Below are 104,238 nucleotides of genomic sequence, written 5' to 3'. Positions count from 1 at the left end.
TTTCTTGGCAACATTTGTTCAAACCTTGGCTATTGCTACCCTTGAGGCTGAGAGCATGTGACTTGCCCAGTGGGCTTCATGGCCACGCAGGGAATCAAACCCTAGCCTCCAGTGTCGCAGCCCAACACACAAACCACCCTGCCACCCACTGGCTCTGCCTTCCCAAATATGAATGTATTGTTCCTCTTCACCCAAGGAAGTTTGCAGAAAGCAATGGAATCTGTCCATGATTGTAGCGCATGTGATTGTAGCGGGCAAGTAGCCACTGATCATCAATCAAAAAAACTGGCAGAAATGGAATTCGTCTCCAAGTCTTACAGAATGCAGAAAATGTGTCATTTTTTCAAAAGCCATTACAAGAGCCTGGAAGTTTGTCATGTCCAACTACTTTGCGGGATTACCATAAATTCAACCTCATTCACTGCCACTGCCCCGCTCCCAAGAAATATGCAGGTCTTTTATAATGGCAACATTAAAAATAGTGTGAAGTTGAAGGCTTTCACGGCCAGCATCCATAGTTTTTTGTGTTTTTGGGGGGTTACGTGGCTGTGTACTAGAAGAATTTATTCCTGATATTTCGCTGGCATCTTCAGGGAATGGTGGCATGGAGGTGTGTGGAGTATATATACTATGTGACCCCGCACAGTATATATACCCCCACACCTCCATGTCACCATTCTCTGAAGATGCCAGCCACAGATGCAGGTGAAACGTCAGAGATAAATTCTTCCAGAACACGACCACATAGCCCAAAAAACCTCACAAAAAACTATGGCAAAAATAGTTCCCTTTTCGACTTGGATTTCCCCTCCACCTTTCTAGCATCTAAAAATCAATCAGCCTATGCAAATTCTACTGCTGGCATATTCCATTTACCAGGGAAATCTTAAAAGTACAACTAATCAAACCTACATTGCAACATTAAAAGGATACTTATGCCTGGTTTCAGAACTAATACTGGATTAGGTGCTAGATGAAAGTGGTCCAGAAAACTCCATGTCTGTGGCCAAATTTATAGAAGGGACACTCACCTGCTATGGTTGAAATGGAAGCAAGGAGCTTAGCTGGTAACCTACTCAGAACCATTATTGCAAGGCAAGAGTCTTTTAAAAATACACTTGTCCCTCCACATTTGCAGCGTTGAGTTTTGCAGATTTGATTATTCACGAATTTTATTAATATGTTCTCTCTAGAAATGTCTAGGTCTTCCAGTGCAACTCTGTGGTCAACTTTAATCAAAGGTTGTACTGAAGGACCTAGAGATTCCTAGAAAGAACTCTCCACTAGGCTTTTGTAGCTCCTTCAGCCCAATTCTATGGTCAATGACTGGCAGATGTTGACCACAGAATTGCACTGGAGGACCTAGAGATTCCCAAAGGTGTTCTCTCAGGTAAAAACATAGTGGTTTTGTTATTTGCGATTTTTCCACATTCACGGGGGTCCTATGCCCCTAAGCCCAACGAATGTGGCTTTTTTTTATTATTATAAGTAGACTACCTTCCTTTGTTGAAATATATTGTTTCATTTAAAGATAGCTAATAAAAGTTTCATGCTGAGGACAAACCTACCAGATTTTTCTAGTGTCTAATTTTTATTGTCTCTCCATGACATATGGAGAAATAATATTAGCAGCCTTGGATGAAGACTGTCAAAATGGATTATTATCAGCTGCCCAGTGTGCATCTAGTTTTTCTTCAGGGCTTTTAGTATCATTACATTTTTTTTCCTTTTTCTTGCTGTACTTATCTTAACATGATATTTTCTTCAAAAATATGTGCTTAGTGTTTTACCTCACATGGATGTCATGTAAATAATATAAAAATAAAAAGGTCCATAGCTCTTTACCACTATTTGTAATCCACAAGAGTCCACTGGTGTAATTGTACCCATGTTTCTTCAACAAAAAAAGAAAGAAAGGGGGGAGATAGTCTTAAACACAATAAGCAGACGTTTTGAACCTTACCCCGCTCGTGTTGTGCACTGTTCATGTTTATTACTTTGCAGTAATTATTTTGTTGTAGGGCAGGGTATGAAAGAGATTAGCAAACAGAAATTTCTTTTAGGCCACATGCCAGCAGTAGGGGAAGAGTCCCATCACTGCATACACCTCATTCAGACATACTGCAATGGCAAAGAAAGCTTCAATAGCTTCATGTTAGCAAACATTGTGATTGATACTCTCCATCCTTGGAAGTTCAAATCAGAAGGACTTCAAACATGATCTTCAAACAGAATACGGAGAGCAGGAGTGGACAACTTTGACAGGTCTAGCATTTGACTTTCTCTTCCTAGAACAATCCGGGGCCACAGACACTGTGAAAAAAATTGAAAACTTGCAACTGGAAGTGTGAGAACTCCATTGCCAATTTGGCAAAACATACTTTTTAAAAAGGTCAAGCAGTACAGGCAAGAGAGGTTGTGACTTATTTAAAAGATTAAATGCAGGTTCTAGAGGCTTTCAGGAAAAGCAATTCATCCATTTCTTCCCAGAAAAGGGGCTGTTGAAGAGGGCATTTGAGAACACAAGAGCCCCCATAGCAACACTCTAGCTAGTTCTGATTCAGAGTATACTCTCTGTATACTACGAAGTCTTCAGACTCTGCTCAAATAGTTAACGTGTGCCAAAATGACCTATTTGTTGTTACATTTCTTTCCACATTCAAGCAAAATGTTGACTACTCTCCATGCCTCTTTAATTTACAATCACAGAATTCAGTTTCTCTGTTTAAGACATACAAGGTATAAACATTAAGAAAAACGTGGGCTGGATGCAGTACCTCAAACCCTCTTCTGTGGGCCTCCAGATTTGTTGCAAAAAATTACAGTCACCCCTCCGTTTTCACAAGGGATCCGTCCTGGACACACACACACACACGGTGAAAATGGAAAAATCGCAGATATTGGCATTCCTATTGACTTCAATGGCAGCACGCTCCTCTGCATGCCCCATTGTGTTGCCCTCTATTTGCCCCTTGGTATTTCTGAGAGACACGGACTCTAAGTCTGTGAAAACGGAGGGGCGACTATATGTCATAAAATATGGTAACAATGGGCCCGAACAGACAGGCCAAAATAAAGCTGCTTCGAGTCACTTTGGAGGTATGCTGTTTAAATGATGCATGTGTCCTAAGAGACCAGAAGCTGCACCAAAGCCACGCTCCAGTCCTAAGGACGGGAATGCAGCTTTGGGGCAGCTTCTAGCCTCATAAGATGCATGTGTCATTTAAACAGCATACCTCCAAAATGATCCGAAGCAGCTTTATTTTGGCCTGTCTGTTCGGGACCAATATTAAATGCACTATAATCATTAGAAAGTTCAATGAGATAGTCACTAGTCAATTTAGATTTCTTCGATAGTCAATTTAGATCTCGTCAGTATCAATAGCCAATGTCATATTAAAAGCAATTTAAATGCATGTAGATTTCATGTACAATCAATATAAATTAATAATAATCAGGCAAAAAAAAATAGGGAGGTTTAATTTGTTAATATTTACTGGTGGGGAATTTTAACTGATATTTAATAGGTATTTAACTAAAAAACCTGGGCAGGGGGGGAGTGCAGCCTTTGAGCACTTGGGCAATCTGTTAAATGGTCCCGGGCTCTACAGCTGTTGCCCATATGCTGTACAGGTTGCATAAAGTAGTGTAACTGGAACAGAATGGCTAGGGATCAATACATACTTTTGTACTTAGGTAAATAGATCAATGACTACTGAGGACTAGCTTTTAAATGGAGGCAGGCAGGCAAATGAGTAGACACAAGGCAGGTTATAAAAAATAGTATCAGATTGTTTAATATTTTAAACATAGTGGGCAAAAATCAGCATTAAAGAATGTCAGCTGCTGCTCATCGGAGCTAAAACAGATGTCCTTACAATACTGATTACAAATATCTCCATCATTCATACAGCTTACAATTACAGCCAAAGTGAGACCCACATTGTATCACTGTCTATAAACACAAAAGGGAAGGAGAATGTGCAGTTAATGCAAGGAAATCTTCCTGATTCTGGTTTAAATCCTAATTTAAGTTAATGGAAGGACGATTTTCCATTTTCGTCCCTGTGCCCACTCCCCTAATTTCCTAAACAATATGAGGTAGGACACAGAAGAAGTGAAGAAATTCCTTCCATTGAATCATTGTATCCTAGGATCCATGTAAGGCCCATGCTCAGAAGGCAGGGGTTCATTACATATGTGTTAAACGTTCACAGGGAGAAATATAAAAAATAGGAAGATATTCAAAAACATTTGGCCCAGGTCTCTCACCCTGAAAAATAATGTGTTTCTCCATGAAACAAAGGTGAAAACCTGCACTTTCTCGTGTGTGTACTGGGGTGGTGGTGGGGGATGGTGGTGCACAAAAGTTTTTATCTTGTCACACATGCAGGTTTCAATTTTTCATTAACAAGATTTTTGGCACCATACAGGCATCCAAGTACACAGTGTAACCAAGCAGAAAAATTAGTAAAAAACAACAACCAAGCCTTTCCACTCTCAAACTGCCCATTAAAGATAAAAGAGTTTCAGCACATCCCAACTGTAGAGAAAAATTGTTTCAAGAATAACCCAGGAAGTAAGCTAAGCCATGTACTAAATAAACCTGCATTGCCTCCAAAGTTGGCTTTCCCACTTCTACTACATCTCAGAAAAATATCAGCAAACCTTATCTGGTTCTCCCTTTCATCTGAATTACTACAAAAGGGAATAGTGACTGGATGAAATAAAGTATCTTTTCACTACAGTTTTTTATGGATTTCAAATCAGCTCTTTGAACCAAATATTATGTAAACCTGTATCAAAACAGTTCAGAAGAAATGTTCCCAGTGCAACAGATTTGTCCTTCCATTAAAATTGGACATAGACATAAAAGTAACAAAACTTACTGCAGAATGAAACTTGAAATTGCTTACACAGCAGCAAGATAGTCTTCTGTGAACCTGATAGTATGAATATCTATTTTCACAAACAGCATTGGACAGCAAAGTCACATAGGGAATGTGGGGACCTCTTGCTGCTTTTGCACCTCAGTATTCTCATGGATCAGCCATCATGCTGCCATGGCTTCAAGCAACAGCTGGGAAGAGCAGACAATTTCTAATGGAACCTGCTTTCTCCTTAGAGCACCATTATCCAGGCAGTAGCACACAATCCAGACTGCAGCAGGCATCATATCTCCACATCACTTTCTTTATCATTATCATGTTCGCCATCATAAAACTCATTGGAAGCTTCCGGTCTGCAAATAAATTAATACAGGGGTGATAATAGAAGTAGAGGGTGAAGATATAGTCCAAAATTAAGCACAGACATGAAATCTGTCTTTTAAAGATTGCAGCAGCCTCTGAAAAATAGGACCTTGGGCAGTAAGCATAGACCTAATCAACCTGATGCTTATTCTGAAAGGAACTTTCATCATTCTTCTAAATTTAGAGTTAGTATTCTCCTTTGCCCTAAGAGCCAGGTTGCCACCTAGGATAACTAGGGGGAGAATGACATACATATTAGGATACTGTTACATTTCAACAGCAGATTATTCACAGGAAAATGTTAGAAACAGGAGACCAGTCAACCCTTCCCAACACACATGTACAGTGAGCCCACACCATACGCGGGCTAGTTATAGGCGGTTTTCAGCTTACGCGGAAACCTCTGGGAAAATGGGAGGGTGGTGTGTGGAGACGGCCATGCGGCAAGCACAAGCCCCATTATATTTAATAAGGCTCAAGCATATGTGCTTTTTGCCTTACGTGGGGAGGTGGGGGGGGGGGGAGTTCCAGAACGGATCTCCCATGTAAGGCAAGGGCAGACTGTATCAGCATAATAAAAGTTAAGACAGAGTCTTCACCTAAAGTGACATAAAATAGCTTCACAGATCTTGTGCATACCTCATACACAGGCACAGCTTTATGGTAATGATAAAAGTAGTAGAAATTCTACATGATACTTGAAAAAAGGCATTTAGAAGAAAAGTTTGTAAGCGTCTTAAAAGAAACATGCTGACCATATGGAGACAAAATGGAAACCGAAGACAAAACGGAGACTGGAGACTAAGAAATGTGTGCTCAAAGGAAGTGAGATGCTGTGTTCAAAAAACAGGAAGCTACCAGAAACATTCACTTAAAGTCCTAGAGAGTCTCAGCTTGCGAAAGTTCATATACACAACAATTCCAGCAATTGTTAGCAACACAATTGCACAGAACCACCCCATTCTCAAACTCATCTTTATGCAGGCAGCCAGAACAGGCTTCACCACTGCAGTATCAGTGAAGAGGGAGCTGCTATTAAATGAACAGCCTCTCAAGGTTCTCATGGCACCTTGAAGCAGCAGCTCTCAAGGAAGCTGTCTCTATGGTGCCCCTTCCATTTCCCAATGAGAAAGGTGAGAGATACAGGAGCCTTTTCTGAGAAGAACACTGGCGAGTCAGGTAAAGAGGCTCAGGGCCTGAACACAGACATTGAGTTGAGACATAACTACCCCTTCTCTAACTGTACTGTGGATGAGGAAAAAGAACAAGGGCAGCTTCACTTGATAGGTGAAGTGTGCAACATGCCTGCTGTAGTTATCCTCCGACCCTCTCTCTTCTGGATCAGGCTCATCAGTGCGGTCGTAGCTCAGCAGATCAGAAGGGACATCATGGATTTGGACACTGGGTGCGTGATTCAGCATCTTCAAATTCTCAAATATAGTCTGTCGGATTTGATCTAAGTACTAATCAAAATAGAGAAGAAAGAAGCAAAGTCATGTTACAGCAGTCAACCAGTACTAAAATGTTTAGCAACTCTTGCCACCTCTCCAGCCTGACCACTATAAATGTCAACAGTGTAGAAATTCTCATGTTACTTAAAATGCCATGAATGAAACCAGAGGCACTAACTGTATATCTTCTGAAATCACTCAGAGAAGACAACTAATTAAACTACATATATCCTGAAGTACTCACCTGCCTCGAGTTCTGATTTTCAATTCTGGTGCTGACATCAGGATGAAGAGTGAAGTCTGGAGCAAAGTATTCAAAGTATTCTGCACAGAGTGAGATGAAGAGTATAAATACAGTTGGCCCTCCCTATCCATGGATTTTTTTTATCCACAGATTCAAGCATCCATGGCTTGAAAATATTCTAAAGTATATAAATTCCAGAAAGCAATCCTTGATTTTTGCCATTTTACATAAGAACTATGATACTGTATTTATTGAGACTTGAGCATCCACGGATTTTGATATCCATGGGGGGGGGGGGGTCTTGGAACCAAACCCTAGTAGATAACAAGTGTCCGCTGTATATTGGTACCCATACTACTAGAAATTCCTATATATAAACAAAGAGGAAGGCCATGCATAGCCCACTTCAGTCACACAAAATGCTTATGTAGTGATTGACTAACCAAGAGGTAGTGCTTTGCCTGAGGGAGTGTTATGTTCTCAAACCCTTTGCTCTTTCTACCTATATCTTACTGAGAATGCACACCTCATTATGAATTCTTCACAAGCCAAATTTTAAGAATTATGTATCAGCTAAACATCACTCTAACATTTGTGGGGGGTCAGAGAACAGAATGCTATTGCTTGAAATGCTAGATTCTTCTGCTGCGCAGTTTCATCTATGAAGCTTTAATACCATCATGAAACCAAATATCCTCCAAATAATTAAGCTTCAATGTTGAATCAAAAAGATACATAGGAAGGGAATACATCTGGTATAGTTCTGCAGCTGTGAAAGTTCTATGGGGGTGCACTTTGCCCATCCCTAAATGTCAGAAGCAGCACTTTGAGTTGGGTCTAGAAAGGGGTTGGAAGCCAGTGCAAATACCAAAGCACAGGTATGATAGGATCAAAACATCAAGGCCTAGGTAACAAGGTCACAGCTCTATTTTGGATCAAAGTGAGAGTTTCCAGGAGGCCTGGGGGCACACCTCTGCAACCCCCTCACCTATGCCATAAATGCTCCATAAACATCCCCAGGGACTTGAGGGGTGGGCGGGCTCCTGAGTCATTTTAAACCCAGAAGAAGCTCATTTTTGTCCTAACAGGAAAAGACCAGAAGATCAATTCCCACATCACTTTCTCCTAGACAAGAGGCCTCTTCTGGGCATAAAACAGGCCAGGGCCAAAATATGGCAAAACTGATTCTGACAACCCTATGGGCAAGGGTGTGTGTGTTAAAGTTAGAGAATATTGAGAGGGGCCTAGGGTCACAACAATATCATGGAGGAGAGCTTGTGGCCCACAGGCTGCTTGTTTTAGGAGAAATGCAATCTTCTCCAAAACAGGATGAATGTTATTCAGCTATACAGATGAACAATCCAGAAGTAATAACCCATCCTCTATGGACTGAATCTCAGATTATTGACCCTAAACAGTCTATCGCCATGTCTGGCACTCTTAATAAATGATGTTTGGGGAAAGTCTGAAATATGATACTTGTGACCAATTCAATAACATATAAACATCTTTGGGAAAGGATGTGCAATACAAATGAGAAAATCTGCAGAAATGGAATCCATTTATTCTCTTTAGCAATAAGACTAGTTCTAGTAAAAAAGTGAGGCAAGTGCTAGCATCACTGATAGGCTTTCCTGCTCAGTTAACACCCACTTACCACTTGAAATTCTTTATTAACTACCATAATACTTTCTTTTATTATATGTTTACAATTTATAATTACTATTTTATTTTTATCCACCTTGATACTAAAAGCTGAATTAAGATGGAGTAGCAAGTATCAGTATATTTTAACTTAGGGGTCTCTGACTTACCACTGTATGGTAACTCCTCACTAATAGCTTCATCTACAAGCAATGATGTTTCATAAGTCCTGAAAGTTTAGAGAGACCACATTTCAACCTAGAGTTTACAACACCCTACCCCATATAAATCTGTGCCACTTGTAACTAAGATACGTAAAATCACAACCTAGCTTCAATAAAAAGGAACTGCCACACCAAGTTTCCAGAAGACTCACCAGCATCGGGCCACATTGCGAACTGTGTAGCCACCTCCTCCCAGCACCAGAAGAGGAATGTTGAAACTCTTTACATATTCCACACACTCCCTAGAATCCAAAATCATAAAATTCAGAAATGAACTTTTATACCCATGTGTTGTACAGTCAGCCCTTCATATCCACTGATTCTTTATCCATGGATTCAAGTATCCACAGTTTGAAAATATTTTAAAAATATATAAATTCTAAAAAGAAAACCTTGATTTTGCGATTTTATATGAGGGACACCATTTTACTACACCACAATATTTTAATGGGACTTGAGCATCCATGGATTTTGGTACCCCCACCCCCCACCCGCATGGATACTATCCGTGGATGCTCAAATAGCATTAAATACAATGGTATAGTAAAATTCCCCCTGTCCTGGAACCAAACCCCAGTGGATACCAAGGGCCCATTGTATATAAATTGGAGATTCGACTTAATAATGAAGATGAGCACCACCCTTTACAGTTGGTTATGACTAGACATTCACATCAAGGGACTACCTTTACCTTTACCTTTATCAAGCTTGATTCACATCCTACAAGAAAGATACTGTATTCAACCTTGCTTGTAAATAAAATTTGATCTTTGTTTCAACAAGTAGTTGCCTGAAATGTGCTTACAGAAAACATCATCTATACTACCAAACATAAGCAAAAAGCTATCAAAAGGAGATACTTTTTATTATTTAGGATGCTTTAGATAGTGAGTGTGTAGTTATCAATTGACAATTAGTGTCAAGCTGTTGGGATTTTAAAACCCCAGAGTGCTGGAAGTTGAAGAGAGTTCTAGGGTGCAAGTCCTTTGTAAGAGATCCAAGAGATCCACACATAACTGGTGTCATGGTAGCACATAGTGTAAAGGAGTATAAGAGATTTGGCAGTGACACATTGCCACCCCGACACAAAATTGGTAGGCAGTGGTGGGATCAGGTAAGCAAAGAACAAGCATAGGGTCCTGGTCTTGAGTGAGAGTCTTACCACTGCAATGTCACATATTGGTGCCAAGCAGTTGGATTGAAAAGACCCATTGTTCTGGCATCTTAGAAAAGTTGTGAGGCAGGGTGTGCTCATCCTGCTTATTCTGACTTTTGTGAGAGAGCAAATATTGTGGAGGCTTGCCTTGGAACAGACAACTTAAAAAACTTACCCATGTCCTCTTATACTGAGATTAAAGCAACCCAAACGATCACAACCTAAGGAGTCAGCTCCACACTGAAAAGAGAAGAATTTTTTAAAATGAAGAAAAAAACTGAAAATATTGGAAAGTCCATCTGTTGAAAACTATTTTCTAGAGGAAGGCCTGGGGCATCAAATTCACCGTAGGCATAGACTCCTCTCTTGCCCCAGCCCAAGATATCTTTCAGGATCCATATGAGGTCAGATTCTTCCAAAACTCCATGCTTTCACATTGTTCTCCATGCAGAGAAAGGCACAGAATCATCTGGCCCTAATCTGAATGGAGAAATCTGTATAAAGAAATGCATGCGCTGAAGTGCAGTCACCTCAACATTAGGAGGAACTTCCTGACAGTAAGGGCTGTTCGACAGTGGAACAAACTCCCTGGGAGTGTAGTGGAGTCTCCATCCTTAGAAGTCTTTAAACAGTCTCTTCCAACTCTATGATTCTACCTGATTCACTGTTGTATTGACATTAAGAGATGGACTAAGTGGACTCAGCTGTCACCTGTGGAAGTATCCCCTCCATGCACCATATGAGTACACAGACAGCTCTGCTCAGCTTCAACATAAGCGGACTGGGGAGCAAGCACAGGTTTGGCCTCTTGTAGCATGCTTCAAGGCAGCAGCATAGTCATTCTCTTTTCTCAGTCCCTTATAGGATGGAAAGGGGGTTGCTTTAAAAACCTTGCCGGCAGAAGAGACTGAAGGAGGCAAGAGAGAGGAGAGCACCCCTGTTTTCTTTTTAAAAAATTATTCTTAGTGTTTAATGTTTAATTATGATTGTATTTTAGTTAAGGAATGAGGGATGGAATTTTAATTGTATATATTTATGTTTTGTTTAGGTATTTTATTTGCTTATGTAAATTGTTTATGTATTTTATGTAATTTTGTAAACTGCTTTGATCTTTTTGGAAAGGTGGTATATTATTATTATTATTATTATTATTATTATTATTTAATTAATTAATTTTATTATATAAAACAAAAACATACAAGACGTATATCCACAAAGGAAAAAAAAACCATACAAAGAAAAGAAAAAAGACAATGTACAATATACAAAAATACAAATATACAATATTACAAATATTAACATTGAACAAACAAATAAACAATATAAACAAACACTAAAACCTCAAACTACATCTAATAACATAGCATCTATTCTCCATTCAACACTTAACATATTATCCATAACAAACATTTAACATCAAGTTGACTTCCTTCCTACCAGATAGTAAAATAATGTTAGAATTTGGCTATCCATTGCTTATCTTCTACTATAATTACTTGTTTAAAAGAAAATACACAATAATCTTATAATTCCCGGTAATGAGACTGACAGGATTAATATATTTAAGATTGGCTATTGCGACTTTACCCCATTCTATCTCAAAAAAAATTGTTACTTTCTTCCAACTATCCAACGTCTTGGTATCATATTCGTTCCTCAGGGCTTGGGTCAGGATATCCATGCCCCTGCCCTCATATAATTTTAACAGCCAATCCTCTTTAGATGGTATTACCTTATTTTTCCAACCTTGGGCGAAGCATATCCTGGCCAGGGAGATCATGTAGAATATTACCTTTTTGTCCTCTTTTTTTATTTCCTCATCCATTATTCCTAATAAGTATAGTTCCGGTTTTAAAGTTAGCTTTGTACCCATTATGAAATTAATTAGATTATTAATCATTCTCCAATAGATTTTTGCTTTGCAGCACTCCCACCAACAATGAAAAAAAGTTCCTTTTTTCTTTTTACGTTTCCAACAGTTCTCCTTCTTCGTTTTGTAAATCTTAGCCAATTTATAAGGTGAAAGATATCAAAAATACATCATCTTATAAAAGTTTTCTCTAATGTTTTGAGAGAGAGTTAGTTTTTTAACATCTTTCCATGCCTTTTCCCATTGGTTCAACAGAAACTGGGTGCCCAATACATCTAGCCCATTTTATCATTTGTTCTTTGACCATTTCCGCCTCCATTTCTAAGGCCAGAAGTGTCGCGCAAATTTTACCAATTAATTTGTCTTTTTCTAAATATAAAATTTCCCCAAGTTCAACATTTTTAATCTCTGATTCAAATCTGTAAGTTTTTGCATCCATTTTAAATCTTTCGTAAATTTGTCTATAAGTGAACCAATGCAACTTTATACCTCCCTCCCCTTCCTTGATTAGATCTTCTCTTGTTTTTAAAGACATTTTCCCCTCTAATTTTACCCATAGGTCCTCATATTTAAGCCAATTTACCCCTTCACTCACTCATCTCCTTTCTGTAAATAGCTTCATATGGGGAAACCCAAGCACAAATTTTCGGGAGAATATGTTTTTTGTATTTCTTCCAAATTCTATATAGTGGACACCTAAGCGCATGGTTCAAAAATATTTAATTTGGTTACTTTTTTCATATACCAGAAACGCATGCCATCCCGTAGTTAAATCGTCTCCTTCCAAATCTAATAAAAGTTTGTTCTCTAATGTTATCCATTCTTTTATCCATACCAAGCTACATGCATCATAGTATAATTTTAAAGATGGTAATCCCAATCCTCCTCTCTCATTCCAATCTTGTAAATTTTTAAATTTGATTCTTGGTTTTCTTCCCCTCCCAATGAAATCTGAAATATCTTTATTCCAGTTTTTAAAAATATTGTCTGTTAAAATGATGGGAATTGTTTGGAATAAGTATGGCATTCTTGGTAAGATATTCATTTTTATGGTAGAAATTCTGCCTAATAAGGATATGTTTAATTTATTCCATTTAATCAGATCTTTTTAAATCTCTTTCCAGATCTTCGTATAGTTGTTCACAAATCGTTCTGTAGATTTCTTTGTGATATTTATTCCCAAATAATTAACCTTACTTACCACATTAACCCCTGTTAGTTTTCCTACTTCATGATCTTCCTCTTTTTTGATATTTTTTGTCAATATGTTTGATTTGTTCTTATTCTGCAACCTGTTATATTTCCAAATTTGTCCAACACCTCCATTACTCTTGCTATATTATTGCTATATTATTTAGTGGATCATCTAAAACAATAACTACATCATCTGCGAAAGCTCTAATTTTAATATTAGATTTTTTAATTTTAACTCCCTGAATTTTAGGATCCTCTCTAATTTCTTTAATTAATAAGTCCATGATTAGCAGAAACAAAAGGAGAGAGAGTGGGCAACCTTGACGAGTGCCTCTCTGAATTTGTATCTTGTCGGTTTTATCGTTATTATTATGTTTTCTTTGACTGGATAGCATGGCCTATCAAGCCAAATTCAACCTGTGGAGGTTCCCTACTGCTATCCTGGAAATATGGTAAGAGCCAAAAACACTCACAGTAGAATTTCAGGAACGCATCAAATTCTAGCCAGCCCAGTTCTTCCTCATGTCACAAAAATGTAATACCAAGGCCCACTGACAACGGCTACTGATTAGGTGTTCCATTCTCTTACCTGCAGCACTATGCATGTGGGTTGATAGAATTCTACCACTTGATTAATGACTGGTTGGAAGAGATGTTTGTAACCTTCAGAAGACAAGAAAAGGTAATGCTGTTATAGCTCCTCGCCTCCAATCTGCACAGAAAACAGGATTTATAACAAGGCCAAGGAAAGGTCTTCTACTCACTTTGGTCATCAATGCCGTCACGCAAAGGTACATTCAGACAGTAATACCGGCCACTCTCTGCCCCAACTTCATACATGTCACCTAGCAGGGGAAAGCAGGGGAAAGTACAGAATTCCAATATTTACCGTATATATATGGCTAGAAGTCGATCTCAAGTATAAATCAAGGGCAGGTTTTGGAGCCAAAATTATGGATTTTGGTATGGCCTGTGGATAAGTCGAGAGTAAAAATTTGAGGCTCCTCAGGTCCTTGGTGGCTCTTTGGCATTTCCCCAGCAGTGGATAGAGGTTGCTTCTCTGCTGCACCGAGGAAGCACGAAAAAGCCCTGGTCGCAGCCATTTTTTCCTTAGAGTGGAGTTGAACAGCCACAGGTGCCCTTTGTCTCTTCAATCCTGCCAAGAAACCTACTTTTACAGTAGACTCTCCCCAAAATGGAAACTTTTCACTGCCTTCCTGTCCACAGTTTTTTGCAACTGGTTGGCTTGTCTTCTCTCAGAGAGAGAGGAGGAGGCAGGTGGGCAGCGAAGAGTCACTTGGGGGAGAGCTGAATGTAAAATGAGCAGGGAGAAAAAGTGTGTGTGTGCATTTGCCGGTGTGCATGCTGGACTGGATCGTCTTTACTCTGAAAGAAGTAGAAATTGTGTTCACTGTTTCCAGCACACTTTTTCAGGGAGGGAGGGAAAGTGTGTGTGTGTGTGTGTGTGTGTTTATGTGACTGGATCATTTTTACCCCAAAAGAAGCAGGAATTGATTACACTCTGCTTAAAGCATGCTTTCTCAGGGAGAGAGAGAAAATGTATGTGTGTGTGTTTGTACGACTGGGTCATTTTTACACCAAAAGAAGCAGGAATTGCTTTCATTCTTCGCTTCCATCAGAGCTTTCAGCATTCTCTGCTGAAGCAGGGAGTGAGAAAGTGTGGAAGAAAGAGTGACTGGTACTTTTTAAAGGATACTCTCTGCTTTCCCCACTGCTGGTAGAGAAATCTGAAAAAGCAGCCATCATTGGCATTACGATACTGACCCATATATAAGTCGACCTAGGATTTGGGGGTCAATTTGGGGCATATTTTTTCAACTTATAGATGAGTATATATGGTATTTATTTTTTAAGTGTCAAACAATATGGTTCCAACTCTTTGCAACTCAGCCTCATCCACAGCCTGAAATACTTCTGGCTGAGATCCTACTTCATATACTTATGTCCCCATAGCTATGATTCTTCGTTACACTTTGATCAAGATTCTATAATCAGCCCTAGCTCTAGCTCCCTAAAATAACAAAAGTTCCCCACCTGTACCAGGGAAGAAGTAATTCCCATATTTGTGAAAAGACACTGTCATGACACGATCTGTCAAGTAAAAAGCCTCCTGAACACCATCTCCATGATGAATATCTATATCAATGTAAAGTACACGTGGGTGATACCTATCAGAGAAAAGAAACCAAAAGATGTGTTATAAAAGACAGAAGTTGGATCCAACCTTTTAAAAAAAAGCACAATTTAGCCTCTGTCTGTCAATACAAATTCATTATCAGTTTTTCAACAGTGGAACAGAAAGTTTGATTGAATTTCCAATGGCTGGGCAAGCGGCAAGTCAATGGATACTACAACCAATTTATGAAACCAGACCAACCCAGAGAAAGAACATTTCACTCAGTGTGTAACCCAACCTCAAAACTAAGACAGAGAAACATACTGTTAATGTTTTTCTTCTAAAAATTCTTACAACTATTTTCCCTCAGGACCCAAACACTCTATTCCTTTAATCCACCCAGGGATCTTTTCTAAAGAGAAGAAAAGCTGAATTACAAGAACAAATACTATTTCCAATGTTCACCTTGCTTCAGGAAATGGGAATATTTAGGGACAAGCCATTCCAATTTGGCTATGAATAATCTGGGGAACATCAGGGATTCCTTATCCAACTCCACTCACCTAATCTTTCAACTGAGAATAAAATAGTGAGGGTTGCCTTTTATTATTGCATAATCAGAAGGGAAAAAAAACCACAATGAATATGCTTTATTTCCCATGTTGCTGTGCCCATCCAGTTGGGAAGGCCAGCAACATTTCAGAGAACTCTACTTTTGCCTTCCATCTCAGAACAAAAGAGAACAGCAGGAAGCTTTGCCTGCGCCACATTCTCTTGTTTATGGAAACTTCTGACACTTGAACTCTTAGCACAACAAAGCAAATATGATATAAAAGGCATCACTGAAACCTGGTGGGATGAGCCTCATTATTGGAACATAGTTCTTCTGGGTTCTTTTTGGCCTGGAGGGACGCCATGCAGTTTGGCTGCTGCGGCGTCCCTCCGGAGGAAAACCGGATGCCTGCAGCCCGGACTTTCAGGGAAGGATGTACCAGGCCTATGTTTCCCTAAGAACTGAGACTGACTCCAAAAAGGACAGGTTGCTTATCTGTAACTGTAGTTCTTTGAGTGGTCATCTGTGAATCCACACAAATGGGTTATTCTGCGCCTGCACAGCAATTTCAGATCCTACTGGAACCACTAGGGAAGACTTTTTGGTGGTAGCTCTGCCCAACCTCTATATAGGCTCGGTGTTTTCCCACCCTTTCTCAGTTCAAAAAGTCCGCCGTAAAAGCAGACAAGGAAGAAAGCGCAGGACACAACAGAGGGGAGGATGGGTGGGATTTGTGTGGATTCGCAGATGACCACTCGAAGAACTACAGTTAGAGGTAAGCAACCTGTCCTCCTTCTTCGTGGTCTCTGCGAAGCACACAAATGAGTTAGACTGACAAGCTGAGTCCTCCGTGGAGGATGGAGTGTCCTGGCAATAAATAAATTATTAAACCAGAGAATCATGTGATTGTGAATTATTGCAGTTGTCAACTAACCTCAACGTGAAGCTGAAAGAAGAACTCCTCTGCCAAAGCCTGGTTCACGGCGTTGTCTGGTATCAAGTCAGTAGTGCTTGATAAAAGTCAATGGTTGTGAACATACCGCAGCCTTACAAATGTCCTCCAAGGAAATGCCGGAGAGGAAGGCAGAGGAAGTAGCTACCACCCTGGTTCAATGAGCTCAAATTCGAGCAGGAGGTGTCTTCCCAAAGAGTTCATATGCGAGGTGGATAGTGGAGATCACCCATTTAGAGAAGCATTGGGAGGTGACAGGCAGTTCTAACTTAGGAATGGAATAGCAGACGAAAAGTCGGCGGGAATGCCTCAAGACCAAGGTCCTGTCGAAGTACAAAGCCAGAGCTTGCCTGACATTGAGGGAATGGAGTCGACGCTCGGTGTCAGTGGCCGGGTTTGGAGCAAGCGTTGAAAGAACAATGTCTTGGTTGAGATGGAAGACAGAAACTATCTTTGGCAAAAAGGAAATGTCCGGTCTAAGGACAACCTTGCCCCTAAAAAATTTGAGGTAGGGAGAGTCAGTTCGGGGGGTGATGGGGCAAAGTGCGCTGAAAAGCTTCCGTTTGCCCGGATCAGAGTCCTTCTTCTGGAAGGGCTGCTTATACTTGGACTTTGAATGACACTTTCTAGAACCAGATTGTTGTTGAGGGGGAAAGCATTGTTGGTAATCAGAAGACTTATTAGGCCTAACCTGGTTGGGGGGTAGGAAGGCTTCTGCCATCCTGAATAGCATTGGTAGGGATGGGGAGACTGAGAAGTTGTTGACGATGACATACTGTATTTACGGGCTGTATTTCTCATCTTGTTTTTGAAATTTCTCATCTTGTCATCAATGTCCTTGTGGAAAAGGCTAGAGGAATCGAAGGAGAGCTCTTCAATGGCATGTCTCGCCTGAGGTGTCAAGTCAGAAGATCTGAGCCATGCGTGGTGTTGGAGGGCGATGGCTCCTGAGAGTTGCCTGGAGGCACAATCAGCCAAGTGTCTGGCTGAGGTGACCTGTTGAGCGGCCAGAGAGTGTGCTTTGGCATGAATCAAAAGGATTAGGTGCTTCTTCTCCTCGGAAAGGTCATCATAGAGGGAGAGAGCCTGTTCCCACATATGTTATTCATAGGCAGCCATACAGACCACTTAATTTGCAATCTTGAGATCCACAATGGCTGAAGCGAAAGATCTTCAAGCCATGGAATCCAGCTTACGTCCCTCTGGGTCATTTGGGGTCAAGGCTGCTTTAGGAGTGAAGCAGAGTTGAGACTCTTCCACAATGGCAGAGTTTGGAGGGGGGTGCTCAAAGAGCCAGGAGTCCTTGGAGGAAGTGACCCTGTAGAGGTTGTCCAGCTTCTTAGAAAGGGGCTGAGAAGAAGAGGGCACCATCCACGAGCGTTTAAGAATCCTTGACATGGAAAGCAAAAATGGGATCAAAGGAGGCGTTGGGACCCTGCCCCGGATACATTCTTCTATGGGGTCAAGAGCCTCGGAGTCAGTATGGAGAACTTTGACACGGAGAGCCTTGCCCATGCGGATCACCTGTTCAGCAAAGGATTTAACTTCTTCGGAGGGAGAAGAGGCCTCGGGAGCTGTGAAGGCCAAATCTTTACGGAGCTGGGAATAGTCCAATTCCGCATAGTTGGGGAACTTGGATGCGACTGAAGTCCTGCGGTTAGGCCTCAAATGAAGAAAAGTGGTCAGGACAGGTGGAAGCACAGCGGAGACAAGAGGCATCTGAGACGGAAGACATGGCTGGTCAGCATGGATGGAGGACGGGACCGAGAGGTGACAGCTGAAGTGGAGGCCGTGCGAGATGGAAGCTGGGGCTCTTCGGTACCGGGGTTAGGGACATAAAGTCCGGCTCAAACTTCTGAAGGATCGAGGGGGAGGTAGTAGGTCCCAGTCTGGTCATCAAAAATGAGGTCTCTACCGGCAGGTTCGAGGAGACTGTATGACAAGTCATCATCAAATTCTTCATCAAAGTGGACGGGGTCCGAGGTCTGGGGAAGTCGTTCCACAGGAATGCAGTGGGATGCTGTGAGGTCCAGGTCAGGCAGCTGACGAGGAGAAGCATCAAGCTCCTTGTCCGAGAGTTGGTATGGCTCCAGGAGCTCCTGAAGAATTGGGAGAAACTCTGCTTGAAGTGGAGAGTGGAGGTCCTCTCGTGATGGAAGAAGTGTTGTGGGCTGAGTGGGCAGCTGGCTGCACGGTACCGAACCCAAGTCGGTTTTGACAGGAGGCAAGGGTTGGTTGGTATGGGACCAACGGTCAGCCTCCAAAGAGGTGGAAGTACGGGGCTTCTTCTCCTTGTGGTGAGAAGCGTCTTTGGGCTTGTCCTTAGAAGACTTGTGCTTCTTCTTATTGGAGCTGGCTGAGGATTTTTTGCATTTAGCGTGTCCTGAACCCTGGTCTTCCGGTTTGTGTTTCTCTGCAGAGGGAGATTGTTGAACCTCAGTGGCAGGTGTGCCCTCGGCGGCAGGAGCCTTGGCAGTGACCTTAGTAGGAGGGGGAGGCCTCAAAATCTGTGCATAGAGCAGAGAACAAAGGCACATATCCCTGTTTTTCTTAGCCTGCGGTGTAAAGGCCTTGCAATGAGGGCACAGAGAGACGTTGTGACCCTCCCCAAGCACAGGAGGCACATGGAATGTCTGTCCTGGCTGGGAATTTTTCCTCTGCACTTGGTGCATCTTTTGAAAGAGTGCGAAGACATAATCAAAATTGAACGGAGAGACAAGAGAGTGGTCAAACAAGCTGAAAAATATCATTAATCAGAGTCCAAACCAAGTCCAAAACACTATCCAGAAGAGAAGTCGAGAGTCAAAACGTGGTCAAAAAGAGGAAATGAAAGTAGAAGGAACGAGCGATTCCAAATGAGCTTTCTATGCTGCTCACGTGGCGGACAAAAGGAACTGAAAAAGGGAGGGAAGACACCGGGCCTAAATAGAGGCTGGGTGGAGCTACCACCAAAAAATCTTCCCTAGCGGTTCCAGTAGAATCCGAAATTCCTGCGCAGGCCCAGAATAACCCATTTGTGTGCTTCACAGAGACCACAAAGAAGAACAACAAGCACGTAGCTTGTAGTTTAAAACAACTGTTTACTAATAGCTTTAATCTATATATACATAAAGGCTATATCCTAATCTAGCTAGTGAATAGTTCAGGTCAAAGAAATCTTTATCACACCATCTTTCCAAAGAAAGTTGAGAGAGGAGGAAGATGGAAAACAGCAGTTCAGTTTAAAACTTTGAGACAGATTGTCTGCTAATTCCAAAGGGGGGGTGAACTAAATCACATGGTTAGTTTAAATGAGAGAGAAAGAGAGAGGAGTTTGCATGCAGGAAATCTCTATCCATCTAAGGAGGGAGAAAGAGAATGCAAAAATCTTCCAACAACATCCCCCAAATCATCTTGCTTTGTGGGGCACAGATGTAACCCAACAATCAAAGCCAATTCCACCGTCCAAACTACTATTTTCATCATCTACTCTATTCACTAAGCAATAAGTAGGCATTGTACAAAAAGAGCAGGACCTGATATGCAGGTAGGTTTATTGATAATAAGTACCAGGTCTTCCAGTCCTACAATTGCAAATCCTCTCTAAACATTCACAATGTCTTATAGCATCACAGCTTGATAACATGAGGAGCAACACACAAGGGCTTCTCTCTTCCTAGATACCTCTGGGAACAGTGCTTTTGGGTCTAGAAGGGTAGAGACAACACACAGACACAGACATCAAAGTTATAAAAAGTATGTGTGTGTATGTGTGTGTGTATTTTCAAGCAGACTTCCAGTAAATTTCAAGTTCTCAGCGTGTTGGTTGATATTGCTTTACACTTCCAAGCCTGGTGTAACCACAGTGGTTCTTTGGGTCCAAAAGACATTGCCCAGCCCTGTGATACAGGAAGGCTGACAAACATCTGAACAACTACAACCTCCTCAAACAAGAGGGAGGCAGACTGAGGCAAAAGTACTGGGAAATCATGAATATTACAACATCACATCAGAAAATTGCTGCAGATGACATAATGTGTAAAATGTGGAAGGAGTTAGAAACAAACACTCTGTCCTCCATCAGCGCATTCTTACTCCCTTCCCCCCACAGGCATTTCTCCTTAAAACAGGGAAAACTGATCAAATCTAAAAAAAAACCCCATCAAAACACATTAAAGTCACCATCAGTAACCAGTGGAAATCAGCTAATCTCCTGTTTCATTGCAATCTTAGTTTTAGCTAGGTCCTGTACCTTTGTAAGCTGCTCAACAAAACAGCTATATAATGGATTATGCTGTGACTAGCATGAGAATTACTTGAGAAGGAATACAGTACTGATTATGTGCCTCTTCTCTCCATCATGCAGTTTTCAGCTGTACAGGAATCCAGCTTGAAGAAGGTTGGAAATCCCATTCAGAATTCACTTTGTGACATAGTTCAATACAAGCTTTGCTGGTTTTCTGTCTCAGTGCTCTGTGAGTGTGGTAAACTAAGCAGCTGGGCCACAAAGTGGAAGGTAAAAACAGCAAAAAGCAAGTGTGCTGAGGCAATAAGCAGGAGCTCTAGAAATCATACAGATGAGTTGGGAGTGGAAGGTGTGATTAGATGGCTCTAGGCAACTCAGATGACAAACTGGCCAAACTCCCAAACATAGTAAAGGCCAAAAATGTAGTATTTTAATTTCTGTTGATTAGCATTATATCCACAAAAGCTTCTTACTGCTCTAAAAAGCAAACATCTTTGCACAATTTTTAAAAACTGAAACAGTCAAACAAAATCCATAGGTAATGTTCCATGTCAAAAGGCAACCAGACAGAGCAAAACAATCGTAATTCCTGGGGGGGGGGGGGGGGGAAGCAGGCATAAAAAGGATCATCAGTACAAACAAAACGACGTGGAACAAAACAATAACTATCTGGTTCAGTCCGTTTACTTAAGGCAATCATTAACAGTATCAATTCTTTCCCTCTCCCAATATACTAACACTCGGATAAATTCCTTACTTGAGAAGCTCCAAAATGCCAATCACGATGTCATTAACGTAACAAAATCCAGAAGCCTAGAGACAAAAAATTAAAAACAAAATAAGTGGTTTCAATGTAAAGCAGCACTAAGCCTTCTCAACACACCAAAATAAGAAGAGCAGACTTGCCTCATTACCTCAAACTTCTTGGCATGGTGCAGGCCTCCAGCCCAGTTTATTGCAATATCACAAATCTAAGAACAAGAGGTTCCGTGTTAGCCAAAATGAAAAAGGCAAAACAATAAAATCTGCTAAGAGGTGGGTTATTCCATATATTCTGAGCCAACTCCTCAATCTTTGCTGTCTCTTTTTCAAAAAAAAAAAACTGATAAGGACATTTGAGCTACAGTTTGCATAGTAAAAAAATTAATAATACTTAGCTTTTATATAGCACATTCCAAGATTTTAAGCACTATGTGTATGTGTGTGTGCGCGTGCGCAAGCAACCCTTGGAACAACCCTATAATACAGGTGAGATTAGTACCACACTGGGGACGTGAGGCTAAAAGATTACAGTTTACCTAAGGTCACTTGGTGAACTCATAGCAGAGGAATTCCCAATTCACTGTTTAGCTTCTCAGCCACTAGCACTCATGAAACTCCGTAACAGCTAACAGTCATGAAACCATTTAACATTTTACAGAATTACGGGACAGCAGCTCTTAAAATGACCTGTGCAGCAGCAACTCGTCTACATATTTTAAAGATACAAAGATGGTAAGCATAGCATTGTCTTTTTACCTTATTATTCAGTTGTGTTGCTCCTTGCAAGGAGGCCCCAGTATACCGAGAACAAAATTCAAACAGGCCTGGAAACACTGGGCTAAGAGAGAATCACAGAATCACAGAGAAAGGAAGATAGAATGCAACATTACAGAGATTTCAGGATAACATGACAGATTGTTGTTGCTGTGTGCCTCCGAGTTGTCTCTGACTTATGGCACAATTTATTCAGAAGTTTACCCATGCCTTTCTCTGAGGCTGAGAGAATGCAACTTGCCAGAGGTAACCCAGTGGGTTTCCATGTCTGAGAGGAAGGATTCATACCTGTCCTCCCAGAGCCCTAGTTGCACACTCAAACCACTATATCATGTCAGCTCTCTATATGACAGATATAAGTCCCAATTGAACCAGCCATTCTTGTACTGGCTGACCTGATTATTTACATACTAGAACTGACTGAAACAGCACAAATAAGGCTGCACATTTACTTGGCTACCCACAGTTGAACAAGTTGCACACAAGGCTACAAATAACTCTGTCTCAACAGTGCTCCAGTACTCCACCAGACAGAACCTTTTTCAGGTGAAACAAGCTCCATCCAAATGGTGTAGGGACTAGAGGATCATGCCCATTTCTACAGTGCTCAAAGTGCCTTGGAAGCATAAAACAAGCATCAGCCTCTCTCTCAAACTTGGAGGTAGAAAACACATGGAGAGAATCCTAGTGACTGTGCTATGCTTTAGAGATTCTCAAAGGACTTCCAAAGTGCATCAGATGTACAGGAACAATCCATACAGCTATACTAAGCCTCAAGCTGAAGGGGCGGGGTAGGACTTGCATCTTTATGTTCTGCATTTGTGACATGACTAAATGGTCTCAGTGGTAGAGCACAACTGTGGGAATGACCAGCTGTGTCAGCTCCAAAAATGGAGATGTGAAGTTTTGGATTAGTCCGTAACATTAGCCAAAATTCAGAGATCACTGACAGAATGGCACTCTACACACTCCTCAGGTAGATTTACTCCTCAGATACATACAATCCCATGTGTCCTACAGATACGGTACATTTCTGCTTGTTACTTCAACCTTTTCCCACAAAAATATTTCCACTGTTAAACGAGTGGTAACCCACCTTTAGACTCTAAACAGAATCTAATAGTTGGGTTTTCCTAGAGAAACAAAACAATCAGGTTTTGTTTCTCTCCCAACAAATCAGAGAAAGAGCACGATCCTCTGGTTCATTAGGAGAGAAATAAACCAACAGAAGAGAAATTACCCTCATTCAAATGACTCAATAAACTACAGAGCAAAACTCCATGGCATGTTTAACCTCTCTTGCTATACAAATCAGAATATCAAGGCAATGTGTACTAGCATGCCTCAGCTATAGCTGTTGAATGCTACAACTGCAAACAGTACCTGGCTTGCAGTAGCTGAGCAGTAAACTGGTTTCTAAGCATTAAACTGGTAAAAACAGGTAATTGTTTATTAGAATATGTTTAAAGTATGCTAAGTTTGAAAGAGCATTCTACAATACACGAGTGAAGTTTTGGACAATGGCTACACTGGCACTTCCTTTATTATTAATTATTATTATTAGTTATATGGGCATTTTCTGAGAAGTTCTAAAGTAGTCCAAATAAGAGAAGAACTTAGATTTTGCTCACTATTCTAGCCGAATTATGTGAAGTCTCATTACAGTAAGATGGAAAACAATTTAGTCACAAAAGTAGGATTATGGGCCTTTAAAACATCAGTATTACCTGAAGAGTTTGAATTTTTTCAGTGCTTTGAATCATCTCCATATTTAAAAAAAAACCCTACATAAATCAATTTTTGTAGATGAGGTTTATCTGTATCAAATGCTTTGTGTATCAAAGCCAACTGAATGCCTCCTACTCTTCTTTCTCTAGCTTATGTATGTCAGATCTTGTTCAGTTCTCTTTTCAAACCACCTCTATGACATCAGTATATCCACTTTTCTGCTTTCTTGTGCACCTGCTTCCAGTTTTCATTATACCACTGTAACCAAATTGAGAATGTTCTGTACCTCACCTGTATTTGTTCTTCTTTTCAAATCAATCCTATATGTGGATCTCTACAAATGTTAATAAATTATTTCCTCCACTTGTTTCTTTCCATGGTTGTCATTCTAACCCAAAAAACTATCACTTCTCAATATCCCAATGGCAACTTGCTCATCTCCTGCCATATTACCACCCACTATTTTGATCCCATTTTTATCACTCCCCATAGCCACAATTATTTGATATCATTTCTGCTTAAAGTATATATAATTTGTGCCAATATGTGACAATTTCCAAGTAATATTTTCAGCTACTGCAGATACAGTAATACAGCCCTCAGAACAAAATATTTCTAATAATAATCTGTACTTAGTAACAGATGGGGAAATAAATACAGATGAAAGCATGACAGCAATCAAGAATCCAATCAGCAAAACATATTATAGTTAGCATCCAAACTGTAAACACAGAAAAGTCCCCAATGTTGTGAATAACCAAAGATAAATGCTGTTTCAACATTTGTCAGTCTTACTGACAGACTGACTGAATAAAGGAATTATGGCTCTGATCTGAGCATTTTTCAAAATTCAAAATTTCATTTGGGGTTATCATCATTAATGTGTAGCAGTTGGACGTCACCATACTGGACTTTGAACTTCTGTCATACCAACAGTAAGAGAAAACTGGCTAAACATGACACAGTACACTTGATATCACACCGTCTCCCAGCATAGCAGCACTCACAATGGGATTAATTCCTTTGATAAAATAATTTAGGATTGTACATACCATCATTAAAAAGGAGTATATTTAACATACAACACTGGAAAGATTAAAAGACAAATTCAAAATGATACTCTACTATTCTTGGTTTCAAAGTCATCTCATATTTAACTATATTGGGAAGAAAAAGTGACAGGTGTCAAAAGTCTAATTGAACCATAGCAGAAAAGAAGAAACGAGGCTTGGGTGAAACTAGACATTACTTAAGAATTGAGGTTATGTAAGCAGCTTGTAGGAATAGAGATGAAAGGCAAGCGAATTGTGTGAAGCACAAAATCCAAAAGAAAGAAGGCTCACCATGTAATTATGGTAAGGGATCTTGTAGCACCTTTGAGACTGAGAGAAAGAAAGAAAGTTGGAGGAGTAGGTTTTTACATACTTAAGTCTACTTCCTCAGAAGTACATACTTACATCTATAAAACCTTACGCTACCTACCAACTTTTCTTTCTTTCTCTTAGGTGGTCTCAAAGATGCTACAAGATCCCTTTGCATACTGATCCAGATTGACATGGCTACCATCATGTGGATAACTGAAATTGTTCATATTTTGTTAAATTAACTAGGCAAACCTTAGGTCACAAGTTTCTAGGGTATTTTTAATACACATACAGATAGATGAACCCATCATTTCAGATATGATTCCAGTCTGACCTCCATAATAGCTGCTGATGCCATACATCTTACCAGTTAATACTTACCAGTCATCCCCTACATTGAAAGCATTGAGGCTTTTGGTGAATCCTTGCATGTTGTTGGGACTCACTCTCTGAAGAAAATCAATGTAATCTTCTGAGTGAAAGCGGCACATGTCATGCTGGGATGCTTGGTATGGCTTAAAAACCTGCAGGATAAATTTCTCCCATTTATTTAGGTAGTTCCAGTCAGCCCTCTGTATCCAGATTCTTTATCCACAGATTCAAGCATCCACGGCTTGAAAAATACTCAAAGGAATTTATAAATTCCAAAAAGCAAACCTTGATTTTGCCATTTTATACAAGGAACATTATTTTACTATGCCATTTTATTTAACAGAACATAAGCATCCATGCATTTTGCTATTCTTGGGGAGTGCTGGAACCAAACCCCAGTGGATGCCAAGGGCCCACTGTATTTAATTTATATCCTATCTTTCTCTTGACATGGAACCCAAGTTGTTGTTCTATACGCTCAAGTCATTTCCAACTTATGCTAACCCTAAGGTGAACCTATCTCAAGATTTTCTTACAAAGATTTGTTTAGAGAGGGGTTTGCCTTTGCCTTCCTCTGAGGTTAAGTGTGACTTGCCCAAGGTCACCCAGTGGGTTTATCCATGGCTGAGTGGGGTTTTGAACCCTAGTCTCCAGTCATAGTCCAACACTCAAACCACTATACCATGCTGGCTTTCATGTAACACAAAGCAGCTCACAATAAGGCTGAAACAAAATATAACTACAGTAAAAACTTGACACTAACTTTTAAAACAAAAGTTTTTAAAAAGTTAAATTAGCTATAATGTTAGAACACAAGTCATTTGTAAAATACAGAACACAAATCATTGCGACATAAGTGGCATGCGACACCTGCATGTTGCCGGACGTCGCTTACATAATGAGTGTGCCATTGGTACACTTGTTACGTCCGCCCTGCAATGGAAAAAGATCCCGCTTTTCCCGGGTTCTTTTTCCTCTGGAGGGAAGCTGCGCGGCTTGCCGGCTGCGGCTTCCCTCCGAAGGAATGTAGGTCGCCAGCAAGCCGCCCTTTTCGGGCAGTCTGTCCCAGGCCATAGGGTCTTTCAGACAGTACAGATCTAAGATTGCATCTGCTCTGCAGAAATAATGCAGTGGCCCCATACAGACTGCCAAAATAAAGCTGCTTCAGGTCACTTTGGAGGTATGCTGTTTAAATTATACATGCGTCCTAAAAGTCCAGAAGCCATGTCAAAGCCACAATCCAGTCCTAAGGACCGGAGCACAGCTTTGGCACAGACTCCGGACTCTTAGGACACATGCATCATTTAAACAGCATACCTCCAAAGTGACCTGAAGCAGCTTTATTTTGGCAGTCTGTATGGGGCCAGTGTAACACTGCTTTAACTGCAATGGCTCAGTGCTATGGAATGCTGGGATTTGTTGTTTTGTGAAATATTTAGCATCCTGTCATTGAGTTCTAGATTCCATAAGATTGAGCCACAGCAGTTAAAGTGGTGTCAAACTGCATTATTTCTGCAGTGAAGATGAATCCTGAGTCCTACAAACCTTTTAAAGTCACAACTAGTATTTTGAATTGAGTCTAAAGCAAACTGGTAGCCAGTGAAGTGGCTTCAACAAGCAAATTATATGCTCTCTGTGATCAGTCAACATTCTGGCTGCAGCATTTGGGGCTCAATGAAGTTTCCAGGGTTTCCAAATGCAATTCTACACAGAGCATGTTACAATAATCCAAGTAGGATGTAATCAAGGCATATTTCACTGTAGACAGATGTAACTGAAGTTTCCAGGGTTTCCAAATGCAACCCTACATAGAGTGTGTTACGACAATCCAAGTAGGACAAAATCATGGCATGTTTCACTGTAGTCAGATGTGACATCTCAAGGAATGGGCATGGACACATCTGCTTTAACTTTGCAAACATACTCCTGGCATCATTGGAACCTTGGCATCAAGGGGTTGAATCCATAAGTATGCTCAAGCTGCAAACAGATTTCACAAGGAGTATCACCCCATCTATCACAACCCATTTCTAAGAGGGATGTCTCTACCAAACCTGTACCAGAGAACCACATGGTCCTTTTCCATTATGCAGATGCTCCTGACCATGGATGGACAAGGCAACGCTTTCTTCCATCTTACTGTACCCTCTAGTAAGCTATTTTTATCTGGCCGTATGTATGAGTTGTAGAGACCACAAAGGAGGACAGGTTACTGTCCTGTAACTGTGGTTGTCATGTATAGCAGTATTTCCCAAACGTTGGTCTTCCAGGTATTTTGGACTTCAGTTTCCAGAAGCCCGAGCAATCTATTCAAGAATCAGGAATTCTGGGAGCTGAAGTCCAAAACATCTGGAGAAACAAAGTCTGGGAAACACTGATGTACAGCATGGGAGACAAAACCAAGCCCGTTAGTTAACCCACAGGCCAAAAACCAGGCTGTTGAACAGCTACTCCCCAGCACCACCTTCTTTGTTCACCCTTTCAAGAAGGTCTTAAACTACTATAAAGCACCACCCTCAACTCCCATCCCAGCATGGTGAACCAGAAGGATTCCATGGCTCAAAAGACATCAGCAGAACCAACAAGGACACATTGCTCTGGGTCAGCTACCAATATAGGTAATCCACCATGTCAACAAAAACTATCTCTTCCCATAGCCAAGTATGAAGCTAGATTGAAAGGGCTCTAGAAAATCTATTTCATCCAGAAAACCCTGGTGCCAGAAAGTCACCACATGCAGTAGAACTTAACCTTAAAATACGACATTGGGAACTGGCCAGTAATTCTCTAGTGTTTTGGGTGGAAGTGATAGAGAACATTGGAGGAGGTGAAGAGAGAGCAAAGGTAGGCAAGCAAGCAAGAAATGCAATAAAGCCAAGAAACTGGGAACACCTAGGAGTATGGGCCAGAATCCATCAATCCTGCAATGCCACTGTTCTTATGTCTCCTGTTGGTAAGTAGTTCTAGATTAGAAGGCTGCCTTGTTAATAGCCACCACTACGTTTTTGCTTTTACACAGGGTCTCCATAAACCACTTGAAGGCACACAACAACAAAATTGCCATGGTCAGCTCCCTGTCCCCCACCCCTGTATTTTTTCCCCTTCTGACCTCACGCATTCCTTTTTCTCCCCATCCCATATTTATATATACCAGGATAACATTTTGTGAATCTGATGAAATAGACTCTGCTCTGTGAAAGCTTATTACTTCTTTGCTACACCAGACTAAAATGGCTATCCTCCCCCAAGTTGTGAATGGAAGTAGCATAAACGGAAATGTTATGTCTTACATGGGCATTGTCTTCCTCTCAAGTGGGTAGGAGCCTTCAATAAGAGACTTCTGTCCAATCAACAATCAGCAGTGGAAAATGTGTATGACACTGTGCAGATAGGTTCAGGCCACACTGCCTGGAGGACTTCCAAATGCAGTTCTCACACACAGAATCACAGAGTTGGAAGAGACCACAAGGGCCATTAAGTGCAACTCCCTAACATGAAACAATACACAATTTAAGCAGTTTTACGAGATGTCCATCCAATCTGTTTAAGGACATCCTCCAAAGGTGGACAGTCCACCACTTTTGAAGGCAGTCTACCTTTTCTTTTAAAATTTCAGGCAAGGTCCCATATGTTCGTACCTGTGGTTAGCATACATGTGCTTGCACTTCTTCCTTTTCCCCTCCTTGTACCTTCAGCAGGCAATAGTGCCTTTTCTGTATCTCTTCTCATTTCAGTTCATATTCTGTGGTGAGATGAAATACAGAAAAGGCATAAAATGCTATTGTTTGCTGAAAGTGCAAGGATGAGAGCCCCCTTGTAAGGGAACTGTGGAACTATTGAGCTACAATGTGCTCCTCTCTGTGGAGGAGGTGGCCAGAGTCACAGCTATCTTCTTAATTCTACACTTCACTCTCCCCTAACTTTGTTCTCTTCCATTCCCCTCAATGATATTTATTTTATTTAGAGACAGATTTCTTTCCACCCATCCCATGCCCTGGACCACAAAGAATGGCTTACAAGAATTTCAAACTGCAATACTATATAAAATATTACATTGAACAAAAATACAGAGTAAAATATGACTGAAGAGAACAGAGGTAAAACAATTTTACAACATTAACACTTCAACTTTCTGAAATACAAATATCTTAATCTGCCAACGAAAGACAGAGCACAAGTGCACTCCATCAGGCACTGACATTGCTACCAACACAGCTGACAAAGCTACTCAGTAAGTCAGAACCATCTTTCATTCCTACCAATTATGCCTCTATCCTAAGTGGGATACAGAGACTAGCTGCTCTTTCTGATCTTATGGAGCAAAGATGTTGACATAAAAGGAAGTTATCCCTTAGTTATCTTGGACTCAAGCTATTCAGAACATTTAAGTGTAATCAATTTTTAAATCTTTAAGTTATGCGTGAATGCATAAAACCAGTGTAGATGCTGAAGAGTGTGGCAATATATGCCTACGGGAATGAACTGATTTTTTGTTGTTGTGTACCTTCAAGTTGTTTCCGACTTACGGTGACCCTAAGGTGAATTTATCATGGAGCTTTCTTGGCAACATTTGGTTCAGAGGGGGTCTGTCTTTGCCTTTCCCTCTGTCTGAGGCTGAATGTGACTTACCCAAGGACATTTAGTGAGTTTTCACAGTCGAGTGGGGACTCAAACGCTCATGAACTGATCAGAAACTTTAATATTGCATTCTAAACCAAATTAAACTTCTGAATATTCTTCAAAGGTAGCTCCATGCAAACCCCACTACAGCACTCTAGTTATTAAAATATGTATACTCCACCCTTTATCTGAAGAGTCAGTAAACAATTATAAAACAAACAAACACTTCAGGATAAAAAAATTAAACAGAAATCCACAGTGGTCATTAAGCCCCTGAATCTTGGTTGTTGTTGTGTGTCTTCAAGTTGTTTCCAACTTTTGGCAACACTAAGGCAAATCTATCACAAGCTTTTTGGAACTAAAAGTGTGAGTGGGTTTCCATGACCAAGTGGGGAATCAAATCCTAATCTTCAGAGTCATAATCCAACACTCAGATCACTACACCACACTGGTTCATTAGAAGCAAAGCGTTAAATTTCAGTTTGGCACCAAAGAGAAGCTAGTTCCAGTGGCTGGATGTCAAGGAGAATAAGCCAATCTTGATGTTAATTAAAACATGTTACTGACCTCCTCAGTAATGGGTGCACTGGCATACTAGCTTAAACCAAACAGTCACTCCCAGCTACTGTTGCCAGTTGGTCATCCATATATAAAGCTGAATCCAAGAAAAATCCATCACTGCAAACCCTTTTCTTATTTTCCTCAGGGGGAGCACATCCCATGCAAAACAGGCAGAATCCCTATCCAACAAGTCAATCTGTCTTCTGATACGGAACACTGCTACCTGGCCCTAATTAAGCTTCAATATGTATGCCCTCAATATCCCCATTATTACCTCCACCCACTCATTCAAACCCCCAAAGCTTCATTGACATTAAATAAAAAGCAGAAATGGAGCTGATGTGAAAATGTACTCCAACCCCTTAAATAATTTCTCCCAGGGGTTCCATATACATGGCTGCCAATGTTAGGATTAACACTTCCTGAATCTGTTGGTCCATAAATGACGCACCACAATAAAGTGGTGTAAGAATGACTCCACTGTTTTCATTCTTAGACTCCTCTATCTTCATTCACCAAGTTACGTTCCTTGAACATGATAATTCAAACCTTTTTCCTAGCAGCTGGCAGGCATGCAACATCTGCACTTCTTCCCTGTGAGAAAGAGATTTGAGACTGGCGCTTCCTTGGATAAAAAAGGCACAAGGACATCTAGTAAACCACAGTTTTTTACTTGGCAATGAAGGCCAGTCAAAAAGATGGAGCTCTACCATCAATCGCTTTCTTTTTCGTGTGATGATGAGATGACACTGTGACTAAAAATTGTTCTTTGCTATGCAATCTCTGGAATGTACCTGCAAAACATGGGTACCAGTACCATTAAAAGATAATATTAATGCACTAAAATCAGAGCTGTGCAAATGCAGTACAGTACTTACAATCATTTTCTTATAGAGTCCATAGTGCAGCACAAGGCTGTGGGTCAGTGCCAAACGATGTGGCTTCATAGGATGTCCAGCTCCTGACACGAAAACAAGGGCAGAGCATACAAAACATAATTAGCATCCCCACAACAAAAATACAAGTCAATTGAATGGGATCCAGCTGACAACATAGGTCTACGAAGGAAAATGTCCCATATAGAGATAAGCAGGGTAAGACCCATCAGATATTAGGTGGAGAAAAGATGCACATATATGCATATAACACAAGAAATATGGCTTAAATGTTTCCATTTCTAAAAATGGTTGTCTGCCTCCACAAATTTGTTTTGAGGGTGTTTAAAACCATTCAAGCAACTGCCTTCATCCTCACCACCTTTTATTATAGCATTCTCTTATTATGTTAATTCAGAATCCTACCATTTCTCTTAATTATGGATATTATTTATTTGATATACAAGTATTTGTAAAGTACTCGTATCTGACGATTTCAGAACAGCGCACAACGATTATCATATGCACCGTCGACCCTCCTGATCCACGGATTTGTTTTATCCACGGATTTGAGCATCCGCGGCTTGGAAATACTTTTAAAAAAGTATAAATTCCAAATAGCAAAGCTTGATTTTGCCATTTTATATAAGGGGCGCCATTTTACTTAGCCATTGTATTTAATGGGACTTGAACATCCATGGATTTCGTTATCCGCTGGGGATCCTGGAACCAAACCTGACAAGGACAGTCAGTGCATGCAGTGTCAGAGGCTGCAAAGCTGCTAAAAACAAATTGGCCCCATACAGACTGCCAAAATAAAGCTGCATCGGGTCACTTTGGAGGTAGACTGTTTAAATGATGCCTAAGAGTCCGGAAGCTGCGCCAAAGCTGTGCTCCAGTCTTTAGGACTGAATCGTGGCTTTGGCATGGCTTTTGGACTCTTAGGACGCACGCATCATTTAAACAGCATACCTCCAAAGTGACCCGAAGCAGCTTTATTTTGACCCGTCTGTATGGGGCCGTTGTTTTTAAAACAACGGGCTTCAATACCATGTCTCTAACCATCCTTTATTTTATTTTTTCAACATAGGCTTTAAGTGGGTCTTACTTTTATTTTGTGCTTTTATCCGCATTGCATTTGCCTCAATATTGCAAGCCATTTTGGGTTGCAATTCTGGGGGGGGAAGGCATAACGTTTAGAAGTTTGGTAGTAGCAATAATAATAACTATAACATCAAAGTGTTATAATCAATACACTCATCCCTCCATATCTGCAGCTTTGATGTTTGAGGATTTGATTACTCACGGATTCGATTAGTATGTTCTCTCTAGGAATATCTAGGTCCTCCAGTGCAACTCTATGGTCAACTTTAACTAAACGTTGCACTGAAAGGTCTAGAGATTCCTAGAGGGAACACTCCACTAGGCCTTTGCAGCTCCTCCAGCGCATGTCTATGGTCAATGTCTGGCAGATGTTGACCACAGAGTTGCATTGGAGGACCCAGAGATCCCTAGAGAGGTGTCCTCTCAGGTTAAAAACATGGTGCTTTTGTTATTTGCGGGTTTTCCATATTCCCAGGGGTCTTGTGCCCCTAACCCTCGCGAATATGGAGGGACAAGTGCACTATTTTACTACATTATTGCTGTGTGCCTTCCAGTTGTTCATGACTTATGGGGTTTTCTGGGCAAGATTTGTTCAGAGGGCATTTTTGCCTTTGCCTTCCTCCGAAGCTGAGAGAGTGTGACTTAACCAAAGGGCAACCTCGGAGGAAGGCAGGGGATATGACAGCCCTGTTTAAATACTTGAAGGGATGCCATATTGAGGAGGGAGCAAGCTTGTTTCCTGCTGCTCCAGAGAACAATACCCAGAGGGAGCAAGCTTGTTTCCTGCTGCTCCAGAGAACAATACCCAGAGGGAGCAAGCTTGTTTCCTGCTGCTCCAGAGAACAATACCCAGAGGGAGCAAGCTTGTTTCCTGCTGCTCCAGAGAACAATACCCAGAGGGAGCAAGCTTGTTTCCTGCTGCTCCAGAGAACAATACCCAGAGGGAGCAAGCTTGTTTCCTGCTGCTCCAGAGAACAATACCCAGAGGGAGCAAGCTTGTTTCCTGCTGCTCCAGAGAATAGGACCCAGAGCAATGGATGCAAGCTCCAGGAAAAGAGATTCCGCCTCAACATTAGGAGGAACTTCCTGACAGTAAGGGCTGTTCGACAGTGGAACACACTCCCTCCGAGTGTAGTGGAGTCTCCTTCCCTGGAGGTCTTTAAGCAGAGGCTGGATGGCCATCTGTTGAGGATGCTTTGATTGAGAGTTCCTGCATGGCAGAATGGGGTTGGAGTGGATGGCCCTTGGAGTCTCTTCCATGATTCCAATGCATCTGAGTAAAGGCATGCTTCTTCGCCTCTGCTCAAAATGGAGGGTGTTTTGGAAGCCCTCCAGGGCAGATGGGAATCATAGCATCGCATGTCCGGGAAAAGGAGGGCGCCCCCTCTCAGCCTCTGCTCCCTTTCCCCAGGAGAGCCCTCTCTTTCTAAACCACGCTCCCCTCCTCAGCAGACCCACCGTAGTGGAAGTTGCCCACATCCGGGTCGTAGAAGTAGGACACCGTCTTCGCCATGCCGCCCGCCCCTCCGCAAAGGCCACGGACGAACCCAAAAAGCCCCGCCCCCTCCGGCGTCGACGTCATCGCGTAGCCAGCGCTCGGCCACTTTTTGCGCCAGAAGCAAAGGTTCTCTCGCAAACTCTCGCGATACCTGTCTCCGTTGACAGCTGTGGCCTTCCACTTTGACTGCCTCTCTGGCTGCCTCCCGTTGCATGCTGGGATTGACACCAAACGGTGCTCTTTAAGGGGATTTTGGACTTCAGCTCCCAGAATCCCAGCCTATTGGCTAACATGGCTGAGGCTTCTGGGAGATGAAGTCCAAAATTCTCTTAAAGGGCACAGTTTCAGGACCACTGTTTTAAACCAACAAGTACTGTTGGTGGTCCCCAAACTGTGCTCTTTTAAGGAGTTTTGGACTTCAGCTCCCAGAATCCCAGACTATTGGCCAACATGGCTGAGGCGTCTGGGAGATGAAGTCCAAAATCTCTTCAAGGGCACAGTTTCAGGACCACTGTTTTAAACCAACAAGTACTGTTGCTGGTCCCCAAACTGTGCTCTTTTAAGGAGTTTTGGACTTCAGCTCCCAGAATCCCAGACTATTGCCCAACATGGCTGAGGCTTCTGGGAGATGAAGTCCAAAATCTCTTCAAGGGCACAGTTTCAGGACCACTGTTTTAAACCAACAAGTACTGTTGCTGGTCCCCAAACTGTGCTCTTTTAAGGAGTTTTGGACTTCAGCTCCCAGAATCCCAGACTATTGCCCAACATGGCTGAGGCTTCTGGGAGATGAAGTCCAAAATCTCTTCAAGGGCACAGTTTCAGGACCACTGTTTTAAACCAACAAGTACTGTTGGTGGTCCCCAAACTGTGCTCTTTTAAGGAGTTTTGGACTTCAGCTCCCAGAATCCCAGACTATTGCCCAACATGGCTGAGGCTTCTGGGAGATGAAGTCCAAAATCTCTTCAAGGGCACAGTTTGGGGAACTGTGGAATCCTGGGGACTGTAGTTTTCTGAGACATTGAGCCTTCTCTGTCAGGGTCTGTCTCTTCTCTAGGGAGTCCTGGGAACTGTAGTTTGTTGTGGCACCAGAGCTCTGTGACAGAGAAGGATAAATGTCTCACAAAACTAGGCTTCCCTAGCATTTGACCCAGGGCATTTGAAGTGGTCTCAAACTGGGTTACTTCTGCAGTATGTTTGGGAACCAAGTTACCAAAACGTTGCAAGAGTAGAACAATAGGTTAATACAAAACAAATAAGTGACACACCTTTTCCAAAGACAGATTAAACTGGCAGGTGGCCCATTGACAATACACAAGCAATGAAGAATGATGCTTCTTCCTCAACCTCAAATTCTATACCAGGACAGAGTCTGGAGGAGATGATTAAACATTCACTTTGTGCAGACTTAGAAAAGAACAGTGTGATTACTAAGAGCCAGAATAGCTCTTAGTAGCTGCACGTTTGGTAGAGCAGAAGAGGGGCTGTGGTATGGGACGATCACCTTTATCGCCAAGGGATATATGTTCCAGGACAGTTCATGTATAACAAAAATTGTGGATGATTATATAAATGTCTTTTTTTTTCCCCATGTTTGAATGATGTAGGCATCTGAAAACTGTCGGTACTGACCTTCCGACATATTGTCACGAAAGGAAATTTCATTAGAAGAGGGTCGTCAGATGGTAGTCCTGGATTGTATTCCCGGCACAATGTTTTAGAGACCTCTGGATGGCCAGCATCATGATTCTTGGGCTTCTTTGGGCCCATTCTTAAACAACACGAGCACTTTACCAGAAGGAGCCCTTTACTAGCAGGAACAACCATTCAAAAAAAATCCATGCAGGACAGCAAGCAAATGTGAATAATGGGTTGGTAGGGTACAGACAATCAATGCTGTGATAACACAAACAGCGTGAAGCAGCACAACACAAGGAATCGTTAAACAAATCCATGTTAAATGGGCTCTCACTGTATAGCTCGATTTTATAAGGCTTTTGAAAAGGTCCCCCATAACATTCTTGCAGGCAAGTTGGTGAACTGTGTGCTAGACACAATTACAGTTAGGTACATCTGTAATTATAGTGGGACCTCAGTATCTGCATGGGAAATGTTCCAGACCCTCCGCACGGATACCAAAATCTGTGGATGCTCAAGTCTGCATTGTCCCCAATGACATGAATCTCTAAGGAGTTTATCAAACGGGGTGGGAGCCTCTCAATTTTGAAAGAGAAGATAGGGAGGTCAATTCGAAAATTCACGCAATTACGTGATTACTTATCACACTTTAAATTCGCTGTAATGGCCTCCCCGAACACGACCCAGATTCTGTGCAAAGTAAGCCATCACATCGGTGGGTTCTTAATTGCGAATTGGCACCCTTGCGCATGCTCAGTGAGACTCCAGATGACTGGGGCATGGGCAAGTGAGAGAAAGGAACCAAGGAACTCTACAATTTGCAAAAGAGGTTGGAGGGGGGCGGGAAGAATGGTTGAAAGAACATGCTCTATTCACGTTAAAACGAGCATATATTCACTCTTGTCACATTAAAACGTGAATATAATGGTTATCCAATAGCTCCTGGTCCATGCCTCTTAATTAGCATGCAGCAGCCCCCCCCCCCCCCCCAAGCAATGCTGAAGGACAAGCGGAAGCAAAATTGAAGCAGAATTGCAGCGTTGCTTCATGGGAACCCCCCCCCTTCCACATTGGGGGGGGGGAACCAGGACCAAAGGAGACATGCACATCACACCAAACAACAGCACACTGAGTGCGAAGTTGCATAGGAACAGAGTTTGTGACTTCACTAGTTCACAGAATTTACTTAGCTGTGGATTGACACGTGATTGCGTTCGGAGTGCGTTTGGACTGCTAGTAATCGCATGTGGTAACCTTTTGCGCAATAACGTGAATATGCATGATTCCGTTCAGGATGACACTGGATTATACTTCCAATTTCAGTTGTGTGATATAAAGGTTCGGTCAAGATATCAGTTACTGTATAATAGATCATCTTGATTACTCCTTGTTCACAGACTTTGTTGTATCTTATTCCTATGTGCTTGTAGCATGGCATCATCTCAGTTTGAGAAAGTTTAATACTGTACAGCTCTGATTGTTTCCCATAACTTGAATCAGTTTTTGTTTAGTTTTTGTTTCTACGAAGTGAGGATCTATTAAATGGACCACATAATTCACTGCGTATGAGATCTAGCACTTTGATGGTTCTCTTTTCAGTCTTTGCCTGCAATGAAGGCCTAACTGCCTATTCTTCAAGACATGTTATGCACCTATCAGTGCTCTCATTGTCTAGTGGGTTTACCTTGACACCTGTGACCAAGTTCTGCCTCTGTAGTTGAAGAATTGCCTGTGGATGTGATGTCCAAGACATCTATGCCATAGATGAATTCTATTTTCATCCATCTGTGCTTGAGCCACATTTGCTTGTTCATCTGAAAGACTCAATTCAAACACATCATTATTTTCAAATGCTTGAGTAAACACAACATCCTTTTTAGTAATTGTTCACTGTTGTCTAAAAAGAATTTCAAATCCTTTTGTCTATGGCAGAAGCACTTAGTATGCTGCAGTGTAAATCAGGAATAAACAAGACATGATCTGAAATATTCTGTACAATTTTATCAGGTAGTTTGCAGTTTAGAGTAAAACTTCCCAATCCAAGGATCTGCATAAATTCACCATTAGCAACCTGGATCTTTCTGTCAATATTTCTACTAATTGTATCAAAGTAAACGGCAAAAAATGTGTACAGCCAAAATCTATAATCCAAGAATCTGATTTTTCTTTGTGTCCAATTGCCATGACTTTTCCCTTTCAAAGAAAATTACTTCCTTTTATCTGTGATCTGTGAGATCTATTACTAAAACCAGTTGAACCATGCTGCCTTTGTCTGGTAGACTGATTAGGAGAGCTACTATTGGCTTTATGCTTTTGTGGAGGGTGCCGTTCCTTGCAATGTGACCCCTTTTGTCACAATGACAGCAATGGAACTTTGGTTTGTTTTTGGAAAGAGCCTTTTGCTTATCTTTCCCATTAACCAAGTAATTTAATCCACTTGGATTTTGAGCAAGGAGAGAGGTTGATGTCCTCTGCTGAATCCATTATTTTCTAAAGTGTGAAAGCACTTCTTCAAAATTAAAAGCCTTTTGAAGTTTATCTAACATTTGTTTGCCTGTGGTACAGCCTGTGACATAACTCAGCTGATCATTCTCCAAGGAAATGTCCTGTTCTAGGGAATCCTTTCTCTCCCAAGAAATACAACCTTCTTCTCCAGGTTTCAGCTCTTCAATTGCATCTCAACACATCTTGCACTTTCAAAGTGATCTCTAATCTTTGTTTCCACTGTATCTCTGGTAAGCTTTACTGCCACATGGGATTCCTTTTTCTTGGTAAGATTCTTTGTCTTACCAAGATTCCTTTCTCTTGGTAAGGAAGTTTTTTTGGCTTGATTAGCAATTCAGAGAAAACACTCAGTAATCCAAAAGAAAAAAAATCTCTAGTTACTGAGTGTGTTTCAAAAGCAGGAAGGGAACAAATGCTATCAAAAGAATAAAAGAGCAAAACAAAATCCCAACAGTCTAATGTTTTTGCTTGGGCCCATAGCCTGTTGGGAATATATGATAGATTTAGTGGCTTGTTCTCAAGCAAAGTTTATAATATAATAGGCAAAAATTTGAACAGTCTCTCAGCCTATTGCACCACATGCACAAGAACTAGCAGTGGTATAAATCAAACTTTTTCTTTGTCATAAGGAATATAAAAGTAATTTATTCACGAAACCCTTGTGCATAATCCACACAAGGTCATCTTCTTGAGGAAGGTAAGGAAGAAGAAAGTGTTCTACATGGTTTTAGGAAGGTTGAACCATCTCATCCAGAGAGAGCACTGCTGACAACATGCTTCAAGAACGGCAGGGAAGGGGAGAGAAAGCAATTGTGCACAAGCAATCCCAGAGGGGGTAAAAAGCCAATGCCTATATGATCCAGGAAGAGAGTGTGTGTGAATAAACATGTGTGTGAACAAACAAACAACAAACAAAAATGATTTAATTGATGGAATAGTAGGCATGCTTGTTAAATTTGCATATACTGTAATACTAAATGTGCGGGGAGGACTCCAGAGGACAGGAACATAATTCAAAATTACTTCAACAGATTAGAGAGATGGGCCAAAACTAACAAAATGGCTTGAAAGCAGCATATGTGAAAAGATTTAGGGGTCTTATTAGACCATAAACTAAACATGCCTCCCCTTCATCGGGCGAAGAGGAGGAGGAAGAGAAGGAAGGAGCTGGAGAAAGAGTGCCAAGGGCAAATTGATACAATCTGTGAATGCTTTTGCTACATGTGTATGTGTGTGCATTCTGGGGTTGCAAGGAGGGAAAACAAAGCAAGAGGATGCAGAGATGGCATTCTGGGGTGAGGAATTATTATTATTATTATTATTATTGGAATGGCATGGCATGGTGGGGAGGCAAGGGCTGTAGCATTGGGCTGGAAACGAAGGGGAGACTGGAAGGCTGCGGAAACCCATGACTTTGGGGGAGTCACACTCTCTCAGCCTCAGGGGAAAGGCAATGGCAAATCCCCTCGGAACCAATCTTGCCAAGAAAACCCCAGGATGGGGTTGTTTTAGGGTTGCCATAATGCGTAATGCCGCAAATAGACACACACACACACACACACACACACACACACACACACCTGGAGGTTTTTACATTTGACAGAATATGTGCACTCTGCCGCCAGTTTTTTTTTTTAAAGAAGGGGGGAAAGCACCCATTCTTTTGGCCAATGGCTGCAGGAGACGTCACCTCTGACAAAAGCAGAAGAGAATTTGATTTACAGCAAAGGCGCCTTCATTTTAAACCGGTACCGCAAATGTGAACTAGGTGTAATTTACCCCAATCAAGGTAAAAGATAGTGGGCACTCGTTTCCGGAGAGATTCAAGAGGGAGGGATCCGAATCTGCCCAGTTCCTTCCAGGGTAAATGGCCCAGTGGGAATGGGGCCTAAATCAGAGCATCTTCACAATATCTAAGAGGCAGAGAGTGTTGGTATGTCCTGATGCCCCAGGTATGCAATCCAGTTATCTCCAGAGAAGCATGGCAAGTCTTAAGTTTCCTATTTTGGGTGCCAAATTTTATATTATGTCTGGCCAACTCGAGTAGTTTTAATTCATTCAGGCCTTTTAGTGCTTTCCATTTTTACTTAACGTGTCATACAGCTCTTAGTTGTTATGCTACTCTGCTTTGGTTATCATTTCACAATTGTTTTTAAAATTGTATGTAAAGTGTTCAGTTCTCCATAGTAAGTCAGTAAAAATTACATGAGAAGTCAGTTTTGAAAGAATTAAACCAGACATGTTATATTTCATAATGCCTAATATTGCCCAAACATACCAATCAAACATTTCTGCTTAAAATGTAATTTCTTCATTGGATGCTAACAGACAAGAAATAAGAACATATTTGTGTGAAATCAAATTTGCGAATCTTTTGCTGAATTAAGCATGCATATGTTGATGCACTGATTTCAATGGACTTGGACGTGTCAAACTCTATATAGGCTTAAACTACATACGAAAATTTCTGTTTAACTTCTTCACTCGAGCTGCTGGCTGTTCAGACTTTGTGCAATGTGGTGTGTCACATCTTCAAGGTGCAAGAGTGAGATAAAGTCAACGCACTTTCTGAAAGCCAACTGCGCCATGGAAGTGATCAATGTCTTTCCCCTGCTAGGAAGGGAGGTAAGAAATACATATACATTTCCTATAACAATTCTAATTTTCTTGTTGAAATCTTGTTTATCCTTGTTTATTAGAACAAACTGCAATAATGTAAAATACTAACAAACCTTTGAATTTGTAAAATTTTCTTTGAGATGGATATTCGTTTTGATTATTTTTATAAGGCCATGATTGGATAAACATGCATTAGTTTAAAACTGACCTTAGAAAACGTTAACTGAGTTGCTTCTTTGGGTGAGAGCAGACTGGACCAACAAATTCTAGATTATTCTCAGGGCTAGTGGGATAAAAAATATGATGTAAATGTAATTTATTTCCGCCTATTACAAATAGTAATTATAGAGTGATGTTATTCCAGTGGTGTTGCACCCTGTTTGTTTCATTCTCATTTTACAGAACATTCCCAGGATTCTATAGGATGTTGCCATGTCAGATAAAGTAGAATCATAGTACTATAATGGTGTAGAGTGAAAAGGCCCTGAGGTATCAATTAATATGACCTCATATTAAAAAGGGATAGACAGTGACAATTGGTTTTATTCCATCACTGACAATGAAGAAGCATCTTCCAGCACAACTGAAGTTAGTAGACCTACTAGCTTAAGGCAGTCTGACTGCTTGGCACCAATAGCGCTCTACCACTCATACACCACTTTCCCTGCTTACTAAAACAACTGCCAGCAGGGATAATGCCAGCATGCATCACAAGAGTGACACATGGAAATCTGTGATGCCCACTGAAGCATATGACCTGAGCGGGTTGACTTTCTGGTTGCTCATCCAGTCTGGGAGCTTCCCTGAGATACACTGAAAGAAATTAGCCTGGCAAGAAGCAAGGTAACTAACAAGGGAGGCAGGTAAAATGGGAAGTGGCCAAAGATAACTTCAGGGTCTATTCCAGTTTCACTGTTCTCCCTGCAAACAATAACAAATTGCCCCTGTATGGGAAGGATTCCAGGAAGGAAGGAAGGAAGATAAAGACACACCAGCGCCTGGTCTGGATCCCACCAACTGTCCTGTGGGAAAGGGTCTGATGACTTACGTTTTATGTTTTTGAGAGTTTATTAATGTATTTTAATTGATCTTACTTGGAAGCCCATTTTTGAAAGATATAAATAACAATAATAATCAACAAATAAATTGCCATTGTCTCAAGAGAAGAAAAACTGTTGGGTAAGAGGGGGCTCAGAAAGTATGGCTGTGGTACAGTACTTGCTTCCTCCTCATCTGTTTGACTCCACCTAGTAGGGACAGACTAGGAAGCAAAGCAGCAACTAGGATTGGGATAACACCAACTACAAAATACTACAAAGCCAGTTACCTATACTGCTGAAGCAAAGCATTTGTTTATGCTGTTTTGTGCCTTCAAGTCACTTCTGACTTAAAGCAAACCAATCATGAGGTTTTCTTGGTAAGTCTTGTCCAGAGACTTCTTCTGAGGCTGAGAGAGTGTGACTTGCCCAATGTCACCCAGTGGGTTTCCATGGCTAATGGGGATTCAGACCAGGCATCTGGAGTCGTTGTCCATACGTTAGTACATATTTAAGAAATAAGCAAACACAGTTGCCACTATGCACGTCTGTCATCCATATCTAATATTGGAGGAGGAAAAAGAAATATAAAGACATATATCAATAGTGACGTAAAAGCCAATGAAATACACAATTTGCAAAGAACTAGACTAATTTAGAATCCTCTACATAACTGCATCTTGTGAGGATGAGGATGCTGAGGCAGAACGAATGTGTGTATGGCCTCACTTCTCCTGCTACTTGACCTGTCAATACTTGTAGCAGGTGACTGAATAGGACTAAAGCGTAAGATAATTAGTCCACTTAGATAAGAAACCCATTCGAATATTACACCAGTCTCTACTAAATGAAGGAAATACCAAGGGGAGGGGGAGCCAATGAAATACATAAATTTGTAAAGAATTAGGTACCAAGTTGATCTGGGGGAAGCTGAAAAGTAGAATGAGAGGAAGGAGAACACATCAGTTAAAGAACCCAAGATTAATAATAATATGAGATCATGTGTGAAGTAGTAGTAATAGTAAATATGTTTTTATGTTCTTGTTTTTATTCTTTTAACTGTGATTTTTAATGGTGCAGTAACTAATGCTGCAATATTGTAATTGTAATTTTAAACTTGCTGTGATCCCACTTCGATCTATTGGGAGAGGCGGGAAGATGGAGCCCTGGTGGCGCAGTGGTTAAATGCCTGTACTGCAGCCATTCACTCGAAACCACAAGGTTGCGAGTTCAAGACCAGCAAAAGGGCCCAAGCTCGACTCAGGCTTGCATCCTTCCGAGGTCGCTAAAATGAGTACCCAGACTGTTGGGGGCAAATTAGCTTACTTGCTAATTAGCTTACTCGCTGTTCACCGCTATGATCTTTGGAATAGCGGTATATAAATAAAACAAATTATTAATTATTATTAAGATAGAAATAAAAATTATTATTATTATTATTATTATTATTATTAAACCCCAGTTGTGTGTATGCTCACTGAACTAATTTCAGTGAATTAATCAGCGCTTACTGAAGCAAAGGGAAGCATGCAACCGGTGCAACAGTGTTCTCTGGAAAGCCCCTGGAAAGGAAACGGAAATGACATTGTTTCCCTTCTCAGATATACAGACTTTTTTAGTTCTCAGTATGCAGAATTAAGAAAAAGCACCAGCAGCTCAGCCACCTGCCTGTCTCTTGCTTAACCAAGTTTAAAAAGAAAAAGAAATCTCCCCAGCCTCCCACTATACAAAAAGAATAGTTATATACTGAATTGAACTGAATATGGTTGGGGTGCATGACTATGAAATGATGAGTAATAGATGGTGGTGATGGGAGAGAAACTTATTTCTCCCTGGGCATGAAATTAATCAGGAATAACTGATAAATTAATGGAAAAGATTTGGATATTATGGAGTGATTTGTAAATTTCTTGGAAAGGTATTTGGCCTCACACAAGTGAGAGTCTAATTGGCTCACCTTCTCTAAAATATAAATTCTAGCAATTATTTATAAATTTTCACATATGCATGCAATTTACCATAAGTAAGACTCATATTCACATGGGCTAGGGTTCCATTTCTTTTAACTATTTAGCAAGTAACTGTCAAGAAGACATGGACATTTTTGTAGTTGATGCAGAAATTCCCGTGGTACCAATATGACAAGCAACTGTTATACCAGAGCTAATATTAATACAACCTGCTGTGTATCCATATTATACATAACCGTCTATTATTCCTTCTGTTGTAAGCTGCCTGGATTCCCAGTGATTGGACGGCATATAAATAAATCCTATTATTATTATTATTATTATTATTTCTAGCAGTCTATACCTTAATTGCCATTGCTATTTCCTGTAGAATCTTGGAATTTCTTGTTTGGTGCTTAGAATTCTTTTCCAGAGAACTGTCCTTTTGTAATTCAGGAGAAGCCAATAGAGCATTACAAGAACCTGTTGCTGTTTGTTGTTATGTATTTTCAAGTCAAGTTCAATTTATTGCAGACCTATACCTGGGTTTTCCTGGCAAGATTTATTCAGAGGAGGCATGTCATTTACCTTTCCTTAAGGCTCACAATGTATGAATGGCTAAAGGTCAGCTAGTGGATTTCAGTGGTTGAATTAAGATTCGAACTCTGCTTTCCTGGAGTCTTACTCCATCTTTCAAAGCACTATACAGGCGAGCCTCAGTTAACAAAACCTCTGACCAGTCTTTGTATAGGAATCCAGACCCATCCTCTTTCTTGTCCTCAGTCTACCTGGATGATTTTTTAAAAACATCATCGGTAAGATGGTTAAGGGGATTGGCAAAACACAATGTTGTAGTAAGCAATACAATAAAGTTTGAGCTGGGAAAGAATAGGAATCTATTCCAGCCAATCCTACTGTAGTTGTGTGTGCCTGCTTGTAAAGGTAAAGGTAAACAGCAGCTGCTTCTAGAATCCCCTACTGAGTTTGCATGAGGAGCAGACAGAGAGAAGAGGGGAGAGCAGATACACCTGCCTCACCAGCTCTCCCCAGCATGTTAAAAATCATCAGTCTAGAATTTTGTCCACCAAAATAGACATCATAAGTGGAAGAAGCACCCACTGGAGGTTCGAAATGTTTTATTATTTTTATTATTTATGCAGGACTTGCCAGACCTGGCTCTCTCACCTGTGCATATTGCTATTTTTGAATAAAGCATTTCTGAAATGTTGAATTCCTCTTCTTTCTGGTAGTGCAGAAAGTTATTTCTGTTCTTTCCATGTTACTGGTGTTCTGGTACAATTTGAGTCTCCTTTATCCCATATTCCAAAATATCCCATAAATCAAAACTTTCTTCATGGATGGTTGAGATAATGACACTTTTGCTTTTTGTTGGTTCAATGTACACACATTTTGTTTCATGCACAAAATTATTATCATTAAAAATATTGTATAATGTTACCTCCAGGCTATGTGTATAAGGTGTATATGAAACATAAATGAATGTCATGTTTAGGCTTGGGTGTAATCTCCAAGATATCTCATTATGTCATTATATGCAAATATAGGTATTCCAAAATAATTTTTAAAAAATCAAAAATACCTGTGGTCCCAAACACTTTGGATGAGGGAGACTCAACCTGTACCAAATTTTCTGTTAAAAAAGTAATGCCCAAGAACACATCTACTTTAGTAACTGCGGTGTACCTGTACCATGCTGGATGAGGACTTGACCAAAGTACATGTCTCTGGATTTTATAGGTTAGAGCCAGGGCTGAAGTGGATCTAACTGCTATCGTTGTGCAATGTGGATATAACAACAGTTGCAGTCTTTTGTGCATTCACATGTTCCACAGGACCCTTGGTAACTATGTTCTAGGACTGGCCCTTCATATCAGGGAAGCTGCATCCACAGCTTGAAAATATTTTAACAAATATCCAAAAAGCAAACTTTGTTTTTGCCATTTTATGTAAAGGACACCATTTTATTTTGCCATTGGACCTGAGCATCCACAGATTTTGGTACCTACCAGGCGGTCCTGGAGCCAAACCCCAGCAGGTACTAAGGGCCCTCTGTATCACCTACAAGTTGCTTCACTGATGCACTGGGCTCAGCGACATTAGATGTCTTGATATTTCTTAGTGCTTGATCATTTAGTACATTTCTGATTGAAAATGCCTGGGAAAAAACGGAATCATAGGACATAGGAGTTTTGGTGTTCCAGTTTTCCAGATCATTTTAGAGAGAGCTCAGCCTCGCTTAGCCTAGTCTAGGGAGGGGGGCATTTAAGTTCCTCTCATTCTAGTACCCAGGCCAGTTACATTCATATACAGTTGTCCCTCCATATTTGCTAGGGTTAGGGGAACAAGACTCCCGTAAATATGGAAAAACTGCAAATAACAAAAATACCATGTTTTTACCTGAAGGACACCTCTCTAGGAATCTCTAGGTCCTCCAGTGCAACTCTGTGGTCAATGTCCAACATACACTGACCACAGAATGGCACTGGAGTAGCTACAAATGGTCTTTCAGTGCAACTTTTAGTTAAAGTTGACCACAGAGTTGCACTGGAGGACCTAGAGAGAACATATTAATGAAATCCGTGAATAATCAAATCCGCAAATATCAAATCCGCAAAAATGGAGGGATGACTGTACTTATTTTGTATTAATTGCAAATGGGGCCCACACACTGAAAGGTATAGTAGAGCTGTGCCACTACTCCTACCTTGACAACTATGCCCATGTGCATAAAGGTCTACATGTGTAGGCTGGCACTGGAACTGGAAAAAATCCCATTACCTAGGAATTTTATGCAGGTAGGATACCACAGGAAAGCCATGCTACCCCCTTCAAAGTATGGACTTCCTTGATGTGAGTAAAATATGAAGGGGACTATTAAAAAGTGATTGTGTTGGAAACTAATTCCTCCCAAGGGGAATAACATGCATACATGTGGGGAATCCCACTTATGCTGATGAGAAGACATTTCTCTTCTATGTTCACAGCCTCAAATTGAGGTCTGGGCTTGTATCTGGGTTGTCCCACTCCAGACTGCATGTTCTTGTTCACAAATAAATTCTCTTCATGTGCAAAGCAGGCATATCAGGAAGAAGATGAAAGAACGTTTCTGCTTGACATGTTTATTTCTTAGGGAGCAAGATCTTATTTTCTTACAGAAAATGGCCTTTGTCCATTCATTTGCAATCTAAAGCAGTCCAGCTCCACACTCAGTGGAGCTAGACCTGAAAAAGAAGGAACTGAAAAGTGATTTGCACGCTCTATCAAGACTTTCACGGAGCCCCTCAAAGGGGGCACAGAGTCCAGTAAGTAATTTTAAGGGATGTTGGAGGTCTGCAATAGGCTTTTCTCCCTTTCTCCCTTTCTGGGTGCAGGGTGACCAGATGTCCTAACCCCAGGAGGACAACTAGGCACCACACAAGGGCATTCGCATGTAGGACCTGGAAACTATGCCCTATGAGCTGGGTAGGGTTAGCCTGAAGAAGAGAAGGTTAAGAGGTGATAGGAAAGCCCTGTTTTTAAGTATTTGAAGGGGGCTCATACTGAGGATGGAGCAAGCTTGTTTTCTGCTGCTGTAGAGAAGAGGACACAGAACAATGGATGCAAGCTACAGGAAAAGAGATTTCAGCTCAACATTAGGAGGAACCTCCTGACAGTAGGAGCTCTTCAACAGTGGAATATGCAGCCTTGGAGTCTTCTTATTTGGAGGTGTTTTAAACAGAGGCTGAATGGCCATGTGCTTTGATTGTGAGTTCCTGCATGGCAGAATCAGGTTGGACTGGATGGCCTTTGAGGTATCTGTCTGTCTGTCTGTCTGTCTGTCTGTCTGTCTGTCTAACCATTGGGGCTAATTTCAGCATTAAAGAGAGATTAAAACGCATTTAAAGCATCCTGCAAATACAGCGAAAATGGCAAGTAGTTGTATGAATGATTGTCACACACAATCGCGCAAATAAAGTGATATCGGACATGCGGTATCACCGAAACCCCGAAAATAAAAAGATCTGCGTCAATGCTTCTTTCTGACCGCTTTAATGGTGGGTTTGGTGCGACATCGTGTGAAATGGTTTCGCGTCATTTTTCCGGGACGTTCGTGGGACAGACTCCGGATCTCCTTTGTGCGATAAACAGACTGTATGACTGTATGACCTCAGAAAAGCCCTCCTGGAAATGTAAAGCCTGCTCAAAACTGGAGGGGCATTTTGGAATACCTCCTGGACAGAAAATTGAAATGTAGGGCAGGCCCTGGAAAAGGAGGATGTGTCTGGTAGGAAGTAGAGAGGGGGTGCGTGTTGTTGTTGTTAACTTCCTTTGTGTAGATCTTGACCCATGCCAACCCTTCTGATGTGACATCTCCAGCCCCCACTGTCCTCTACTGCTCTACCCAGCTCCTGCAAACTCATATTCATGGTCTCTTTATTAACAGAGCCCATCCATCTAGCAAGTGGCCTCCCTCTCTTTCCACCTCCCCCTGCCTTTCCTAGAATTATTGCTTTCCCCAGCGATTCATGCCTTCTCATGATGTGTTCAAAGTTTGGTCATCTTGGCTTCCAGGGAGATTTCTGGCTTGATCTGTTTTGGCTGTTCATGGGATCCTCCGCACTGTCCTCCAGCACCCTATCTCAAATGAGTTGATTTTTCTCCTAGCATCTTGGGTCTCACTTTGGGAGAAAGGCAGGATAAAAATAAAATAAAATAAAATAAACAAACAAATCTTTCTTAACTGTCCAGCTCTCACATCCATAAATGGTAATAAGGAATACTGTGTGGCTTGTATGAGAAACTGGAGCGTGTCCAAAAGAGGGCGACTAAAATGGTGAAGGGTCTGGAAACCATGCCCTATGAGGAACGACTCAGGGAGCTGGGGATGTTTAGCCTGGAGAAGAGAAGGCTAAGAGGTGATATGATAGCCCTGTTTAAATACTTCAAGGGGTGTCACATTGAGGAGGGAGCAAGCTTGTTTTCTGCTGCTCCAGAGAACAGGACCTGGAACAATGGATGCAAGCTCCAGGAAAAGAGATTCCACCTCAACATTAGGAGGAACCTCCTGACAGTAAGGGCTGTTCGACAGTGGAATGCACTCTCTCAGAGTCTCCTTCCTTGGAGGTCTTTAAGCAGAGGCTGGATGGTTATCTGTTGGGGATGCTTGGATTGAGAGTTCCTGCATGGCAGAAGGGGGTTGGACTGGATGGCCCTTGTGGTCTCTTCCAACTCTAGGATTCTGACTTTTGTGCTCAGTTGTATGTCTTGGGAGATGCTCCTGCCCCTAACCATCCTCCTTCCCTCCTTCTGCTTGCTTTGGGGAAAGGATGCTCATCTGAGTGGTACCTGCATCCCTGGTTGCTAGGCGACAGGGGCAGGGCTGGGAGGGGGGCTGGTCCTCCCCTCCTCCTCCTCCTCCTCCTCCTCCTTTTGGTCCAAAGGTGGGAGAAGAGGAGGAAGAGGCGGAGGCAGCAGAGCTGGATGGCTGGGGAGAGCTCGGGGTCCCAGTGAGGCAGGAGGGGAGCCTGTCCATGCAAAGGAGGAGCCTGGGAAGGTCAGCAAAGGAGGCAGGTAAGGAGGGAGAAGAAGGGAGGCAGCCAGCAGCCCTGCTGCCTTGGACAAGGAAGGAAGGATGCGCTGCGGCAGAGAGGCAGTGTCCTTGGCCAAGGCAGGAAGAAGGGAGAGCCAGACAGCCCTCCTCCTCAGGGCCCCTCTCTCTTGGGAAGGCACCTTGGAAGACCTCTGGTGCCTTTCTCCTCAGAGTCCTCCCAAAAGGGAAGCAGAGAGGATGCTCCTCTCCTGGGGGAAAGCATCTCTGCCTCAGGGTGCCCTTGGAGAGCTCCTGCCCTTTTGCCCTTGAGGAGAGAGCCAGAGAGAGGCAAAGGGCACCTTTCTCCAAAGTGAGCAGGGGCCCCTACCCCAAAGGAGGACGTAAGGCTCCGCAAAGTGGAGGTGAAAATGGAGGGCACGGCCAAATAACAACCCAAAACACTCCTATCAAGAAGTCGGAGGCTTTCACGACTGGCACCCATAGGTGTTTTTTTTTGTGGGGGGGGGGGTGTTTCGGGCTCTGTGGCCATGTTCTAGAAGACTTTATTCCTGATGTTTCGCCGGCATCTGCGGCTGGCATCTTTGGAGAATGCTGGCACGGGAGTGAGTGGGGTGTGTGTGTGTGTGTGTGTGTGTGTATATATATATATATATATATATATATATATTGTTTGACCCTGGGTTGGGAGTAGAGATTTGTTCTGTCTGTCAACCAGGGACTTAGTCAAGGGGGGGGGGGTCCTTGGGGTCCGGATCCCTCCCTTCCATTAGAAAAATGAATGGTGTGTGCTGCTGCGCCGCCGCACCCAAGCCCCATTATAATGGTGGCACTTAGTCTGGACCCCCCTTCCCAAAATCCTGGCTCCGTCCCTGTGTCAACAAAACAATACACAGATTAACATGAAATCATTCCTCCCAAACTAGGGTCACACAGTATGTGTATGTATATATACACATGCACACACGCATTTGTCCCTCCATATTCGCTAGCGTTAGGGGCACAAGACCCCCGTGAATATGGAAAAACCACAAATAACAACAACGCCATGTTTTTAACCTGAGATGACACCTCTCTAGGGATCTCTAGGTCCTCCGGTGCAACAAGGCTTTCAGTTAGATTGTACCTCTGTTGGCCTATCAAAATGTGCTCCTTGGTAAGCCAAACTCCTTTTCCAAACAAGCTACCCACAATACTTAAATAATATAACTAGCTTCAAACAGAGACGTGTCTTCACAGCCCTACGCTGTCAGTCTATGGCCACAGATGTGGTGCAAGGGCGTTACCAAAGGACCATGTGGGAAGAAAGAGTTTGCCCATGTGGTTCCAACACTGTTGAAGACCTATCTCATTACCTCTTGGTGTGTCCAATTTATAAAGACATAAGAAATGCCCTATACAAAGAATTAGGATTGGTATCAAACAACTATGACTCTGATTCACATTTAATCGTTTTGTTACTAGGGGACACCAAAACATGTATCTCTGAAAAGGTAGCCTGTTTTGCTTTTAAAGCATCAATCATAAGGAGGAAGCACTGTAAAGATGATGGTTGGGTTACAGGATAGATCTGAATCTCTACTATCCCTGAATATTCCCAGCTCTGTAATTCAACCGTATGTAGTCTCAGTGTATCTGCTTTTATGCCTGTCTAGATTTATCTGAGCCCTCATTTTTGTCTTTGCCTTTCTCTGCGATATTCTGTTTTAAAGATGATTTTAACTTCGTAAGCAATGTATTATTTTATAATGTATTTGATGTGTTTTATTTTTATTTTTTTTATTTTTTATGCTTTTTATGGATTTTTACAATGTATGGATGTTATACTTGTTTTGACGGATTGCTTTCTTTTTGTAATGGCAAATGCTACACAAATAAACTTACTTACTTACTTACTTACAGTGCAACTCTGTGGTCAACGTCCGACAGACATTGACCATAGAACTGCGCTGGAGGAGCAACAAATGCCTAGTGGAGTATTCTCTTTAGGAATCTCTAGGTCTTTCAGTACAACTTTTAGTTAAGGTTGACCATAGATTTGCATTGGAGGACCTAGATATTCCTAGAGGGAACATATTAATCAAATCTGTGAATAATCAAATCCTCAAATATCAAAGCCACAAATATAGAGGAATGAGGGTGTATACACACACACACACACACACACATGTATCCCACTCACGTCCATGCCAGCATTCTCTGAAGATGCCACCCACAGATGCTGGCGAAACAAACTCTTCTAGAACATGGCCACAGGGCCCGAAAACCCCACAAAAAACTACTCATATAAAGAACACTTCATTCTTAAAATGGTGGACGTTTTGGAGTCCCTCCTGGACAGAAGGTTGCACTGGAGGACAGGTCCTGGAAAAGAAGGATGTCTTGTCACCCTGCCTTTTGTGGGGTCTGTGTTAAAGCTCCCCGAAGAGAGGTAAGCAGAGAGACTCCTCAGCAGAAGCAGACTGCTGCTCCCCAGGCAGGGCCTTTGGGAAAGATGGCGGTCAAGGTAATGGCAGAGGTGGGTGAACCCAAAAACACAAAGAAGAACCTGCACCATGGGACAAGTAGGAGTCCAGGTTTGGATGAGTGAAGGCAGAATGTGGTTCCCAGATGTGGTTCCCTCTCAGATAGGGAGAAAAGGGAGAAAGGCCTACTGCAGACCCTCCAACATCCTTTACAATTACTTATTGGACTCTCAGGGGCTCCATGCAAGTCTCAATAGAGTTTGCAAATCTCTGAGACCTCTGAGCTGTCTCACTTCTCTCCTAGGTCCGAATGTCAGAGCAGAACGGCACTAAGGATGAAGATGAGGACCACCATGAGCACAGCTTGTATATGCTGGTCCTGCTGGTCCTGGTCTTCTTTGCCATGGGCCTGGTGGGACTCCTCATTTGCCACGTCCTGAAGAAGAAAGGCTACCGCTGCCGGACTTTCCGCGATGAGCTTGAATGTGACAACAAGGAATCGCTGACCCCAATGGAGGATGGTAAGTAACAAGGAGAGCAGGAATCTTGGCTATGCCACAGACTTTCTGTCCTCTCACAAGGTGCAAAGCCAATGTGATGATCAGTTCTGTTGAGATCCAAAGCAGTCTCTGAACTTCAGAAGCCAAGAGCAGTTGGGTAAGGAGGACCTTAATAATGCTGTATCAAAAATACCCTCACACCTCATGTGGCGGTTGGTGGCTCGCATGTCATTGAGGTTGTGAGTCCTTTCCAGGTTTTGGCTAGCTTTAAAGGCACTTTAAAGAATTTGAGATCCCGGACCCATTCAGGAACAGCTTGGAGTCTAAGTGGATTTAAAGTGGATTAAAAACTGGAGTGGATTCTCTGCTCCGCTAGCATAGGAGCCATCAGCTGCCACTGGCCATATATTTGAGTAATGGAAGTGCCTCATACTGCCGTTTTAGGATGCCCCTGGAAAAAATATGACTTTATTGGTACTTTACTCTTCCAACCTATGAAGTGATTGGGTGTGAGCTGCTGCAGTCTGCCAAGTGCTCAGCTGGGCCAGAAGCTCATCCCGCTCAGCAGCTCCCTCCCTTTTCAGTTTCATGACTGCTTTTGTTTTGCTCAGTGTCATATTCACCTTTCTTTGCACTTCAGTTCCCTGCCTGCTCACAAATCTCTCCATATTCAGTAGAAGGTATTTATTTATTTAGTGTAGAAGATTATTCATAGGTTAAACTGAACTGAATTGTAGCCATTAGCAGTCTTTTTCTCATTTAAGATAAATTGACCCAAAGCTAAATTGAGCTTCCCAGATTAAAGCAAAAATGCATTTAGCTTTCCTGCCTGCTCTGCAGTTCCACATCTTATTTGCACATGGCTTAAAATAACCTAATAAATCGGAGTTGGTAGATAGCTCAGTCATAAGAACCTGCAAAATGTTATGCTTGAACTAATGGACTTCAGTGGGACTTCTCTCTCAGTAGGCCTACATAGCATGAATTAGTAAATGTCTCTCTTTTTTAAAATTTTCAAATGCTGGCCAATACTAATGTACAAATCAGTCCTCAGCAATCACAGAAAATTCACAGTCTTTCAACATTACCTACTTTACAGAATTTTTTTCCAGTAGGGAATTAAAGTAAGTTTAAAGATTTCATGATGTGTCTTCTAGACAAGCTATACAAACTGGCTTAGAAAAGCATCACAAAATTTAAAAGATTTTCAAATAAGAACTGTAATGCATAGTTTTCAGTTAACTTCAGCAAGCTTTTCTGTTTCTCACAGTAACTAAAAAAGTGTTGCCATTATAGGTAAGACTCATAGCCACTCATTTTTTTAAGCCCAGGGCTTTATTTTTTTAAAAAAATATTTTATTTTATTTTTTTACTTATATGCCACCTGTCTCCCAAACTGGACCCAAGGCAGCTCATAAAAGATGCTCAAAAACAGTACAACTTTAAAAACAGAATTAAAAACATTACACCAATACAACAAGTTAAAAATATAAAATTGTTAAAAACATATTAAGACAAAGAAGAAGGCGTAAAGGCAGGCCTAATATTAAACTTTATAGGTCATGACCAGCACTTTGAGTTGTGCCTGGAAACAAATTTGTAGCCAGTGAAGCTGTTTGAATAATGGGGTTATATGCTCTCTTTAACAGGCACCAGTCAGCCTTCTGGCTGCAGCATTCTAGACCCACAGAAGTTTCCAAACCATTTCCAAAGACAGCTCCATGTAGAGTGCATTACAATAGTAATGGCATGTGTCACCATAGCCTGATCTGTCCCAAAGAACAGGCATGGATGGCACTTTAGTTTTAACTGTGTAAATGCACTCCACTGCTAAAACCTGGGCATCCAGGTTTAGAGCTGATTCCTAGAGACCACCTAAGCTGCGAGCCTGAGATTTCAGGGGGAGTTAACCTCATCCAGCACAGACAGAGCTCCTATTCCCTTATCTGCCTTTTGACTGACCAGGACCACCTCTGTCTTGTCTGGATTAAGTTTCAATTTAATCCAGCCCACTACTGGTTCAGTACAGAGACACCTTTTTTGAAATCAAATGGGAAGGTGAGACAGAATAGGTTGTCATCAGCCTACTGGTGACACCATACCTCAAAACTCCGGATGATCTCTCTGAGTGGTTTCATGTAGATGTTGAATAACATGGGGGACAAATCCCTGAAGTATTCCACAGATCAACAGCCAAGACTCCAAACAAGAGTCTCCCAACAATAATCCACTCACCATTTCAAAGCATAGAGAGTATATAAGTCTCTAGTTAAAACAGCTTCACTGGCTACCAGAAGGTTTACAGGAACAATTCAAACGGCTGGTTATGATCTATAAAGCCCTATATGGTTTAGGTCCAGACTATCCGAAAGGCTGTATCTCCGTATATGAAGCTGCCAGAGTTGTAGGATCTACAGGGGAGAGCATTCTCTCAGACCCACGGTCATCACAGACCCATCTAGTAAAGACATACAAAGGAGCCTTCTCAGTGGCTGCTCCCACCCTCTGTGGGTCCTCTCTGTAGTCTCCTGTTACCGACATGCAGCAACCTTTTTTGTTCAAGCAGACTTTTAATGAGTAATCACAGGGAGTCTTCTTATGAGGTGTGTTCTTTATTTTTAACTTTCGCATGCCTTTTAATGATTTTATACTGTTTTAATGTGATTATTTTAAATTGTCTTTAAAATTTTATTGTTAGGCTTTAGTTGATTCTTTTTGTGAGGTGCTTTGGGTTTCACTCCATGAGAAAGATGGCAAATAAATAAATAAATATTATTTGACATGTAGAATTATCACATAGGTTCATCTAATTGTTTATAGTGAGAGCCACTCGTATGAAAATGGTGAGTTAGCACGAACTATAGGCTCGCCTTAGGAAAAAAATATGGGTGCAGGAGTGACTATCCTCCCCTAGACTCCCTGAATGGAACCCTTGCATTCTGGAGGCATGGAGATTGCTATTTGTTCAGCTAGATAGAGGTTCTTCCCATGTCAGTGTTTTTTTGCAGTTAAGTTTTCCTCATTTTACAGTCAGCCCTTGTTATCTGCAGGGGTATACCAAAATCCACAGAAGCTCAAGCCCCATTGTCTGCAATGGTGGCACAGCCATTGGGGACAATGGGACTTTGCCCCTCCTCCCCGGACTGCCTGAAGCCCACCTCACCATTCTCACCATGGCAGAGGCTGCCTCCTCTTCCTGCTCCCTCCTTCTCTTTCCCCCCCACCACTGTGGCCGCTGTGGCCATCCTTCCTCCTCCTCTTCCTCCTCTCTCCTTCTCTTCCCCATCACCACCTCCTCTTCCTCTTCTGCCCTCCCTCATGGGCTTGCTGTCTGCGGATGCTGGAATCCGTGGATGGCAAATCCGTGGATACGGAAGGCCTACTGTATTTCCCCATATCTCTGGGAAGTCTGTTCTGATGTCATAAGAGTGCCTAAGTTGTTCCACTTACTACCACATGTTTTATTTTCAGATGAGGATGAAGAGCTGAATGAGGATACTGTAGAGAAGATAGTGAAGTGTATCATTCAGAATGAAGGTGGGCTTAACCTTGGCTTCATTATGGGGAATCCACAGCATTTGAGAGCCTTGCTTTGACACACTTCTGGTTTTTCCCCCCACTTTGTTAGCCAATGTGGAAGTCCTGAAAGAGATGCTGGGGGAAGGTGATGCTGATCTTCAGCTGCCAGTGCCTGTGCCCAGGTGAGGAGAGGTTCCATGTTCATTTTGGTGCCAATCACATTTTGGGAATGTCTGTTCATGTCTTCTTTTCTCTTTCAAGTCACATTCATTCTGAATAAAAGGGTTAGAGGCCACATGTCACTGAGGAAGAGCTTAAAAGACTAAAGCTCTTTTTTCTGTGTAAAAAGGAAACCTTAGATCAAATGCCCTCAATTATATTCTCATTGGCATCTTTTGCAGTTCAAGATGTGGCTGGTGTCTGAGGCAGAAAATTAAAATGGAATCTTCCTTCCCACAGCCCTTGCTGGCTTGTCTTCATTTCTTGCACAGCTCCCATTAATTATCTAGGGAACCAGTAGGATAAGTATGTGGTAAACTGAGTCCCAAGGATATTATTTGTTGCAACATGTGATACACGGGAGTCCCTTCATTTATCCAAGCTTTCTTCCTAGATAAGAAAGGGTTAAATGTTGGGGGAGGTACATTTTAATGAGGGTTACATCACAGGTGATGAGATGCCAACTGTCAGATGAAATGAGAAGTTGGGCAGAAGCCCGACCCTTTGAGATGCTTCTGAGAGAGGTTTTAAAAAGCTTGGATGCAACATGAGGCTTGAGTCTGTCTTCTGCCTTTTGAGCATCTGCCTTTGTGGATCTGCCTGCCTGAAGCAGACCACAAAGAAGCCAGTGGAGCTGGACAATGGAATCCAGAAAGACCAAGAACTAAATCCCATCTGATATGTGAATAAGATTAGGAACATGTACTTCTAGTCAGTGGCATTAGATTTTTGGTTTGTTTTATTGGTTTGACTAAAATGACTGTACTCTGTAACTTACACTTTCTCTCAGTACCTGTAGGACACGTTCGTCCTGCATGTAGTGATATCGTTTTGCCCTAGAAGTCCTTAGTTGGAATAAAGCTTTTCTTTAAAGTACTCTGCATCTTGCACTCCTTTTTTCATGTGACTTTAGCTTGGCTAGTTCTTGCTTAAGTTGAGGAGGGAAAGTATTTGTGAAATTCTCCAGCAAAGTCCTGATGTGTTGCTGCAGGCGAAAGGAGAGGGTAATTCATCAAGTGGTGGCAGCAGCAAGCTTTATTTAGATAAAGAATTGGTCTCAAGGGGTCCCATCCACCTCAGCAGAGTGGAGGGGGAGCCAGAGAACCTTCATGTGGTGGCTTTTGTGTTCAAGGAACCATAACATTGTGGAAGCATTTGGTCCTGTGTTCTCAGAACACCATTAATGACATCCAGAGCTTTCTTGTGAGATGAAAGACTGACCCAACCTCCTGGTATGGCTCCCTTTGTGCGGTGGCTTATTAGTTTCTGCTGTGAGGATTGCCTCTGAGTATATCTCAAGGACTAGGTTGGTTGTTCCAAGTTCTAGTGCTGTGACAATGATTGTCCTTTTCTTTTTTTCTCTAGTGGCCTCTGTCCACATCGAAGGAGCCAAGATGGTGGACTACCCCATCACCACACAGTGCACTTGGGCTCAACTCAAGCACCTTGCATTCACTGCAGTAAGAAAAAAAGGCACTCGCTGCATCGTCAGGGACGCTCCAAAGAGGGCAAAGGCAAGATGCATCCTGGGGAGACCACTGTTTTTTCTGTTGGCAGGTGAGTCTCCCACATCACTGAGCAAAGTTATTAGTGATAAGTGATGAATGTAAATAATACCTTTTATTGAGCTATAGGAGATATTGTGTTTGCTTTATTTATTCACATAATACAGTATATTCCACCCTTCTTGTGCTGCCATGCTACTCAAGGCACCCAACAATACTGTATATACTCGACTATAAGTCGACTTCATTATAAGTCGAGGGCAGGTTTTGGGGCCATAATTATGGATTTTGATATGATTTGTGGGTAAGTCGAGGGTAAAATTTAGGGCCATGTAACAAAGGATGTAAAGGATGAAGCAACAATGCCAAAGAACTTACAAAATTCCAGGAGATATCACTGTTTGTGCTCATATTAAAAGCTGGATTTATGAGCAAATAGAGGGAAGTCAGTGCTTCCAGGACAGATTACTCTCTTGCTTTTCACCAGGGGATGGTTCCTTTTTATATAAATAAGAGTTAAAGTGCAGTACTATATTGACCCATGGATACGTCAACTCAGGTTTTTGATTAAAATTTCTAGACTTATACATGATTAAAAGCTGAAAAATACAGTAAAATCACAGAATAATATCATTATAACAGAAACTTATATAGCAGATAAAACATTGAATAACATTTATAAATCAAATGCCTACCTAAAGAGGCATGTCTGTAATAGGCATCTGCAGTGTAGATGTCTATTGATGGGGTGGGGGAGTAAGAAGTCGATAAAGTTGAGGTTTAATTCCTTGATTTCTGCAAGCAATTCATTGTCAATAAATAGACAACAAAAATCATCCCATTACTAGTACCCTTAAAAAAAAACACAATTGAAGACATAGAAACCATACTATATTAAGAGAATATTGGGTAATGCAATTCAGCAGATTTCAGTATTATTAAACAGATTTAAGCCAATAACGTAGATAAGGCTTTAGGTTGTCAAAACTCAGGGGAGATACAAATGGACGGCACCCGTTTTTGCCCCATGTTGGCTCTGCGCCAACCTCACAGCGTGGCACCAACATGCACCCTAAAAAGAAGTCACCTAGAGCAGCTTCATTTTTTGGAGCACCATAATGGTGCTTGTGTGTATTGACACTGCCACTTCCTGCAAGTGCTGTTTGGGCACGCGGCAGCCAGTGTGGGTGGGGCACCGGCAAGATTGCACCCCCCCTCCAGATCCCTAAAATTGACCCCAAGACGGTGCTTTTGGATGTCTGTATCGGGCCTCAGTTTGTCTAGGCAGTGCTTTGTTTTTCTCAAAGCTGGTTAATTAAACAATTTTTATTTCAAACAGTTTTGATTTGTAATTCCAGCAAAAGTTAATTATGATGCTTTTTAATTAAAGTCTTGTGGCTCCACAAAATGTAAAACCCTCAAATTTCCATACATTTCTTCAAAATTGATTTCTGTTGCATACAGGTTTTTTTAGCCAAGTGCCATTTTTAATTTTTCTTTTCAGTTTCAGTAAAATATTCACTGACACTTTAAAATAATTGGTTTAAATATGTGGAGAAATACTTTTAGAACCAAAATATGTTCTGAGAAATATGATTTTTTAAAGACACCTGTCTGTTGTGAAGGACTAAACACTTCCCATTCAGCATGAGAATGGACCAGAAGGCCTAAATGCCCCCCTGACCCTCTGGCATTCTTTCATTCCTGACTGAAAATAATTTTGCTCAGGAGTATTCCAACCTGCCCCAGTCCCTAGTACAACCAAAAGGATTTATAACTGCATATGTGCTGGCCTGCTTAAAAAAAACAACACTAGGAAGGCCAGAACAGGGCTGGCAAGATTGCTCATGCATTAGATACATCCTGAAGGTGCAGGTGGGAAGGGGAAAGGAAAGAAGGAGCAGTGGTTAGAAAGCCATGCTGGTGGAATGATACTAACAGAAGATCAAATTTTGAAGGAAAATATGGCATAACATAGGGACAGCAGTATTTGTATATCTGTGCTGATGGAGGCAAGTGCTAAAAGATTACTGGTGGTATGTGGATAGAAATGCAGGAGCATCCAATATTTGTGGGGACAGGCTAAAGAGATGAGGATGAGGAACAGAGCATTATCAGGCCTCAAGCTTTGTCCCAAAGTGTTCCATGTTTTCAGGGAAGGGGTGAGGAACCAGAAGGTAGTAGAGAGGCTGGAGTGCTCCAGGCCTGTGTGCCAGCCTTCTGTTCTCATTCTGAAGTTTAAACTGCTCCCCTAGCACATTATTTCATTGGGAGTATTCCAAGACAAAGGAACTTATCACACAGAGCCTTACTATGGGCAAAAGGTTCTTGGAGTATTCCTGAAGTGTGAAGGTGTGATAGTGTGCCATGCTTCTAAAACATCATCGAGGCATCCCGCTTCTCTCCTGTCAACGAAGTGTTCGTGGAGCAGCCATTTTTTGAATAACAGAAGATCCCGTTATTCAAAAAACGGCTGCTTCGCGAATGATTGGCAGTGGGAGAGAAGCGGGACACCTCAATGACGTTTTAGAAGCGCAATGTGCTATCACACCTTTGCGCTTCAGGGATGCTCAAGGAACCTTTTACCCATGGTAAGTGCCTCTCTGTGTTAATCTCCATTGATGCAGGTTTCAAATCTATTGAAAAACATCTGGGAAAGTGGCTGATAATTCTCTCCTCGAGAATCAGCAAGAAGAAGATTGGCATCACTTTGTAAAAATATATACATAAAAATAACCAAGTGCTTTTCTGTTTTGTTTTCTGCTTTGGCAGATACTTCCCATCAGCCCCTTGGCTGACCCTCTAGGTTACAGGATCTTAGCTTCAATAGTCTTCCTAAAGCAACCCAAATGAAGGGACCTCTCAAAATAATTTCCCACTGCTGTCTGACCTGGCTTTTATTTTTCCTGTTCTAGATTCCATGTCACCCACATTGGGAAGAAACCTGCTTCCCATGAATCACAAGAAGAATCTCTCTCTGACAATAAGCAAAACCTTAGCTTCACGGATGCAGGCCAAGAGATCTGCAGCAATGAGAAACCCCAGTGTGCGGGGTCTCAGAATGGAATAATGCAGGTGGATGCTCTTCAGCAAGAAACATTTCAGCAGGCAGATTCACAGAGTCAAAAAGGACTGAAAGAAGATCGTGCAGATGAGTCAACTCAAGGGAATAATTTTTTAAATATGACAACAAATCCAGATGATTTAATGAATAGATCAGAGAGGAAAGAATGTTCTAAGGTTAGCTCATTGCAACAGGCAGGCCTCCCAGGTACTGCAAAAAGCTGTACATCCGAGACAAACTGCTCTGTAGGACCCAGAAGACCTTGGTCAGAAGACCTGGAGAAAATCAAGAGGCTAGATGAAAAATCTGGTACCACTGAAGAAGAGGATATTCCAAGGGGAGCTAATGAAGTATCAGAAAATAGTAGGGATCAAGTTCTTCAAACAGGATCCGGAGTCAGACTAGACATATCTGGATATGGGGTCAATAATGCCAGCAGCATAGCACTCCAGGTAAATACTGTCATATCATTCCTTTCCTTATTTTGCAATATTTTTCTGTTTCTCTTCTTGTCCACCAAGCACTAGAGGGGTATAGATTCAGAGTGGAAAGCACTACTGAGGTGCAAACACGTTTAATGGTTTATCATGTTTTGCTCCTGGTTTCATATCCACGTAGATGCAAAGCTTGGAGGGCATGGAATGGGCTGTGGGATGATTTTTACAAGGTCTGTCACCATAGCGGAGGAAGATAAATAGCCAGTGCATAACTGTATACATCTTTGGAAGATGTTTTCCATGTTATTAAAAGGATGTGACATATTGATGAGACAAATTTGAAGGCAGACATGTTTTTGCTTCAAGGTGGGGTAGAGCGAGTGTGGCATTTGAACTACATGTAGTTCGCCAAGACCTCCAGCCTTTCAATAACTCCCACACACCCTGAAAAAAATTCACTACCTCTGGGGAGCACAATTTCAAATTCAATTTTGTCCCCTACCCCAGGCCTATTTTAGTTCCTTCCCAAGCAGTTTTTAGAAACTGGAAGTAATAGAGGTTTTTGAAGCTGTGTTTTGCTATCTAGGGGGCAAAACCTTTTTTCTGGGTAGAGGTATCTCAGGTGCTCAGCTCTCCAAGGTCCAAGAGAAGTAAAAAATGGAGCCCAGACCCTCAGAGGGTGCACTGATGTAAAGACTGAAGGGAAATGAATGTAGATGAAAGGAGCAAGGAAAAAAAACCTTAGCAAAGGCAAAGACCTGGTTTAATAACATTTTGGTTAACTACCTTGAGGTTTTCAATGAGCAAACAAACTGAAACCATCTGAAAAACAGGAGCGATTATATTTAAGATGTCTGCACAAAACGAGGCTGTCAAAGATGGCTGCCAAAGCATCTAAAGTCTATCTTTGAAGTGCCAAAAATGTAGAATAATTGCACACTACTTGAAATAGGGTGCTTAAGTATCAAGTATATTATTATTGTTTAAACTGGACTGCTTCATATTTGTTCTTACAGAATAACCTGGTGTTATGAAATAGCCAACCTTTCCTTGTTTTGAAAGTAGTTTAGTGGAGAAGGGAAATGCAGCATAGGTAGGTATAGGTGGAGCAGGAGAAAATGCTGCATGCACTACCTGCTTGAATAGTCATTTTCAAAACTCAGTGCTGTTATTTTAGTGGCTGAGGCAGAAAAATCCAAATGTTACCACCATGGTGGTATAAATATAGTAACTGTAATTGACAGTTTCCTGCCTTTTAAGCTTACCCGCAAGCTGTGCCTAAGACATTCCATCTCGCATACCTAAAGGCATACCCTCCAAGTGTCCCAGTTTGGCAGGGATATACCCAATTCATCCTCTCTTCTTCCATTTTTCAGCTATTTTTAGAATGTCCAGATTTTTCTCTCCCGATCTCACTTGCTCCCTTTGTCCTCTGCTTACTTCAGTTGCTACAGACTGAGTTCATAGTGCAGAAGCAGTTTGCATTCAATTAATTCAGTGGTGTTAACTCAGTAGGGGGAAGAGGAGAGGAGTGGGGTAGAATCTTGTGCTCCCCATTAAGTTTGGGCAAAATGAAGCCTCTCCTGTGTGTTCTTCCTCATTTATATCTTTTGCCATCTTGGCCAAACTCTGATTTTACTTGCCCATGTGTTTTCATCTGCGAAATCTTGTAAGGTATGCTAAAGGTGCTTAGAAAGCCACTGTGGTGTGATGGTTTGAGTGTTGGACTAAGCCTCTGGGAGACCAGGGTTCGATTTCCCAGTTGGCCATGAAGCCCACTGGGTAACCTTGGGCAAGTCACATGCTTTCAGCCTCAGGGGAAAGCAATGGCAAATCTCCTCTGAACAAATCTTGCCAAGAAAATCCCATGATAGGGCTGTCATAAGCTGGAAATGACTTGAAGGCACACAACAATAATAATAATGACAACAAAATACTAAAGGTAGGGGCAGTACCCTGACATATCTTTATAAAAGATATGTTTCTTTGGTATACATGCAATACAGGGGCAGGGAAAGGGGGAGGAAAAGGTATTTTGTTCTTCAAACATTTTAGTGAGTACACAGTGTGGGTCAGTAGGAGCCATTCATATTGCAACACATAAAATAGTCCTTAGGCAAGAAATTCTTCCTGGCTTAAATTCATTGTTGCAGCTCTCCCTCATCCACTTCTTTAAGGACTAAACAATCACTACTTGTAAAAATGTTTTGGGGCTTCCTGGTTAAGGAAAACATAGATTCTTGCAAGACCTCTTATTCCAGTGCTTGTGCCCACCATTCTGAAGCACCAGAGCTCCTCTCCTGCTTTAAATGGCCTAACTACACCCCCCTTAATCTATTTGTAGTGCCAGATAATTGGTCAAATCCTACTCTTAGCCAGTACAGTCCTAGGTAGCCCTAACATGTATTCCAGGACTGTTAGTACCTTTTGTACAAGCTTGTCTTAATCCTTATAGCATGGCTATCAGGGGGCTTTTCTTCATACAAACTAACCCCTTATTTGCAATTTTTTCTTGCCTCCATTCCCCCAGGACCAGAGCTTAGTTCTGCAGGACTCAGGAGTCTCAGTGTGACGTAAGTTACATGCTCTAAGCTGTCAACATCAGGGATTGAGAGTGTGGGTTTCTATACACAACCACTCTCAGCTTAATGGTGGTGGGGGACAGATAAAAGTTTATACAGATGTAAGAACTACTTACATCCGATAAAAGTTTATACAGATGTAAGAACTACTTCATTTTTTTCTAGTTTGGCAATTTGTTGTGTATTTCTGGAGCATGTCCCTGCTCTTCAAAGCAGCGCTGAGCAAACTTTCACTCAGTGTGTTAACTTGTCATTAGTACTCTAAAGTGAGATACTGATTTTCAGCTGGTGGTTTCAGCTCACCATTGAGTGCAGCAGGAGTGTTTTAACTTGTATAAGCAAAGGAGAGAATGTGAATTCCATTGTAGGAGAAAGAATACACCAGAATAAGGCTTCAGCCCTAACTATGCCTGGCTGGGAGTAATTCCTGTGGAACATGGTTGGATTTGTTCCTGAATAAACATGTGTAAGATTGCACTGTCAGTATCCTGAAGCTCTCAAGGCAGCATGGTGCACATGGCTGCTGCTGCTGTTTGAGGAATTAGTGCCCTACATGTTTCTTTACCTCAGGCTGGATAAAAGGTGTCTATCCAGATGTTGATGCACTCCAGTTCCCATCAGACCTAGGCAGCTGGGGAATGGTGAAGGATGATGGGAAATTTAGTGCATCATTTTTCAGTGTTTTGGCTAGCAGTTTGTCCAATATTTGATGGGAATGTTTTGGCCAATAAAGATAGTAATCAGAATATCAGCTTGTGAGGTGTACAGTGTATCAGTACTGGTGTGTACAGATCAGCACAACAGCAAGAAACTGGCCTGCAATATGTCTACGCTGGTTTTTGCAGGCGTTAGTCATGATTCCTGTTCTCTCCTGTACCCACATTTCTCTTTCAGATTGCAGCTGCTCTTGATTCAAGGCTGCAAACAGACCTGTCATCAGGGTTGCAAGAATGAAACAGCCAGATCAGATCAAGCCAGGCCTGGTCAAGAAGAGCTACATGGCACCTGGTGTGGCCTGTGTTGCTTCAACCAGTAAGACTATTGCACTTGACAAGAGCCTCATCCCCATTACAGTAGTTATCCAAACAGCAGAAGAAAAGCCATCCATAGGGACAGAACCTTGCTGTGGAACATCCCACACATCTGGAAATTACAGCCTTCCTGTTCTCTTGAAAGCTTTGCTAAGGCTCATATTTTACAGTCATATCGTTTGGGAAGTCAGGATCCATCAGCTTTCTTCAACAAGTCAAAATCCTCTTCTTCACTATGATGAGACTCAATATGTGGTGCTTTCAAGAATCCCAGACTTTTGTTTCATAACCTGAAGCTCTCAGCCACTGACATAGGCAACTGACTAAGTGAAATAATTTCAGCTCATTGCTCATCTCCCCAATATAACCTTTCCCTGGCAACTCTAGGTTATCCAGCCCTGAAGTGCCTCAGAATTATTCAGTTGTTGGTTAGGGCCCTTTTAGGGGAAAACTACATCCTGTTCCAGGCAGTACATTTCTGCAACAGCACAATTCTCCTGCATGCCAGTCAGGTCTTGTCTGAAGGCGCCATTACAAGTTAAAATGCAACTCATGCTAAAAGCAAGAGAAAACAGAACTGGGGCAATGTGGGTGAAGTGAGTATTCAGTTAAAGGGAAAAATCTCAGTTCTGCCCTCCCTTCTGGCATCTGGAACACAGGTGTTAGTAGTAGACAGCCTAGTTTTAAAGTTATTTGCATTGTGGTTAGGAAACAAGAAACTTAAAAGCTATGTTAGGCTGGCAGCTAGGCCTTAGGCTATACCCAAACAGGATTAGCTCGGCAGTTTCCATTTTTTGCCTAGAGCAATAAGAACTATTACAGCCCAGGAACTTCAGTTCCATTTTCTCTTGTTGAACAGAGTTCTGCCTCATTTAGTTCAGGAGGAAGGCACTTTCCTCTGCACTGCAATAATGACACACAGACAGACATTTTCCTACCTGGTGGCTCAGACTGTGCTCTAGTTTTCACAGTCACATTAGCCCCTAAAGAACAGCTGCATACACATTTTGATCTGAACTTTGATGTGGTCTTCAACGTAGTATATGCAGGCAGTTTGGATGGAGTGGTGATGGGGGCAGCTTTGCACAGCACAAACATTGGAGATTTTAGCAGCAAATCTGGGTAACCTTTCCTCCACAGGAACAACCTAAGCCTGGAGACCAGCTTGTTCAGAAGAACTCCTCTGGATCCTTCCTGTCATGCTCTTCTGTATAATCCAGTCAATAAGCCATGACACTCTTCCTTCCCCTTCCACCATTTCACATTCAAATACAGTGTAAACAAAATCAATTAAAGGCGCTGAAAATGTGCAGAATGGTGTTTGTTTATTGGGTCTACACCCACCCATCCTACCAGGGATGCAGCACAGGAGCCAGCCCACTGCAGAGGGCAGTAAAAGAACCAGAGGCAGTTTAGGACAACAGTAGTTCCTGTCTTGCCATTTTGGAAGGACAAAAAGAGTTGACAGATAAAAGTGCAAACAAATGCTAACTTGCAGCATTTAAAGCAAAGGGAGAGACCAGCTCATGTCCTGATCCAGAGAAAAGAAAGATGCTTGCATAGTCTCATGTCAAGGTCCAAGGAACATCCATGACAGGTGAAGCCTGACATCTCAAGGTGTTTGCAGGGCTGAAGCCCAGTATACAGATGGATACACATGTGTCCATATCCTTGGCAAACTCTTCTGGAATAATTACTCTGGGCATATTCTCCTGGTCTGAGGTAGAGAAGCTCATCATAGCAGTGGCAGTGCTCCTCCCAGCATTGCCTACATACATAGTGGTGCTTGAGAATGTGGGCACAGGCTCCAAAGCAACTACTAACACCCGACAGGTTGAAGCAGAAACAGCTTTGCCTAGGGTCACCACCAGTCTTCAGTGGATGTAAATCTTTGTAGGAATCCTATTCCCTGAGAGATGTAGAGTTAATCAAGGCCAGACATTACATCAGCTTCTGAAGCCTTAGATGGTGGAGGTGGGGGAGCTCGAACCTGAAAAAAGAAAGAAAGAATATGTGAAGTGTACTGAGTCAAGTTGTTGTGCTATGCTTTATGTCCAAACACTTCAGCAGTAGGAAGGACAGGATTAGGATGTAATACTTTATAAAAACCTTCTAGAAAGGACCAAACATATTGTAAAGAGTTTCAAAGTTTTTTCCACCGCTTTTTTGGGAGGATGGAGAACTCCACAGATGTACACAACATTTGGAAGGAATGTTTGAACTGAAAAATAGCAGAAAGGGAAAGAAGCACCTCTCCTGATCTTCTCTCATTCAGAATTTTAGGTAAAGGTAAAGGTTTCCCTTGACATGAAAGTCTAGTCCTAACTGACTGTAGGGGGCGGTGCTCATCTCTATTACTAAGCTGAGGGAGCCAGCATTGTCCAAATATGACTCTGTGGTTACCTTCCCACCAAAGTGGCACCTATTTATCTACTTGCATTTGCATGCTTTCAAAATGTTAGGTTGGCAGAATCGGATTAGTGACAGGATCTCACCCCATCATATGACACTTGGGCCTTGAACTGCCAACCTCCTTACGGCCTTATGAATGTGAGCATTGGCTTCTTAAATACTAAGCCACTGTGTCCCTGCCCAGAATTATTTTGGGTCACCAAGTAGTAGGAGGGAAGGTGGATGAAAAAACACCCCAGAATTCGTTGATATGTATAGTTTGGCCCTTAAATATGTATTCTCTGTGCTACTGATGGTGGGGAAAGCATTTCTAGCTCAACAGTATCTTAAGTCTTAGGAAGATGAAGCACAGAAAAATGCTTAATAAAACAACCCTAAACTATGACCTAACACAAGCCCATCATCTGAATGAAGACCATGTGAAACTGCACCTTCAGCCTATCAAACAGGGACAATTCTAATTTTAATTCAGGGCTTAAAATTTAGCTAGACCAGCCCTTCTCCTAACTTCCAAATGCAGAACAAGAACATGTTACCTTTTATCCAAGCTGAAAGGAGGACTTTCTCATAATCTTACCATAATTCTCACCATTTACTGCTCCCTCTTCTATTATGTTCATCGCAGTAAGAGTTTTTTTAAATGGGAGGTTTAATACAACATAAACTGCTACATAAAGATCTGGGGCAATCATCAAACACTTTGTTCTAAAATCAGACAACAGGTTTTAGGATCAGTGGAGACAGCTAATCACTGTCTGTACAACATGCAGCTACAACTTAACAGCACAGGAAAGGTGCTGTTATGTGCTCCCTGAGGGAAGAATAAGGGAAATGTGAATGAATCATATCTGTGTCCTTTGTCATAGCTGGAAAAATGAAGCAATTTTTGTTAAACTATAGGCTATTGTTAATAATGGAAGTGGGTGATTTTAAGATATGAGTTTTTTCACTTAAATAATCTCAACGTTTCTCCTTGAAGTGGAGAGCTGAACTGTGCCTTCAACCAAGATGACCATCAAAATGGAGGCCCAGTTCTATCTTTTTGGTTGCAAGTTTATATAATAGGGTGCTAGTTTGGGGGGGGGGGTATTGTACATGAGCTTCAGTACAATATTTATATATAATAAAATTATCAATGTTTTTGCCTTACTAAATGTTGAACTCAACTAAGTGTGGAATCTCCAGAAAATTTAGCAAAATCCCACGTGTTCTTTTCTTCATTCTTTCAGCTCTAAAAGGTTGAATATTGGGAGAAGAGACTATGCCATGATCAACTCTAAAAGGTTCACTTGGGTTTTATCTTCTTCCCACCTCTCTTCCTCCTCCCCCAACATTGGATTCACAGCAGACTGACTATAACAAGCAAGGCTACAAAATTCAGATACAGCTGTGTTAGTCTGTAGAATCAGTATGTAGAGAGATCTTGTAGCACCTTTGAAACTACCTGAAAAAAAGAAATTGGCAGCATGAGCTTTCGTAGACTACAGTCTACTTCCTAAACGCATCTGAGGAAGTAGACTGTAATCTATGAAAGCTCATGCTGCCAACTTCTTTCTTTCAGTTACTGTCAAAGATGCTACAAGATCTCTGTATGTACAAAATTCAAGTCCTTGTTTTCTTCATTCAAACGTGTAATAAGCTAACTTTCTCTAACAATTAGTTTTGTTTGCAAGATTAAAATTAACAAATCAAATGCCCCTTCTCCACAGGAATTTTGTTGAAGGGCAAGTAAACAAGAAGAACAAGACAATTTAGTTAAAGAATACATCACAGTTTAATCAAATTCTGTGCTGAGCACAGATGAATGAACAACCACCCACATGCAAGTCTAGGAATAGTAACAGTGAATACCAGGGAGGTTAAGCATCTGAGCCACCTCCTCATGCTATATGTGGGAGAACAACTTACTGGGCGAATGCGTGGTACGTTCAGGTCAGGTGAACTGCACTCACTAGCCATGTTTCCATGCCAGCCACCTAGAAGCAGACAAAACACAAATGCTCAAGCTGTTGGTATGTAACAAGTGTAGGACTGACCTCTGTATGCACATTCCAAAAGTACAAATATATCCTCTCTTATTCTCTTTAAGAATATGCAAACAATGCTAGAAGTCTGGTTCAAAACTTGCAGATTCAGTCACCTGTAAGAGCCCACTTGAAACAATGACAGGTATCCCCTAAGCTCCATCCTCTAAGTCATCTTTTAGGTTTCCCAAGTAACTTACCTCCTGGTTGAATATTGGGAGAAGAGACTATGCCATGATCAAAGACTGGAGGGGAGAAGGCTGGAGGGGATGGTGAAGGTAGTTCCTGAAACAAAAAAGCCAAGCTATTTTTAGATGATACTGAAAGAAGGCAAACAAACTTTTAAGATATCAAAAGGAAAGAGAAGACATGATCTTTCCTTTTCATTTCTTAGAAAATACTTCATTGTACACACAATCTGTGAGGAAGGGGAGTGTACCAATTTCACTCTCTCCACCATCCTCTATCCCTGCAAAGTGACTTTCTGAAGGAAAGAGTTTCCAGTATAAATTAAGGCTCCCCACAACAATTTGGAACACAGTGATTTTAACAGCACTCAGAAACAGCATGGATATAGGAGACTCTTCTCTTTAGAACATCACCTTCTACATGTATCAGGAGACAAAATTTGGGGTGGATAACACACTCCAGATGCTATATATTAGGTTAAAACCATTTTGCAGTGCCTGAACTGAGGTGACGGCAAGGTTCATCAGGGCTTTCCCACGAACCTATGTGGTGTGTATTGTAGTGCCTCAGAGGCAGTATAAGTGCCTTTCCCTGTGTATAACCATTATCCTAGCACTACAGACACCTAAGATATAGAAATTTCAGACCAAACCCTGCAACCCCTAGGCAGGCTTCAGTTCTAGGCAGTTCTCATTTCAGAGACAGTGCAAAGCAGCAATCTATTCAGAAACACCTCCTCCTGAGTTTTGTACTGTGCTAAAGGACAGAGGGAAAGCTAATTTTTTATGGTTTTTATACAAGTGTCATGTCAATCAGAGGTTCTAGCTTTGGTAGCTACATAAAATGCAATGGTCACCAGGACTGTGCCCATCCATCAGCAGGAAAGGAACAAGGTTGCTGTTTCTGATTTCACATTGTTTCAGAGGTGCCCCAGGGCCTCTGAAACACATCACCCATGCAGGGGTAACTGCTCGGTGAAATGGGTAGCTCCAAGCTTAGAAGGCTGGAGCCCATCTACACTGCTTGGAATGCTTCCAAAATCTAAACACAAAGGAACTAGCCCTGGACTTCTTTCTGAGTTTGAAGCTGAATGGATGAAGGAAATTGTACCTAAATCAATTCCTAGATTCAAAGCTTTCCTGTGAAGTTGTTTCCCCTCCTGCTTCCCTATCCCTATCCCTATCCCCAAGCATTGCTGGGGTTGATCACATTCACCAAAGGCAAAAGTTGTGCATCCCTGGTAAAATATTCATAAGGGATTTGGGAGCCTGTAAAGGTCCTGGATCTTGTTTCCACAAGAAGACAGTAGCCAGAATCCTCTTTGTGACTTATGCTGGCATAATTGAAGGCCACACAATGCAAATACTTTTAGAGATGTTCCACAAGATGCTATCAAGCACTTCTCTGTGTAACAGTTTTAACAGCTAGCCAGTGCAAGACACAGCCCCTGCCCTCCCACCACCACCACACAAAAATCCATCGCTTGCTGTGGTGTACTTCTGTAATGAAAGAGCTGCCAAATATTGCCTTCCTGAATTTTGTGTATGGACACCAGTAGAGCTTTCCACTTCACAAACATAAATTAGGATAGGATCTTGGCCAAAGAAACAGAACTATTCCTCCTGGGACATACAGGGACTCACCTGCTCAGTGCCCTCCTGAATGCCAGTTATTTCTTGCACCACCAGTGATGGGAAGACCCCAACTCTCCCATTGAAGTCTCCTTTCCAGAAACCATCATCCACAGCTCCCTCTTCCCTGGGCAGCACCCGGATTATGGCTCCCTCAGGAAAGCTGAGTTCCTCTGAGCTCTGTCCCTCATAGTCGTAGAGTGCTCGCACCAGTGAAGCTGCAGACAAACAAAGAGCATGCTCTTCTAGCAATGCAGGTGGCTTCTATAGCCATCTATGACACAGATGGAGAATGTGCAACCTTCCAGATGTTGCTGCACTACAAATTTAATCATCCTGCACAATTACTGCTGATGCGGCTGACAGGACGTGCTGTCCAACTACATATGTAGGGTCATCCATGCCCCACCTGTAATTTACACCCTTAAAGAAAGAGTAGGAGCAGTCAAATACACTATAATCTATTTCCCTTCAGGTACAGGCAGAACACCTTTACCAGGGGTCAGATTCAGCAGAGGCCCCTTGGATTCTCTCCACATAACACCCAATAGGCAGAGAAGAAAAGGTACCTGGGACACTCATTTGCTGCCACCCAATATATGTATCCATCTCCTCCCCCTGCCTCCAATTTCTCTCTAGCTCAGCAAGACACACCTCCAGGCTCCAACATCAGGTCCATGCTCATGATATCCGTCAGTTCCCTCTCCAAGGCCACATCAGAGGACCCTTCCTGGCTTTTCCCATCTGGGATTGGTCGATCCCTGCTTACTGAATCCAGAAAGAGGAGGTACTTCTCAGGGACATACCCAACCTGTCCTGCACTGTTACGTGCCTGAAGGCAAGTGGGAGAAAAGACATTCAGAAAACACCTGTCAATGAGATTGAAATGGTGCCTTTCTCTCAGGTCTGGGACTGGGAAAGAAGTAGACATCCAGGGGTCAGACTGCAACAAGCCATCTACCACCCAAGGGTATAGTCCAGATTTATTTCTCTCTCAGGTCTGAACTATGGCTGGGATATTATTCCAGCACAACTCCAACTAGTGGCATTCAGTACCTACTCCCATTTGGTGCCCATCCTCCACAGCACCTGGAAAAGACACCAGAATGGCCACCAGGATGGTAACACTGCATTAATACAATTGCAGGGCTTTGCACTGTGCCAGTTATCAAAAGGATTTTGGCCTATACCTAGGCAGTAGCATCACTATTAGAGGATGAAATTAACTCCGATGTGCTGTATTTTGTTTGACACCCATTGTCTCACACTCACTCATACTATTGATCACCACCCTAGAAACAAATTTTTCTTGCAAAATTGTTCAAGTCCTATAGCTGACAGAAATTTCACTTAGCTTTCTTGTACCAACCTTGACCCAATCCTCCACATCACCATCTTCAATGACCTCTAACTCCTCCCCCTGGACAATGGTCAGCTCATCAGATTGGCAGGCCTGGCAAACATTAAGGCAAGATGTGAAAACAAAGAAGCATCAGCAGCAGCAGTTACTCAAATATCACAACACTCAGGGCTGGGTTATGTCAGCTTTAATAGAAGCCATAGAATAAGACCCTTGGGGTGAGGTGTTGGCATTAATGCTAACAGAAAAAACAACAACAATTTTAACCCGTTATGTAACACTTGAAAAAAATGCATTTATTAGAGGCCCCTTAATTATAACTGGATTTGTGCATTAGTCTGGCACTGACAACTCAGTCCCTCTCAAAGGCAGGTTGTCAGAGTTTAGCTGGGCCAGGGCCCACTAGTCCATAATGCCCCCAGCAGGTTGCACATTGATAGTTCTGCCATAATGATGTATCAGGGTCAGAAATGAATGGCAATAAACCTTTAAGGTCTTTCTCTTTCTCTTGACAGGTGAGGTTAAGAAATGAGAACCCTTCACTTTTATGACAAAAAAAGCGCACTTTGTAGATTTACTTGCTGTTAAGGTCACCTGACAGATTTCTAGCCTAAAGTACCTCAAAAATCTGGAGGTAGCCCTGCCTACACTCCTAAAAAAAAATCCAGAGATTATTTCAATTAATCATGATGTGATTGGTATGTGTTAACATAGAGAAGAAGGGAGCCATTACCTGGTAGGGGAAGAACACTCTACAGGAAGAAGGGTAGACTCGAGACATGCTGGGGCTTGGCCTTGTGTCCTCAAACAGGTCTGTGCTGTCATCATAATCTTCAAACTCAGCAAGATCAAAATCTTCTGCCTACTGAAAAGTCTTAAGTTACTGCTCTCAGAAACACTTAATAGCAAAGTAATGGTCAAGCAAATGTAAGCGGCTATTCCAGCCAAAAGGCAGATAGGTCAATGGGGTGGGGGAGATTTCCCCTCCAATGAAAAGGCAGGCCACAAAAGAAAGGAGAAGGAAGGAACCAAGGCAAATATTTATTTGTTTATTTTACACTAACAACTGAGGATTAAGAGGGACTTCAGTTTAACAGAGAGGTTATTCCTCATTGAGGCTGACAAGACACAATGGCCAAAGTACATTTGGCCTCTCTGACACCAGGAGTGAACAAACTCCAAGGATCACTCCCCTTCCTCCTTTGAGTTGCACCACCACACAAAAATAAATTGAAAAATGAAGGACATGAACTTGCTTGGCAAACGCAACCACATCACCATAGGTGGCACCAGGCAGTAGGAGCAAAATAGCCACTGGAACCACCTCAGCAGGAGGGATGGCATAGGAATTCCTTGATGCCAAGAGCAATAGCTGCTCTGATGGTTCCTGAGTTGTTCAAGAGCTGGCAGAGTACCGTCCTCTCACAACAGAGGTGGCTTTACTTCCATCTGCGTACCACTTCTGTGCACCACTTCAAAAAGTGCCTTCTGTTAAGCATAAAGGGACTATTACACTGTCATTAAGTCATCAAGAAGATTCTGGACAAAGTCTGTGTCCAGTCTACCTTTTTGGAATGAACGAGGCAGCAAGGACCTGTATCTTGATTTAAAGAAGGATGGCCACTCCTAGAGGCTTACAGGAGGGGAAATTATCCTTTTCTTTCTCCCCCCCCCCTGAAATACATAGACATTTGCCAGAATGTCAGAATTCAATGAGTGCAGATTTGGGCAGGCAATGCAAACAGTCAAAATGTGGCCCATCCTTCCCTTGAACTAGCTCTAGGAATTACCACAAGCACTAACAAGCCAAAGATGTTCAAAGTCTCTATGTCCAGGTGCCTTTCAGATGTATCTGTTGGGTGAAGGAATCTGAATTAAGTTATCACATGTGCAGGTGTGAGGGACAGTATTTGTTCCATAGATCTGAGTTTCTTTGGTGGTCTGATCTCTAGCAGAACAGATGAGACCATTCTTACCGTAGGTGTTGAGCCCTGCTCAGACCTGCGAGCTTCACTGAGCCGCCGCTCTTGCTCCATTTCATCCAGCACTTGCCCCATGGCACTTGCCAGCCAAGTGTCTACATCCAGGCCTGCCTCCCGCAGCAGCATTAACCGTGCCTCAGATTTCACCTTGCTGATCTGAAAAAAGCAGTGACTGTCATGTGAAATGAGCAATCAAACAGCAAATAACTACCAAACTGCACCTCAGACAAAGCAAAGAGGCAAGGGACAATGATAATTCTAGCCTTTAATTAACAAAAGCAGCTGCTGCCAAGGAATAGTACACCCTGTATATTCTGGAAATGCAATTCAGCATCATGAATGATATTATCCTGTCAACATCCATAAACCTTTGCCCTGGCTATAAGGTCTTCACAGAGAGCCTCATCCCCATCAATGTTTGCCTTTTAAAAATGGCCTAAAGCCACTAATACTAACGAACACAAAAATATCTTCATTTGGGCTTTTACTTTTTGTATTTTAACTACAAAGCAGTGGGAGGGGGATCCAAACCCCTCTGGGTGTCCAAATTCATGGCTACATCTGAAGTAACACATTTATTCACAACAGGGGAATCCTAAAGAGGGAGCCAAGGGACTGGGACTTAACTCTTTGAGATTTCTCCCACCAAAAAAGTAAAACTTTTAAAAATTGGACTGCACTTGGTGTGTTTACTTAGACAGCACCTAAAACTTTTCCAAATTCAACAACAGATGCTTCTTGAGAAATTCAGTGTTCTCTACCTAACAAAGGGGTGGGTAGCCTTGCAAAGGACAGAGGCAGCCTGGATCTCAAAGGAATTAGTTTTTTGTGTTGCTAATGGAGTTCAAATTTTACTTTCTGTACTTTAAGACTCTTTCTCTCCCAGAGCCCATGCTCAGAAGAAATGGCCTCTGTCTGTATAGATATCCCTCCATACTATCTTAAATGAGAGCAGCAACAACATGTAGGTCTGTTACTTTAACATCATCATATTTTTCCTTTCTCTGTATGCTTTTAAACACCTTTGCCTGATGAAGAAACCAGAGGAGATTTGAAAGCTTGCATCATGTATTTTGTGCATTTTGGTTGGCCCCATAAAGATACCAGTGTTCTGTGGATTTTGGATGTTATTGTACATTTATACCATGTAAGCATGACATTTATCGGCAAAACAGTAGCATTTGCTTTCTATGGTTTAAAATGATACCCCAGCTATCCCTTGCAATAAAGTCTATTTATATACTGTGCCTAGAAAAGTAGTTCAGCTATTGTTTTCAGGTCCTTTCCACGCATTAACCTTTTATCTTTTCCACAGCATAGTTCATATACATTGCCCCTCTTTCAGTACAAAAACAGGCATTTCTTCCAGATCTGAATTTATCACATGCAAGGCAGAGATGGAAAGTTGAGAAACAACCCTCAACCCCCACCTCTAGATCTCACCATGGGAGACTTAACACACAAGAAAGGAATAACCCACCACCCAAGTCTCAAAAAGATGGAGTAAGAGCTTGTTTATGTCACATTGCAATCCAGATTTCACATCTTCCTGAAACTTGAAATTGCATAATGCATGAGGATCTGAACATTCATCATATACTGAAAGACAGATGGGGCAACTACTAATTATTATGGAGATCCCTTATTTTTTAAAATTAATTTTTCATGAGGGGAAAAGAGACAATGTAGTAGAATAGCATGACACGAACCATACAGAGAAGAAACTTCAACGAAGAACAATTAACAATGGTACGAGCCATAGTTTTGTCAACTGAGTACTAGAGAATATTTAACTAAATACTGAAGTGTCATCATTGGAAGGGGAATCAAGACACAATGTATCTTTCCATAGGTCCACTTCATCTTTCTGTAGGTTGCAGTCATGGCAAATGACTGTTAATATAGTCTATAAATTTTGATGTGTCATCACAGAATGTGTCTTTTCTCTTGTGTTTGTTAGTTTCTTATTGTATAGGAGAGTTTTTCCATTAGCTAAGAGTCCCACACTCTTTTCCACCAATTGTCTATTGTTAGATCACCTAATTTCCATCTAGCTATTTCTAGACATGCTGCAATGAGAAAAAAGCAATTAAATTTCTGTGTTTCTAGTTACTGTTAGCATTAACATAAAGAGATAACAAAAGAGCAGGACAGAAATGAATAATCTGAACTGTAATGCGAGCTATCTGGTCTAGGACCATAGTCCAGAACTTTTTCACATTGGGGCAATCAAGCCACATATATTATGATCCCGTAGCTCCAAAGCCTCTCCAACAGAATGGTGGAACATTTTTAATCATCCTGGAAAGCTGGACTAGTGTTAAATGCCATTTATGAATAACTTTCAGAACCCCCTTCTTTTGTAGCAGCTGATCATGATTTATATGGGGCAGAAGACCATACATGGGACCAAGCTGCATCTGATATCTCTAACATGAGATCTGATTGCCAAGACTTTTGCACAAAACAACTTTGGTCATATGTATATACAATTAAGAATTTTTTTATAATTGCGGAAGTACCCTTTTTTGTGGAGTCTCATTCATACAGAGAAGTTTGTAATAAGTTGATGGTCTTGGAACTTGCCCTGAAGAGTTTAGAAATGATATAAAAGAGACAATTTGTTTTATTTGAAACCAATTGGTCTTGTTTGCAGCTGGGTGTGTAGGGAGTCTATGGATTTGGGGGTTCCCTGAACAAATAGATATGTAACTCTATAAAGCCCGCAGGTTTTCCATGAGTTGAATTGTTAGAATTTATCATTCATCTGAAACTGTGGATGTAAGAGGAAGGGTCTTATTGGAGATGGGTCTGGGGCAAGTACGTGTGCCTATTTGTTCCAAATAATCAGGGATGTGCACAGTAAAGGGTTTGTGACTTTTCTAGCCTCTGTCTCATGGTTTGTGAGTATAGGTAAGTGTATTCTAATGAAGAGACATTGATTTTTGAGCTGGCCCATCTGGCGTTATAATTTTCCAAAAGTAGGTACGGTAAATTAGCTGACTCATTTGGAAAGCTTGAAAATACAGCGCTAGGTCAGGAATTGCCAAGCCACTGTATTTAGTGTTGGTATGTCTAGTAGATTTAAGAAACCTAGGTCTTTTCTTATTGAAGATGAGTTGATTTATCATTGTCTGGCACTTTTTGAATTTAAAGGTAGGAGAAGCCAAAGATATACTTTGGAACAGAAAAGACAGTAGGGGAACTAAAGACATTTTAACTAAGGCAATGTGTCCCAATAGTGAAAATTTTAGTGATTGCCATGATTTCATTCTATTTGCCATTCAAGAAGTAATGGGGTTGTAATTTCTTGGAATGAGTTGTGGTATTTCCTTAGTAAGCAAGATACTCAGATATGTATATCAGAGGAGTTTAATTGTAGATTAGTAATGGAGTGCCAATCATTTTGTTTCAGAAGTGGTATATTAAGACACATCATCAGAAATTTCTGGAGGTTAATTTGTAAGCCTGAATATTTGTCAAATGCTTCTATGGTTTGTTTGAGTGATGAGAAAGGTATTTCTGGATTTTCCAAAAATAAAAGGATATCATCCACATAAAGGGCAAGTTTATGACGATGACCATTAATGAGATCCCTTATTTCTATGTTATTTCCGTCAAGCTAGCAATAGCATCAGAAAGCATGTGTGCACATACACAGAAGTGCCACAGAATGGCAAGTACAAAGAATACACATGAAACAAACAAGCACTGTAGGCCACTCAGGAGGTGGACTAGAAGCATGCAGTCAGACGTACCTCTGCCTTACGTATGTTCTCTCTTATTTCTTCCATCCTTTTTTCCATACTGGGCATCTCTACCTCAGGAACCTGTTGCCTCCTGGTTTCCATTCTCTGTAGAACCTACAAAACCCCACCATGAACATTAAATCAATCCAAACAACATGGCTGCTACTCATATTGGCAAAAATGATACTAGAAGAGAAGACTGTTTACAGTGAGCATTCCTTCTACCTGAAGGTGGGAGGACATTCTCCAAAAGATTAATAAACTTCTCAGGTTGAGGTAAAACCATAACATGGATTTAAAATTACTGAACAAAAAAGACAGTGAAATACCAGCTGGATTCAAGCCCTGGAAAAAGCCTATAACAAAATAGTTTAAAATAGAAATCCTATCTTATATAGATAGTATATATCTACCATTTTTAGAAACCATAAATGAATATGGAAAATTTGCTGGTCTAAAGATTAATTTAAAAAGACAAATGTATTAGTTATGAATATGACTAACACAGAAAAAGAGGGACTAACACATTTGTCTGGTTTTGAAATAAAGAAGAAAGTAAGATACCTAGGAATAAACATTACCATAAAAATTCTGATTTATACAAAAATAACTATGGAATGGTCTGGCAAAAAATTTAAAGTGACGATGGTGAAAACTGAATCTCTCATGGATTGAAAGAATTTCAACAGTGAAAATGAACGTGACTCCAAAAATGTTATTTCTCTTTCAATCACTCCCAATTATTATAAATGACAGTCCATTCAAAGAATGGGAAAACGACCTTGCTGCATTTATACGGAACAAAAAGAAAGCCAGAATAAAAATGAAAGTACTGTAAGACGCGAAAGAACAGGGAGGATTGTTTATCAAATTTGAAGCTTTATTATCATGCATGTTGCCTTGACTGGATTAAATTATGGATCAAAATTAAAGAGGAAAAACAGTTACAGTTGGGAAGCTTTGACTTACCCTTTGGCTGGCATGCCTATTTGATCTACGACAAATTCAAATTTAATAAAGAATTTAATAACCATGATATTTGGAAATCATTATTAAAAAATTGGCAAAAATACAAATTAAAATTCCTACAGAAAATTCCGAGATGGACATCAGTAAATGAAGCATTTTATAGGAGAGAAAGGATGAAACAAAATGATTGGATTCTGTATAAAGATTTAATAATTCAAGATGAAAGAAAATACAGAATGAAAACGATGCAGGAATTGCTACAAAAAGGTCTAAAATGTAATTGATTTTTGTACAGACAAATTACTGAAAGGTTTAAAATAGATGTAAAATTATATGAAATTGGGAAAGAAGAAACTGAATTTGAAAAATTAATGCTTCATGAAACTCAACATGGAATATTTAAACTATCTAGATTCTTACTGAATCATGAAATGGAAGAGGAAACAATTAAACAATACATGATCAAACGGGCACAAGACTTTGGTAAATCTATCCTTTTAGAAGAATGGCAGAAAAATGGGAAAATAAGATTAAGACACAAGTTAAGAGAATTACTATAAACTCCAATTCAGATGCTATTTAACATCAGAAAAGAGATCCAAAATTTATAAAAATAACAAAGATGAATGTTGGAATTGTCAAAATAAGAAAGTAACAATGATACATATGTGGTGGGATTGTAAACATGTGAAAAAGTATTAGACCCAAATACATGCGCAAATAGAAAAAAATCGTAGACATGGAAATAAACATGGAACCAACATTCTTTCTTTTGGGAATGTTTAATAAAGAATTGGAAAAGAAATTTGGAAAAATTCTATTCTACTTGATTTCAGTGGCAAGGTCTGTTTTAGCAAAAAAATGGAAAAATAAAGAAGATCTCTCAATACATGATTGGCTGATGAAGATGTATGAAGTTATGGAATTGGACAAATTAACAATCTTAATGAGAGATGTCAATGTGGATAAGTATAAAAAGATATGACCCCTGTCATTAATTATCTATTGTGGAAATGGGAAAAAATATTGTAATAATAGCCTTTGAAGGGTAGATTCTGATCTCAGAATTCTGTAAAAGTTCAGTTGACTGATGTTTAATATTATTTACCACTTAGATGAAAATGAAATTTGATATAAAAACAAATAAGAATATGAATTGTGATAAAGCTTAAATGCCAAGGGATGTGTAATAAAGGGGTGGAAGAAAAGCAATTAATGACTTCATATTAAACAATCTAGAAACTGAAATAAATGAGAACCAAAAATGAAGAGAATATTAACTATTAAGTATGATACACTGCAATAAGAGGTAAAAAGAGCTATGTGAAAGTCGGATAAAATATGAAGTAAGTTTAATGATATAATATTCACAGTAAAGGGCAGGAAGTCTTTTAAATGTATTTTTAACACTGTATTGGTTTGTTAATTTTTGTAGTTTGTTGCTGTCTGTTATGTATATATGTTGTTTTTATTTTTTAACAACAACAATAATAAAAATATTAAAAAAAATAAAATAGAAATGAAAACAAGGAAAATGATTTTTGCAAATGAATATTAATAGCAGTCTATACAACAGGTCCAAGGGTGTTATCCATGATAGCACTTTCACTGGGTAGGGGACTGTACCCTCGCCTCCAAATGATAGCAATTCTCATAGTAAATCCAATGTTTCATTCTAGCTTGGTGTGAGAGGACATCCTGAAAAGGGATGTATAAAAGCAATTACCTATATTTGAGGTTGGAAATTGTTTTGATAAGAGTACTTCATATGTGGCAAAACCTGCCTTCTAACAATGGCACTGCAAATAGCAAATTCCCAGAATTCCCTAGTATGGATCCAGGGCAATTAAAATGGTCTCAAACTGGATTATTTCTGCAGTATGTTTTGGACCAAAATCTGCCATCCCGAACTGCAAGATCTGCCATTGTCCACTGAATATTTTCCCATTTCGTGAAAGGAGAAATTCCTTGTCACACCTAGGTGCTTCAAGAACTGAACTAGAGTGAAGTAAATGTTGGCCAGCTGATCAGAAAGCAATAATATTAAAGGCATTCATTTGCACACCTGTCTTGTAGGGAATCAGCAAATTTTCCAAAGATATGAGTGTTTTGCATTGTGAGATGGGCAAACACAGTCATTACCACATTGATGCAATCTCAGTGGGCTGACCTAAGCCAAAAGAGGAACATCTTACACTGAAACTGTTGCCTTTAACAGGCAAATCTCAGAATCATGCAGAGGCAACCAAACTACCATATGCAGGCAAGGTTCAATCTACTCTAGGGAAGCTAAGAAGTTTCCTGGATTCAATACTTTCACAGTGAACTACAGTGTTTCCAATACTGAAATAAATTATTGGGGCACAAGTGTTTTAAGAACTTTAGAAGCAATATGATCCCCCAATCTGTGTTCCTTTATACCATGAAGAAAATGCAAAAGGAGAATGATTTCAACAGCGTTAAATGAGGAATCCACTGCCCAGTGCCTGGCCCATAGTTTATCTCCAGCTAGAACTGTAGCTGCCACGGAACCCTTCATTTACAGTCATTTACAAGATCAATATGTTGCCAAACACCAACCAGTCGCTTGGGGAATCTTACAATTCAAGAGACACAATCATATAAAAACTAAAATCTATATACATGATAAAAGCCAGCAGAAAAAGACAGATTAAGAGCAGAATAATACCACCACCCCGATATTTAAAAAAATCAGCAGATCATTAGAAGGTATTAAGATTCAAACTCAAAATAATAAAAAGGTCTTCACATGGCATTGAAAAGTCCAAAACATGGATGCTAGTGAGCTCTGTGGGGGTAAAAGGACAATTACTGAAAAGGTTCACTTCCTATTAGTCAAGCATCACAGCACACTGGGTGAGGGCACATGGAGAAGAGTCTCAGAAAATATTCAGACAGATACCTAAGGGAGGAAGCTATCCTTACAACAATCTGGCCTCAGCCACTTTTTAAGGTTAGGACCAACATGTTCAGTTGGTCTCAGAAACAGATTGGGAGCCAGTTCTTGTTCACAATCTTCCTACCCTGTTTTGGACTAACTGAAGTTTGGGATCATTTTAGGATCAGCCCTCATTCATTGCCATACAACCATAAGGTTAACAGAATGATAGCAACTGGAGCAAAGATCTGTGCAGACAGAGAAGGGATAGGAAAATATGGCCATAAGCTGCATTTGTTTCCTGAACCCCAGTTCTGAAGCCTCTGAAAACGCCCAGTGATCAAGAAGCCCTACCAAGCAACCCATTTTTTTGGCTTGAAAGCCAGTGAAGCTAGCTCCACCAGGGCTAGCCTGAAGATAGAGTGCCCTCCCTCCGGTCCATCTGCCTTGGTCCAGGCCTCAGAGGGAGAGAAGAATGCTGGACTTGATCCCCTCCTCCCCTCACCATTCCCTTCTCCTTTTGTGTCATGTCTTTTAGATTGTAAGCCTGAGGGCAGGGAACCGTCTATTATCCCCTCTGTTGTAAACCGCCCGGATTCCCAGTGATTGGGCGGTATATAAATAAATCTTATTATTATTAATATACAAAAAAAATGCCCCATCCCCAAGAATCCCCCAACTACTTAAAAAAATTATCCCCAAATCAGCCAAAATGATAAGCAGAAGTGACACATCATCACATCTGGTATACCTAAACATGCCAATGTAACCTGGAAATGTTAATTTGCCCTCCAAGGATCAGAGATGTATATAAGCTCTGCACTCTTAATGTAGGCAGGAAAAAATAATGGCATCTGGAGTGTTCTCTTTCAGTGGAGATGGGAGCTCTAGTTTAGTTTAGTTCATCAATCCTGCATTTATAGATTCTCAGCCTCTTCCCTTGTAGTCTGCCTGAACTGTGATTAGCTGCCAGGAAGCCAAGCTTGACTAGCAACTCCACCACAAGTAGTTTGAACTGCTCTTGCAAAACTGAAAAAGGCAATGTCTTACCTCCTTACTGACAGTTTGGATCTTATAATCTCTGGCTGCACGAGCAGCCCAGCGGCGTGCTTCCTTCTCCAGCCCAATATCCACAGCATTACTGCCACCTGTATCCAGGAGTGATGTCTGGGAATAAAAGTTAATTTAATAGCCCTGTTGGAAAGCACCATTCTGCCCCCAAGACTTGGGTGAAGAAAACATCACTGTTGCCTTTCTTACCACCTGGTCAGCTCCTGCTGGCTGGAAAGATGGTATGACCATTGGTGCGAAAGCAGTATTATTTTCCTGCAGGAAGAGGTGAAGATTCTCCTTCCGGCAGACCTGTAAGAACAAGCAGGAAAAAGAAAACAAGTCAAGAAGAATTGTCTGAAAATGAGATGCCAGAGCTCATTTGCAATATGGGCTCTGGCAAGTCTGGGATAGGGGGACAGGGCTAAAAAAACCTAATGGTCACTTCACTTTTTCTTTAAAAAACTAACTCACTCACTCAGTCACTCACTCAAGGAAACCAGACTATACTGGCCACAGAAAACCATCAATTTTCATCTGGAATTTCATTAGCATTTTCTTATTAACCTGTTTTCTGTAGTCATCTCCTTCAACTAATACTGAATTCTCTGTGATCTCTCTCAGCACCACCAAAGGTTGGTGCCCACCCTCAACTATTACTTCCACTCTGTTTCGTTATTCCAGAGACCTCTCTGCACTCCCAATGCTCAGTTGTTCCTCGCTCTCTTTCTCTCTCTCTGAATGTCTTCCCACAACTTTCTTCCTCTACAGGTTTCTTTGCATCTCATTTATCAGCTATTCTTGCCCTACAAGAATTCTGTGGACCCCTTGTATTACCATCTTCTCCCTACATTTTCTCTCTCTGTGTTCGCACCACCCGTCTCTGATCCTCTTTTTTGAGCACAACACTAGCAGCAGATAAGGCTTTCACTCTTTCAGTAGTTCACTCACTGAGTGTCCCAGAAGCAGATGAGCAAGTAAGCATCACTGTCTTCAAGAAGCTTGAAAAAAACTAATGGCAACATCATCCAAAGGAGGAGCAACCAAAGGTGTCCATGAGAACTGCATTAACTATGACCTCCCCCACAACCCCTCCAAACTTGTGCAAAATATCTAGGTTGGTGACAAGTTCTTTCAGTTCACAGTTTGGCCACACCATCTGTGATCAATAGATTTCAAATGTAAATATTCTCCTGTTAATCCAAACTCCTCTTACTGTGTCTCAGTGTGGAGTACTCAAAGGCAAACTCCAGAGCCAACAAATCTATATCCCTCCCCTTCTTCCAAAATCGTCCCTTTAATTAGCAATTATTTACATAGCACTTTAGAGTATTGCGGTTAAAGACATTTGTTGCTGCTCCCTCCCTCACCCCAATATATAAACCTACATGTTGTATTTAAACACAAACTTTTGTCTGACAGTACAGTGGGCCCTTGGTATACATGGGGGATCTCTTCTGGATCCCCCTGTGGGTGCCAAAAACCGTGGGACCTCAACTCAAATGCATGCCATTTTAACATCCGGGGCTTGCTGTTCGCACAAGCCCACGTATAGCACGGACGCACTGTATGCAATCTAGGATTTGGCACCCAAAAACATGCAAAACTGGCATGGATGTTTGGAGGGATATGAGATTGGAGGATTAATAATTAAAATAGGCACCCAGGGTATTCCACAAAAAGTTGGGAACAGGCCAATAAACAGCTGGTTGCTTGAAAAAGGGAATGGCACCCAGTTGGGCCTTTTATAGAAAAGACCTGAGTTGTCTAACAAGAAGGTATCATTTTCTTTTTATTGCCATTCCAATTTGGCATTTAAATAACATTTAGCTTCTACAAGTATTGGGTAAGGACCATTACATCTAAGGAAAATCAAATGTCACTAAGCAAGGCACCACACTTACTAAGCCACAGAGCAAAAACTAGAAATGATGCAAAATGTTCATGATCATATTACCCAACTTAACATCATCAGCTAGCAATCAGCAACAAGGCTCCAACTTTCAGTAAAATAGTGGTAGGAGGGAGGGATGTTTCTCATCCCACTTTCTGAACTGAGGTTTTCTAGACAGAAAAATACAATGATTCTATTGATTACCTGTGCAGACTCATCCAGAAGAACCTGAAAGAATTCTTGCGTGCCTTGGCAGACTTCTAATTCAGTTTTGTTAATCAGGGTGAGCTGGTCTCTGAGCCGTTCATAAAGGTCCCCATCTAGCATCTGGAGATGAAAGGATCAAAGCAAGTTAATTGGTGCAAAGACAAGATAGGAGGTAGGTTGGAGAACAGCTTGTTCCACCAAGACTGGGGGACTGTTATCAGAAAGAAGAGCACTCTTCTGCAGAGTCCAAGGATCCAAGGAAAAATAGGGATCACGTAAGAGGCAGGTCTACATAAGGGCAGAGATATATTTGAAGGCTGATATTTACAAGAAACTGGAAGCACAATTGGATTCAAGTGAAATCTTGGGAACAGAGAAATAAACCAATATTCTATAAGGCAAGCAAAGCCTTTTAAAAGATGAGACAAGATACACAAAATCTTCACTCCAATCTTCAGTCTGCATGCATACTTTTAAAATACAAAGCAACACCAATAAGCTCCTTATCAGAAACTAGTGTAAGAGAGAGGCTATGTAATGTTTTTCTAGCTGTTCAAGAATACTTCTAACCATCACTGATACTTTTCTATTCATGAGTTCTTTTGGAGGTGGAGGGAATAGAGAGCCCCTGTACCTTGTTCTTGATTAGTGGAAAGGCAGCTGGGGGAAGGAATTCTGAGTGGTAAAAGAGTGATAATAAAAGAAATAAGCAAGCCCATTACCAGTATTACCTTTTCTGTTCTGGATTGCAACTTTCCACAGCTATTTGTAAAAACAAACTAACCATACCATTGCCACAATGGAGGGGAACGTCACAAAGCAAGTGTTGTGCATAACCTGAGTAACTGTTAATTCAGGCGGGGTATAGACCGCCCAAAAAGTGTGGCCTGCCGGCACCTGTTTTTCCACTGGAGGGAAGCCTCAGCCGCCAAACAGTGAGGCTTCCTGCTGGTGGAAAAATAACCCGCAAAAAGCGGGTTCTTTCTACGCCGCAGTGGTGGCGCACTCATTACGCAAGTGCTGCACAGCACCATGTGGATGCCACACAGCGCTTGTGTAACAATGACGGTGCCCGTATGTATAGGGCACCGCCATTTTGATGCCCTTGTCACATGCGAGGGGCATCTAGAAGCGCCACCCCGAGGGCACCCCTCGCACATGACGAGGGTGTCCTTTTCAGCCCATCTGTACAGGACCTCAGACAGTACAGAAGCAAAAGCCTTGGCAGATAAAAAGACAAAAATCAATCCAGTCCCAGCCAATTGCTATAGGGGCTGACAATGACTAGCAGCACTCCTGTGGGGTGGGGATAGTGGATAGATAACTCATATCTTATACAGGCAAGTATAAGTTTCAATATGGAAGGTTAACTGAGTGTGCTTAATGAATGATAATCAGACCACTGATGGGGTATTAAATGAGTAGCAATGGCATTAGAAAGATGTCATAGACAGTTTGGCACCTGTTGCAAGCAACTTAACTTCTTACCCCATGTCAAGACTAGATGTCTGAGATGGGATTCCTCTTACAATGTCTTGAAATTTGGATGATTAAAATTATTAGCAGCCCAAATATATGATCTTTTCAGTTGAATATACAACACACATGCATTTCACCTCAAAACTTATTCTTAACCTCATATATAAGATATTGGTTTGTCTGGCTAGAGACCCATCATGAGTGGTAGACAACAAAGTAATTAATTAAATAAATATGTGGAAACCAAGGTGAGACCTTTGCTGTCATGAAGGTTTCTTAATAACTGGTATTAAGACTGGGGCTCAGGTTTCTTAATAAGAGGTAATAAGGACTGGGACTCAGGGCGACTTACAACGTTAAAAAATGATACAAATAAAAACATACAAAAATAGTACATTAAAACAGAATTAAATTACTACAATAATTACAGGAGATTACAAATACTTTAAGAAGATTAAAATGTTTAAAATATATTAAAACAATATAGCAACCCAGGCTATTCTTTAAAAGCTTTCTGTTTTGAAAGCCTGTCTGAAAAGGAGATTTTTGCTTGTCGGAGGAAGGTAATTGAGGAAGGAGCCATTCTGGTCTCCCTGGGCAAGGATTTCTAGAGTCTAGGGGCAGCCTAGTTACTGAAGGAACTTGCTGAACTCTGAACCACTTGCCATCATTTTTATAGAAATTCTGGAGAACAAATGAGTCACCAAAGGACTGGAAAACAGCAAATGTCCTTCTGTTTAAAAAGGGGGGAAAGAAGATTGAGGGAACTAAGATCAGTTAGCCTGACTTCAATGCTAATCTGCCTGCCATCATCTGGATGACAATGCAGTGACAAATAGGCCAACATGGGTTTATCAAGAACAAATCTTGCCAAATTAATTTAGTAGATGGTGAGAATGCTATAGATGTCATTTATCTGGATTTCAGCAAAGCATCAGATCAAGATATATTTTGATTAGCAAACTACCTTAAATTTGTAATAGATGGAAACACCATCAGATGGCTCCATAATAGGTTGGAAAATCATGTTTAAGGAGTCATCATCAATGTCAGCACTTTAAACTGCAAGGTGTTCTCGAATGGAGTGCTGTAGGGTTCTGTTCTGGGGCCAACAGGCAACATTTTTATCAGTGACTTAGATGAGGGGTAGAGGGAATCCCTATCAAGTCTGCAGATGATACAAAACTGGGAGGAGTAGCTAGCACACTTGAAGATAGGAACAAAATTTAAAAGAAATTTGGTAAACTAGAAAATTGGGCTTAAGCTAATAGAATGAAATTCAACAAAGATAAATGAAAAATTCTACATTCAGCTAACAAAAACCAAATTTGTAGGTATGTGATAGTGAATACTTGGTTTAGCAGCAGTACATGTGGAAATTTCAAATTATTATTATTTTTAATTTTTTATTGAAACATTTTAAAAAATTGAAATTATTGTTGATCATAAGTTGAACAGAAGGCGGCATTATGATGCTGCAGCAAAGAAGGCAAATAATATTTTAGCCTGCATTAATAGAACCATAGTTTCCAGATTAAGAGAAATAATAGTCCCACTATATTCTGCACTAGTCAGGCCTCATCTGGAGCACGGTGTTTAGTTTTTGGCACATAACTTTAACAAGGATATAGACAGGTTGGAACAGGTTTGGAAAAGTACAGTAAGAATGAGACAAGGTTGAGGGAGTTGGGCATACTTACCCTAGTGAAGAGAAGACAGAGGGATGGCAAGATTGCATTCTTTAAATATCTAAAGGGCTGTTACAGAGAGGAGGGTGCAGATTTATTTTCTGCTGTGCAACAGGACAGAATCAGATCTAATGGTTTTAACGTACAGGAAGGTAGATTTCAGTTGAACATTAGAAGGAATATCTTCATGGTAAGAGTGGTTCAGCAGTAGAACCAATGACCTAGACAGGTGGTGGAATCTCCTTCTCTGGACATCTTCAAAAAGAGACTGGATAGCTACCTGCTGGGAATGCTGTAGCTTGGGTTCCTGTGTTGGGCTTAGGCTTGATAGCCTATGGGGCCTTTTCCAACACTATGATTCTAAAGCACAGTATGGAAAGTGAGAAGGATTGTGTGCAGCCAAAGAAGAGAGTTCCTACCTTCAAAACAATTGGCAGCTCTTCATGGTAGTAGTGTCCCAGATGGGCACTAGCAGCTGCCAGAGTCAAGAGGTACTCATTTCGTGCCATCACCAACTGCTGTGAATTCTCTGCCAGCTGCACAGAGAACTGCAATGAAAGGAACAGACAGCCATGCGTGCTATATTTTACAAGTCCTTCATCAGTCTCACAACCTACACCTGCAAACACCCTGCCAGCCCAATTCTCCACATCTAGGTGTCCCAGGCCTTTGCAGCTTATCATTTTGCAACAGCTGGCAGATTGGGTCTCTGACCTTGGCACTGAGCTTTTGCAAGCTGGTTTTGGTATGAAATATGCCGTGATCACTCTTCCTGAGCCTGTGGGGAAAAGAATAGACATCAACTTTCACAGACCTCCAAAGAATAAGCCACAGAGAGGCCTCAGAACAAGAAAGTTAATGAAAAACAACTGACCTAGGAGAGCAAGGTAACTCTGCCCCCCTGCAGAACAGTGGGCCCTTCCTACTGCACTCCTGAATTCTCCTCTCTACTCAGTACAGCACTGGAAGCTCACCTGGCATCCACATCAGCAGCCTTTTCCCTGGCTACTTCATTGGCCCGCTGGATCTGTGTGTAATGCTTCTTGGTTTTGCTCACTTCCTTCACTGTCTCTTGCAGCTCAACTTGTATGTTCAGTAACTGCTCCATGCCCTGTGGAGGGTGGGGTTAGGAGGTCAAGATTAGAGGCACCATCCTGCCTTCTGCCAGCAGCTGCTCCTCAAGACCCGAGCACCTATTCAATTTGATTCTTTGTACAGTCCTACACAGTTTCCCAACCCCTAGAAGGGCTAGTTGAAGGATTTGGCTGGCTCTATCCCATCCCAGTGTACCTTTTTGAACAAGTGCTCTTTTGACAGCCGAGCTGTTTTAGTTGCCTCTATGCTCACAGTACGATAGTTGTCTGAGGCAGCAACCCTGGCCTGGCTCAAGGAGGTGGTACCATCCATCATGCTCTTCCAGACTGCAAATATGCTCCTGCAGAAATATCACAGAAAGCCAAGATATAACCAGCTCTCAATGACCCTTAAAGCAATTTCCAGGGGTACCAACAGTACACTGTTCTCTAGGAGCCCATGGGTTTTCCATTTCTTGGCTATCACTGCACCAAGAAACAAGCTGAGTGGAGCACAGCCTGTCTGCCTCCTGCTTCAGATGTGTCCCTAAAGGATTGTGTGACTATTTATATATTGTTATGATGATTCCTCTCAGTGGCCTCTGGTGCAGTAAAACCACTTCCTGAGCTCTCAGCCTAACAGCTTTGTCCACAAACCCCCATCCGGGCCCAATGCTTATGCTTTATTGCACCAACCCTTTTATCTGTTGCATCAACCCTTCTATCTTTAGACCATACCCAAAGCCTCTGAGAAGTTGCTGCTGCCACTTGGGCTGAATTCCAGAATGCCATAACTGAAATCTGCAGCTTGAAGGCAAGATAAAGGAATGGCTTCTTGAGACAATCTGGTTTTGTTTTCAAGGTCTGGTTGCTTTTTTTCTGCCAGTCATGCCTCTTCTACCTTGTTCCTTATGCTCTTCTGATCTCCACTGCCCTCCTGCTGATTTCCTTCCCTCCCCTTCTCCTCTTAGCAATGCTCGGACATACTGCAGTGCATCTTTACCTTCACCTTTGGCTCTTCACCTTCCAGCTAACAGCACCTCTTTTCTCTCTAATAATCTTTAGATGAACAGTAATCCAGGGGACCCTTGCCTCTAGCACCCAAATTCATAGGCAGTCACACTCATACAAACATACTGGTACAGAAGATGTAAAATACAATTTAATTTCAAAAGATATCACACTTTCTTCAAAGATGGTTTCAGCAACATTACAGGTAAAACAGATGACAAGAGAGGCAATCAGACTGTTTTCAGCCACAACTGCATTCAAAGAAGGGAACAGAAAAAAAATTAAGTCACATTTTCCCAGATGCATGCAGAGATGAAATTAAAGGCAGTGATACTGCTATTTGGTCAAGCACATTCTCTTAAAAGCAGCTTTTACCAGTGATGGACTCTGGAGACTGCTAGGAGACCAAGTTGCTTCCTTAGGCCAAGTTCTATATGTATTGACTGCACCCCTTTCGCCAGGGAAAAGAATATAAGCAGAAATCCACTTTCATAGTTTCTGTTATCCCAGTATCTCTTCCAATACTCTCTTTTTTAAAACCACTAAATCATGAGCCCCAGTGATTTCACTATAAAAGCACCTGGAGTTGTTTGTGACAGTCCAGCCACGCTGCCAGTCTCTCTTCTGGAACTGACTTACTAGTCTCTGCAATGCCTGAAAATAAACATATCATTAATTTTCGTTAACTGTTTGCAACCTAATTTTTTGTCCATGAACATGGTTCAAAATGAGTAACTAAGAACACCATCATGAGTTAGCTCCCTCTCATTGGAACCTCTGCAAATATGACAGCTAGCTCTCATTCAGCCCTCCACTCCAAATGGCCACCAAAAAACCCTGAAACACAGCGGTTCCAACTGGTGTGCAGAGGGTTTATTAGAAGAGGTCTAGGCACAGACAAAAATAGAGGGGCAAAAGTGCTGGGTCATTGGTCACTATAAAAGAGCTTTAACAGAAGGAAACATTCATTTTGGAGGGCAAAATTGTTATCTGAGGAGGTAATGCCTTCATTTGCCCTCCCCCACCTGTCACTACACCTTGGTATCACCATTTGCATTGCCAGTTTTGACCAGACTGGACAGCATATTTAAAGCTAAACATGTCTAGCCAATGTGAAGTTGAAGGCTATCATGGCTGGCGTCCATAGTTTTCTGTGGGTTTTCGGGGCTATGTGGCTGCGTTCTGGAAGATTTTATTGCTGACATTTCGCCTGCATCTGTGGCTGGCATCTTCAGAGGGTGGTTAACATGTAAATCATTTACTCCCAACCAAGGGTCACACAAGTATATATACCCCACATACTTCCATGCCATCACCCTCTGAAGATGCCAGCCACAGATGCAGGCGAAACATCAGGAATAAAATCTTCCAGAACGTGGCAACATAGCCTGGAAAACCCAGAGAAAGTCTAGCCAATGTTTGGATGGGAGATTCTCTATGTTCTCTGTAATGGGCTATTTTCCTTTTTTAAGTGAAGAGCAGGAGTAAAGTATAATAAATAGTTAATAATCCTGTCCATTGTCTGCCAAAGTCTCTGCAAAGAAGATTATCACTACCTTATCTCAGAACAATGGATCAGTACAAAATCATGCAACTGATGAAAAATCAACTTGCATGAAAAACACCTTTTCCTAAAATACTGTGCACCTCTTATTTGTGAAGAATCACGTGAATAGAATGCTATCCATTAACTGTCCACAATGGTATGTAAAATAACAGTAACTATGCTAATGTCCAAAGACCTACCTTCCATTCTTTCATTCTCATCTCTCTTGAATGAAAAAAAGATTAGATTTTCAGTCAGTCTGCGGAGGCCCATGATTGCACCAACAGATAAATTAATTAGGCACTGGCAGCCTCTTTTTACTTCCCACCAGTTTGTACCACCCAAAAGAAATACAGTGTGCCCGCATCATATGCGGGCACCTTTTATGGGGCTTTCAGTTTAAGCTGAAAGCCGTGTGATGGGAGAATGGCGTGCACACATTGCGCGCCATGCACAAACCCCATTATTTTCAATGGGGCTCAAGCATACGCACAATTTGCCTTACATGGAGGGGTCCAGAACAGATCCCCAGCAAAAGGCAAGGGCACACTGTACACGTGTGTCGGAACATTTATGCTTCTATTTTTCTTCGCAATTTCTTTTTAGTACTTATAATGAAAAACCTTTACTAATAAAAGAAAGATTAGTATGAAAACAGCCCTGAGTCTTCCTCTGGTATTTGCCTGCCCACTTCCTGGTTTGGGGCCTCTCAAAATCCCATGCTCCCTTCTTGGGGAAGCTGCACTGGGTGAAACAGAATGGCACCACTTATTCTGTTTCATTCAATCTTTATCCTCAGCACAGGACATGAAGTAGAGGAATTTAATGCACTAACCTAATGAGAGACTTTAAATTGAAAAGAAGATTTAATTTACAACTGAAAGATCTTACACAATCACAAGCACCTCTTTTTGTAATCAGCCCAAGATTTATGAACACACCCATCATTCAGGTGTGGAATTTAGATTTAGAGCCTTAATTATGGATGCGCATTGGCAGTCATGTATGTATGAAATGGGTGACATAAGTACTGTACACTGACCTGTTGTTTCAAGAGGCAAACTTAGATGGGCAGTAAAATATCCCTATGAATCAAAACTGAGAGGAACAGAAGGTTGGTATTGGACAGAACAGCAGCAAACCAAACACACAGGAATAATATAGTACAGAAAGGGGTCATTTTACTTCTTTACTCTTACAATAATAGTGTGGAACTTCAGGCGACAAGGGCATCCCTCAGCTTGGTGTCACCCAGTGTGGTGGTGGCGGTGGCGGCAAGTTGCCTTGCCCCCACACCTGGCCAGAACCCTCACTCCCAGAGGCCTTCAGGAACTCTGAAGACAGCACCCCAAAGGCCTTCAGGATCGAGCCTGACTCCAGGCATGTTGGACCCTGAATGAAGCTACCCTTCACCCAGCAGCCACCACTACTGAGGGGGACTGTGCTGTGGTCGCCAGAGAGCCCATGTAGCGTTTGGTGCTGCTGCTGGGCAAGCAGGAAAGCTCCCTTTCTTGCTTTCCCGGTAGCCATGCCAGTCCCTCTGGGTGTAGCACCCTACTGGGTGACACCCTGCTCTGGGGTATCACCTGGTGCAATCTGTACCCCTCTAGTGATGCTGGGTTAAGGGCCTCAGAGAGGACAGCTAAGGAAAGGCATGTATTTCTATAAAAAAAATCAAGATGCAAACAAGGGAAGAGACTGGGCAGGAGCAATGGTGCTAAAGGGTAGGATTCTTTCAGCAGCAGTATGATGGAGATACAAAATGGAAAGCACAGAAGCCTCTTGTAGTTCTGCTGCAAAGAAAGGTCTGCCTTCTATCCATGTTGGATTGAACCTCACTGTGTTCTTCAAGGCCTTTCTATAGCACAATACAGTACCACTGCGTGGCTAAAGGCCACATGTAGTTATTACAACACATTGTAGTACAGCTGGGTACCCTGAGTACATAAAACTTTGCACTGATATGGTTGAGTTCACTTACTTTGATCACAAGGAATCTGACTTCCAGGTTTAAAGAGTCTTAAGAAATATCTGCAACTTGCTCTTTAGGATCACTGGCTTCAAGAAGAAGCTCAACTAACCCCTGTTAGAGTAAACACCTACAGTCTTGAGCATTAAGGGATTATCATGTCTGACCTCAGATTCACTGGCTGGCAGCTCCAATGATGTGTCTGTGCCCCCTGGGTAACTTCTTTCAGCCAAGAAAAAGTGCTAGCAAATAATGGATGGATAAGCCAACTCACGTCTATCTCTTAACACCACATGTTAATTGGAAACATAAATTGGGGTCAGGGTTATGGGCAAGGCTGGTAGCTACAAGTTGTGCTATTTGTAAAACAATTGTTTCCTCATCAGGAACATTATCAAAATTGGAACCCAAAATATACTTCAAAAAGGCAGCTCAGAATCCTTTCATTGTCTCACCTGTCCATACTCTCTCTCAATGGCTGATCTCTGCTTGCTGTAGGACCTGAAAAGAGATAACAACAGACCCTGAGCAATTCTGCAGTCCCATCATTCTGGCGCTGAATCTAAGCCTCCATCTGCACTGCAGAAATATCCAGTTTGACAATGCTTTAATTGCCATGGCTCATTACTATGGAATTCTAGGATCTGTAGTTAGTTGTGGCACCAGACAGAGAAAAGTTCACAGCACTGAGATATGGCAGTTAGTGTGTCAGACTGGATTATTTCTGCAGTGTGGATGCACCCACAGTCATCTAGTGTGTGTGCGTGTGTGTGTGTGTGTGTGTGTGTGTGAGAGAGAGAGAGAGAGAGAGAGAGAGAGAGAGAGAGAGAGTAGGTGGGGGTGTCCAAGACAAAGTTCTCTAGATTTCTTGTATCTTCAGCAGTGGTGGAATTCCAGCCACCAAACAAACAAACAAACCAGCCTGGCATACAATGCAGCCACTGCTTGAGACATTTTATCTCTGTTCAGAAAAGACACAAGTATTCCTATATTTTACCCAGCAGAGAAAGCAGCTTTAATACAATATGTAATTATCAGCTAAAAAGGGCTAAAAATAAAGTTAAAGCTGCTCCATCTCCCAGAAGACATCTCTCTCCTCAGTAGACAGACGTAAGAAACAGTAAGATTTTTAAAATAATGATTTCTCAAAAGAATCACAAAACTACACAACACACGTGGCAAAGGAGAGATTCCAAAGAATGCCCCAACTAAGCAAACTTTTATCATTTCGACCCATATGGCTGAGGTGTGTGCATGTTTATGGAGATGAGCAATGGACACAGCTGCTTGCCTCTGAAATGTTAACATGCTTTACCGATGAGGAGAGAAATTGATGCCAGCATTTAAATATGGCTCCAACACCTATACTGCCTGATTGGACTAATGTCACTTGCATCATGTGGTGACTAGATTCAGGTACACAGTATCCACACAGATGTCAGAGCTGGATGGATATAAGCAGGCATGCTGCTTTCTCTGCCTTAAGGCTATTGCTCTTGAAATGTCAGGCCTCTTGAGGAAGGGGGCTATTGGGAGTTGTAGGGTATAGGCGGTGGGTGGTCCATAAAGTAAGAGAGCCAACATGGTGTAGTGGTTTGAGTGTTGGACTATGACTCTGGAGATCAGGGTTCAATTTCCACTAGAGTATAAAAACCTACTGCGTGACCTTGGGCAAGTCACACTCTCTCAGCCTCAAAGGACAGCAATGGCAAACACCCTTTGAAGAAACTTGCCAAGAAAAGCTTATGACAGAGTCACCTTAGGGTCACCATAAGTCAAAAATGACTTGGAGGCACACAACAACAATAGTCCACAAAGTGAGCTGCAGCATATCATACAGCATGGTGGTCCCTTTCTCCTCCTCTCCTGCTTCCAAATTCTGACCTCCTTCTGCCGCAGCTTGTTACCTGATGTCCTCAAGGAGCTCCAGCTCCCTCTGTTGCTTGTTCTGCAGACTGGACAGCTGTTCTGCTAAATGTACCTTCACCTCTTGAGTCAATTTAACCTGCAAAGGAAACAGATTTGGCACCATGTCATGGCACTATCCCTGGCTACAGAGCGACAGAGGGGGAAGCTGCACCAACAGTTCCACCGAGAGTGAACAGGAGCACAGTAGTACTGTGATAGTGCACAATAGTGATAATGCACAAAGAGAGAAGGAACTGTGGCACTGAGGGAAAAGCACCAATACCGAACAGCAACAACCTCCTTCTGCAGGAGGCCAGAGAGCCTGAAAAGGCATTGTTCACAGGGGCTGTATTGTAATAGTGGATAAAGGCAGAAAAGACCATGAGCAGCTCCCCTGGTTCCAACTTTGCCAGGTATGGACTCAGAAAGGGTTCTGCATTTGGCATGGGACTCTTTGCCCAACTTTTGCAAAAGGGGCAAGTTGGAAGGACTACAAGATTGTGTGAGCCAAGTGCCTTGAACAGTCTAAAATCCAATGTAACTGCTAAGAATGATTTTGGCTGCCTCAACACTGCAGCAATAATCCACTACTTTAATAATGACACCACTTTAACTGCCACGGCTCCATGCTATGGAATTCTGGGAGTTGTAGTTTACTGTGGCACCAGAGGAAAGCTCTGAGAGCCCCCCCCCCCTTCCGAGAGAAGAGCAAAGCTCTGGTGCCACAACAAAATACAACTCTCAGAATTTCATAGCATGGAACCATAGGGGTTAAAGTGGTGTCAAACCAGATTATTTCTGCAGTTTGGAGGCAACCTTTGATGCCCTGGGTAGTCCACAGAGAGACAGAGGGAGGGAGAGAGGGAGGGGGCATGAACCCAAAGTATTACAGCTCCCATCAACAGCATGGCCAAGGAATCAGGTGTTACGGGTGTTGTAGCCCAGAGGGCCAGTGTAATGTAGTGGTGTGAGTGTTGGACCACAACTCTGGGACTCCAAGGTTCATAGAATCATAGAATCATAGACTAATAATAGTTGGAAGAGACCACAAGGGCCATCCAGTCCAACCCCCTGCCATGCAGGAAATCCAAATCAAAGCATCCCTGACAGATGGCCATCCAGACTCTGTTTAAAGACCTCTAAGGAAGGAGACTCCACTACACTCCAAGGGAGTTTGTTCCACTGTCGAACAGCTCTTACTGTCAGGAAGTTCCTTCTAATGTTGAGGTGGAATCTCTATTCCTGTAGTTTGCATCCATTGCTCTGGGTCTTAGTCTCTGGAGCAACAGAAAACAAGCTTGCTTCCTCCTCAATATGACATTCCTTCAAATATTTAAACAAGGCTATCATATCACCTCTTAACCTTCTCTTCTCCAGGCTGAACATCCCCAGCTCCCTAAGTCGTTCCTCATAGGGCATGATCCTTTGCCATTTTAGTTGCTCTCCTTTGGACATGCTCCAGTTTCTCAACATCCATTTTAAATTGTGGTGCCCAGAACTGGACATAATATTCCAGGTGGGGCCTGACCAGAGCAGAATATAGTGGCACTATTACTTCCCTTGATCTAGACACTATACTTCTGTTGATGTAGCCTAAAATCGCATTGGCTTTGTTAGCTGACACATCACACTGTTGTTCATGTTCAACTTGTGGTCTACTTGGACTCCCAGATCCCTTTCACATGTAGTTTCGTTCAGCCAGGTGTCCCCCAAACTATATCTGTGCATTTCATTTTTCCGCCCTAAGTGCAGTACCTTACATTTCTCCGTGTTCAAATTCATTTTGTTAGCTTTGGCCCAACTTTCTAATCTATTAAGGTTATTTTGAATTTTGATCCTGTCCTCTGGGGTATTAACTACTCCTCCTAGTTTGGTGTAATCTGCAAATTTGATGAGTATGCCCCCAATTCTGCCATCCAAGTCATTGATAAAGATGTTGAACAGTATTGGCCCCAGGACAGAGCCCTGTGGGACCCCACTGGTCACTTCTCTCCAGGATGAAAAGGAGCCAATGTTGAGCACCCTTTGTGTTCAGACAGTCAACCAATTACAAATCCATCCCTACCTGAGCACAAAAACCCACTGAGCGTCCTTGGGCAAGTCACAATCTCTCAGCTTCAGGGGATGGCAATGACAAACCCCCTCTGTAGAAGCTTGCCAAGAAAACCCTGTGATAGGTTTGCCTTTGGGTTGTCATAAACCCAACAGGACTTGAAGACACACAACAACTACAACAACAAGAAAGTTGCCAAGAAAGAAAACTCCATGATAGCTTCACCTTAGGATCGCCATAAGCAGGGTGACCAGACCATGTCCTAATAACCACAAAGGGAGGACAAGGTGCCACAAAAATGGAGGATATTCGAGGGGGGTGGTGGTGGAATAATAATGGAGGGACACTCATATATCAAACGCTCATATATCAAAGAAAATGTCTTGCTTATTAGCCGTGCTCCAAATAGAGGATGTTTAAAAATTCCTCCTGGACAGAAGATGGAAATGGAAAAAGAGGACCAAGTCTAGCCAGAAATCAAAAATTACTTGAAGGCACACAACAACCAAAGGCACATGGGGAGCACCATGTTCCCTACGTAGAATAGCAGGAATTAAAGGGATGTACAAAAACAAATGACAGTAGTACTTGCCCATAGGGAAACCATACTTGCCCACAGAGAATCACTGTGATATGTTTCCAATGCTCCCCTATGGGCAAGTATCCCCCAATGCTTCCCTATGGTCAAGTATCCCCCAATGTTTCCCTATGGGCAAGTATCCCCCAATGCTCCCCTATGGTCAAGTATCCCCCAATGCTTCCCTATGGGCAAGTATCCCCCAGTGCTTCCCTATGGGCAAGTATCCCCCAATGTTTCCCTATGGGCAAGTATCCCCCAATGCTTCCCTATGGGCAAGTATCCCCCAGTGCTTCCCTATGGGCAAGTATCCCCCAATGTTTCCCTATGGGCAAGTATCCCCCAATGCTTCCCTATGGGCAAGTATCCCCCAGTGCTTCCCTATGGGCAAGTATCCCCCAATGCTTCCCTATAGGCAAGTATCCCCCAGTGCTTCCCTATGGGCAAGTATCCCCCAATGCCTCCCTATGGGCAAGTATCCCCCAGTGCTTCCCTATGGGCAAGTATCCCCCAATGTTTCCCTATGGGCAAGTATCCCCCAGTGCTTCCCTATGGGCAAGTATCCCCCAATGCTTCCCTATGGGCAAGTATCCCCCAATGCTTCCCTATGGGCAAGTATCCCCCAATGCTTCCCTATGGGCAAGTATCCCCCAATGCTTCCCTATGGACAAGTATCCCCCAATGCTTCCCTATGGGCAAGTATCCCCCAATGCTCCCCTATGGGAAAGTATCCCCCAATGCTTCCCTATGGGCAAGTATCCCCCAATGCTTCCCTATGGGCAAGTATCCCCCAATGTTTCCCTATGGGCAAGTATCCCCCAATGCTCCCCTATAGGCAAGTATCCCCCAGTGCTTCCCTATGGGCAAGTATCCCCCAATGCTCCCCTATGGGCAAGTATCCCCCAATGCTCCCCTATAGGCAAGTATCCCCCAGTGCTCCCCTATGGGCAAGTATCCCCCAGTGCTCCCCTATGGGCAAGTATCCCCCAGTGCTCCCCTATGGGCAAGTATCCCCCAATGCTTCCCTATGGTCAAGTATCCCCCAATGCTTCCCTATGGGCAAGTATCCCCCAATGCTTCCCTATGGGCAAGTATCCCCCAATGCTTCCCTATGGGCAAGTATCCCCCAGTGCTTCCCTATGGGCAAGTATCCCCCAGTGCTTCCCTATGGGCAAGTATCCCCCAATGCTTCCCTATGGGCAAGTATCCCCCAGTGCTTCCCTATAGGCAAGTATCCCCCAATGCTCCCCTATGGTCAAGTATCCCCCAATGCTTCCCTATGGTCAAGTATCCCCCAGTGCTTCCCTATGGGCAAGTATCCCCCAATGCTTCCCTATGGGCAAGTATCCCCCAATGTTTCCCTATGAGCAAGTACTGTATTCTCCAAAGTTTCCTTATGGGCAAGGATGCTTTCCCTAAGTACAGTACTGTCATTGACTTTAGTCCCAGTGTTCCCCAAACTGTGCTCATTAAGAGAATTTTGGACTTCATCTCCCAGAAGCCTCAGCCACGGGGGCCAATAGCCAGGGATTCTGGGTACTGGAGTCCAAAAAAATCCCTTTAAAAGAGCCCAGTTTGGGGACTATTACAGCCCGGCTTTAAAGTCGGAGGGGGGCGTCTTAAAGGCCATGTAGTCCAAGCCAATGCCTTGCAGGAAAACACACAGCGAAGTTTTCTGAGGGAAGCTCATAGTTTGGGAAGAGGCTGCCGTGCTTGGGCCCTGCTTGGCTCCCCGTCGGGGCCACAGAGGGGCTCCCTTCGTGTCTGGAGGCCCAAGCCAGGCAGCCTCTTCCCAGAGAGGGACAAAGCTTTGGGCAGCACTTACTTTGCGAGGCGGCGGCTGCATGGTCCCCGTCTGCCTCCCTCACTGGCCCTATGGCTCCTCCATAAACCGGCCCCGGAACTGCCTCCCTCTCAAGGCCCTGGCTGGCTCCTCCCTGGAGCGCCTCAGGCGCCCACTGCTACCTGGCCACTTCCTCCCTTCCCTTCGTGAAAGGGAGGAATGGCTTCCCATCCTTCATGAAGGGAAGGCCTACGGTCCCACCTCAGCCTCCCTCCCCTTCTCCCTGCCCTCCTCTCAGGGCATTTTAGGCCTCCAAACTCGCCCCCCTAAAAACACAGGGGGGGAAAGTACATTGAAAAGGAATTAAATTATTACAGAATGAAAAACAGTTATTTAAAAGAATAAAATGCATTTTAACAAGATAAAACTCTCTCTCTCTCTCTCTCTCTCTCTCTAGAAAATGCCAGCCACAGATGCAGGCGAAACGTCAGGGATAAACTCTTCTGGAACATGAACACCTAGCCCAAAAACCCACAAATATATATATATATATATGCACACACACACACACTCATCCCTCCATGTTTGAGGATTTGATGATTCACGGATTTGATTATTCATGGGTTTGATTATATGTTCTCTCTAGGAATATCTAGGTCCTCCAGCATAACTCTATGGTCAACCTTAACTAAAAGTTGCACTGAAAGACCTAGAGATTTCTAGAGAGAACACTCTACTAGGCCTTTGTAGCTGCTCCAGTCTAACTCTGTGGTCAACCTTAACTAAAAGTTGCACTGAAAGACCTAGAGATTCATAGAGAGAACACTCTACTAGGCCTTTGTAGCTGCTCCAGTCCAACTCTGTGGTCAACCTTAACTAAAAGTTGCACTGAAAGACTCAGAGATTCCTAGAGAGAACACTCTACTAGGCCTTTGTAACTCCTCCAGTCCAACTCTGTGGTCAGCCTTAACTAAAAGTTGCACTGAAAGACCTAGAGATTCATAGAGAGAACACTCTACTAGGCCTTTGTAGCTGCTCCAGTCCAACTCTGTGGTCAACCTTAACTAAAAGTTGCACTGAAAGACTCAGAGATTCCTAGAGAGAACACTCTACTAGGCCTTTGTAACTCCTCCAGTCCAACTCTGTGGTCAGCCTTAACTAAAAGTTGCACTGAAAGACCTAGAGATTTCTAGAGAGAACACTCTACTAGGCCTTTGTAGCTGCTCCAGTCTAACTCTGTGGTCAACCTTAACTAAAAGTTGCACTGAAAGACCTAGAGATTCATAGAGAGAACACTCTACTAGGCCTTTGTAGCTGCTCCAGTCCAACTCTGTGGTCAACCTTAACTAAAAGTTGCACTGAAAGACTCAGAGATTCCTAGAGAGAACACTCTACTAGGCCTTTGTAACTCCTCCAGTCCAACTCTGTGGTCAGCCTTAACTAAAAGTTGCACTGAAAGACCTAGAGATTCATAGAGAGAACACTCTACTAGGCCTTTGTAGCTGCTCCAGTCCAACTCTGTGGTCATCCTTAACTAAACGTTGCACTGAAAGACTCAGAGATTCCTAGAGAGAACACTCTACTAGGCCTTTGTAACTCCTCCAGTCCAACTCTGTGGTCAGCCTTAACTAAAAGTTGCACTGAAAGACCTAGAGATTCATAGAGAGAACACTCTACTAGGCCTTTGTAGCTGCTCCAGTCCAACTCTGTGGTCAACCTTAACTAAATGTTGCACTGAAAGACTCAGAGATTCCTAGAGAGAACACTCTACTAGGCCTTTGTAACTCCTCCAGTCCAACTCTGTGGTCAGCCTTAACTAAAAGTTGCACTGAAAGACCTAGAGATTCATAGAGAACACTCTACTAGGCCTTTGTAGCTGCTCCAGTCCAACTCTGTGGTCAACCTTAACTAAAAGTTGCACTGAAAGACTCAGAGATTCCTAGAGAGAACACTCTACTAGGCCTTTGTAACTCCTCCAGTCCAACTCTGTGGTCAGCCTTAACTAAAAGTTGCACTGAAAGACCTAGAGATTCATAGAGAGAACACTCTACTAGGCCTTTGTAGCTGCTCCAGTCTAACTCTGTGGTCAACCTTAACTAAAAGTTGCACTGAAAGACTCAGAGATTTCTAGAGAGAACACTCTACTAGGCCTTTGTAGCTGCTCCAGTCCAACTCTGTGGTCAACCTTAACTAAAAATTGCACTGAAAGACTCAGAGATTCCTAGAGAGAACACTCTACTAGGCCTTTGTAGCTCCTCCAGTCCAACTCTGTGGTCAGCCTTAACTAAAAGTTGCACTGAAAGACTCAGAGATTTCTAGAGAGAACACTCTACTAGGCATTTGTAGCTCCTCCAGTGCAGTTCTATGGTCAGTGGTGCAGTACAGACCGCCCAAAAAGGGTGGCCTGCCAGTTCCTGTTTTTCCTCCGGAGGGAAGCCACAACCGCCAAACTGCGCGGCTTCCCTCCAGTGGAAAAAGAACTCTCAAAAAGCGGGTTCTTTTAAAGTCGCAGGGGCGGCGTAACAAGTGCGCCACTGGTGCAAGCGTTACAAAACATCGTGTGGCAATGTGCATATGCCGCACAGTGCTTACGTAACAATGGTGGTGCCTGTGCACACAGGGCACCGCCAATGTTACGCTGCCATTACGTTCTAGGGTTAAGGGCTGTGGTTGCCATGTGGTCCCTAACCCTAGAATCGGTCCTGGTACGATGCTTATTGGTGGTATGTACCGGGCCAGTGTCTGTTGGATGTTGACCGCAGAGTTGCACCAGAGGACCTAGAGAGGTGTCCTCTCGGGTTATTTGCGGTTTTTCCATATTCACGGGGGTCTTGTGCACCTAACCCTAGCGAATATGGAGGGACAAGTGTATATTCTCTGAAGATGCCAGCCACGGATGCAAGCGAAATGTCAGGGATAAACTCTTCTAGAACATGGCCACATAGCCCGAAAACCCCACAACAAACTTTGTTGTTGTTAACTACCGTCAAGTGGACCCCAACTCATGGTGGCCCTGTGGATGAAGTACCTCCCAAATCTCCCTTGCCCCTGTCCACAGCCTTCCTCCTCAGGCCCTGTTCTCTACTTTCTGGTGATCAGGCACACCCTCCTTTTCTAGGACGCATCCTACATTTCAGCCTTCTGCCCAAGAGAGGATTCCAAAGCATCCTCCATTTTGAGTGTGATGAAGAAGCACATGTTTATATTGATATGAGGGTTTTTAGCTATCAGGTTGGAACAGGACTGTGCAACGTATGGCCCGGGAGTCTCATGCAGCCTGCCAAAAGATTTCGGGTGGCCCGCAAGGATGTGAAACCACTTCAAAGGACTGCTTGGCCTTCTCTTGAGGAGAGGGCCATGAGAAAGAGAAGGGGGAATGGCAAATGTTCAGCCTCCAAGGCTCCTCCACTGTTGAGCTTTCTCCTGAATAGAGGGCCATGAGGAGGAGAAAGAGGAAGGGCAAACGCTCAGCCTCCAAGGCTCCTCTGCTGCTCGGCTTTCTCTACCAGGCAGAGAAGGAGAGTGGAATTAATAGCAATAATATTATTTGATAATAATATTATTAATTAATATTTAATTAAAATCTATCTGTGACCTGAAGAAGTTTAGC

The 104,238-nt window shown here is 42.0% G+C and overlaps 3 protein-coding genes across 9 annotated transcripts; 1 reads left to right on the top strand and 2 right to left on the bottom strand.

The window, feature by feature from the left end:
* Positions 1-1,983: 1,983 nt before the first annotated feature.
* LOC149316755 (histone deacetylase 3) lies at positions 1,984-34,598 on the bottom strand. 3 transcript variants are annotated; one of them, XR_016280524.1, is made up of 16 exons: positions 34,521-34,598; positions 31,962-32,044; positions 25,912-26,054; positions 22,421-22,502; positions 21,817-21,873; positions 21,660-21,715; positions 15,091-15,224; positions 13,800-13,880; positions 13,625-13,698; positions 10,147-10,211; positions 8,968-9,057; positions 8,762-8,820; positions 6,948-7,027; positions 6,558-6,715; positions 4,890-5,242; positions 1,984-2,313 (listed from the first exon to the last, which is right to left on the bottom strand). XR_016280524.1 is itself a non-coding variant. In XM_089516180.1 (15 exons), exons 1-15 carry the CDS (start codon positions 34,573-34,575, stop codon positions 5,173-5,175), a joined length of 1,287 nt encoding a protein of 428 aa, XP_089372306.1. In that variant the 5' UTR covers positions 34,576-34,598; the 3' UTR covers positions 3,772-5,172. The 3 variants fall into 3 exon arrangements, 2 of the variants coding, with proteins under 2 accessions (XP_089372306.1, XP_089372307.1); XM_089516180.1 differs by lacking the exon at positions 1,984-2,313 and having other exon boundaries at positions 3,772-5,242; XM_089516181.1 differs by lacking the exons at positions 1,984-2,313; positions 34,521-34,598 and adding an exon at positions 29,541-29,644 and having other exon boundaries at positions 3,772-5,242; positions 31,962-32,039.
* A 6,668-nt stretch (positions 34,599-41,266) lies between these two features.
* Positions 41,267-66,490, top strand: LOC149316754 (uncharacterized). Of its 4 annotated transcripts, XM_089516176.1 has the most exons (8): positions 41,267-41,325; positions 52,623-52,839; positions 56,290-56,355; positions 56,447-56,519; positions 57,922-58,113; positions 60,977-61,577; positions 64,093-64,135; positions 65,039-66,490. In XM_089516176.1, the coding sequence occupies exons 1-7, from the start codon at positions 41,287-41,289 to the stop codon at positions 64,132-64,134; spliced, it is 1,230 nt and encodes a 409-aa protein (XP_089372302.1). In that variant the 5' UTR covers positions 41,267-41,286; the 3' UTR covers position 64,135; positions 65,039-66,490. The 4 variants fall into 4 exon arrangements, with proteins under 4 accessions (XP_089372302.1, XP_089372300.1, XP_089372301.1 ...); XM_089516174.1 differs by lacking the exon at positions 64,093-64,135; XM_089516175.1 differs by lacking the exons at positions 41,267-41,325; positions 64,093-64,135 and adding an exon at positions 49,751-49,872.
* A 10-nt stretch (positions 66,491-66,500) lies between these two features.
* LOC149316753 (F-BAR and double SH3 domains protein 1-like) lies at positions 66,501-100,849 on the bottom strand. 2 transcript variants are annotated; one of them, XM_089516172.1, is made up of 20 exons: positions 100,671-100,849; positions 96,215-96,312; positions 94,763-94,808; positions 91,373-91,446; positions 89,999-90,143; positions 89,683-89,819; positions 89,423-89,486; positions 89,128-89,256; positions 85,539-85,661; positions 83,651-83,752; positions 83,441-83,557; positions 78,532-78,636; positions 74,768-74,929; positions 73,525-73,653; positions 72,801-72,884; positions 72,086-72,263; positions 71,444-71,649; positions 69,812-69,896; positions 69,496-69,563; positions 66,501-67,165 (listed from the first exon to the last, which is right to left on the bottom strand). In XM_089516172.1, the coding sequence occupies exons 1-20, from the start codon at positions 100,689-100,691 to the stop codon at positions 67,100-67,102; spliced, it is 2,139 nt and encodes a 712-aa protein (XP_089372298.1). In that variant the 5' UTR covers positions 100,692-100,849; the 3' UTR covers positions 66,501-67,099. The 2 variants fall into 2 exon arrangements, with proteins under 2 accessions (XP_089372298.1, XP_089372299.1); XM_089516173.1 differs by lacking the exons at positions 94,763-94,808; positions 96,215-96,312; positions 100,671-100,849 and adding an exon at positions 92,539-92,565.
* Positions 100,850-104,238: the final 3,389 nt, after the last annotated feature.

Source organism: Sceloporus occidentalis, unplaced genomic scaffold (genome assembly GCF_023333645.1).
Source record: "Sceloporus occidentalis isolate IW3139 unplaced genomic scaffold, rSceOcc1.0.p SCAF_3, whole genome shotgun sequence".
NCBI classification, from domain to species: Eukaryota; Metazoa; Chordata; class Lepidosauria; order Squamata; family Phrynosomatidae; genus Sceloporus; species Sceloporus occidentalis.
The sequence above is the reverse complement of the archived record's forward strand: the minus strand, read 5'-3'. Positions and strand labels throughout refer to the sequence as shown.

Excerpts from the sequence above, each read along its gene's own strand:
- LOC149316755 (XM_089516180.1), bottom strand. The coding sequence starts at position 34,575 with ATGGCGAAGACGGTGTCCTACTTCTACGACCCGGATGTGGGCAACTTC. Across the intron at positions 26,055-31,961 it reads GACTCTATAAGAAAATGATT|GTTTTTAAGCCATACCAAGC; the intron begins GTAAGTACTGTA and ends TTTATCCTGCAG. Across the intron at positions 13,881-15,090 it reads TTACTTCTTCCCTGGTACAG|GTGACATGTATGAAGTTGGG; the intron begins GTGGGGAACTTT and ends TTCCCCTGCTAG.
- LOC149316753 (XM_089516172.1), bottom strand. The coding sequence starts at position 100,691 with ATGCAGCCGCCGCCTCGCAAA. Across the intron at positions 91,447-94,762 it reads TTGAGAGAGAGTATGGACAG|GCATTGCAGAGACTAGTAAG; the intron begins GTGAGACAATGA and ends GTTTATTTTCAG. Across the intron at positions 71,650-72,085 it reads CCTGATGTTGGAGCCTGGAG|CTTCACTGGTGCGAGCACTC; the intron begins GTGTGTCTTGCT and ends GTTTGTCTGCAG.
- LOC149316754 (XM_089516174.1), top strand. The coding sequence starts at position 41,287 with ATGGAAGTGATCAATGTCTTTCCCCTGCTAGGAAGGGAG. Across the intron at positions 41,326-52,622 it reads TTCCCCTGCTAGGAAGGGAG|GTCCGAATGTCAGAGCAGAA; the intron begins GTAAGAAATACA and ends CTTCTCTCCTAG. Across the intron at positions 56,520-57,921 it reads CTGCCAGTGCCTGTGCCCAG|TGGCCTCTGTCCACATCGAA; the intron begins GTGAGGAGAGGT and ends TTTTTTCTCTAG.